A 124,443-nucleotide genomic window follows, 5' to 3' on the forward strand; every position below is an offset into this window, starting at 1 on the left:
ATACCAAGACCGTGAAAATTTTCCCATGGATCCTCTGAAAGAGGAAATTGTGAGACACCAACAAACATCTTCAAGAGCCCATAAGAAAAGCCACAACAGTGAGTTTTCTGTGCCATCCTTAAAGCCACAGAAAAAGTCAAGAAGATAATGCCACTCTAGGAGGGGAACATGGTAACTGGGGTGGAAAGGTGGCAGGGGAGAGTTACTTTTCACTATACACATATCCTTTTGAAGCTTTTGAGGAGTGCGCAACCTATACACATTGCCAAATGGTGGTTAGTAATACAGACTGGAGAGGCAGGCCACCTGGTTCCAATCCCAGCTCTACAAATAACTAGTTGTATAATGTTGGGCAAGCTCTGCGCCTCACCTCTAATGTGGGGATTGGAGGCTACCTCATTAGATTGTTGGGAAGGTTAAATGATTTAATATGTATAAGAAGCTTATGCAGGGCTGTAGCACAGGAAGACTGTCCAAGAGGAAGTGGGTAGCCTTTTGAGTAGAAAGCCTGGAAACTCCAAAAGCATGTCAGGTATTGTAGTGAGGAGAAAGGGATGTGTCACTCTGGGGAGAACATGTTTTAGTTCTTGCTGCCCTTTGCACTTATAGGCTTTGTCACCCACTAGTTAGTTCATTTTAAAACAATGTAGTGGGAGGGGATGGGAGGCACAAACTATTAAGATGGGCTCAGAGATGTATTGCACAACACAGGGAATAGAGCCAATATTTTGTAACAACTGTAAATGGAAAGTAATATTTAAACATTGTATAAAAATTAAACTTAAAAAATAAAAATAAAAAATGAAACAGTAAAAAAAAAAAAAAGATGACTAAGAAAAAAAAAAAAAAAAGAAGTTTAGTGTCAGGTATGTGTTGGCTATTACTACTAATAATGCCAAAGTGGAGTTCTGCAAAGGTTGTCCTGTGATGGGGCAGAACATTGTTGTTCTATGTATAAAGTTCAGCGATAAACAGATTTTAGTCAAGAATATATATTTAGAGTATCTAGCAGATATGAAAATCGACTGCCCTGCCTGTGGGATTTATGCAACTAACGGGCCTGACTTGTTTGAGTTTTGTTATGTGTTTTAAAAGACAATATAATACTAAGCATTGTTGAAAGAAATTAAAGATTTAAGTAAGTGAAAAGACATCCCACGTTCATGGATCAGAAGGCTTAAGTCGTTAAGTTGACAATACTCCCCAAACTGAGCTTCAAATTCAACACAAGCTTATCAAAATTCCAGCTTCCTTTACTGTAGAAATTAATAAATTGATCCTAAAATTCATATGGAAATGCAAAGGACCCAGAATAGCCAAAACAATCTTGAAAAAAGAATAAAAATGGAGAACTCACTCTTCCCAATTCTAAACTTACTACAAAGCTGCAGAAATCAAAAAAGTATGGAACTAGCATTAGGATAGACATATATGTCTATGCAATAGAATTGAGTCCAGAAATAGAATTGTCACATTTATGGTCAACTGATTTTCAACAAAGGTGTCAAGACAGTTCAAAGGGGAAACAATAGTCTTTTCCACAAATGGTGCTGGGACAACTCAATATTCACATGCAAAAGAAAGAAGATGGGGACTTCCCTGGTGGTCCAGTGGTTAAGAATCTGCCTTCCAATGCAGGGGGCACAGGTTCAATCCCTGGTTGGGGAACTAAGATCCCACATGCCGCAGGGCAACTAAGCCTGCGCTGCAACTACAGAGCCCACGCACTCTGGAGCCTATGCGCCACAACTACAGAGTCCGTGTGCTCTGGAGCCCACGCACCACAGCTAAAGAGAAGCCCATGCGCAACAACTAGAGAGAAGCCCGTGCACCGCAACGAAGAGCCTGCATGCCACAACTAAGACCCAGCGCAGCCAAAAATAAATAAATAAATATAAGAAGCTGGACCTCTACTTCACACCACGCACAAAAATTAACTCAAAATGGATTACAGGCCTAAATTTAAGAACTAAAGCTATAAAACTCTTAGAAGAAAACTTAGGGGTAAATCTTCATGATTTTGGGTTAGGCAATGGTTTCTTAGATATGACACCAAAAGCACAAGCAAAAAAGAAAAATAAATAAATTTGACTATGTAGAAATGTAAAACTTCCGTGCTGCAAAATATACTATCAAGAAAAGTCAACCCACAGAATGGGAGGATAGATTTGCAAATCATATACATATGCATATAAGATATATCTGAATATGCATGAAATATATATCTGATAAGAGATATATATGTATTCAGAATATATAAAGAACTTTTTTTTTCCAGATTTTTTAATTGAAGTATAGTTAATTTACAATGTTGTGTTAGTTTCCAGTGTACAGCAAAGTGATTCAGTTTTATATATACATGTACTCTTTTTCAGATTCTTTTCCACTATAGGTTATTATAAGGTATTGAGTATATTTCCCTGCACTATACAGTAGGTCCTTGTTGTTTACCTGTTTATATATAGTAGTGTGTATAAGTTAATCCCAAACTCCTAATTTATAAAGGACTCTTACAACTCAAAAATAAACCAACTCAGTTAAAAAATGGGTAAAGGGTTTGAATAGACATTTCTCCAAAGAAGATACTCAAATGGCCAATAAGCACATGATAAATGCTCAACATCACTAGTCATTAAGGAGATGCAAGTCAAAACCACAGTGAGATACCACTCCAAACCCATTAGAATAGCCATAATAAAAAAGATAACAAGTATTGGTTAAGAAGTGAAGAAATTAGAACCCTCATACTAGTGGGAATGCAAAATGATATCTACACTTTTGAAAATGGTCTGGCAGTTCTTGAGATGTTAAACATAGGGTTACCATATGATCTAGCAATTCTACTCTTGTTATATATCCAGGAGAAAGAAAAATATATATTCACACAAAAAATTGGAAACAAATATTCATAGCAGCATTATTCATAATAGCTAAAAAGTGGAAACTACCAAAATGTTCACCAACATGTTTACCCATAAAATGGATAACTAAAATGTGATATATCCATATAATGAAATATTATTTGGCAACGAAATTCCTTAATGAAAAGGAATGAAATACTGATACATGCCACAACATTGAAGAATCATAAAAACATTTCGCTAAGTGAAAGAAGCCAGTGAAAGAAGCCACATATAGGCAAATCTCTATAGACAAATCTATAGAGACAGAAAGATTAGTAGTTGGCTGAGGGCTGAGGGAAAGGGAGAGAACGAGGAGTGATTGCAAGTGGGTATAGGTTTCTTTTTGGGTGATGAAAATATTCTAAACTTAGATTGTGGTGATACTTAACACAAATCTGTGAATATACTAAAAACCATTTAATTGTATACCTTAAACGGCTGAATTTCATGGTGTGTGAATTATATCTCAGTAAAGATTTTTTTTAAGGCAATGTAACTAGTCACCAGGCCCTTGCAACTTGTGGAGTTTGGGATTCCAGCTCTCAAGTAAAGAATGGGCTGCTTTGGGCCTCCAAGGATAATATTTCTTGAAACTAAGCATCCAATTAGAAATGATCAGGGTTCTGATCACTGGCAACAATTCCAGGTATGGATTTTTTGTTTGTTATCAATTAAGGGCAAATTTTTAAGTAGTTAGTTAACTAGTTAGTTCCTGTGTCTGGCCAGATGTGGTATATCTATTTCATGGGCTGTCTGTGGGAACTGTTTGTGTCTTAGGGCAGCAGGTTGCCCTCCTCTGGAATATATTTCCAGGTCAGTTGCTCCCACCATCAATTAGTGTGTGTGCTCAAGGGAATGCAAACTGATCTCGGCATTATGTTAAACAAAACATAATTAGGAAGGTAAGTATCCTGCCAAAACATTACATAATGCATTCCAAAGCCAACTAAAAATTAATTTGGACCAACCATGCTGAATCTATGCATTTAGCATAGATTTAAATGGCTAATAGTTCTGTGTACTCATGTAGAGTACAGATTTTCTTTTTTAACTTAAATCTTTCTTTTAAGAATCAGAAATTCTACAAGTTTAAATTTCACAGGAGAAAATAAACAAATGAAAATCTCAAACATTTGTCTCAGTACAACATGTATTGAGGTAGTATTACAGGTAGTATCTATCTACTACCTACAAAGCCTTATCATCCAGAATGTTCGAACACCTTGCTATTCAGAGTTGGTCCACAGCCTGGGCATCACCTGAGAGATTCACCCCAAACCACTGAGTCAGAATCTGCATTTTAATAAAATCCCCAGGCAATCTGTGGTCACACTATATTTTGAGAGGCCTTGATCTCATACCTTATGAAGCTCAATGTGCAACAGCCTCAGGAAAACCGGTCAGTGCGTCACCAATAGTAATACCAATTAAGACAACATGCAAGCGTAGACTGTAGCAACCTTGAAATGTCCCTGTTTGACTCAATGTGGTAAAAGCTGTAAACTTTCCATTTCTGTAAATATACATGAAACGCAGGAAAGGAGGCTGTGGTGACCGCTTTTACTGAAACACACTGTGGGGTGGAGCAGAGAGGAGCTCGTTCCCAAGGGAAGCTTGCCAGTTCTAGTTGTCCCCAGCTCTTCCTCCAGGCTTTGCCCTTTTGGCCCCAGCACCACACCCTGCAGAAGCCAGCCTGGATACTTAGACTTCAAGAAGCAGGTGGTTAAGGGCCACTGATGGCTGGAGTGTTCCTGGGTGAAAGATGGAAACCTCACTCTTTCAGGTCCACTTATCAGTATGGAAAAAGCAATTCAGACCTGGAAGCATCACTCTTGTTTTCCCTCTCCCCAGACAGGTGCGATTCAACTATAGCCTTTATATTCCTTAAAGAGCTCCAACTCTTCTAAGCCTACAGGCCTTGAATAAGTGGAAACCCATCCACTGCAACTTTGCCCCACATTTGCACTTCCTGCAAAGGAAGTTTATAATGCCAAGTAACCAGGCGGTCTTCCCAAGTGAATCAGTGGTCTCCATTGCCATAATCAGGAAGGCGGAAAGGATTCAAGAGAGTCTCCCAGAGGGTGACATTTAAAATGCTGATTCTTGGGTTCTACCGCTAAGAATCTGATTCAAGGGTCTGGGCTTAGCACCAAAAATTTTCATTTTTAACAAGTGTCCCAAGTGATTCTAATGTAGGAGGTCCAGGCTTACACTTGAAGAAACAGTGATATAAATGGTTTGAGAATAGCAATTCCACCTTTACAAATAAATCACTTATTCTAAAGCATCTATTTCATTATTTCAACTGATGCTGTCAACTTCCTGTTTGGCTTCCATTCAGCATTTACTGAGCAACTACTGTTTGCAGAGAATTGTACTAGCTGCTGCTTTCCTGGTGTGTTTGGGCTGGATAGAAGAGATGGGGAGAGAAGGGTGTGATCACATCAGAGGGCTATTTCTCAACTTCCTAGAAAAATGACAAATTCACCTTTTCATGATTTGTGAAACACATTAACCTAAACAACTGTATTACCCAACCACAGTTACCATAATTTACTAACCTTTTAGGGCACCAGTGTACCAGAGGTATCATGGCCTTGCACGAAGAAAGTCAATTCTGTAAGGAAACTGCCATGGTTCAAATCCTACCTTCTCCACTTACATGATATGACCATTGACAAGTAACTTAACTTTTCTGTGCCTCAGTTTCCCCATCTGTAAAATGAGGATTATAGAACCTATTTCATTGAGTTAACGTGAGAAATAAATGAAAACACTTAAATATCTAATTGATGCAGAGGACTTCGAGAATCTAACATAATGAAGATTTATTCTTTTTTTTGGTTAAGGCCACAAAACCGTTGTGAGAACACTAAGAAATGCTTCCAGAGGCTGATTTGGAATTCGAGGTGAAGAAAGTGGAATTAAACTTTATGTTTAATTCAAGCAGTTCAGATGAGTTATTCTAACTAGAGTGATCTGGGGTTTTTTGGAAGGTTCCCTAACCCTTGGCTTCTTTGGGAGTTTGTCCCAGTGATGCCACACTCTGCCCCAAAGTCCCCCTCCAAACCCCCGGTTCGGGGGTACACGGAGGCCCGCGGTCCAGGCAGGTGCCCCGCGGGAGCAGGAGCAGGACCAGAGGGTCTGGGGAGATGGACCCAGAGCCCAGCCCCAGGGGTGGGAGGGCTGAGTGAGGACCCGGATCCCGCAGTCCCGGGGCCGCCTCCCGGGGAGGATGCCGGGGGCGCGGGGAGCGTGCGCGGCCACGTGACAGCTGCTATAAGAGCGCTCCGGACGGACGCTCGGCTCCCGCCGCGCCTCCTCCCCGGCCGCGCTTACTCCCTGCGCCCGGCTTCTCCGAGCCACCAACCTGCGGCTGCGGCTGCGGCGGCCGCCAGCGCCCCCGGCAGCACCATGACAGGTATGCGCCGCGCCGCCCGCCGCCGCCGCTGCCGCCGTCCCGGGACGCCGGACTCCTCGCCCCGCGCGGCCCCTCGCAGCCCCGCCGCGTCCCTTCTCCCCCAGCGCCCGCCCCTCCGCCCCGGGGGAGCTCCCAGCAGGACGAGGACCGCCGCAAAGTTGCAGGCTGGCCGCAGCCGGGCGTGTCGCTTCCTGCGTCAGCCGCTGCCCCGCCGGCCCGGGGGCCCGAGCGGCCGTCTAGAGCCCGGGGACGCAGCCGAGGGGGCCCGCCAGGCAGCGCCTGGGCCCTCCTCCGAAGCCCCCGTTCCTGCTTCCGTCTCCTTGCCCTTCCTCCTGCGCGCACCGTGAAGGGCGGGCGGGCGAGCGGGCGGAGCAGCTGCGGCCGGCTGCGTGGGGGTGGGGAGCCGGCTCCCCCGGGGCGCCGGTCCCGAGCCCCGGAGCGCGGCGGGGTCGCGAGGCGCCGCCCCCCACCGCCCGCGGGCAGCAACTCCTGGAAGGGGCAGCCGCGAGGCGGGGACGCCGGTGGTCCCGGCCCGGCTCCTCGGCCGCCCTCTCCGGCGCTGGCCGCCACGCCGAGCCTATTTTTAGGCCTTTGGGGCTGGGTTGCGGGAAGCCGGAGCCCGGCGAGCGCCCCCGGGGAGCGGGCCCGGCGTGGTGGGAGGGCGCCGGCCCACTTGTTGCAAGGTGTCCGGCCGCACGGCGAATCTGCCCCCCGAAGACCGGAGGCCCCGAGGTAACTGGTCCTTGCTGTGCTGTTGAGGCGAACAGTGGGGTTATTACAGCCATTGAACTGCGGGAAGGTTGCAGATGTAACCCGGGGTTGGCCGTCTCTGGGAAGGTTGAACCTCCTACCCAGTTGTCCTTGGTCTTTCCTGTTCCTTTGCTAGGTCTGGCTTTCTAGCCTCTGTTCCTAAGCATTTGTCCTGCTTCCCGCTTCATCTGGGAAATCATCCATATCCTAGCTTCCTGAAAGCCTTGAACCCTACTTATTAAACTTGTCTCCGTGCTCCCCTGGAATCAGGACCGTTTTTGTGTTAAAACATCCTTCATTATGCCCCAGATTAAGTGCCCTTGGGACAGGCTGAGTGAAATGTTGCCATCTTATGATGGGTTGAAGGAACAAGTACAAGTTGATGGGTATGTCAAGGGACAGGGGGCCCTGTTCTGAGCTTTCCTAGCGTGACTGGCTGGGAAGCCAGTGACCCCGGGGGAGGGCACACCAGACTTTATACGACTTAAAGGAGAGTTCAACACTGCGTGTGAAGATGGCCCTCAGATCTGCAGCTGGGGAGTGTGCTGGCCCACTTGACAACCCACAGCTTCCTCTCACTTCTCAATGGAATGAATGTCCACTGCCCTCAGCCTCCACTTTGGAAAATGGGCAAAGAGAGAATGAGGAAACCTAAGACGGAAACAGAGTGACTTCATGACAGAATGGCTCAACTCCCTGCTTGGGCAGCAGTGCCCCAAGTGAGCCCTGGCGGAGCTTGATCCTAAGTATCCGTATGTTTGGATGCCCACCAACCTGCTAATGTTAAAATCCCTTTGGAGAGGCAGTGTGCTCCAGAATCATCCCAGGGAAGGGCTGGAGAAATCCTAAAGGCTGGGCTGGTGGCCTTGCGAGGGTGGGGCTTATTCAGGAGGAAGGAGAATTCATGCATTTGCCCCTGGTCCTGGCAACTAAATGATTATTGGAGATTGATTTTTGAATGTGTGTGTGAGAGAGAGAGAGTGTGTTGAGGTGCCCCAGGGTACAGGGTAGGGGTACTGCTTGCTTCTCCAAGGAAAAGGAGGCAGGTTTGCTAGAGCTTGTGAGGTGGTCCCTAAATCCATTTAACAGCGGTGGGCCACAATTTAGATAGAAGCATCAAGGAGGGAAGGCTTCTTGGGGGAGGTGATGTTTCAGAGAGACTCAGAGTGACTCTTGAGTGGTGATTGGATGGCCATGAAGTCTTTGCTCCAGGTTGAGGAAACAGTAGAAAAAGCCCGAGACGTGGAACATGTGAGCACCAGAATGAAGAATATGGCCTCTGCTTTCAGATGCTCTCAGTTGAGGTTGTTGGCTGGATTTGTGCTTGGCTGAAAATACTGTCTATGGTACCTTGTAGGAGAAACAGAAAATGCACTTCTTGATCTCTTCTTCACTACCTGTTAACTGCCTGAGGTTCACCCTCTGGGTGTTAAGCTGCTGTTTAGTCTGAGAATTTAGCATGTCTGGACTCTAAATTGGATTGAATTTTTACAGCTTTGTCAGCCTCTTGAAGGTTGCCAAAGATTGCCTGCTAAAGAATGGTCTTGAGCCATTCTTATAGTGGACACTGGGTTCTCCCTCTCACCCTAACCCCCCACAAGAGGCTGCTCTTTTATTAATACAGCAAGTTGATCTCAGAGGAGCTGATTTTGCCAAATTATTGATTGAAAAGGGTCCTGGGGTAGTGTTTTCTAGGTAGGATAGTGTAATGAATGTGTGTTCGTTTTCCTTGTATTAAGATCAGGCCTTTGTGACACTGACCACAAACGATGCCTACGCCAAAGGAGCCCTGGTCCTGGGCTCGTCTCTGAAACAGCACAGGACCACCAGGAGGCTGGCCGTGCTCGTCACCCCACAGGTCTCGGACTCCATGAGGTGAGGACCTCGCTGCCCCGCTGTTGGTGGGGCTCGGACATCCCTCTCCCCTGTTTCTGGCATTGGTGGGCATTGAGGCCATACCCTTTCCAGGGGTTGCGTGCTGGTGGAGAAACATGAGAGTTGCTGAGTGAAGGATTCCTGGGTCTAAAACCTCTTCCTGGCTCCTGGGAGATGTTCCAACCAAGCTCCCTCTGGGAGGTGGTGTTCTGGCCCTTGCCCTTACTGATTCCAACCAGGAGTAGGGCTCTCCCTTAGGCAGGTCCTCTTGGGGTAATCCGAGTGAGTGACTCAGTCCAGCCATGCCCTTCATGTCATCACGCTTCACTTGCATGCCTTTCCCCAGATGCAGCAGGGACTACTTTGTTCCTGTTTCTAACGGGGGAAACCTCCTGTGACTTTGAAAGAAAGTAGCAGTTTTCTCCACCCCAATTGACATTAGTAACCTAAAGATCTTTATTTACAATTTAATAGACTAGAATATTTGCCAGAGGGCTCTCAGAATTAGGGGTCCTGCTAGGAGAGCACCCTGAGGGCACACGCTGTTCTTTGCCTGGGTTAGTTCATGTTAATTGGTTGGAATTAAATTTTGAAGTATCTGAATGAACTACCTTGATCCTAATACTAACTTACTTAAGAATATCTGGGCACACTAGCAGCTCTGTATTGTGTTTATTTTTGCATTCTCCTATCCCTTTTAGAAGTTGAAAATGCTCTTTTTGTGACTTTTTTCAAAAAATGTAAGCCCATGCCAAGGACCTCTGAAAAAGAGGCATTATACATACATACATATATCTCTCACGCTAAGAACCTTATTCCTAAAGGGTAATTTAGGAAAATGCCCCCCCCAAAACTGTCTCTTATGTGTATGTCCTAATCTATAGTCTATTTAGTGAGAATCGTGTAAGGAGGTGGATACAGTCTTAGAAAGCAAGCCCCCTTTACTGTGGTAAATGGTGCCACCATTTCTTTCAGAGATCAAGTTTACTGTGTGAACTAGAACATATGTTTGTACAGCTTTGGAGACAGATAATACATTACCAGTTTTGTTCTGCATGCTTGATATTTTTATAAACTTTCAGTGATGGCCTGTCTTTATCATATGTTTTTCCTTGTGCTGAGTTTAGTGTCTTACCTAAGTACACCCCACTTAACCTCACCTCAGGCTTGCTTTCTAAAATATATCTTTAGTTAATTTGGGGCAGGGAGAAATGTTGTACCTCACAAACTAAAGTGAGTCTCTCATGCCAGGAGTGCAAAGCACATAATAAATGCTGGTTGTATGCGATGCTAAAAAATGGAAACCGAATAACTGAGTCATTTAACTTCTTTTAGGACACAGCTTCAGGCAGTTCTCTGTCAACTGCTTTGGCAAAAATTATTAGTTATAGGCTTCAGTGCAGATATTATATGCCCTTAACTCAGCATCATTTGTAAAAGTATTCAGTGGTCAGCAAGAACCCGTTGTAATAAAATATTATTGTTAAAGCATAGGCTGTTGAAAAGATGTATTACCAAACATCAGTCACATTTTTACAAGCTATTTCACAATTTGCCTGGTATTCAGAGGTACAGTAAAACATAGAAAACTTCTGTGATAATGTTTTAAGACAAGAGGTTCATCCTCACAGTAAGCAGTTCTTATTGTTTTAGTGAAGTTAACTGCACATGCAAATTAACACAGTTTGTCCTGAAGTAAATTAGGACATATTTAAGAGATGGCAATATACCAAAGTAACAGATTCTCTCGTAATTGATAAGCTAAATAGAACGCCGTCTTATGTTAAATGGGTCACTTGTTCTGAAGAGATGATGAGAGCTGTTTTCTGGATTTTGTTTTTGACAGGAAAACTTTAGAGACTATCTTTGATGAAGTCATCGTGGTAGATGTCTTGGACAGTGGTGATTCTGCTCATCTAACCTTAATGAAGAGGCCTGAGTTGGGCGTCACGTTAACTAAACTCCACTGCTGGTCACTTACACAGTATTCAAAATGTGTATTCATGGATGCAGATACTCTGGTGAGTATGGCTTTGATGGCTGGAAAGATGGATATAGTAACTGAGACCAGTTAGGCATTTGAAGAATGCTGTCAAGACTTGACGGTAAAGTTCAGATAGAACCGCTGTTGTAAAAAGTGTCAGGTGTTGAAGGAGAGTAGGACCCGGCTGCCTCACAGCTGTCATCTGAATAGTTAAGACCAGCAACAGACTGCATCTTTTTTGTTGGATAACTTAAGGAGAACTTAAGAAGGGTATGCCGCAGCAGAACAGTTCTGAAATGCTTTCCCTTCTCCCTGCCCCCTTGCCCTTGAATCAGGTCCTAGCAAATATCGATGATCTTTTTGAGAGAGAAGAATTGTCGGCGGCGCCAGACCCAGGGTGGCCTGACTGCTTCAATTCTGGAGTCTTTGTTTATCAGCCTTCAGTTGAAACATACAATCAGCTGTTGCACCTTGCTTCCGAGCAAGGTAGTTTTGATGGTATGTATCTGTTTTCTTTATATCTGACAAGCTGTGAGTATCTTCCAGGGGCTGCTCTTCTCTGGGAGTTGCTATGGTTCCTTGTGTCTGGAAGATAGCGATACATGAGATGTGGCAAGCATTTGAAGTTGTGTTGTTCTGGGAAATAGTGTTGTGTGTTGTGTGTGTGTATCTTTTTCCTATAGGTACATGGTACATAGGCTGTTTCAAAGACTTGCCTTTCATTGGCCTTCCTGTGTCTAAATTAGAGTATGATAAATGAACCATAATTATTCAAGAATTCAAAAGACTATTACACAATTCAAAAAGTTCAACAACTATCTTTAAACCTGAGTAAACTTAAGTACAAGAGCTAACAAGAGGACCCAGTATTGTCTCCATGGAAATTTGAGGAATAAACCTAGGCTCTCATTCTTTCGGGAGGCATTGAAAAAGAAGATAGAAAGACTCTGTGAATAATCTTTGTCTCCGAATTGTCACTCTCTATAAGGCAGTGCATCACATAGAGTGGTGTCTGCAAGGCTAAGGAGTAGAACATTGGCAAAGTCACCATCCATTTTCCTTAACGCCTAAGTGTATCTATAGCTATATGTTTATATAGAAAGGTTCTGACTATTTGTGATTTAGGGCCTCCCATCCTTTGGAGAATTTTGGGTAAATTGATTAGTAGGTATGCCTCTGTTTTATGCCAGTCTCTAAAATAATAAATAATAAGCCACTTTTTCTTTTTTGAATTTTTTTTTTAACATTTTTTTTTTAACTTTTTTTTTTTTTTAATTTATTTATTTTTGGCTGTGTTGGGTCTTCGTTTCTGTGTGAGGGCTTTCTCTAGTTGCGGCAAGCGGGGGCCACTCTTCATCGCGGTGCGCAGGCCTCTCACTATCGCGGCCTCTCTTGTTGCAGAGCACAGGCTCCAGACGCGCAGGCTCAGTAGTTGTGGCTCACAGGCCTAGTTGCTCTGCGGCATGTGGGATCTTCCCAGACCAAGGCTCGAACCCGTGTCCCCTGCATTGGCAGGCAGATTCTCAACCACTGTGCCACCAGGGAAGCCCTCTTTTTTGAATTTTTGAATTTTATTTCATTTATTTTTTATACAGCAGGTTCTTATTAGTTATCTGTTTTATACATATTAGTGTATATATGTCAGTCCCAATCTCCCAATTCATCCCACCACCACCACCACCAACCCCGCCACTTTCCCACCTTGGTGTCCATGTTTGTTCTCTACATCTGTATCTCTCTTTCTCTCCTGCAAACCGGTTCATCTGTACCATTTTTCTATGTTCCACATATATGTGTTAATATACAATATTTGTTTTTCTCTTTCTGACTTACTTCACTCTGTATGACAGTCTAGATCCATCCACATCTCTACAAATGACCCAATTTCATTCCTTTTCATGGCTGAGTAATATTCCATTGTATATATGTATGTACCATATCTTCTTTATCCATTCATCTGTCGATGGGCATTTAGGTTGCTTCTGTGACCTGGCTATTGTAAATAGTGCTGCAATGAACATTGGGGTGCATGTGTCTTTTTGAATTATGGTTTTCTCTGGGTATATGCCCAGTAGTGAGATTGAGGGGTCAAATGGTAATTCTATTTTTAGTTTTTTAAGGAACCTCCATACTGTTCTCCATAGTGGCTGTATCAATTTACATTCCCACCAACAGTGCAAGAAGGTTCCCTTTTTCCCACACCCTCTCCAGTATTTGTTGTTTGTAGATTTTCTGATGACGCCCATTCTAACTGGTGTGAGGTGATACCTCAATGTAGTTTTGATTTGCGTTTCTCTAATAATTAGTGATGTTGCGCAGGTTTTCCTGTGCTTCTTGGCCATCTGTATGTCTTCTTTGTAGAAATGTATATTTAGGTCTTCTGCCCATTTTTGGATTGGGTTGTTTGTTTTTTTAATATTGAGCTGCATGAGCTGTTTATATATTTTGGAGATTAATCCTTTGTCTGTTGATTCATTTGCAAATATTTTCTCCCATTCTGAGAGTTGTCTTTTTGTCTTGATTGTAGTTTCCTTTGCTTTGCAAAAGCTTTCAAGTTTCATTAGGTCCCATTTGTTTATTTTTGTTTTTATTTCCATTTCTCTAGGAGGTGGATCCAAAAAGATCTTGCTGTGATTTGAGTCAAAGAATGTTCTTCCTATGTTTTCCTCTAAGAGTTTTATGGTGTCTGGTCTTACATTTAGGTCTCAAATCCATTTTGAGTTTATTTTTGTGTATGGTGTTAGGGAGTGTTCTAATTTCATTCTTTTCCATGTAGCTGTCCAGTTTTCCCAGCACCCCGTATTGAAGAGACTGTCTTTTCTCCATTGTATAGCCTTGCCTCCTTTGTCATAGATTAGTTGACCATAGGTGCTTTGGTTTATCTCTGGGCTTTCTATCCTGTTCCATTGATCTATATTTCTGTTTTTGTGCCAGCACCATATTGTCTTCATTACTGTAGCTTTGTAGTATAGTCTGAAGTCAGGGAGTCTGATTCCTCCAGCTCGGTTTTTTTCCCTCAAGACTGCTTTGGCTATTTGGGGTCTTTTGTGTCTCCATACAAACTTTAAGATTTTTTGTTCTAGTTCTGTAAAAAATGCCACTGGTAATTTGATAGGGATTGCATTGAATCTGTAGATTGCTCTGAGTAGTATAGTCATTTTCACAATATTGATTCTTCTAATCCAAGAACATGGTATATCTCTCCATCTGTTTGTGTCATCTTTAATTTCTTTCATCAGTGTCTTATAGTTTTCTGAGTACAAGTCTTTTACCAACTTAGGTAGGTTTATTCCTAGGTATTTTATTCTTTTTTGTTGCAGTGGTGAATGGGATTGTTTCCTTAATTTCTCCTTCTGATCTTTCATTGTTAGTGTATAGGAATGCAAGAGATTTCTGTGCATTAATTTTGTATCCTGCAGCTTTACCGAATTCATTGATTAGCTCTAGTAGTTTCCTGGTGGCATCTTTAGGATTCTCTATGTATAGTATCATGTCATCTGCAAACAGTGACAGTTTTACTTCTTCTTTTCTGATTTGTATTCCTTTTATTTCTTTTTCTTCTCTGATTGCCATGGCTAGGAGTTCCAAAACTATATTGAATAATAGTGGCGAGAGTGGACATCCTTGTCTTGCTCCTGATCTTAGAGGAAATGCCTTCAGTTTTTCACCATTGAGAATGATATTTGCTGTGGGTTTGTCATATATGGCCTTTATTATGTTGAGGTAGGTTCCCTCTGTACCCACTTTCTGTAGAGTTTTTATCATGAATGGGTGTTGAATTTTGTCAAAAGCTTTTTCTGCATCTATTGAGATGATCATATGGTTTTTATCCTTCAGTTTGTTAATATGGTGTCACATTGATTGATTTGCATATGTTGAAGAATCCTTGCATCCCTGGGATAAATCCCACTTGTTCATGGTGTATGATCCTTTTAATGTGTTGTTGGATTCTGTTTGCTAGTATTTTGTTGAGGATTTTTGCATCTATATTCATCAGTGATATTGGTCTGTAATTATCTTTTTTTGTAGTATCTTTGTCTGGTTTTGGTATCAGGGTGATGGTGGCCCATAGAATGAGTTTGGGAGTGTTCCTTCCTCTGCAATTTTTTGGAAGAGTTTGAGAAGGATGGGTTTTAGCTCTTCTCTAAATGTTTGATAGAATTCACCTGTGAAGCCATCTGGTCCTGGACTTTTGTTTGTTGGAAGATTTTTAATCACAGTTTCAATTTCATTACTTGTGATTGGTCTGTTCATATTTTCTATTTCTTCCTGGTTCAGTCTTGGAAACTTATACCTTATTTAGCAATACGTTACTAAATAACCAAGAGATCACTGAAGAAATCAAAGAGGAAATCAAAAAATACCTAGAGACAAATTGCAACGAAAACATGATGATCCAAAACCTATGGGATGCAGCAAAAGCAGTTCTAAGAGGGAAGTTTATAGCAATACAAGCCTACCTCAAGAAAAAAGTAAAATCTCAAATAAACAATCTAACCTTACACCTAAAGAAACTAGAGCAAGAAGAACAAACAAAACCCAGAGTTAGTAGAAGGAAAAAAAATCATAAAGATCAGAGCAGAAATAAATAAAATAGAAACAAAGAAAACAATAACACAGATCAATAAAACTAAAAGCTGGTTCTTTGAGAAGATAAACAAAATTGATAAACCTTTAGCCAGACTCATCAAGAAAAAGAGAGGACTGAAATCAATAGAATTAGAAATAAAAAAGGAGAAATTACAATGGACACTGCAGAAATACAAATCATCATAAGAGACTACTACAAGCAACTCTGTGCCAATCAAATGGACAACCTGGAAGAAATGGACAAATTCTTAGAAAGGTATAATCTTCCAAGACTGAACCAGGAAGAAATAGAAAATATGAACAGACCAATCACAAGCAATGAAATTGAAACTGTGAATAAGCCACTTTTTTTTAACAACAACAATAAATCACACACAATGAGACAATACTGGTGGTTAGTATGCAAAATAAGCTCTTTTAAAAATTAATGTTGATGAATTTTTTGAGTCAAGAAAAGACCCAGTTGTATCTAGGAAGAAGGATTTGCACTAAGGAGATGCCCTCTCAGCAGTGACTCACTATTAGATACTTGACATTGTGACAGAAGCCCAGGTGAGGAGCATGGGGGTGGGCCAGAGCCCTGAGCAGATGCCAGGTACCGGGGGCTTCTTTCCTTTCCCTTCCCTCTCCAAGAGCAGATATGAGATTTGAAGTGAGTAGATCTTTCAAAACTAGCAGGAACAGCCATCCTCAGTTGACCCAAGGTTCAGCCCTGGGTACAGATATGAAGATTCATTTCCATTAACTAGTTGTAAAGTTAAAAATCAAAATTTCAAATTTACACTTTTTGAATTAAAAGAGTACATCTAAAAGTTTGTCAGATTGCTGAAATTAAGAGATTGGAGGTTAAAACATTTTTAGTTATACATGAAATTGTGTTGTTGCTGTTCACAGAAATTGAATTCTGTTTAGTGTTTTGAGGATTTGGGATATGCAGCTATTTGAAATGTCATTGAAAAGAACAAGGAAGTTTAAGTCTCAGTCTTGCTTCACTGTTCCGTTAGTTTGTACTCTACAGCAGTAGTGCTAAACCTGGGGTCATTTGGTCCCCCAGGGGACTTTTGGCAATGTCTGGAGACTTTTTTGGTGGTCACAAGTGAGTGGGGAGGGCTGTACTGGCATCTAGTGAGTGGAGGCCAGGGATACTGCTGAACATCCTACAGTGCATGGACAGCCCCTGCACCAAAGACTTATCTGGCTCAAGATGTCAGTAGTGAGAACATCTGCTCCCTGTCAAGTCGTTACATGCCCTAAAGCGGTGAGCAGGAGTGTCTGAACCGTAATGAATGGTAGCATCCGGCAAGAAATGCATTCTTACTTTAAGCAACCTTAAGAAGTAATGTGTTGAGTGTTCGCTGTGGTTACGGCCAAATGTAACTTCTTCACTTTCCTGGCTGTTTTTTAGCTCCTATTTTCCTTTCGTATAAGGAGTGAAAGCTGTATTGGTATTTGAGTTCAAAACATGTATTCCTTATTTCTGCTGCTCGCATGAAAATAGTTACCTTTGCATAGAAGGGAGGTAGGAGTATTTTTAGCGGAAGTCCACTAACCTTTCCGTAAGAGTGTGGCTTTCTTCACCTCCTCTCGTTAAATTTAAAGGAAGTAGTATAATCCTGCCAGAAATTCCGTGTAAATTCTCAGCTCCAGTAAGTGAATCACATTCTAAAGTAGATCCAGCTGCCTAAAATCCACACGATTGTAATTGCCTAAGGAGAATTCGATTTTATTGTTGCAAGATAAGAGTTTGGATACCAAACAGGAGTGTGCCGTGATCAATTGCCCAGGTTACAATTTCAGAATATAAAACTAATTAATTAGCTGGTAGAGACCAGCCTGGTTCGTGTACCTTGTTCTAGAACCAAGAGGTACTAGAGGAGTTGATGAATTCGTTGTTAAGAAGCAAGAACATGTGAAAAGTGCTTAACTAGAAAGCACTTCCTGTTATTTCAGCCAGAATCTGAAACCACTGGGAGAGTCTGTGCCTGCTAGCACATTCATTATTCAACAGCCGGGTTTCCAGGAGCTGGCCCTTCTGTAAGGTATTCCACTTACTGGCTCGTTGGTGGCTAAGGATTGGAATTTTTTCTGTTAGTAGAACTGCTTAGTTGAAGGAGTTGAAAATTCAACTATGCAGATAGGAACTTTTGGTTGTTCTCAATATAGCGTTTAAATTCAACTGAAAAATAAAGCAGCAGCTCTTAAATGAAAGGTTTTTTCACTTGATGTGTTCCAGAGAAGCTTTACCTACTCATCAGAGAAAGCGCGCTGCGTACCATGGGAGCTTGCTGCTCTTTGAAGGGATTTACTATCCTATTGAATCCATATCTGTGTGACATAAAGACTTGTTGGACTTATACTTAATAAAATATTTCTTTGTAAGCTACATCCTTTTCTGGTGCTTTGCTTGCTTTGCTTCAAGCTCTCAATGCAGTGCCCTATCTTGTTTAGATGTCATGCCATAGGCACGGAGACGAGCACTTTCAGGTGTTTCCTTTCCCCTTACCGTACATTTTCTCATATGCACAGTATCTCCCCACCATCTCCCACCCCCAGTTTTACTGAACAGGGGTCTTAAGTCCCAGCATTTTTAGACTGATACTAAAGAAAACCTGTTCGCAGATGACTGTATCTCAGTCTGAATGTCTTGCAAGTCCTGCTTAATCTCCTGCATACATGCAACAAGAACTGATGGGACCTGGTGTCCGCTGACAAGCCACCGGGTTTCTGATGGCTGAGTATTTGCAGCTGCTTCTGCAACCCTTCTAATGTGAAAGAATGTGGCTTGTCAGGCTTCTAATCACCAGCCCTCTAATCACACCCCACCCTCGCCTCTGGCCAAGAGAATAATCCTAATGTGGCAGATCATGCTAGGTACCTTGACATCTCTTTTTTCTTCCTCAATATCTAGAGTGTCAGAATTTCAAACTAGTGACTTCATACCTAATTTATGGCTGGCATTTAATTTCCCACAATGAAGTGTCTAAGTTCCTATACTGTTAATATTTGCAAACTATCTTGGCACTTACTTCATAACCGAAGTTACATGTTTCCTGAAAAGTTGTACAATAGCTATTGGGAAATATATACACTAACGTTTTATAGACTGACAAGATAAGGTCAACTTCAGGATTTAGCAGTGAGAAGGCAAGAGGTCAAGATTTCGTAGGTACTAGTCAGCAGTCTTGTCTCCACATACTCATGTGCAACAAAGCTGATCCACTTGATTCTTCATTTGAAGAAATCAATCTGAATGCAAGTTGAGATTTCCTTTCGCCCCGTGACTCCAGGGTATCCTAAATTAAAGGTGCCTGTACAGTTGAAGAGTTTAGTGCTTGAAAATTGCTGTCTATTAAATTTCATTTGCATATGTTAGTTTTAAAAACCTAAGTAAAAAAGAGGAATTCATATTTTCCAACTTGAAGTAACCATTTTTTAAAAATCTTGGAATTCATTAGTGTAACCTAAATACTCGAAACTTTTTTTTTCTGGAGTAATGAAATTTTGGTCTATAGTTGAGTTTTCAAAAAAAATAGGACAGAGTAAGTTGGTGATAGAATATTAGGCATCGTTTTCTGCAGAATATTAGGTATGGTTTTCTTTCAGCAGAATCTAAGATCCGCTGTGAGGTCATTAAAACTGTGTGTTACGTATTCTAATTCTAAGTGGTCACTGAGACCCTTAAACTGAACATTTTTTTCCTGTGCTTGGAAATGTAATAAACCAGGAGAGTACAATAAAGTTTTAAAATAATTTTTAACAGAAAATATTTGGTGGTGCTATCTATTAAAGTGTAAAATTGACCCCAGTGCTACCTCCTCTAATCTTTGCAATTAGTTTGGATTCAAGCTGGACCTGCCCAAAAAAGGAATGAAGGAGAGAGGTATTCCCAGATAGTACTTGTCTTGTTCAAACCAAATGAGCTTAGACATTTAGGTGTGTCTCACCTGGTTCCCTGACTTGATAGGTTCCACTCTGACAGGTGCTCATGGTAGGCTTTCCCAGCTGCCCACACACTAGACTGCTTGTGGCCCTTAAACTATTTTATCAATTGCTTTGAAAATTACTCTCTTCTCTTGGGTTTCTATCATTTAATTGATAGTTTGGGTAGTATCTTGAATAAGTAAAGATGAAAAGCAAAAATCATAACATGTAGTAGCAAAATAAATGAGTACACACAAGTTTTAAGAGCTATTTTTATCTCGTACCCTTGAGTATTTTTTTTTTTTTTTAGCCATCTGTTTATTTCTAGCCTTGTAACCAGCAGAGATCATGAACCTTGTGAGAAATAGAGATCGTGGGAAGGACTAAAGTGTTATAGGCTCTTAGGCTGGTCATTTTACTTCTTCATTTATTCCTCAACAGTTCTGTGAAGTAGTCATTCATTTACTTATTAATATATTAATTCCACATATTTATTGAAGGCCTGCTGTATAGCTACTACTGGGCACCCAGTGTCGAAACAGTTAGGACAGCCGCTTGCCCAGTATCCCTGAGCTGGTGGCAGAGCCAGGTCTAGACCAGACAGTCTTTCTTGATGCTGTGGCTGGGTTATGTGAGTGTCGTTTTGTCCCTTCTCTCGCAGTTACCCCACACTGCAACAGTCACGAAAATGTATCAGAGAATGATACGGGATACAGGAAAATCTCTATTACACTGGGTTTATTACAGATTAATTACTTAAAATTCATTCCTCTGAATAAGTAGAGACAGCAGCTGATAAATTCCTCATTTTAGAGATGAAGACACGGAAGCTTATGTCTTCTATCTCTACAGCTGCTGTTCCTCCCTGCTAAACTGTAATGTCTAGAAATATTTTGTCTTTTTTTAATTGTTAAACTATTGGATGCATTTTATTTTATTAATGAGATATAGTTGATTTACAGTATTATGTAAGTATTAGGTGTACAACATAGTGATTCACAATTTTTAAAGGTTATACTCCACTTATAGTTATCATAAAATATTGGCTGTATTCCCTGTGCTGTACAGTATATCCTTGCAGCTTATTTATTTAATACATAGTAGTTTGTACCTCTTAATCCCCTACCCCTATCTTGCTCCCCTCCCTTTCCCTCTCCCCACTGGCAGCCATTAGTTTGTTCTCTCTGTCTCTTGAGTTACTTTGCCTTTTTAAATCAGCAGCACAGTTGATAGTCTCATATTGTTTTGTGGGTCTGGAAGTATTCTTAGAAATGATTACTCGTGTCTTTATTTCTATAATCCATTCCTGTAGTATTTAAAAAAATCATTTGAGCTCCTACTCTGGTGAAGATACTAAGTTTAAGGGCCAGGAATAGACTGGTAAATAATACAGATTGTATCCCTGCCTCTGTAAAGCTTGTATATATTTTATGAGACCGTACAATTAATTATGTAATCATGATTCTGAAAAATTCAGAGTGCTAAGAGACTCTAGACTAGGAGGACCTGCCTTAAACTGAGAAAGTGAAATTTAAACCACAAACAAGTGTTCCCTTGCATCTATATTATTATTTAATAGCTTGATTATTAAAAATATATTTTTAAAGGTGAGAAACAAAAGCTGTAACATGAAATGGTAAACTAAATCAGTTGTTCTTGGCTTAAATGGATTGAGGCCAGTGAGATGCAGTGTTGCTGAGACCAGAGCTCCAAGTACCTGGATTTCCATGAGGCACCTGGGCTTAATCCGATGCTCCTTAGTAAACCTCATGGAAATACCCCCAAGCGCTGGGCCATTCACGAACTGTAACTTAGTATACTTGGCATGCTGTCTAGAGGTCGGAGTGATGATACTTGCCAACCATATTATAGGAAGTCAGTGTTAAGGTGTGAGTCACATTTTCATTTCAGCACTTGTCTATACCTCTCTTATGGTATTAAGCACATTTTGCTTTAAATTACTTTTGCTTGGTTTATGCTCCTCTACCCCCGATTAGACTGAGAACCATTTGAGAGCTGGAACCTGTCTTAGTCATCATCCTATAATGCCTACACCTAATTTATATATCCTCAGACATTTTCTGTATAAATGGCATTTCTGAGAGTTATATTCTCTGATATAATGAAATAGAAAAGGAGTCATTCTCTAAAAGACTCTAGACCAGTGCTTGTCAGAGTTTAATATGCAGACAAATCACCTGGGGATTCAAATGTGGATTCTGATTCTGTAGGTCTGGGGTGGGGCTTACCATTCTGCATTTCTATCAGGCTCCCAGGTGATTCCCCTGCTCCTGGATCGTAAACTTTGCTTTGAGGGGACCATTTCCTTGGGGCTGAGAAACTAGGGTTCATGTTTAAACCAAAGTTGACCCACCCTCCCTGCTATCCACAGTAGGCAAGCCAGCTGCCAACAAACTGTGGAAAAGCACACAAGCTACATAAGCATTGAACAAGTGCACAAATTTAAAAAACAGCACTCAACTCCATTTCTGTCTCATAAAATAACGGCCACAGTTTCTGATAAATACTGTGATATGTCCATGTTTACCAGGTTCATGACTCTGGTCAAAAGACCTGGAAAATACCAGGTGGTTGTAAGGTTATTACTAGCACTTGGCCAGCCTGAGGGAAGGAAGATACGGAATCTGATATTTGCTTTTGGTTGCAAAACAGGTGCCATGTGTCTCTTGTTCCATTTCCTTTCTGTCTCTCACCTGTGTTGCCACACCCTCGCCTGCTGGATCACAGCGGCTGTCATGTCTGCTATCCTGCTTGTTGGTTCTGAGCTGATTGAGATTAAAAGTGTCTTAACCTGTCAAGATAAATAAAGTTGCCTCTGGAAGCCTGACTAGAATGTACTAGACAAAAGTCCTGGGGTTTTCGTAGTGAAAACGCAGCGGCCTTCATGACATCCTTGTATGTTTTGTAGCACAGATGTGCTTAGATTTGCATTCTGCTTTAAATTGTGCTCTAATTTAGGGACTTTTAAAGAGAGGAGATTGATAACACTACACAGATTTTTTTAGTGAAACGAAAACGTTGTTTTGCCTGACCTTGAGATGTAGAATTGTGTATTTGGAAAAAGACGGTTAGAATGCTGAATTTGAACATTATTTAAGAAGCCACAGACTTCTAGGTGGTATTTAATTCTATTTTTAATCCACAATTTTTGGCTAAATGGTGACCCTTTGTAGTCACGTAATGATGAGGTCAGTGGCCATGGAAGTTTCATGGTCTGTATGTTCTGTGCCCTGCAGAGGCAGGGTCCTTGTTGAGCGTTGAAGGACTTGCCAGTGGAATGTGTACCACTGATTGACACGTCTCCCGCCCTGCCTCTTCCACTTCTTGCTGGTTTCCTGTCTTACCAATGCTGCTCAGCCCTGCCGTGGCCCACGGCTGAGGGACTGATGGTATTTGTAGGGTACCTGAGGGTGAAACGGAACAGCTTTTTGTGGCTGGCCAGCCAGGGGCTCCGAGGGATCAACAGCTCTGACTCCTGTTTCCCAGGCTCACCCTGTCAGACTGGGAAGTTCTGCTTTACAACTACTATTCCAACCATCATGGAATTAGATTTCTTCACTGCCTTACATGAGGTTGGTAGTCATTTTAAGTGGAAATGCTTAATTTTCAAAAGGTCTTTAAATGTGGCAGGAAAAAACAAGTAGTAGAAAAAGTACATAGTATGATGCCCAGTTTTACAAAGTTCAAAAACAAGTGAAAATACATGTATTGTCTGGAGATACACACATGTGATAAAGGAAATCAAGATAATTACAAACAAAATTCATGTTAAGTAGTTACTTCTGGGGTGGGGGGCTCTAAGATGGGATTAGGGAGCCCGCACAGAGAATTTAAACAGTATTGGTAATGTTTGAGTTTTTCAGTTGGATATTGGGGATATTTAGTGTTATTATTAGTATGCTTTATAACCTACACTTACATTTTTCTTTTGATAATATATTTCATAATGAAAATAAATAAGTGCAAATGTTTGGAAAGAAACGGTCTTGGCACAATTCTCATTCTTGCCCCAATTGTATTATTAATATTTTAGAATTACAAAAATAACATAACAATATTAAGGAAGAGTCAGGGGGAGGGAACATCTGTTAACACCAGTCCCCTCACACAATTACTGTTGTTTATTTTCTTCCAGTAGGAATGTTTATGTTCTTAGTTATAATCATGATATATGTCATTGTATATCTGTATATTATGCAGTGGATTGATGATCTTTAAAACCACTGGTTTTAATGGCTGAATAATATTCAGTGAGTAATGAGTATCACAGTGTACTAACCATTCCTCTGTGGTGGAATATTAAAGTTTTCAACTTTTCTGCTGTTAACAAACATCTTCACGGTTCTTGCATTCATTCTACAAATAACTTACCCATTTGTAAGGCATTCTGCTATCTGCTAGAATTACAGTGGTAAGCAAAAAGAGCCATAATCTCTGTCCTTGTGGAATCTAGAATCTAATGACTAACAGTTCTTGATGGTATTTTGCATTTTAGCTACATTAATCCTCAGACTTTTAAAAGAAACTTTTTATTTTGAGAGAATTGTGGATTTACATGCAGTTGTAAAAAACAGTATAGAGAGACCCCATATACCCTTCACCCGGTTTCCCCCAACGGTAACATCTTGTATAACTGTAATTCCGCAACAGGAATTGATAACATTGATACAGCCCACCAATCGTATTCAGACTTCACCAGTTTTACATGTATTCATTGGTGTCTGTGTGTGTGTATATGTTTTCCATGCAATTTTTTCACATGTGTACATTGGTGTGACCACCACCACCATCAAGGTACAGAACTGTTCCATCACAGGGGTCCCTCTTGCTAACCTTTTGTAGTCGTGGCCTCCACTCTCCCTCTCCCCCTCCCTCACTGCTGGCAACCACAGATCCGTTCTCTGTCTTCATAATATGGTCATGTGAAGGATGTTGTACGAATGGAATCATAACAGTATGTAACCTTGCAGGAAGGGAGTTCTTCACTCAGCATAATTCTCTTGAGAACCATGTAAGTTGCTGCGGTATCAGTAATTTGTTCCTCTTTGTTGCTGAGTAATATTCAGTTGTATGGAGGTGTCACACTCATAAACCTGTGGAGGGACACTTCGGCTCTTTCCAGTTTTGCATTATTACATATAAAGCTGCTATGAACAGTTCCTCAACCATTATTTTGATGTTTATGTGTAAAAGGAAATTATTATAGTAGGACTTTAGGCTTCTGTACCTCAGCCATCAGTGTCTGTGCCCACATCTGGGGGACTTCATAGAATCCAAAGTAAGCCTCTGATGAGTGGTATCGTGTTTTGGCTTTAATATTTTATGTCTCAAAATACGTTATTTTGTCTGTGTAGCTGGAATCTTCTATATAGCTGAACAAGTAAAGCATATCCTGATGCCATCTTTATTGTCCTTCAGAATTTTCAAGGGTGAAACCTTGATCCTCTGTTGAGCTCTTTGTCCCTTGAGGAATGTGGACCTGTCAGAGCCTCCTTATACAGAAGGGTCACCCCATGGACGTTTGTTCAGTGAATGCCTTTGATCCATAGCGTTGATCGAGGGTATTTGGAAAGGATGGGCTACACAGAGGATAGGTAAGGCACATTTGGACTTTAAACCTAATGCCCCAATCTTAACTGCTTAGTTCCAAACACTAAATACCTCTCCAGATTTTTAAAGTCTCTTTCAAAACCAAGAAAAACCAAATAATAATGACAGCCAGTTGGACCTGCTGTATGTTTAGAAAGGAAACTCGGTCTCAGGGTGGAGCAGACCAAGGAGGGAAGTAACTGTGCAGTTATACCAGCCTCGTAGTTTGAAAGAGCAGGATTCTCCTTGCCTGTCACCCGCCCCCCTACACACATGTACACACACATACACACACCCACAATCCCGAGTTGTTGTTCCGCTGCACAGGAGACTGGTTCTGTGCGTGTTTCCTGAAATCTTGTAAGCCTAAGACGGGAGGCACGTGGGCTACATGGGGGAATGTGTTTTGAGGTGGCTTAGTGACTGTTTGGTTACTTGTATATTTATGATTGAGGTCAGATACTTAGCTGTTTAGATTTTTATTGTTTTTACTTCTTTGGAATGAATGGCCGTGGTCCTCACTTTCCCCCAGGTCTGAGCAAGCACTGTGCAGTGTGGTAGTGGCCGACCCTGACCCTGGCCCAGTGAGGACCGACCTCCACCTGCCCGGAGGCGTGGTCGGCAGCCGGAGGGTGTGCCGGGGTGACATGGCCTGCCGTCCATCAGCCTTCCATCGACGCTGGGGGCTCCAGAAACAATTCCAGAGTGTATCCCAAACTGAGTTATCCCAGTTGGCCCTCTTTTGCTTTTGACTTCTTTTTCTGTCCCATTGCTCTTAATATAAAGTCTAAAATCTTTAACTGGGGATGAAGTGTGAAATCTGAGCCAGTGTGGTCTAGTCGGTGCCTGCCTCTCAGAGACTCGCCTGGTGCCAGGCGACCCCCGCCCCGCTCTGCAGTCCACTTACCCAGGCCGCCTTCCAGGTCTTCCTTCTGTAGCTGCATGTTCTGCCCACCTCAGGTGTGTGGTGCTGTGTGTTCTGCCTGGAGCACCGCCTGCCCTCCTTCTCTCCACCTGCATGTGTCAAGCCCTCCTGTGCCCCCCTCAGATCTCGGCCTAAATACAGCTTCCTTGTGGAAGCCTTCCCGGCCCATCAGACCTGGCCTCAGGCCACTTGCACGTGCCTCGTAGCAGCCGGTACTTTCCTTCACTGCCCTCGTCCCTGTTTGCGATGGTGTTGTTGACTCTGGATTCGCTGATAGCAGTGCCTCCCACCCCCACTCCGCCCAGACTGTCATAGACATGATGACCGACTGTGTCGCTGTTCACGGTTGACTGTCCAGCGCCTGGTGCCGTGTCTGGCACGTAGTAGCTGCTCAATCAATATTTGTTCAATTAATGAATTAACTTAGGGAAATGGCCACCTGCTAAAATATCCTTAGGAGGTCTAACATGGAATTTATTATTATTATTATTTTTTTTTTTTAGAAATTCACGTTCTTTTATTTATTTATTTATTTATTTATTTATTTATTTATGACTGTGTTGAGTCTTCGTTTCTGTGCGAGGGCTTTCTCTAGTTGCGGCAAGTGGGGACCACTCTTCATCGCGGTGCGCGGGCCTCTCACCATCGCGGCCTCTCTCGTTGCGGAGCACAGGCTCCAGACGCGCAGGCTCACTAATTGTGGCTCACGGGCCCAGTTGCTCCGTGGCATGTGGGATCTTCCCAGACCAGGGCTCGAACCCGTGTCCCCTGCATTGGCAGGCAGATTCTCAACCACTGCGCCACCAGGGAAGCCCCGGAATTTATTATTTTAAAAATAGAATTAGTGGGAATTCTCTGGCGGTCCAGTGGTTAGGAGTCCGTGTTCTCACTGCTGAGGGCCCAGTTCAGTCCCTGGTCAGGGAACTAAAATCCCACAAGCCGTGCGGCGTGGCCAAAAAAAAAGGAATTAGTACCTGTTTGTAAAGGTCCAGTTATATATTCCTATAAAATTGTTGACCTGTCCTTGAAGTCTGTGACTGTAATGCATTTTTTTCTTCCAGGTGGGGACCAGGGTTTACTGAACACGTTTTTTAGCAGCTGGGCAACAGCAGATATCAGAAAACACCTGCCATTTATTTATAACCTAAGCAGCGTTTCTATATACTCCTACCTCCCAGCATTTAAAGCGTAAGTGCAAAGGGTTTAACTCTCTTGGGGGGCAGTGAGGGCAGGGGGCTGGGGTTTAAGATTTTTGGGGTGCCTCATCATTCTTTGGGCAATAACAGGTGAAGGCTTTGGGGGAGGTCTTTTCTCTTGTAAGAAACTTGACTGTAATGGGAAGGGGCCGTGATGTTATTCATCATTTTATGTTTGGAGTAACCCAGAGGGCACTTAGCTGCCTGTGGGAAAAGGTTCCCCTCGGTTCCTGGGGGACCTGGCCCTCTGATGAATCATCTGTGTGTCGTGATCAAGAACACTGACTGGGCACAAACCCAGCCTCTGCCTCATACCACCTGCTGCGCCTCAGCTCTGTAAGAGGAGGGTGTGATCAGCGCCCTCCGTGGTTGTGGTGCGGATGACGCAAGATGCTAGCAGCAGTGTGGTGTCAAGGTCAGTAGCAGGGCCTGTGGAGCTGGGCTGCCTCACTTGACATCCTGAAGAAGCCACTTCCTGGGTGCTCACTAGTTACTGAACTTGCAGGGTAGTGGACATTGGGCTTGTTGCTGAACCCTCTGCCTCAGTGTCCTCCAGAGGTTATTGTGAGGCATTCATGTGAAGAGGTAAGAAGAGAGCCTGGCCTACCCTTAGTAGGTAGCAAGTGATGGGTCCTCTGTGTTTGGGAGGTGGTCTAGCAATACGAGTGATCCCTCAGCCAGAGAGGCAAGGCACGTGTCCTCACTCTACCATTTCCCTACCGCGTGGCTTAGGCTCTGGGCCTCAGGTCTGCTGGTATGCAAAATGAGGCGGGAAATAGTCCCTTCCTCGTCGGGCTGTCAGGATGGAGTGAGTTCAGACGCATAAAATGCTCGGTGGATGTATGTTGGTTTTGGCAGCGTGCTTATTTTGCACCGTTCCTGGTGCATTTCTAATTCAGCAACTGATAGAGCCTAGTAACAGCGCTTGTCTCACTGTGAGGGCCTGGGCCCTGTCCTTTAGCCTCTGACTCATTTGTGTGGAACCAAGAAGATGATTCAGGTTTCGTGAGCGGAGGCCAAGCTGTCAGATGGATCCTGAGAGACAGCCGTGAGCAGTGACGCTGTTCGCTGAGTTGGGCTGGGCTGTCTGATCTCCATCCCGCATGGGCACGCGGCCGAGTGAGCAGAAAACAAAGGGCCTCTCACTCCTCCTATTTCATTATCCAAAGTCCTTCTCCAGAAGCCCTGCCCCACCGTTAACGAGCATGCCTGGCTTTTTGTGGCAGACATGTTTCCTTTTCAGTTCTTTTGTGGGCAGACTCTGTCAGCGTCCCCCAGATAAAGAGGACAAGTATCTTGTGTTCTTTCCTCCCTCCCTGTTGTCTTGGCATATGTCTCTGACATGTTACAGCCTCTTGATTCTCTTCCCTTTCCAGAACAAAACAGGCAAACTCTCAAACATACCAGCTGTGGTCTGTGTAACGCAAGCAGAACGGGATTCACTATCAGGGGATGGAATAGGAGAAGCATTATTTTCTCCTTTGGTCCTCGGCCTTCTAAAGTACAAGCCTGTCTTGCTTGGAAGTGTGGCCTGACTCTTTTTTTCTTTTTTTTTTTCAGTTTCAGATGTACAGCAGAGTGATTCAGTTACTTTTTTTTCAGATTATACTCCAATATAGGTTATTACAAGATAGTGAGTATAATCCCCTGTGCTATACCTTGTTGCTAATCTTTTTGATGTGTAGTAGTTTGTATCTGTTAATCCTAAATTCCTATTTGTCCCTCCACCTCCCCTTTCCCCTTTGGTAGCCATAAGTTTGTTTTCTGTGTCTGTGAGTCTGTTTCTCTTCTGGATATAGATTCATTTGTATTATTTTTTTAGAGTCCATATATGGGTGATAACACAGAGTATTTGTTTTTCTCTGTCTGACTCACTTCACTAAGTATATTAGTCTCTATGGGCCTGAAATTCTTTATGATCCTTATTGCCTCATAACTAACCCTGCCAGTTTGAACAGCCTTCCTGCAGACCGTGGTAGCTTGACCTTCTAGAACTGAATTAGTCTATAAGAGGGCAGTTGCTTAATTTAATTGACTAGATTCAGCTGAGCAAGCAAAAAGGTGAACGTGCAAAGGAGGTAGACTCATTAGTGGTGTGAGCATTTCTACCCCTCATTCCACTCCAGCCTGCCCAGCGAGCTTGTGTGCTGAGACGACTCTGTTGGGGAGACGTGAATCTGACATCCTCCCTGTTGGGCTCAGTTCCCAAACAGCGTTGACATAGAGTTTAAAGATTCGTGTTTTTCATGTAATGTGGCCCCATTTCCCCTATGGCTCATTGGGACTCCCTCTGATTTTCACCTTACTACCGAAGTTGAACATACTGTCCCTTTAGTGATAGCCTGGTTTGTACAGACCCTGCTTGCCTTTATTTTATTTTGACAAAGAGCAAGAAGCAGGTGGAGCAGAGTTAAGTTATTTGGGGGCAAGACAGACTTATTTGCTGGAACCTCGGCCCCCCTCTCTCAGGAACCCGGTTTCTATATCCTCTAAGTGAATTTCCCAGCAAAATGGTTAGGATGGTTTCTTCTTCCTGGCTCAAGAAATGAGTGCGCATTTTGGAAATCTGCTTGGTGTACTGCCATGTAACCGTAGTGGAGATGACGCACTGGGAGGTCAGGAGCAGCTCCAGCATTAGCTACACGTCAGCTGGCGTGTGGCCTGACGGGAGTTAATGCTGCCTCAGTGCAGCTCGCCCTGGGGGGTGTCAGCTCGTACAGTTTGGTGATGAAGCGTCTCAAAGCCATGCCTCGGCCTCACCCCATTGCTGCCTATTTAGGAATATGGAAACGAGATCACAGAACTCGGTTTCCCTTCCCTTTGCCAGAGAATCCTTTTGTTTGTCTTGCAGATATCTGTCTCCAGAGACATTATTCCTTACGTTTCTTTTACAATTGGGAAGGGCTGAAAAGGCAGACAGTTACATTTCTTTTTTGTTTCGAGTTAACATAAAATTCAAGTTAACCAAAAATTTTAAGCTGAAGTAGACGGTCATGAACATTTGGGCTGCCATGGCTACTCAACCAAGAGCCCTGTGCACTGCTGGGACCTCAGCGTGAATTCACAGTCCCACTGTGGGACTCAGGGTAACCTTGGCGGCCTCCAGGACCGAGTGGCTCTGTGGTGTGCTGGCCTTCCCCAGGATAGCACAGGTGGTGGCAGGTAGAACGAGACCAAGGAGTGGTTTAGAGGCTTCGCGGAAGGAGTCGAGAATTTGCCTCACCAACTTCTAGCAGCCATGTGCCATGAGATCACCGGGACAGTATTTAGATGCCCCAGAATCTTAGCTCCTTGGATATCTTAGACCGGCGTAGCCTCTTGCTGTTACCTGAAGTTTCTGCTAAAGGATGGCCTGACGTGAATCAAATTTAACATGAATTGGAGCCGCGGACATAGCATATCTAAAGCCTTTCTCTACATACCACTTGGACGGAACAAAACACAAAGGAAAACACACTTATTAGTTTTAGCACTTTGAGTGGATACTCAAACATAGCTTCTGAAAAACAAAATTAGTAATATTTTCTGTAATAGAAGATCCTGTTAAACACAGCCTAATTTGAGAACTAAAATGCTTGGCTTAGTAACTTTTCAGTTAGTTTGTAATATATGCGTTGAGAGACAAGCTCATAAATGCATTTCTTAATGAAGTAATATTTCTGAAAGTGCCTAGCATAATGTTTGGGAAATAGCATCTTCTCAGTTAATATTCATTTCTTTATGTTTTCTCCATCTGGAGGGCCTGTTTTATCCATGTAGCATAGAATTTGGCTTGTGCATAATGTTAGGCAGAATCTCATTAGTCTTTTTAAAATCAGCCATTTAGTTCCATTTTTACTTTCTGTTAAATCCACTGACTAAAAGCTGTTTGTCATATCATGCTATATAAATGGGCCTAAAGCAAAGGTAAAGAATTCTCTGGTATTGCCTCAAACGGCCATACAAATTAATTGGTCAAATTGATTGACTACAAAGCTTGATTTACCAAATAATTTCCAAATAAATATTTTAACTTACTCTTTTACTTGAGTTTAAGTATGATCTGAGACCTAGCTTGGTAGAATCTCAGAAACTAGATCTAGAAGCCCAAAATATATTTTTTCCATTTGTTTACTGCTTTAAACGTTCCTGAGGATATTCATATCTATTATTTCTTTCCCAGGAATGTGGCTTATTCACTAGACCTTATCAAACCTCTTTAAAATCAATATTTTCCAAAAGCGAAATTGAACCTTTAGTGTCCTAATTTCTGTTGTTCTTGTGTATTTCTGATTTGATTGTTTTTCCTTGATCCCTGAGACACCCTTGGCTTAATCTCTCTTTGGGACTATTGTCATTGAAGCCATACATTTTCTGTGTTCATTTCTTTTCACACTCCTACGTCTTCACCTAAAGCCCTGAGGAGTTGTAGTTTGTGTAGCTTTTATTTTTTCAGCCATTTGTTGGTCCAGCCACTGTTCATTCAACCTGAAGCATGTAGAGGGTGCCTCGCATTCTGCTCACTGAGGACCACAAAAATGAACGAGGACGTTGTAGTCTAATCAGCCTGGCAAATGCAGGTTGATTGCGTCCCATCATGGTTTGAGTGTTGAAGAATCAAGTCTGTGGTTTCACGGATGTCTTCTTCCTCTTTCTGGGTGTTAGTGATGCTTGTCAGGCCCCAGGCGCCCCATTTCTCAGCATGGCCATTGGTTCATTGTGACTTCACCTCTAAGCATGTATCAGATCATCTGTCCTCAGAGCTTACTGATGCTGCCTATTCTGCTTCCCGACCTGGGTCCTCATCACGAAGGGGGAAGGGTCCACGTCAGAGCCATCCCAGCCTTCAGAGGCTGGTCTGACAATAGGCACAGAGGGCACGAGGAGTGACATCTCATGGGCAGGAGTCGGGTTGAGAAATGCCATCTCAGCAGGAGAGGGAGCTCGTGGGAGGGGAAGAGGCGTGGGGATTGAGTGGAAGACGCACCCTCCACAGAGGTCTCAAGCTGGTGGGCCGCAGACTGTATTTGTCCCACAGATATATTTCGTTTTCCTTGCATAGTTTTCTTTCTTGTTTTTCTCAGTTGTTTATGCTTAAAAATGAGGCAATTTCACATGAAATGCAGATTTCCAAGCTCTTTTGAAAAGTCAGACCTTTGGTGGGATGTGGGAGAAGAATGTCAAAGATGACTGTTACAAGTATGGGACCTAAGCGGGTGGAGTAAAGGAGCTGCCGTTTCCTGAGATGGGGAGGATTGTGAGCAAAGCAGGTTCGCAGGGGCAGGGACCGACCAGAGATGTATCAGGTGTATTAAGTTTGAGGTGCGTATTAAACATCCTGGTGAAAATGTGGAAGAGGTAAGTAGCTACAGGAGTTGGGAGTTCAGGAGAGAGACTGGGTGAGACATAGCTATGGAAGTGTCAGCATATAAGTGATATTTATAGCCGGGAGACAAGATGGTATAACCAAGAGAGTGGTTATGATAGAAAAGAGTCCTGGAGACTGGGCCCTGCGACAGGGAAATGTGGAGCAACAGGAACAAGAGACCGAGAACAGCAAGGCAGGAGGAAACCCAGCAAAGTGAGGTGTTGCACAAGCCAAGCAAGAAAGCGTTTCAGGAAGGGGAAGCGATCCTTCTGTGTCAGATGCTGTGATAGGTCAGGTAAGAGGACAGCTGAGAGGTGGCCCTGGACCTAGAATGTGGAGGTCAGCGGTGACTTGGGCAGGGGCATTCCTGGTGGAGCGGTGGAGGACGAAGCCTGATTGCGGCAGGTCCAAGAGAATGGAGAATTGGAACTCTTCTGAAGCATTTTCTTTAAAAGGGAGAAGGGAAGTGGGTTGGTAGCTGGATGGGGGTGTAGGATCAAGAGAGGGGGTGGTTATTTAAAGATGGGAGAAGTTACAGCATGTTTGTTGTATTGATGGGAATGATCAAGGAGGGAGGGAGAGAGCACTAGTAATGCAGAAATCTGGAGGGAGACTTGCTGAGTGACGTCCTCGACTAGGTGAAAGGGGATGCGTCCTAGTGCACAAGTGGAGAGGTTGGCTTCAGGTAAGAGCTAGGTTGGTTGTGTGGGCACAGATGCAGGTAGGTGGCTGTATTTTTTTGGTTGAATGAATGAGTGAATGAATGAGCGAGCAGTCAGCCCGGAGAGACCAAGGATGACACACCACCCCTGGGAAAGTCTCCCTAGTGGCCTGGCATCATGAGGCTTTCCCTGCTACTTTGTGACCAGAGGCCAACCTGGTAGGTTGGCATAGTTGACTAGGTCCAAGTTGCGGTTATTAAAGTCTGGGTTTGAGTACTGTTGTTTTTGTGATTTCCAGGACACAGTTGGGAGGGTTATTTAGCTTGAAAGGCAAGGAAAAACCAGGTGGGTCCCTGGAGGCCACCGTTGTTTGCTGCTAGGTAGCAGCTGTCTTCTGCTGATAGGAAAAGCACTTGCCCCAGGGACCCCCCTCACCAGGTCCACTCTCTGCATGAACAGCCCACCCCTTGAGCACTTGGGTTTATGACTCTTGATTTAGACTGTGAGTGGGTAAGAAGAGGAATTTTTTGGTGAGAGAGGAGAGGTGGCTGATTGGCCGTGGGGAAAGGTTCGTGTATAAAAGGGAGCCTGAGAAGGTACGAGAGTGAGTGGCCGCGGATCAGAGAACATGAGTCACTGAAATGGGCAGAGGATGTTTGGCATGGCTGCCATGTTTCCCAGGGAAGGGTCGCACCAGCGGTGCTGCATCTCTCTTCCTTGGTACCTGATTGAACATTGCACACAGAGAGCTTCGTGAGAACTAAAATTAATCCTGTGTGCACTGTTGTGGATTAGTTCCTTTTCTGCTCTGACCAGTTCTGTAGTCTCATCCACACGTTACCGGCTGCATTTCTCAACTGGTAAACTAGTCATGAAAATTCTATCTGATCTTTTGGTAACACCAGGTCACAAGGATTATTTGAACGGCTAACATAAGCACTATTATTGCTGGCTTGGGTTCAAACTATGTCTTGTGATCTGGACGTCACTTTTGAGATTCTATCAAGTTAAAATTAGAGCACTTATTTTAAGAGGTGTATGCAAGCTGAGACAAATCCCCATTAGTGGGTCAGAATGAATGGCTCTTAGTAATTTAGAGACAATTGTGATATGTACCCGACTTCTTTTTTCCTGGCTGGTAAAATTTGGTGGATAAATCAGGCAGTGAGTCAGTGAATCTTCCGGTTATCCTTGCTGAGAGTTGAGGTCAGTCGAACTTAATCTTCTGACGTCAGCATTTCCCCTTCTTGTTCATCGGCCGCTTCGCTTTTGACTAAAAAGGTGACATAAGTTCTGACTGTCGTGCCTTTGATGAGAGAGAGAGAGATACCACCAGAGTCATATCCTGGGTTACCCTTCTCTGAGAAAGAGCCCCACCCCCGGTTTGCATTTAGGCTAAATTATTCTTTTAAGCAAGAAGTAATTTTCCCTTTTACTTATGACCTGTGCCCTTACTTATTTCATTTTGACATGGTTATTTTGTATTTTTCGTAAATGACTAAAGAATAAGTTGATTGAAGTGATAGAAAATGATTTTAAAAAACATCCCTCAGGGAACATGATTGTGACAAAAATAATTACATGAAATCCATATCTAGGTTAATGGAAACTCTAGATGGAAAAACTAAGACCTTTTGCTCATCTTTTTGGCAAACAAAGTGTTTTATTATGAAAGCTGATGGAGCAGGATGTTCAGGCTACTTTGTTGTGTAAACAAACACCATTCTGTTTGTATAGTGACAGCGTAGTTAGATAAACTGTGTGACTCATAAACTTTCATACGTGGCGGCCAGTGTTAGGCCTAATAAGGCTGGCCCTGGTATGGAGCCCCGGGCAGTCTTAGGCGATCACCAGGGGCGCCCTACTGGGTGTCTGCCTTTTGCACAGCTGCCGAGTCTGTCTTCACTTCCTCCTACCTTTCTGTCTGAGCTCCGTGGTTCCCACTCAGCAGCTGCCTTTCTTCCCAGCCTCAAGGGGCCCTTGGGCTGACCAAAACCTTCACATGCAGTGACTCACCAGGCCTGCTCTTCTCGTAAAGCGTCCTTGCTCTGAAACTTGTTTTTCTCCCACCCCTGTTCATTCCCGCAGGTCTGTCAGGTCGATGGCACTTAGGTTCAGGTTAACGCCTCAGTACCTAAAAAACAGGTTCCTGTTCCTTACTCTGCAGAAATAGGGCTGACCGTAGCCTGAACCCGTGACATCTGAAGCCTCTGTTTGATGCCTGTAAGCCCCCAGCATCTTCCTGACTCCCTCCCTCGTGCACCTCTCTGCCGTCAGCCTCCTGAATCCTCGAGCTCTTCCTGGCCTGCCCCTCAGTACCCTGGCCCCAGTCATTTTCTCGAGAAACCTCTCACCCTGTGCATTTTGCGATTTCTTTTGTTGCTGGGATTTGGGGAGCTGTCGGGAAGGTACATCACACCGTGCAGCCTGCCGCAGTTCTGCTCACCTCTTAACCCTCCCCACCCTCCCCCCATCTTACTGGCACCCAAGGAATTCCTCGCCTTTGAGCAGAAAGGGCAGTTCGACCCACATTTAGAACCCTTTGAGATCTCAGTTTCTACCTCTAACAGACTTATGCTAACACATATATATGGAATCTAAGAAAAAAAAAAAAAAAAGGTCATGAAGAACCTAGGGGCAAGACGGGAATAAAGACACAGACCTACTAGAGAATGGACTTGAGGACACGGGGAGGGGGAAGGGTAAGCTGGGACAAAGTGAGAGAGTGGCATGGGCATATATACACTACCAAAAGTAAAATAGATAGCTAGTGGGAAGCAACCGCATAGCACAGGGAGATCAGCTCGGTGCTTTGTGACCACCTAGAGGGGTGGGAGAGGGAGGGTGGGAGGGAGGGAGACGCAAGAGGGAGGAGATATGGGAACATATGTATATGTATAACTGATTCACTTTGTTATAAAGCAGAAACTAACACACCACTGTAAAGCAATTACACTCCAACAAAGATGTTAAAAAAAAAAAAAAAGAACTTTCTTAAAACCAAGACTGCTCAGTCGATGAAAGGACTATCCAGTGGATAGAATTTTTCACGTTGTTAGGGTGGAATAGGTAAAGAAGGTAATTTTGAGAAAGGGGGTCCTTCCCCTGGCCACAGAAGGTGACAGTGATTTAGCATTAAAGAAGCACTTAGGCATCATGGGTTCATGAAGGTAGAGCCCAGGCCTGAGCCACAGGGAAATGCAGGGTGTGGACCGTCCGCAGTGGTGTTCCTGTTGACATGCAAGGAGAAGGCCACGGGCCACATGGGGAGGAATCCGCCCGGCACGAGGCCAGTACCCAGGGAGGTGGCAGAGGCCCCTGAGCCACCTCGGGGCACAGACAGAGCCAGAAGCTGAGGTGTGCGATACTGCCTCCCGCAGAGACTGGGCCGTCTTGCGGTGCGGGCATGTTGGCTGCTTTGCGGTGGCATTCTACTGTGGATTGGACCGTGTGCTTTTCCTCTGCATTCACTCTGGGAAGGCCCTTAGACACTGCCCAGCACAGTCCAATTGTGCGTCCTAAGATGCACCACCACCTGTTTCTTGCTCTTGTTTCCCCGCTTCCCCCCTAAACTTTGTGCAAACGGTATCCCTCTGAGAACAGTCTTCAGACAGTGCTAAGTTGCTTGCTTTGTAGCTTTCTTTCCTATTAATTACTTTCTGCTTCTCTGTCCTTGACTATACTGCGGGTGTTTCCAGGGCTCATTTCCAACTTTGATATTGACCGTCTGTAGGCAGGGAGTTAATCCGTGGAGTAACAAATGACACTCTCAGATGATATCCTTATAATTCTGGGAGTGTCTTACAAGTACAGCCTAGTTGTGGATGAGAACCTTGGCTCTGGAGCCAGCCTGCTTGGGTGGAATCCCAGCCTTGCCACTCACCAGCCACGTGATCCTAGACAAGTTAACTTCTTCCTGCCTTGGTTTTCTCGCATAGTTGTTTCTGGAGATTAACTGAGGTAAACCATGCAGATGTTAACCAGTGCCTGGCACATGTGAGTACTCAAGACAGGTTAGCTGTTCCGATGCCTACTGCTTAAGCGGTTGTGAACTGTCAGGAGAGTGGACTGGAAGGGAATAAAGTTCATGCTATGTTCATGTTTTATCTTAATTAGTGTTGCTACCTCTCATGGCTCTCATGTAATGACTGCGTGTGACGTTTAAATTAGGCTCGGCAGGTCATGGGTTGAGACTTACTGGTCAGTTAATAAAGGACATGCAAGCAAGTGTTCCTGCTCCAGGCAGGGGAGTCAGGGCAGGAGGAGTGGGTGTCTGCGGAGGTGGAAGGGGCACCTCCTCTTTCACATGTGCTCTGTTCTGGTTTTAGGCTTACGTGTACCACTAGGAAGAGGCAGGGCCTGTTGTCCCCTCCCGTCCCCACCCCCCGCCCCACCAGCACGCAAGTATCAGGTCTCTGGGCTGGGTTCCCCCATCACCGTTGGAACGTTTGTTGAAAGCCCTTCTCTTAATCCTGCTCATCTTTCTCAGCCTCGTCTGAAGCCTCTTGTGAAATCCTCCACCTGCAGTAATTGCTGTGGAATGTCCATAGCCCTTCATGTCAGCACTGCCCTGCTGGCCCCGGCTTGTTGCCTTTGCTTGTGCTACCGTTTCTTATTTTTATGTAGATGACTCATCTCCATGTTTGGATAAAGCCTCTTAGGGTTGCACACTGACCACAGCATAGTGCCTTACACGTAACAGTTGCTTATTTAATTGACAGCCCTCTCTATGCACAGATTTGAGCATTATGATTTATCCTTTTAAGGATAACATTGAGAGTTCTTGTGTGTATATGTGCACAAGTATGTGTGTGCATGTAAAATATACCATGTGTATAAAATAGAGGGTAAGCTTGGGGATATCAAGTATCCACTTCATCTTCAAAAGAAATGCACTGGAGGATAGTTAGTTTTCCTTAGGAGGAAATTTACAGTAATTTACATTTACATTTTCTTGCATGGTTTTGGAGTAGCAGCATGGTAGGATGGTAACAGCTTAGGTTTAAGAGAGGGGCAAAACTGTGCCGAATCCCATCTCTGCCACTAAATAGTCGTATGGCTCTGGGCAACTCACTTAGCCTCTAGGAGCCTCCATTTAACACAATAGTAAAACACAATAGTAAAATTTACCTGGCAGGACTATTATTCCCAAATGTGTACTGAAAGAATTTGGGCCCCAAACATAGTAAACTGTCAGATAATGATAGCTATATAACAGGTCTGTGACATTAAAAACAAAACAAAAAACAGAAAAACCTTTAGGAGATAAGAAAAGTTACATGAATAGAGTTTGCATTGTTTTGATCTGTACGTCATGCTCAAATATTTCGGTTGCCTATAGGATAACTCCACTTAAAATCTGACACTTGAGCCCAACACCCAAGGATCTGTCCCATTTTACCTTTCCCTATCAAAGCTTCCTCTTTGGCTCTCATTGGAGGACACTCAGTCTGGTACACACATGCTCACCTGATACCTGCATCCCCCTGCCTACAATTCCCTGTATTAGCACCAGCTTCCCAGCTCCTATCTGTTGGACAAATTTTACACATCCTCTATCTCAGCACCTCCTGCCCCACTGACCTTAGCTTTCAGTGACCTCCTTGCTTCTATCTACCTCTATCTCAGTCACATCCTCTATCTCAGTCACATCATCTGTCTCAGCACCTCCTGCCCCACTGACCTTAGCTTTCAGTGACCTCCTTGCTTCTATCTACCTCTATCTCAGTCACATCCTCTATCTCAGTCACATCCTCTATCTCAGCACCTCCTGCCCCACTGACCTTAGCTTTCAGTGACCTCCTTGCTTCTGAATTCCTAGGGCACTCACTGTTCCCATCTTCCTTTTGGCACTTATATTCACCTTTACCATTATTTCATTTTACATGTATAGATTTCCTCCCAGCCAGAACAGGACCATTCTTAAGTCTTACTCTTTTTAATTTATGAGATAATATAAAAAGTGTGTTGTGTATTTAGTGAAATATAGTGTATATACAAGAGGATATACAAAAATGTTCAGTTTTTAAAACACCTTCACCACCCAAGGAATGAAACATAACCAGTATCTTTGAAGCTCCTTTTCATCTTTCCCATCACAGCTTCCCCTTTCCTCCCAAGATAACCAATATCATGAGATTTACATTGATTACAGTTTTCTATGCTTTAAACAGTACTTTCTTTTTTGTTTTGTCCTTATGTAAGTAGATTCATATGTATGTATTTCTATTTGAATTTGTATTTGTATAATTTCTTTTTTTCAACATATTTTAAAAAGTCATCCTTTTGCTATGTGATCTGGGTAGCTACAGTTCATTCATTTTCACTGCTATATTGTATTCTGTGATACGAATATACCAGAAGTTGTCCTTAAAACAAAAACAGAATGGATAACCATCAAATTTCAGTGACATTCAACAATCAGCATGTATTTCTTGCTCATATGTTATTGAATAGTCTGGGACAGCTCTGATCATCTCAGCTGAGTTTGGAGCCAGGCCACAGGTTTGATCCGCATCTGTTGTGACTGTCTCATTCTTCTGGAACCAGCAGGCTACCCAGGGTACATTCTTCCGCTGGCAGAAGTTGTAGCTTCTCAGGGAGGCTGAACAGAAACAAGCAATGCTATTTTAAGGCACACTCTCACCCTGCCCACATTTCATTGGTGAAAGCAAGTCATGCAAACATGCAAATATCAGTCAGGCAGGAAAGTGTACTCCCCCTGTAGAGACTGGGAAAAGGCATGAACGCTTGCTGAACAGTAATCTAAAGTGTAGTCATTTCAGTTGTTTCCAGTTTATGACTATTTCAAACGGTGCTACTGCTGTGAACATTTTGATTATGTTTCCTGCTGCACACGTGTTAAGAGTTTCTGTAGGGTATGTGCCTAGGAGCTGAGCTTCCTTCTGGGTTGTAGAGTGTGAGCAATTTCAGTTTTACTAGGCAATATCAAACGGTTTAACCAGTGGCTGTACCTCTGGTATCCACGGTGGATCAGTGTTGGGTTGTTGCACTGACCCACTGCTACTTTGGGATTTTGTGTATATTTAACATATAATTGAATAATTTTAGAAGTCTAAACTTGTTTCAGTGAGCTCAGCTTTTTTTCCAACCACCGCTGCAGGATGGACGGTGAACTGTCAGAGCTCAGAATGCACTAACCGTCTCAACTTGTGCTCTCTTGGCAGATTTGGTGCAAATGCCAAAGTTGTGCATTTCCTAGGACGAATCAAACCGTGGAATTATACTTACGATCCTCAAACAAAAAGTGTCAGAAGTGAGTCCCATGATCCCACTGTGACTCATCCAGAGTTTCTCAACCTGTGGTGGGACATCTTCACCACCAGTGTTTTACCTCTGCTTCAGCAGTTTGGCCTTGTCAAAGACACCCGCTCATACGTACACGTGGTAGGTTCTGTTTTTTTCCTTCAGGTAATTTGATGCTGTATTTTTTAAAACTTGGTATACTAGTAGAGGTGGAATATTCAGTGGTATTTTGAACAAAGAGATAAAGTAAGACTTTGTGGAAAGAAAGCGATGTCCATCTTAGAGTGGAGAAATATTATCAGCAAAGATTAGAGCAGAAGTAGATTTTGTGGCAAATTTCATTAGACCTGGGAGCACAGGAAAGGTTTTTAGAGGTTTAGATGGATAGATAGATAGATAGATCTATATATAATATATATATATATATATCCATATGTTATAACTATAAAATTCTTAGCCCATTGTCCTAAGATGGTAAGATTATTCCCAAAAAAATAGTGGTTTACAAAAACAAAGAACGCCCCATTTCATGTTTTAGAAACTGCAAGTATTTAAATACACCTATTTTATTTTTGCCATCCGTGTAGAAGAATATATTCCAAGTGAAAATTACAATAACATGAACATACAGCAAATACTTTTCTAGGATTATTTTGATTTGCCATGTTTTACTCCTCTGGTTATATTGGATCTTGAAAAATAAATCTCTCTGTAAGAGGAAGATGACATTAACATTTACAGTAACAATTCTGACTTTAAAGGTCTTCCTCTGAGGTTTGTTCTTTTGGAAGAATTGGAAGAGGATGAGAAATTAAACTTTTATGTTACATATTAAGATATAAAGAATAAAACTGAATGGGTAAATTATAATCAAGTCTTAACAGATCAGTTAATTACCTTGCTATAATTACAAGAGACTGTAAGGTTATAAGAGATCCTTCTCTTTGCTATGGTATAGATTTTAGCCATTTCACTTATGAGCACTTGTGCCAAAATATAAAAAGGAGAAAGGGAAAAATAACTAACACTTACATTCTTACACTAATTGCTTTATATGGACCAGGAAATAATACTTATACAGTACTTGGAACATTGCCTGGTACATAGTAAGTGCTTAAGATGTCTATTCTTATTTAACCCTTATAAGCACTCTGTCAAGTAAGTATTATTTTTGTTAACATCCCCTTTTTTATATATTAAAATTAACTGAGGCTTAAAGAAGTTACATACCTTCCCTTAGTCAGCAGCAGAACTGGGACTCGCACCCAGGTCTGAGAGACTGCTGCCCTTACCAGGAGCGTTGTGAGCAGAGGAGTCTGCAAGAGGCTCCTGGTGTCATTCCGGCGGCACGCGGAAGGCAGAGGCAGGACTAGTCCAAGGGAAGGACTTAGCGTTGCCTCAGCTCTAATATAATCCCGTGGAATCTACCCACATACCTTGGAATTCCAGGATATTTCAATACATATATACTTACACCTACACATCTGTATAGCAACAAAAACAGCTAATCAAACATTTTGTTCTACCATTTTCTCTGTTAAAAACAATACCTGTGTGTATTCATTTGCCTTCCTTTTTCTCTAAGATTTCCAGTACTATCACACCTGAGAGCTTTCTGAAGGCTAACTTTGATGTTCTTTTATGATACTATTGAAGTTAACTGCCTACCTGTGTGTAATGAGAATCGAATTTAATGCAGAGTAGGTTTGCTCCATTTCCTGCACATTTACCTTGTTCCTTCTACAACCCGAGGACTGAGGGTTATGAATCAAGGGAAGGAGAAGATGGGAAATGAAGACCTACTCAAAACTAAGCAAATTAACAGAAGCTGCAGGAATAGATACTACTTGGTAATAAGCTTGAACAGGAAGATAAATTTGGTGTATGGCTCAAACCGTTTAGCTCTCGCTTCTATAATGTGACAGCTGTGTATGTGGTGCGGCTCTCTGCTTAGGTTCTTTCTGAAGTGTAGCTTCTGAGGTACCATTTCGTTTAAGTTCTCAACCTTTCTGAGCCCACACAGATCAAGAACTTATCGTGAGACTTGTGTTCCCTTGTCCATCCATCTTACACTTTCTAATGAACTGTTGCAGCTTTCAGACTTGGTCTATACACTGGCTTTCTCTTGTGGCTTCTGTAGAAAGGTATGCAGAACTTAAACATTAACCCTACCCAATTAATTTGTTCTCCCTATGTTTTCACCGAGTCAAGAAGTCTTCATTTTGTTAGGAAAAATATCATGATCCTTGTATTTCTGTGTCTTGTTTTGTTTCATGTAATACTTTTCAGTTTTTGCTACCTTGCATGATAATTCATCCTGGTTCTTCTCACCTTCTTCAGTTTATTGCATTCTTTAAAATGGTCTTTCAGCTCTAAAGGAGTCTCTGATTATTCTCCCCTTTCTAGGAAAATGTCTCAGGAGCCGTATCACAGCTGTCCCTTGGGGAGATCCCGGCTACGGCACAGCCTTTTGTATCCTCAGAAGAACGGAAGGAGCGGTGGGAACAGGGCCAGGCTGATTACATGGGAGCAGATTCCTTTGACAACATCAAGAGGAAGCTTGACACTTACCTCCAGTAGAAACACTGCCCTTTTCCGTGGACACATCCACTTCACAGGCACTTGTTACTGATACTTAGTATCTAGAGCTGGGTTAAGAAAGGTCTGTTACAGTTGCTAGAGGCTTTCATTAAAATCCATCAGATGTGGGTGGAGGGTTTTGCAGGACAACTGGTGAGAACTGGGCAAAAGTTAAGTAGCAACTCTGTTATATGAACGACAGTTCTGCTTTTTAACCCTCAGCTTGTATTCCAGAAATTCTCAATTATGCTGATTGCCAACATACGTGGTAAGGGAAACTCAAATCTTAAGCTGTTAAGATGGCTGTATCAACTCTTAAAATGTGCCAAGCCAGGCTCCAAACCAGTCTCCCTTCAGATTGGGACACAGTACCTGTCTCTTGCTTGCTTGTTGTACCCTTCACTAGACCTGCATTTTAGAATCGCCCAGAGGCTGCCAGAGTGATTGTAATTCTGCTTTCAGGTAAAGACAACCTATAATAACACTGCTGAGTGATTCATAAGCATATCAACAAATGGTGTTAACCCATTTTATTTCCTAGTCTTAGTGTCTGAAGATGTTCACCAGTTTTCTATGTACAGTAAGGCGGCATGCTAAAATGCTTTTTGTTCAGTTCTGTATATCTGAAAACAGCAGTGTGATGGTTACCTACAGTGGCACCTTGTATGAAAAATAAAGATTTATTGACATATCTTGGTTGTCTAATTCAATTAGGGGCACCCACTCCCCTTGAAAAAATAGTATTAGGGAATTTTTCATAATTTGTAGAATTTGTGTTTTAAAAACCAGTGTAAAACTTGACACTGAAATATATGCTTTAAAAGTTGGTTTCTAGATATCAAGAGATATCTGCATCTAGTGTTCTCCAGTGATGGTGATGGATCTAATAGATGGAGGAAAGGGAGATCAAATTAATCTGTCACCCACAGTTCTGTATGAAGTGGGTATTCAAATCTTAGAATATTGTAACCTTAAAATCATCATAGGTTCATTGTCAGTCTCTAAACATACTCAATCTTTCAGGACTGTTACAATCAATCAGTACCAGACCCAATGTCTTCTAGCATTTTTATCCATGGCTTAGAATGATAGAAGTATAAAGCATATTTATTCAATGTACAGGTGATTCTAGGTTGCAAGGATGGCAAGCTAGTGAAGGGTATGATCTAAAATGTCGTTTTAAAACTGAAGTGAGTAATCAGAAGTCATTCTCTTGAAGAAAGCAAGAGAGACCATGACAAGAAGCGTTAGAGGTTTAACTGGCCAGAAGCCGCAGTGGCTTTTAACCTTCAAGATCACCTTCTTTTATTTCCACAATAGCCTATTGGTTACACAGGTCAGCCCTATTCAATAAGGGTGTGAATGAATATACAGGGTATGGAAACCTGGAGGGCAAGAATGTATGGGGGGGGGGGGCCACCTTGGAGGCTGGCTACCAGAAGAGCTTAAGAAGAACCTGAGGACTTAACCTAAAATTGTAAACTGTTAAATGACAAACGATTTCTGAAGATAAAATAAGCTACGATTATTTGGACTGTGGAAAATGAGTTGCTGTGATCTTCAAAGTACATGAAGCACTACCAGAGATTTAAGTGCCTCTGCGTGTCAAGGTGCCATGGTACAAAGACCCCTCAAGATACTCCTAGTCCAAGAATCTCTGCATTGAGAGGTATGAGCTGAACTCTTCCAATGAGAATCCAGTGCATAGAAAAATCTGGCTAAACTGAAATTAAATTCATTATAGTGTAATTTGCAAGTCATACAAATAGAGTCTGTATTTCTGGACAATCGATTTGTGCCTAATTTTAAAGTTCATTTCAGCCCTCCGTTGCTTTCACAATCTCAATGGTCATAAAGATGTATCTGATTTCAAGGAAATACTTGAGCGTATTCCAGAAATTACATCTACCAAAGCATTAATTCAGTCATCTTAGTTTCACATCAAACACAATTTGAGTTGACATATATATTTAAGACAGACAACACAATAATTCATTGAACAAGCACTTAAGTACTGACCATATCACACATGTGATGGACATTAGAAATACAGGAGTGTACAAAACAGACATAGTTCCTTATGTTCCAGTAGGAAACAGACTGAAAGAGAAATGAACATGTATAATTGCAAATTATGCTAAATAAAGTACACTGACAACAGAAAGTCCAGCTTTAGGGCAGTCAGGAAAGACCTCCTACAAGATGATGATGAAGCCAGAAAGAGAGGCTCTGAGGTAGCCAACAGGGAGTGAGGAGAACGAAGAATATTCCCTTCAGAGGAAATTGTGCGAGCAGGCGAGAACTTGGTGGAAATAAAGGCTTATAAAACAGGATGGAGAGGTATGCAGTGGCTTCATAGGTGAAGGTATGGGCTTTGGATTTTATTTTAAATTCAACAGCAATTGATTGAAGTTTTATTAATGTAATTTATATTTAACTTTTTATTAATGGGGACTTACAGAGACATACAAAGGTAAGCAGAATAGTATAAAGAACCCCCATCACCCAATTTCAACAATTGTTTCATCTGTATCCCCACCAACTCTTCCCCTACTAGACTATTTGGAAGCAAATCCCAGATAAAAGATTTCATATGAAATATTCCCATATATATCTTTAAAACATAAGGACTTCAGAAAATTATCTCACCAAGAAACTACTAATGCCAAATGTCCTCCATTATTTTGTGTTTTATTTCCACTTTGATCTTATTAAGATCCAAGTAAGGCCCATACAGTGCAATTGGTTGATACACATCTGATTCCGTCGTGTTTCTTAACCCTCCCTTCTTGTTTGTTGTTGCCTTGCAATTTATTTACTGAAGAAACCAGATGATTTGTCCTGTCTCCCACATTCTTCACTTTACTGATTGCAACTTGACATGTTTCCTTGTATTTTGTATTTCTCATAAACTGATTTAGAGGGCCAGTCAGATTAAGGTGTGATTTTTTTGGGGGGGGGGCAATACTTTATATATTGTTAGGTACTTCCAAACCTCCAGTTATCTTATGATATTAACTGCCATTGATGATCATTGCCTAGATACAGTATCTCACTGGGGTTGCAAAGTGGTGATACTCTCATTTATTAGCTGAAATATTTCTATATACTTCCATTCATCAGTAATTTGGTTACCCTGAGGTTGTTTCTATTAAAAGGGCAGGATAAATGCTTGATTCTTTCCCTTCACTCACTAGTTAGTATATAAAATAAGGAACTGGTTTAACAGTATCCTCCAAAGGTGGTTTTGAGGAGGTTTATTCTAGTATCATTATGAATTAATGAATTTTAATACAGTTTGTTCAACTCATTGCCAGTCCTTCTTAAAGAGAGTCTAATTGTCTTACCTTTGTGATTTACATTTTAAAAACACTGGTTCTGCAGCTGGTGGAAAATAGCTTAAATGAGAACAAGAGTTGATGGGAAGGCAAGTTAGTTTACTGTAGTGGTCTTGGAGAAAGACAGTGGTAATCCAACATACCTTCCACCAGGGTGAAGGCAGTAAAGCTGCTGATGGATTGGATATGAAGAGAGAGGAAAAAGGAGTAACTGAAACTAGAGGCTTGAGCAACTGCATCTCCAACCTGGCTGCTCCTGAAAAACACTGGACACCTTGTAAGTACAGTTTCTTGGGTCTCATCACTATAGATTATGAATCAGTGGGCCTTGGTTGAGGTCACAGTATCTCTACTCCAAGTAACTGTCAAGCAATGACTGTGACCCAAATGACATTTGAGAACCACTTGATACATTCAGAAAGTGTTTACACTACATACAACAGGGAGTCAGGGTTTTTAGCAGAAGATGCATGGAAAGGTGAGGTGGGGGTTACACAGTAGGGGACTCAACTGCTGATCAGTAAAGGCTTTCCAGAAGACAAACTCGGCTCCTTGAGTGATGTAGGAAACATTCTTATAAATAACATCTATAAATATAATTGTATAATGTCTACCGTTTAATGTCAATGAAACTTGGGGCATTAAGCTAAGTAAGACTTGGCTTCTCCTTAAATAAAATAGTCTGCCACAGTTTGCTTTTTTTCCCTCTGCTTATTATTACAAATAGATTACTATTTTTATACTTGGGTATGTTATTTGATAACTTATTTCTCTGAGTTTCTGATGCTGAAATTCAATCTCCCTTAAGTGAAAATCTGTAAGAAAGCAAAAAGAGGAAAGACAATATTTATTAGGTATTTATAGCTTAATTTTCATGTCAGTCCTATAATGTATATACAGTATTCTCATTTTGCAGATAATCAAATAAGAAAGGTAAATAATCTGCAAAGGACTTTGATTCAGATTTGTGTATGCTCTAAAACTAGGCTCTGCCTTAAATAAATGAATGATCAAAACAGACAATGAGATCAGAGAAATGGGCAGAGATCAGAGTAACCTCTGTATATAACCAGAAATATAAATGCCAGAAATCTAGGAAGTAACACAAATAATGGAAAAGCTTTCAGTTTGCTTGCTCTGAGGATAAGGACAATAGCCTTGAAATAGAACATGGGAAATAACCTTTTACAAATGCTTTCCTAAATAGGCTGCCTGAAATTGTATTATAAAAACGGGTAAGAAAATTCAATGATAGAATTGTCCTGAATTTTGGCTTGGACACAGTTCAGCTTCACAACATATATATAGACTTTGTATCTTAAAAGCCTATACAGGAAAAAAAAAAAAAAAAAAAACCTAGACAGAATTATCCTGTTTTCACAGTTGTTTCATTGGCCCAGAAGAGGGAAAACTTCTGTTATATGACTATGCTGCGATACCGTGATGTATTCAGGGTCAACATCCCTTTAGAGGTAAGGGCTCCAGACACCTATACTAAGCCACTCAACTCTTGTGATTTACTTATTCTGTGTTCACTTTTAAGTTTTTGAAGTTAATTGATGTCCAGTCTATCAGCTACCACTGCTCACTACTGTCTGCCTAAAACAAAAATAGGAAAAGAGGCAAATGTTCAATAACAGGGCCTTTGAACACTAGTTCTTTTCTACTGAGTCAAGTATATGGATTTACTGAAATCTGTTATTTTAGGTGGTCAGAAGCCTTCTTTGGCTTCTGGGCCCCTGGTTGAGATGAACAGAAACCTAGTCTTCAGATACCTAATATCGCCTTATTGTTGTGGCCAGGTAATATGCAATCTGAACAAGTAAGTGTATTTTGGAACTCTCCATCTGTATCACAAGAGATCACAAGACTCAAAGCCTTTTTTTTTAAATTGAGGAAAGATATCAAAGCATCAGACTGGGGGGTGGGGAGGAGGATTAAACATATCATCTGGTGTTAACTTTTTGTGTCCCTATTTTTTATACAACGTAAGAGAGAAAAGCTCTAAACTGAAAAGGCTTACGTAATTTATTTTAAATAGTATTTAGTAAAGGCTGTTAACTTTTGGAAGGAAAGAGTTGACAAATTTACCATAGGAAAAAGCATATAATATGCATAAAAGAGGCTGAGAAGTCACTGAATTAGACTAACAGATAGATTCCTTTTCCTTCCCTGATCTTCCAAGGATACTCCTTAATTAAGGTGAAGTATTAACTTTTCCATGCGAAGTTGCACAATTATACTGCAAAATCTGTTCCAGGGAGCCTAAAATACCAAGGGTCACTTTGTAGGATGTGTAAATAGGCAACATTAACTCAGATTACAAGAACACACATTTGTGGAGGTGATCAATATATCCTTATTTTTTAATCCCATGAAAAATGGTGGATATAATATAGCCTTTGACTGTAAGTCAGATTTGCCTACACAAAGGGCAGATCCATGCCTTTGGAGATTAGCTCCAAACTTGATCAAGGTCTATGATTCATGCATAAAATCAATGTTTATCTTAATTCTTGCTTTCACCTGTACCTGCAAGAAACATATGAAGTGTCCTTCACTAGACCATTTCTCATGAAATATTTAACTTACCTTTATCAATATATTGATACCAGTGCCAAGAAAACATTTTTTAAATCCTACAATGTACTATTAGGGAATAGCCCTTGCCTACCCTAACAAAAAGGGTAAATTCGTTTAAACATTCAGGAAACTGTATCCTAGTTAATTTTATCTGCCTTTCTAATAAACTAGAATGTTGAAAGATGGCAGACTTACTGGAAACTTTCCTAAAACACTAGTCGTATCTCTGCTTTAGCAAATAGAGCACATGTTTTAATATGTAATCTCTCTGATGACTTTTAATATCACATCTATCACATTAAATACCCTCTTGGAATAGTCTAGATGCACTATTTTTGCGTTTTTCAAAAGTGCAAAGACATGCCCTAGAATTTGTTTTATCTACCAATCTAAGAAGTCATTTTGGTATTTGCTGTCCTTCTAAATGAAGTCCCAGTGTAGCCTAGTTATTATAACTTGGTTCAGGTTAATGGAGGTGTCCTGTTCCATGTACATTTGAATGACATACATTATTAGAACTGTATTATTTTCATGTAGAAATCAATTTTCATATTTAAAGGTAGAATTTAAAGGTTTAAATTTGTCAGAAAATTCTTGATCAAGAAGGTTGCGTAGGGAGCTGGAAAAGAGATTTTTTTAAAATCCCATTTTAACCATTAAAAGATCAGACTGGGAATAAGATATCGTCTACCCTTTCAAAAGCAGTAAATTATTATGGCTTCATCTAGAAGACCGTTCTCCCTTATTATCACACAATAACTATGAATATATTAACATGGAAGAAAACATTACCTCTGCTTACAGGATTTCTAATCAACCGTTTCCCCTTTGAAGTAGACATTACTGTAGGGAAGCATCCCAACCATTATTCACAGCTATCAGAATTTTGGGGTCTTTTTATTCATAAGTACCATAAAAATGAGGTACCAAATTCCAGAGTGTAGAACTTGTAAGGAAGTTACTACATACTTACGGGTGAATTAAATGAAGGAAAGCTGTTGTATTTCACCTTTTGCAAATATTTTAAAGTTAATACAGTTGAAAACTTAAGGTTAAGCACTTGAATTCTTATTACTAAGCCAAACATATCATTTGTCCTCATGTTTTTAATGAATCTTCCTTCCAAATACTAATGAACAGAACTTTGGCAAGCATATAAATAAAATGAATAAAAAACACACCAATGAATGCCAACAGAAAACATGCACTGCCTGAGTATAATTTTATTGGTACTCACTGGTTTTAAACATAAGATGATTATTTTCTTGATTATTTCCAATCCTGGAGCTGTAATTAGGGCAAAGTCTATAATCGAGAGTGTTATCTAGTATACCACTATACATAGCTATGATCACAACTCCCTTTTTTCTGGCAGATGGGGAAATAAAAATAATCGAAACCAATGTTTAAGAAGATCAAGACATTTAACATAAAATTTTAAAATATACACACTGATTTCTAAACAAGGAGTCAACCAGTTAAATTGAAATTTAGTAAAATTAAAAAGAGGTAGGAATATGAGTCAATTATTCTCAGCTACTCATAGTACTTTTATGTACGCAGTAAAAAATAATTATATAATATAGACATCTTAACAGACGTGTGAGATTTATAAAGAAAGATTAAATGTTCTTTAAAGAAAAAGTACTCATTAAAATTACAGCACTGAGGAAGCTAGTAATTTTTCACTTTTATTAATGTTAAATTCAAAACAAAATCCAGTTTGAACCACAAGTGGGAATACAATATTTTCAAGATATTTCTAAAGCTATTATTCTACGTAGTAATGAAACAGAGTTAACAGCATAAACATAATGTGAACTTTTCATTCCAGTGGTTTATATATTTTCTTAAGATGAATTTGTTGTTTTTTATTTAACAAACACCACTTAATGGAACTATACAAAACCAGAAAGGTATTTTTTAAATGACTTGCCAAATTTATCATTATGAATGTGTTTAAAAACACAAGTCTGTAAATGTTTGGGGTAAAGAAGCAAGCAAAGTCTTCACCTTTACAGTGAGTTTGCAAGGCTCTGCCTTTGTAAGCAAGAAGAGTAGGTTGTGTTTTTGCTGCACACTCTTCTTATACTTAATCTCACTGGAGTACTGGTATATAGAGAACCCACGTATCATATTTTATGAGCTCCTGATCAACCTGATTTTTTGTGTAATGCTAGTCCTGCAAGGTAAAGCACTTCCCTATTGCTTCTTATGCTAGTGGACCAACCTCAAGTTATTATTCCACTCTCATCCCTGCAGAAAGGTCTGTTTGTCCTTTGCATCAGCCCTCTACCTCACCTGCTGCCGAACAGAAAAGGGACTGGGAAGATTCCTGCTGTCTAATCCACTGTTCCTTTGGAGCAAAGGACAGGGCACAGAGAAGGAAGGATTTTGCTGCTGATAAGGTATGTGCTAAATCTAAGATGTGTGCCCTAGAATACAACGCTGCCTCCAATCTCCTCTTATCTTTCAGTCAAGTCACTTCCAACACTGTAAGTAAAATATAAGGTTCTTAAATTTGTATCATCAAACATGAAGCTTCTCCTATTATAGTAATTAATTTCTTCTTTCTTTGGATTAAAAAAAAAAAAGATTCCCTTAAGGAAAAAAATAGCACTGACTACCTAACCTGACTGATAAATTTATAGTTTGTTTTAAATGTGACTAAAAGAGTCATCCAGGATTCTGTGGCAACTACCGTGAGTTTGATTATTAACAAAAGTAGGAAAAAGATGACTAATTCTACAGATAGATGTAAGGGTGCATTACTTAAGTTCCAAAATCAAATTCTGATTCTAAACACAATAACAAAGAAAATTTTCCATTCAGGGATTAAGATGTCTTTAAAAGTGGAAACAATTTTGGAGGTCATCCAGCCCAACTTCCATCCAGATTATCATGCCTCTCACATATAGTAGTCCTCTGAATTATAACAATTTATAGTTATTCTTTTTAAAAAAGCTACATAAATAAGAATTATCTATATATAGAAATATCTATTCAGCAATTCCATAATTTAAATATTCAAATCAAATTGGGCAGAACTGGTTCCTTCTCACCCCCACAGACTGTATTTACACACTAATACATCAAGTTACATTTAAACAAAAAGAATGGTACCACCTGACTAAAACGGAGAAAATAGTGCTCTAACGCAATCCCCAATTTTTTTCATGAACATAAAATTGCAAATCACTTATGTGAATTTTATCTCAACGACGACACTGTAAAACAAACAAACAAAAACAAAACACATCCATACACATACATGAACAAAGCCAAACAAACAAAAAAACCAAGTAACTTGCTAACCTGGACTTTGGTCTCTCATTTAAGGTTCTGGAATGCAAATATGGTTTTTGAAGGTCCAATAAAATCCATCTCTTGTATCGTCTGTGCACATATTAATCGTTTACGTGGACTGCGAATCCACAGCTTCGCAAATGGGAGACTTTGGTGAATAACCAAATGTGTCCAACACAGAAAATAACTGTTTGGTCAGAAGTATAAAAGGTTTGACCTTATTTGAAATATGAAAAAGCTGAGTACTTGGAAGATATATGAAAATACTCAGCATAGATAATATGAAAAGTGGAATAAAAGTAACTTTTTGTCTCAAAAAATTATTTTAGGCCACAGTGTATAACAGAACTTATTGCTATTTGAAATATCATTAAAAATAGGTTCATATATAGAAGGAGATTATGTATTAGTAATACCTCTTCACTAATATAAAACGATATGCTCCTTTTAGAAGATATACTCTAGAACTCATTTCTAAAACTATTTTTCACATTTCCAAAACTTCTGTATATATCTAATTAAACTGACCTTACCAAATCCCACAAATTATAAATCAATTAAAGTTCTGATTTCATTAATTTTAGCTTGTTTCATTTCACTAGCATCTGTTTTTTTAGTTCCAAAGGCTCCAGCTGCAAGTTCTCTCTTTGTGTTTTGTATTTTCAGCATATTTTCTTCAACAGAATCCTTCACAATGAACTTTAAAAAGAAAAACAAAGTTAAATTGGTTAAGTACTTTTTAGGTCACAATACTTGAATTCTTTAATTAAAAAAAAAAAATTGAGACATGATGAAAATGATACTTTAAAAGAACCTGCTTTCTTACAGTATTACGTAGCTTTCAAAAATGGTCAATAATAATCTATTAGAAACTGTTTCACTCCCCCTTTTTTCTCAATATACAGTGAGAGAGAATATTTAGAACATGATATGATAGCTAGAGATGAGCACCATTTTCCCTTATCACTCAATATAGTTTTCCTGTATAAAGAATACACCTGTAAGGACATAAGTTACATATTATAACTCCATCATCAAGATAAGAGCAACACACACAAAAAGCAAACTTTATAGGCAACTCTGAAGCTGGAATATTAGCAAAATAAATGTAACATATTTAAAAAGCCAAGTAAGATTTTCCCAGAAATGAAAGAACAAGCCTTCATCTGGTATATAATTTATAACATTAAAAATTTAAGAGAAAAAAAAAGTGATCATCTCAATAGATGCTAAAGAAGCATTTGATAAAATTCAACGTTTATTCCTGATAAAAACCTTGACTTGAAAAAAAAATCCTCATTAACCCAGAAATAAATGTCTTCAACCTTATTTAAGGATATCTACTAGAAACTTACCAAGAGTAACATATTAAATGTAAAACAATAAAAGTATTCCCAACAAAGATAGGAACAAGTCAAGAATGATTACTGTGATTACTACTATTCAACACCGTACAAGAGGTCCCAGTTACTGTAATACAAGCTGTGTTATAAAATGTTACCAAAATACATAAAAGACCTAAAAAAACGGAGAGTGATACTATCTAAGTTCTTATATGGGAACACTCTGTATTTATAAAGAAGACAGTTCTCCAATTAATCATAAATTCAATAAATCCCAAACAAGATTTCTTAAATGGGATTTGGTAACCCAAATCCAAAGTTCAATTCAAGAGTAAATAATAATATTAATAACCAACACAATTTTCAAAAAGAAGGGTAATGAGAGCACTTTGCTCTACTAGATATCAAAGCATACTTTATAAAACCATAGTAATTATTAAAGAAATATTGTCCTGGGAATAGGAAAAGAGATCAATGGACAGAACAGAGTCCAGAAAGAGACCCATGAATTAGTTTATGATAAAGTGACATTTCAAATCAGTAGAAAAAAAGGATGGACTTTTCCAAAAACATGGTAATGGAGCAAATGATTCTCCATTTGAAAACAATAAAGTTAGATCCATATCATGAATCATAAACAAAAGGTAAAATATTTCAAAAGAATCAGAAGTACAGGAGATTCTTTTTTTTTCCCTCCAAATTTTCAGTACGGCAATTTTTATTGATATTTTTGTAAAGTACTACTCCCAGTTTACATAATTTACAGGAGATTCATTCTTAAAGTTTGAAGGTAAAGCCTTCTGTTCTAAGAAAGACCTCAAAATCCATAAGATACAAAGAAAAAAAGGCTGATATGTTTTAAATGATAAAAATTTCTAAACTTTTTCATGACAAAAAGCACATAAAGTTCAAAGATAAGCAAGAGCCTGGAATAAAAAATTTCCAACATGCATAAAACATTTAAAATCAGAATTTATAAAGAAGTCCTTTATACTATAAAACTATATTTGTACTTTATGAAAACTGGGCAAAAGATACAAGCAAGAAAAAAATATTAACAAGAGATATGTCAAATATGCAAAAGGTCTTAGGTAAATGAGTATTAGAAGGTCACTTTTTGACCATCTCATAAGCATAAATTTACATCATTCTCATATATCATAAAGCCTATTTTGAAAACAACTTGACAGTTATCTAATAAGATTCTAAATCCAGAATTCTAGTTTTCTTAACCTATCCTGAAGAAGTACTGTACTTGTACATATGCACAAAGATGCATATAATATAATGCTCATTATAGGAGTGTTTTTATTAGCAAAAATTGAACTGGTTAAATAAATTAGATGTAATTATGTTACCTGTCTACCATGATAGAATAATAGTAAGTTTGATCTGTATGTTCTTACAGGGTAGTCTCCAACATATACTGTTCAGGGGGGAAAAACACAGACTGCAAAATAATAAAGTATGATCCCATTTATCCTAAAATAAATTTTCGAAATTTACACATATACATAAGTATGAATGTATGTAAACAGAGAAAAACTTTTGACTAGCATGTTAAACTATTGATGGTAGGGTAGCTTCCTTCTAAACAGCAGAATAAAGATGATCTTCATAGTTTGCACTGTATAATTCTATTTCAATCTTTTACAATATATTCATGCCTTATTTGTATAATTTTGAAAACCTTATCAACCTAATTTTAAAATAGATGTCTTAAAAACTCACTTTCGTGATAATAACTTCTTGCTTCTGGCCAAGTCTATGGCATCTGTCAAAGCACTGATCTTCAGCAGCTGGATTCCAGGCCTAATAAGAACATGAGTTGAATAATTACCACCCTGATCTGTGAGTGTTCTGCACAAGTCCTTTTGTTGCAGTATTATTCATTCACCTTTTACTGACTGAAATCTTTCTGAATGAATTCAGATAATGACATTATAAATGCTCTCGGGACAAAAAAGTCCACACAGCCCCTGACTACCTCCCCCAATCACTACTATGATAGGCAGGTATTCTCTCCCCTGTCATTTCACTACACCGCTTCTAGTATCTAATACAGGGCCTGATACCTAGAAAGCACACAGTATAAATGATTGCTGATTAATCAAATAATGTCTTTCTCATTCCCCCTCCACCCAATTTACAATCAAACTATGTCTGCTTAACAGAGGAAGTTTATACGCTCTCTTAAATTACTTAGTTTACATCAGAAAAGATAGGTAATTGAGTCCATTTATGAAAAAGTTTTCTCCCTTTCTGCTGGTGTTTGGTTCTCTTTCTTTCATTTTCCTCCTTTCATTATGTAAAAGCACAAAAAAAGATTTCAGGAGTAATGAGAAGTCCTAAAAATTATTTAAGACTCTGCCATACAATTTTCAGTATCTATACTTGAAATCAGTTTGACTTCAAAATTGAACTAAAAAAGTAACATTAGCTAACTAACATTGGCATTATCATGGGGACTGTCTTAAGGTGAAGAATAAAACAATGAAGCACTGAAAAGGGAAGATAAGCAAAAAAGATATAGAGCTTTTCAGTCTAGAAAGATAGGAGTCAAGTGGTTTTGAAATAATATCATGAATTGTCAGGGTAGGGATCATTAAGTTTTAAACTAAACTATGGGATGACTCTTGAAGCTGAAAACAGGGTGTTTTGGAGAAAAGGAACATTTATACAGCAAAGTACCAACTGAAAATAGAAACAAAATCATAAATTCATATGTAGATGACAAGTTTATAGTACAACTTAGGCAGTTATTTTCTTCTTTTTAAAGTTCCCTTGAGGGACTTCCCTGGTGGCGCAGTGGTTAACAATCTGCCTGCCAATGCAGGGGACACCGGTTTGATCCCTGATCCAGGAAGATCCCACATGCCGCGGAGCAACTAAGCCCGTGCGCCACAACTACTGAGCCTGTGCACTGGAACCCACGAGCCACAACTACTGAGGCCCACGTGCCTGGAGACTGTGCTCTGCAGCAGGAGAGGCCACTGCAGTGAGGGGCCCGTGCACCACAGCGAAGAGTGGCCCCCACTCGCAGCAACTAGAGAAAGCCCATGCACAGCAACGAAGACCCAACGCAGCCAAAAAAAATTTTTAAAATAAAAATAAAAAATAAAGTTCCCTTGAGATGGAGAGAAAAGGAGATTCTACTATTAACTTGCTGTAATTTGATTTGGGGATTGTTTTTCAGTATAAAAGTTAGATTTAAAGGACTTATTTAGCTTATGAGTTTCTAAAACTGACGTCATATTCTGTGAATATTTTGTATTTTACAATTGGACCCATTTTGAAACCATTATACTAAGAGCTCAGATAAAATGTTCCTCTCTGCTGTCTTTTGTCTAGGAACCTCATCGTGAGACGGCAGTATACATCAAGTATGACTAAATGTATAATAAAATTTACTTTATGATAATATAAAACTGATAGCTCCCATTCTCATATGTAGTGATGAAGGAAGCAATTAACTTTATCAAAAGCTCATAATGAAAAAAGAAAAAAAGCTCATAATGAAACATCAAAATACATCAAATAAATCTTAACATTTATATAATACTCGACAAAGAGGTAAAAATCTTCATGAGCAATGTTTTTTTTTGTTGTTGTTTTTTTTTTAACTGAATCTTATTTTTCTAGGACCTGGCTTTTGTTTTAAAGTTAGAAACAATATCTGAAAACTTGAAATGTTCAATGAAAAACAACCAACTTACTATGAAACTGCTAAAACATTCCGTAAGTTTTCTATAAGTATAACTGTTAAAGAGTTTAGTCTCTGGTCAACTTTACAATACTAATTACTGTATTTTGTATTAACAACCTCCTCCTTATGAAGTACTAAGATTATAACCAAAAAATAATAATTTGGGAATCTGTTCCAAAAATCAGCTTCTAGAATTATCATCCGGTTAGCTAACATGTAACTTAACCTGCAGTTACAATGCATATTTTTTATAATAACCATAATACTAAAACTCTAGCAAAGATTTAAAACTTCATCCACAGACCTAAGGCAAGAAAATACGACAGACCACTGCCATCCCGATGGCATTAACATGAAACCCATGAATGCCTAAGTACGGCTCTGGTTGTAATATTACTGGAAAGGTTACCCTCAGGTGAGGAAAAAAAGCCTTGGTAACAGGTACATGCTTCAACTAGATAGCCTAACCAGAATAACTCAAAATTTGTATCTTAGTAAAATTTCTTTATGTTATGAATTTTCTGAGTTTCAGGCAGCAAGCTAAAACCACAAACTTTAGATCTGTGAATGCACAGAAACAGCACAGGGTTGCCTCTAGCCCAGACGGTACCCAATGCAAATTAGAAACTGAATTAGTTCAGAGTGCTTCCAGTCCAAAAAGCCCCTTTGTGCAATCAGAAAAAAAGTGCTCCTATGTGGATGCACCTCTAAGTCACACAGTTTGATGTGTCAACTTCAGAGTGAATTTCAACTCCCACTCTACCCCTAGACCTGTACTGCGCACAGTAATTACACTGTATTAGACACTAAAGTTTACCCAAAGCATTCCATTAATGGTATTTGTTTCCAAAACTGTGATGCTGGACCATGTGCACCTAAAATCACCTATGGTCTATATAAAAATGCAGTTTCCTGGGTCTCATCCAAGAACTCCTAAATCTGAAGACAGAGGTCAAATTGCATTTCCTAATTCTTATGCATGTTAAAGCTTGAGACTATTAGCACCATGATGGTGGCTACTTTGTCTATCTTGTTTATATCCAGATTCCCTGTGCCAGTAAGATTCCCTGACACAAAGTAAGATTTCATTATTCACGGGCCAAATCAATGAAAACACTTCCCTAAAGCATTAGAGTTAATAGAAACTTATTCTGTATATAGAAGAGCAGTAGAAAAGCACAGCATAATACTTATAAACATGGACCCCGATCCTGATTTGTATATTACTAACTGTGTGATTGATAGGGCAAGCTATTTCATTTCTCTATGTTTCAGTTTCCTCACATGTAAAATACGGATAGTAACAAGATCCATCTCATAGAGATGTTGTGAGAATTTCAGTTGATACATGTAAAGCACTTAAGAGAAAGCCCTTAAAACACTTTTACTAAGTTATTGTCTATTTCTGAAGTTTGCCTAAGAATTTTCACAATCAGTTACAACTATAAAGGTATTTACCAAATAGTTTTTTGTTTTTATTTTAATTTTTTTAAAGAAGTAGTAACATACCAAAAAGTCCACAAAACTACTTACTGGATCCATTAAAAATACTCGAGAAGCTGCAGAAAGATTCAAACCAACTCCCCCTGCTTTTAAGGACAGAAGCATTATAGTTGGAGATCCTGCTTCAGTGTTTTGAAAACACTGAATTGATTCGACTCTTTTCTTTTGGGCCATAGAACCATCCAAACGAGTAAACACAAATCCAGAGGCTCTAATGGAGGGGACAAAAGAGACAAGTAACACTACACTATAAAAACATGTTAAGTAATTGTAATCTTTTCATTCAACCAATTCTTTCACTCATTTCTGCTGACAAATATTTACTAATCATCTACTAGTATGTCAGGCCCTGCAGTCAACCTTTTTCCTATGAACTCAGGACTTAATCTTTAAAATTCTAAGTTCTCAGGAGTATTCTTTATTGTTACTGACTGTTATTTTACATAGATGAAATGAGTTAAAACATACATAATGATTTTTTGCTATCCAAATTAAAACATTTATATAAAATCCTTTTGCTCCAAGTGAGAAACACTGTTGAACTTACCTGAGTGGTGTTTCTATTAAAGACAGAAATGTTGTAAACTGAGAAACAACTAAACTTTTTATGTTGGGGTTCTTCTTTCTTAAATCAATCAATGCATGCATTAGAGCGTTAATCTGAAAAAAATTAGGACACCCATTAGATTCCATTTTGAATTGGAAGAGAAAGGTCCTACCATATTATCTCCCTAAAATACAAATGTAAAAGACCACCAATTTTTTAAAAAATTGAGACTAAAAAAATACTATCATAATCTGAACGCTTTCTCTCGCCTCTCAAATTCACCACCAGAAAGAAACAAAAAGCCAGTAACCACCAACAGAGTATAATACTCAAATGACAGGATTAAAAGCAGAATTACTATCTCTAAATATGGTATTTCCTTATATAAACATAAAACAAATACTCAAACATTTGCACATGTATATTTACCTTCGAACTGGATGTCCACTCCATATTAGGCTTTTTCTCAGTGTCACATGCCAATTCTTCTGGAGGACATTCTAATAAATTGTCTCCATGTATATCATTTCTGCACAAAGGGCATTTAGCATGTGGCTATATAAGAAAGAACAAAGTATGAGTGACATTTAACAAAGGAACAGAAATATAAATTTGCCTAAAAATTTTAAAAGGCATGGTAAATTCTATTTCCCTAATAGCCAGCATTTTATTAAACCTTTTATTACATTCATCCATTTGAGATAAATGTGTACATGCTGAACTCCAGGCAGATATAATGTTCTAATGTAGTAAGTGGGATTGGTAAAAAAGAGAGCAAAAGTAGGTGATCTTGACTAGCAGCAAGAGCTTGAAACAATAAATATTATACTATTTTCAGACAAGTAAAGAAACCATGAATAAGTTTCTTGAACCTAATTACAATATAGCATAGAACTATTCTTTGGAAGAAAAAAGAATAATTTCCTTCTTAATAGCCTATAAAGCCAGTCCAGATCTGATAAGTCCTATCAGGTTCATTCAAAGCAGTTATCTGTTGTGTCCATTTTGTACCAAGGCATACTAATAAGATTATACCTAAAATAACTACATACCAGATACTATTACAGTAAAAAAGATTCTGAACCTAAAACAATGTTATAAGTCAGTATAGTAGAGTTACCTTTAGAGAGGAGGGAGAGAGTAATGATTGGGAGGGAACACAGGAAGATCTGGGTAGTAGTTATATGGATTTGTTTACTTCATAATTCACTGAGCTATACAATCATGACATGTGCATTTTCCGTTATATGTATATTATATCTCAATAAAAAGTTGTAAAAAATTATACCTCAGAAGGATTGCTTAAAGGATTATTCCACTTCACATGAATCTAGACCTACCTAGCTATAGTAGCCAACAGCCATGCATGGCAGTTAAGCTGTTGAAATGTGGTAAAGACAAATTGAGATGTGTTATAAGTGCACAATACCACTGAATTTTGAACACTTTAAGTTTTAAAAAATCATGTAAGGTATCTCATTAATTTTTTATATTTTAGATATACTGGATAAATAAAAATGCATTATAAGAATTAACTTCATCTGTTTTACTAGAAAATTTTAAATTACCTTTGTGTCTCACATTATCAATCTATTTCTTAGACAAAGATGATCTAAAGAGTTAGTAGAACTAAAATATTGACTGTGAAATATCCCTCCAAAAAATGTCTTTTTATATTAAAAGGGCTTAATTATACGCAACATATCTATTAAAACACTGATAAAATTAACTATATATAAAAGGTGCACTAGGAAATCCAAGTGCAAAGCTCTTTATAGTCTCTGTTGGACTTGGGTTTTCATTACACTCAACACTACTCCATCAAACACTGAATTTGTACTCAGCATAAAACTAACCTGCTCATTCTGAATGACTTGGCAAATGCAGGGTTTACAAAAGACGTGTGCACAATGTGTTATGACAGGAACCGTTAAAGAATCCAAGCAAATTGCACATTCTTCATCAGAACCTGAGCTCAGAATTAACTTCATCTTCCTTATTAACTTCTTTCGTAGTTCTTCAGGTGTATCATTTCCTAGAGAAAAGGCTGAAAAATTAATTTCAGAGCAAGACTTGTAATATGACTAGACAATCTTAATCTTCCTTATATAGGGAAAAGTTTTGCTTGGGTAGTCTTAAGTCTTTTTATTTATTTATTTATTTATTTTTATCACAGGCAAAAAGCATGATTTAAATTTGAAATTTTAAGAAAAATTCAGAAGCTTCACATAACATACCTTACACAGAAACATCATTGTAACACCATCTGCGGGTACTACCATAGAATAAAAGGCTGATCCAATTTGAACCTTTCTTCTAAGACTATCACTGGAAATCCTTGAAAACCTCATTAACATTCCATTTCATTGTTGAGAGGTTCTTGAGTATATTTCTAGTTGAGTCCTATTCTAAAATCAATGTCCATTTGACAAATAAACTAACTTTAGGCCATATGAAAAACTTCTCATTCTTATTTAAATATCTCTAATAAATATGATGTGTAAACCAACCACATTTACCTACCTGAGGGACCACAGGAAGACACTGCGTTTGTAAGAAGGTGAGTATGACAACAAATCTGCCGCAATCTCAGCAAAAGACCCAGGACGTCTGCATAGTGTGCAAGGACAGTCCCTTCGTTAAAATACCTAGAGGTAAAAACGTTAAATATTATGAAGGCCTCTAAACAATAATCTTTCCTATTCTAAAACAGTGCAACAAAAATGGCATTGTTTGCTTCTTCCCTGGAAATCACTTCAAAACATGAATGGAAAACAGAAAAGTAAACTCTATCTTTAATGAAACCAGGAGAGATTTGTAACAATAAAGCAAAGTATATGAGAAATGGCTGCCAACTGCAGTAGAAGTCAAAAAGGAAGATACTGAGAGATATGACTGCAGATCTCAAGCAGACCTGCCAGAGCACAATTCTTCAAAATAGACAGCATGCCCTAAGGAGAAAATCACCATCTCTTATGTGCATGGCTCATGGCTTGAACGTCCCTGGACAAGTTCGTACCAAGACGGAGGGAAGGCAAGCTGAATAAGGAAACACGTGGCCCTACTGTGTTTTCAGAAAAGACTATAACCACAGCATTCCATATCGTAAGGAACCCTAAAGTTTCTGATCTCTGTTTTATGAGCACAAGTAAAATCTGAAAGAACTCACATGTAACCCTGAGTCATAATTAAATAAGGATATATTTCCTGCTAGTCGAGGATACAGCTATGACTCCTGTCCCTTCATATCAATCTCTTGCAAATAGCTAGTCCAGAAAGAACTCAAGACATTCATATATGAGTAACAATCAGCAAAGAGCAAGGGAGAGAACAAATGGCAGTGAAAGAAAACTCACCAGAAAAATGTTGCCATAGAGCAAATAAAAATTATGACCAAGAATGCTGCCATGATTTAACACCACTCAATAAAACAGTTCCTCCTAAAAAACACCAATAGCTTAAAGCAGAGACAAAACTTGAAAAGGTAAAACAAAACAGAGACCAAAGATGAGCTGGTACAGCTAAAAAGTATGAAAGAGAAAAGTAAATTATCCGAGGAGGCCACAGGGAAGCCAGCATAAAAGGGACTAGCCACTGATAAAAACATAAGAAAGAATGTGGGAAACAGGATTGAGAAAAGCAAAATTAAACAGAAAGATGTAAGTGATTAGAATAAAATGATACCTCTGGAAAAAAAAGAATATCCAGCATACACAGAGAGAAACGAAATAATGGAACAGGAAACAGTATTTAAGAAAACTTTCCCAAAAGGGGGTGCAGGGGAAGACTGGAATCTACAGATTTAAATGGTACCACATGTTCCATAAAAAAATCAACAGAGATCCTGGTGAAATTGCTGGACTTTAAAGAATAAAATAAAAATCAAGGTTTTCCATGGAACTATTCAATATAAAATACAGTAGAACAAAGACAATACAGGTTCTGAAGAAAGAATGGGTGATCCAAAAATTATATAGCAAGGCAATCTGATATTTAAGTGTTAAGGCAATAGGAGAAACATAGCCAAATGGTTAAGAGGACAGACTCTAGAGCTAGACTGTCTGAATTCAAAATCTGGCTCTGTCAATTTAACTGTGAAAACTTGGGCAGGTTTCTCAACCTGTGTCTTGAGCTTCCTCAGCTGTAACAGTGGCATAATACATACCTCACAGGACTGTTGTATTAAAAAAGTTAGTACATGCAAAGCATTTAGAATAGTGCTGGACTATGGTAAATGATATGTATCTGCTGATATTATTAGTAAGAGTAGTATTATGGCAACAAATGCTTCTCAGTATTCAAGAATGCAAGGAATAGGCAATATAAAGACTGAACTTACAAATTTTAGAACCAAACTACCTGAATTTAAACACCACCTCTGTCATTCATTAGCTGTGTGACACAGTGTAAGTCACCTAACTGCTCTGTGCCTCGGATCCTTCATCTGTAAAATGTAGGTAATCCCTGTACTGACTTAATAGGATTGTTGTGAATTAATACACATAAAGCTCTTAGATGAATGCATAACATGTAGTAAGTGCTCAATAAATGTTAGTAAATGTATTACCTATTAAGATTTTTTTAAATAACATTTTTTCTCTGAGAACACAGTTTCAATAAAGTTACTCTTTTTCAACCTTTTCAAACAGAATAACATTTACCAATAGTCTAATTATTCCCTGGCATCACTTCTTACACTGAAAATGAATATTTCAGTTTAAGAAATTTCTTTTGAGTGCCAGATACCGAAGTAGAAGTTTCCTCCTACCTCACCAGCTACTGCTATCTTGTTAGAACTCTTCTCTAACTTCACTCACTCTCTTGGTGATCTTATCCAGTCTCCCGGCTAAAATTAACATTTACACACAGGTGACTTTCAAATTTATATCAAACCAAGAGCATTCCCATGAACTCTAATCTCATATCCAACTGACTATGTGACATCTCCACTTGGAAATCACACAGGCATCACACAATCAATGTGTCCAAAGCTGAGTTTCTCATCTTCCCTGAAAAAACTCTGCTCCTCCCTATAGACCTATTCTGCAAATGGCAATTCCATCCTTCTAGCCACTCATGTGAAAAACCTTGCAGTTATCTTTCACTCCTCTCTCTCACACCCCATACTGTATCAATCAGCAAGTTCTGTTGGCTCTACCTTCAAAATGTAACAGAATCCGGGCATTTCTCACCCCCTTCATCACTACTACTGTAGTAAAAAAAAAAAAACACCATCATCTCTTGCTTTGATTTTTGCTACTGTTCTCCCTGCTTATGCCTTGACTCTACAATGTAAGTCTTAACACAGCAGCCAGTGATCCTTTAAAAATGTAAGTAAAATTAAGTCACTCGTGGTTCAAAACCCTTCCTTCAAAGGTTCCCAAATCTCATAAACAGTAGAAGCCAAAGTTCTTCAACTATGCCACAATGCGTGACGTAACTGTCATCCACCCCCACTCCAACAGCTCTCTGACATCATCACTATCTTCCGCCTTGCTCACATTATCCAGCCACACCTGCCTCTCTGTTGCTCAAGCTCCCCAGGTATGCTCCCAGCTCAGGGCCTTTACACTTGCTGTTCCCCTCTGCCAGAAATGCCCCCCAACCCCAATCTCCTTTAAATCTTTTCCCACATATCACCTTCTCAGTGAAATCATCTTCCCTGGATACCCTATAAAAACAGCTTCAGTGCTCCCTTACCTCCTTTCTCTGCTTTACTTCTTTTCCATAAAACTTAATTTTTTAATCTGTTACCTCCCACTGAAATATAAACTCCTTGAGGGTAGAGATTTTTGTCTGCTTTACTCTGCTGTATCCCAATGTGTACAACAGTGCCTGGCACACAGGCACTTAATAAATTTTGGTTGAAAGAATGAATATGAAGGAAATTTGAATCACCACTGCAAGATTTTGAACTCTGAAATCGCTTGCTTAGAACAATCTTTCTCAATATTCCTAATTCCTATTAAACCTGCTTTGTACCTCACTGAAGTTCTTATGTTTTGAAGATTCCCCTATATTCTCAACCCTGTCCTGCCTTCACTTGTCTCCTACTCATTCTGGTTCCTTCATGCATTCACATCAAACATGCTCTTGCTTAGACTAGAATTTCTCACCTACCAATCCCCAATACCTTTAATCTACACTTCATCAGCTCCTAGTTCCAGATTTCCACGTGTGGTTGGAAAGTCGTACTGATTTAACTTTTACATAGATCCAATACCATGTGGAGCCTGTCTACCCCTCTAAAAACCTTACTTTTTGCAATGGCTGCAAATCCAGTCTACCTTCCTCAACTTCCCACTGCCTTACTCTGTACATATCTTGTCTCATAGTTCACTGATTGTACTCTTGATATTATTTACCTCCATAGTAGGCTTTATTTTTCTCCACCAATTTGTTTTATTCTCTTTTCTATCTGTAGTCTCTTCCATGTTCTCTTCCTCTCAAAGCAATTACACAAATAAAACCATCAAACAATTGATCCAGCAGCCAACTGTCAATCCTATCTACCAGTCTTCTTCCTTTTAAAGACAAACTTTGTGAAAAATGGTCTACCCCTACAGCTGGCTACTTCTTTGCAATCCCTTTACTCCTACAATTTGGCTACATATCTCATCATTCTAGTGAAACCATTCTGGGAGTTTATACCGGTAACTTCTGAATCACCAAATTACTGTAAATAGCCTTTACTAAGTCTCTGCACTATGTGACACTACTGACCATATATTCTTTCTTGATTACAGTCTTTACTGGAATTCTGTAACAGTTTCTCTACTTTCTTCATACATCTCCCCTTGACAGAATCTCTTCCAGTGGCTCCTCTTTATTTTCCTATGTCTTTAATGTGGAACGTTCCCCCAAGTTTTAGTCCTTAATAGGTTTATTTTCTCTAGATATACTTCTCTCAATGTTTTTAATCTTCTCCCATGACATAGAACCAGGAATAGAAGCAAGCAAGGTCTTCTGACTAGCAATCCAAGACTTGCCATTTCACGTAAACGTTTTTCCTAACTTAAGGAATTACTTACCTGGTGAATTATAATATTATTTCACTCAGTTGAACTATTAATTTGTTAAAAAGTAAATAGTTAAAAAAAACAAATTATACTTCAGTGCACTTAATAAGACTTTATTGCTAACATACCTAAAAAATGCTATTCAATTAAAGTTAACAAAGAAAATAAAAACTAATTTCTAAAATGACTTTCTTTCTCCATACCTTCCAATAGTAGCTCTGCCTTCATTTTTCACAGACTGGTAAATCTTCCTCTCTTCATCTGAAAGTGTAATGTGCTGAATAAATACTTTACGTTCTGGTAACTCCAAAACAGGTTTTCCTCTAATTTTGCTTGTCTTTGTTCTTCTAAGTGTAATATTTTTAATTAGGGACTGTAAACGCCTAATCAAAATAAAAGAAATAATCACATAACTTTTTATTTCTTCATAAGTTAATAATTCAATGAGAACAAAAAAGAATATCTTAATCTATTACCGTTCTATAACCTTAGAGATTTTAACCTTAAAGAAAAAAAATCTAAAATCTAAATCTAAATCTAAAAAAAATCTTAACCTTAAAGATTTTTTAAAAAAAAATGCTGGTTTGAGGTTTTATCCAATCTTATAATGGCAGACATATTCTACAAAGAGAAATTTATAGCAACAAAATACATTTAAATTTGACCTCAATTCAGTACCTGTCACAGTTTAATCTTTTATCCTGTCCTTATTTTTCTGAAGCTCTTTTCCCCGTTTTTCTAATCACTAACCCTCTTTTTACTTCTCAATTCTGTCAACTACACCACCCAAAGTTTGACACTCAAATTCTTAAAAAGTACCTATTAAGCGCAAGGCATTATACTAAACATCATAAATACATAAAATGAGTAAGATCTTATCTTCAAAAAATTTCTCCAGTAATATGAAAATCAAGGTACATAAATAAGTAATTTTTATAAAGTAATGAGTGCCAAAAATAAAAATTAAAACATGATGTGACAATTCAGAAGAGGGATAAATGCCTTCTAGATTCTACAACCTTTAAAATCTCTTCTCAATATCAGAAAAAAAAAAGGAAGCAACTCTTTAAAAAAAGATTTTTTCCTAACAATGAAATATAAATACAATTTCTTAAATCAGAATTTAAATAGTTGGTTCTGAGGAATCAAGTAGACAGTACTGCAAACTAGGTTAGTGGCTTTTGAATCTTTTTCACTGTAACCCACAGTAAGAAACATATTTTACTCCATCCATCAAACATACAGAAACACATATACATATAACAGAAACAAACATTTCACAAAACAATACTGTGTGTGATGCACTCTGCTATTTTCCTAAATCTTCTACTCTTATTTCATTTTCTTTAATGAACAGCTATAATGCTAGCTGCCATCTTTATGATTTCACAAATGCTAATGAATCCTAAACCCTCTGTCTGAAAACCACTGCTCCAGGCAAAAAATCTGAACATTAGCCTAGTACCTTCAAAATGGCTATCAGCAAGTTGATATTTATGAGAAGTTGAGTTTTTATCTATCTCCACCAGAAACAACTTTCTGTCTTGTAAAACTCTTGTTAATGCCACTGTATTACCACATCATTCGGCTATCACTATATAAAGCTATACAACAGGGGTCCCCAACCCCCAGGCCATGGACCGGTACCTGTCCGTGGCCTGTTAGGAACCAGGCTGCACAGCAGAAGGTGGGCAGCAGATGAGCAAGCAAAGCTTTATCTGTATTTACAGCCTCTCCCCATCACTCGCATTACCGCCTGAGCTCCGCCTCCTGTCAGATCGGCGGCAGCATTAGATTCTCATAGGAGCGTGAACCCTACTGTGAACTGCGCATGCGAGGTATCTAGGTTGTGTGTTCCTTATGAGAATGTAATGCCTGATGATCTGAGGTGGAGCTGAGGCGGTGATGCTAGCGCTGGGGAGCGGCTGCAAATACAGATTATCATTAGCAGAGAGGTTTGACTGCACAGACACCATAATAAATCAATTGCCTGCAGACTCATATCAAGACCCTATCAGTGAGTAGCAAGTGAAAACAAGCTCAGGGCTCCCACTGATTCTGCATTATGGTGAGTTATATAATTATTTCATTATATATTACAATGTAATGATAATAGAAATAAAGTGCACAAAAAATGTAATGCGCCTGAATCATCCTAAAACCATCCCCCACCCTGCCCCCGTCCGTGGAAAAACTGTCTTCCATGAAACTGGTCCCTGGTGCCAAAAAGGTTGGGGACCACTGCTATACAAGGTAAGTTATGAAAATTTAGGGCATATTGGATTCTCTGAGCATATAATGTTTTTCCTGTCACTGCTTAATTTATTAATGGTGGTTTTGAGGGTAAGAGCAACACACAAAGACCATATAGCTCTGCCTTCCTTCACAGTTTTGACTAAAATCAGGGGAAAGGAGGGTTAACCTTTTAGTGGTAGGTAGAAATTTTTATCCCCTAAACAAGAATCATCAGATTTTTGAGAGTCAAAGACATTAAGCTGTAAACACTTTTTGGAGAGGAAAGCTAACAGTCAGGTTAAAATAGTAATGAAAGTGGCAACTGCTTCAAGCTGCTAATAATTATTTGTAGCTAATATTAATCAGTTGTCCTGAAATTACTTACCTAAGTCCTCCTTCATCTCCCATTGTGACAGGACGCTGTATTGTTCTATGCCACCATTCTCTATCAAGAAATGGTTTAAGTTTTAAGAAGGAAAGAAGAGACCACAAGTCCTTTAAAGAATTCTGAATTGGAGTGCCTAAAAAGAACAGAAAACTGTTTTAACTCTATAGCCAGAGTACACAATCAAAATATCCACCAGCCCGATCAACGGAGACAACACTTGAAAATGGGCACTAGGGCTTCCCTGGTGGCGCAGTGGTTGAGAATCTGCCTGCCGATGCAGGGGACACGGGTTCGAGCCCTGGTCTGGGAAGATCCCATATGCCGCGGAGCAACTAGGCCCATGAGCCACAACTACCGAGCCTGTGCGTGTGGAGCCTGTGCTCCGCAACAAGAGAGGTCATGATAGTGAGAGGCCCGCGCACCGCGATGAAGAGCGGCCCCCGCTCGCCGCAACTGGAGAAAGCCCTCACACAGAAACGAAGACCCAACTCAGCCAAAAATAAATAAATAAATAAATAAATAAAATAAAAAAAGAAAATGGGCACTTCATTCTAAGCAGACCCACTAACTATTAAGCTGTGACTATAATCCTTTGTTAAACATATACACAATCTCAAAATACAGTCTGGCTCTGATTTTTAGCTCTCACTTGCCATACTAACAAAAAGACCACAGACCCCGTAAACTCAACTTTCTCCTTATCAAGAACATTTGCTTATTCGATTTTTAAATCAGCAGCACTAGCAAGAAGAAAAAAACTAATTTGAGTTTATATTCTCGTCCCCATCTTCCAGTACAGGTTCATGAGTAGCAAACAAACTCCATGATGGGAAGTAGAGAAATCAAGATTCTAACTGGAGGATTAAAGTGTCTAGAGTTCCAAAGTTCAAAAATAAGTCTAGTGACTGTTCCATAAATGAACTATAATTCAAATGTTGCTATATCATGGGCAGCTATAAAAAAAAGTCAAAATGTTTTATTAAATGATTTCTATAATTGGTTTTTGGGAGAGACTTTATATCCACTTGAAGTTTACAAAGTTACCTCATAACTTACTTAACCATACATATTTGGGAATTCATTTTTTTTAAAGTATATGCTATCATTACCTGTCAATACCCATCTTCTTTCTGCTTCTAAATCAAGTACAGCTTTTGTCTGCTGAGCATTTGGATTTCGTATGGCATGTCCTTCGTCCAGGATCACTCTTAGCCACCTTATGCTATGTAGCGGACTATCAGCTTTAGTCTGAAATAAATGTTTCATATGAATTAAAAACACAGGAAAGTAAAATAATACTTTATGTAATTTGATAAGTAATATGAGTTGTTATTCTTTAATATCATCACTTACTATGTGGTAGGTACTGCTTTAAGCACTACATATATTAAATTATTAAATGTTCACAAACTTAAGAAGTATTATTACTCCTATTTTACAGATGAGAAAATTGAAGCACCAAGGTGTGACGTATGTTGCTCAAAGTACCACAGCTATGAAGTGCAGAGCTAGCATTCAAACCCAGGTAATCTAGCTCTCTGATGAGACCTTGGTTCAAAACACTGAGCTATTCTTATTCTGCCTCAGATTCAAACATATGATGATATAAAAATCGTCAGTAAAAAGAATTATTTGAATATAACATAATTACTTTTATGTAAAAGTTAATGTTCTTACCTAAAGACTAAAATTTTTATAGTAAAGTATTTTGGAAAACATTTTAACTTAACAACTGGAATTATAGGCAAACAGCAATTAGAATTCTAAATGAACTGAGAAACAAATTTCAGATACAAAAAAGCTTATTTTTAAATTGAGATAAACAATTATCAAATCACTGTGACAGAAAACAATATTCTAGAATATCAGAAAAAGTAAGAATTCATTTGCAAATTGCTATATACACTTAATTACAATTCAGATTTTAAAATTTAAGTGTTCTAAATATAAAATATTCCTAAATTATTATCTAAAGGAAGTTGAACCTTGTTCTTTTTTTTTTTTTTTTTTTTTTTTTTGGCAAAATATTAAAAAACAATCTCCTCTTGGGGGGACCAGAGAGGCAGAGCTGCAGCATCACCCTCCAAGAGGTGACCCCCAGTGCCAGCCCTCCACACCAGTACAGGAGGGCCAGGCAGCCCCACAGCCCAGCAGACGGGGTCCCTGGGCTCAGCTGCTGGGCTGGGAGGACAGCCTGATGCTCAAGTTTCCCCATCTGTACAGTGTGGTAAATCTGTGCAGATAGTGTGGTAAATGCCGCACCTGAAGAAACCTGTGAAACTCCTGATTTAGAGATCCTTAATTTGGGGCTAGAACCCATGGATGGGATTGAGGGCACGCCTACCAGTTCCTGAAATTATATACAAAATTATGTGGATATGTATGCACATGAATGCTTCTGGAAAAAGGGTCTAGAGCAGCACTGTCGAATAGGAGTGTCATGCAAGCCACGGATGTCATATTAAATTTTCCAGTAGCCACACTTTAAAAAGTAACAAGATATAGGTAAAATTAATTTTAATAAAATATTTTATTTAAAAAAATTTCCTATTTACTTCCTATATATTAAGGGAAGAGTATAAAGCCTGAATTTTAGAACACTTTAGAAACCTGAAGCAATTACTTAAATTCAACTTCCGAAAATCTCTGCGTGTCAACATACTTACTCCATAGTCATGAGTTAAAATATTATATGTAGTCAAAACAATATCCTGTTTCGAAAGCAAGGCTGGGTCTCTAACACGATCAGGACCATAATAAACATAAAAATTCAAGTGCACATCTGATTTTATATGTTGTCCAAACTGGTCCTAAAAGAAAATTAGAAATATTTTAATAATAAGTAGGTTAGTGTCAGGTTCAATATGTGTATAAAATGTACTGTCTTGGCAGTAGTGTCACAAATCAAACTACTAAAATTGCATAAAAACAAGTTTCATGCAATCTAAACTAAAACCACAACAATGATAATAACAATACTAGTTATTTTATTGCCAGGGAAACTGACATATATACAATAATAATACATTATATAAATTTTGCCTGTCCCTACCAGTGGGCAGCTGCTTCATTTTTAGAAGGAAAAAGCAACCAAGCTTTTTTAAAACAGTAAGTTTTTTTTTAATTTAGTATTTTACAAAAAGGGTCTTTAATGCTTCCATTTAGTGACTTAATATTATCAAAATTAAACACTGAAAGAACAGTAGGCAATATTTTCATGAACGTAGGTAGAGATACAAGCACAGTATCTACTTTCGTTCATTTATTATAGGCCTACTGTTTGCCAGGTATCAACCAGAAAGGTGGTACAGCTAAAGAGAAAAATAAGACCTGGTCCCTGTCCTCCTTGACAACATGATCAGTTTTAAAAACTTGAGAATTTTTTGTCTGCTTTGGTTTTTTTAACTCAAGAAAACAGTAGATCTGGGAGATTCTGAGCAGGAAAAAAAAAAAAAAAGATTAGAAAGAGACAGAAGGTACTAAGGAGACACAGCTGGGAAACTATTAGATGAAAAATGATAAAGATGATGAAGACCTATACAAGACTGGCAAAAGTAAGAACAGAATGGAAAGAACTGGTGTGAAAGACAGTGACTGATGGGACTTGAGAACTAATTAAATATGGGATATGAAGAAAAGGGAGAAGACAAAAGAAGACTCTGATACTTAAAATAACTACCAGAAGAACTGTGTGATAAAGATACAGAGAAGTTTAAAAAAAGAAGGGAAAGCAGGCATAAAGATGAGAAAGAGATAATGAGTATTATTATTTTAGACATTTAAAATTTTTGGTCACCATAGAATATCTGACTGGAGAAATATACTACAAAAATTTAAATACTGGCCTGTAATGCAGGTGTAGATACAGACTTTAAAGTTATCAGTAGACAGTACATGAAGCTACAGGAATGAATAAGATTTTCTAAGGAGAACAAATACAATGAGGAAACCAGTTAGGGGAAAAGCCTGCAGGGAGCAATATTTAAAGAGCACAGCTTATGCTTCTACTGGGAGATAAGACATGACATCTGAGATATGATTTTAAATATTCCAGCAAAGAAAAAAATAAAGCAAATGTGGTAAACTTTTGATTCTTGAATCTAGATGACTAATGGAGATCTCATTACAAATTTTCATAATACAAAAAAAAAAAAAAAGCTTTAAGTGAAAAAAAGGCAGACTACATAGGAAGCATGGAAGGAAGAAGAGGCAGAGAAAAACAGTGGTCAGAAAATTGGGATAGCAAACAAAATCTTGGGCAGGGGACCAAAGAATACCAAAGTTTCAAGAATGAATACAAGATCAATTTTTTAATTTGTAATTTATGTTCATTCCCTCTCTTTACCAAAAGGATTAAAGATTTACAAAATAACACATAACAAAAAGTAATAAAAGGGAAACAAAGTCAGGGCAGAAGAAAAGAAAAAGGGAACTCACTGGACATGGCAACAATGAAGTCTTTGAAGGCCTTCAAAGAGTTTCTATGGAGGGTGGGAGCAAAAACCAGACTTACTGTGGGCTAAAGAGAGAATGAAATCTGAAACAAAGGCAAAAATACAGAAAAGAGGATAAAACATGAAAGAGTAAAGGTGAAAATGCAGAGAATTTTTCAAGAAATCTGGTGGAAAACAAAAGGAGAAAGAGAACAGCATGAGAAAACTGAATCAACAGGTTACCTTGAAATGAAAGAGAGAATATTTGTGGAAAGATCAGACTTGACATAAAAGAAAATTAACTCTTTTGGAGAAAGAGAACTATAGTGTTGAGTTTCTAGTCACTGTGCTGGTTGCGTGTGTGTGTGTCTGTGAGAATGAAATAGGTGTTATTATTTAATTTTCCATTGGGAGGATGAATAATCTGTCCAAATACCCAGAAAAATTATGTGGTGTAATTGGGATTGGTATCTTCCTCCTTTAACTGGATTCTTTCCCATGTCTGAAGACAAAGAAGAGAAGATAAGGCACTTCTAGCTTGTTTATTACGGTGCTAGGTTATGTTACCAGGGGGCTTGGAAGAGAGCAGCTTGTCGAGAGATTGCAAAATTCTAATTCTTACCCCTTATATGCTCAACCATCACTCATTCCTTTAAAAGTCAGTTTTTCCATAACCTCAGTAGGCATGATTTTGCCAAGGTTTCCTTTCTTAAGTTTATATACTAAACTTTTGGTTTTTTTCCAAATATAAAATTATAATGAAATACTAATTACCGATCTTAAAAATATATATCCATGGCCCCAAGCAGTTAAAAAATCACTGTTCTTTTGTTTATACCTCCATTAATACTTGTAAACCTCACCCTGAAACTGCTATTCAAGTACCCATGTACTGTCTTTCCAGCAATGGATCACACATCAAAAGAAGTAGCATAGCTTTGTTGGAATAAAAAAAAAGAGCAAAAGAGAACTAAAACTCATCCTGGTCCTAAGAGGAAAAATGACACTAATGAGAAGACAGTGTAATTAAAAAAAATAATAAATACACCAAAAACTTATAATAAGAAGTTAAGAGCCAAAGAAGGCAAAGCTACATAAAAGTCAAGAAGATATGAAAGAGGTCACAGAATTTGACAATTAGACAATAACTACTAATTTTTTCCAAGGAAATTTAGAGAACTGGTGGCAGAAGCCAAGTTACAATGAGCTAAGGAGTTAGAAAAAAAAAGCATAAAGTGGAAATTGAACCCCAAGAGTTATGACAGTGAATGCAAGAAGAGTAGCAGCTTAAAGGTGAGACATAATCAAGAGAAAAGTATTTAAAAATGTAAAAGATCTGAGTATGTTTCATGAAAGAGCCAGTGGAGAGAGACTGAATAACCAGGCAAAGGGAAAAATAACATACAAAATGAAAAGGCAGAAAGAGAAGGAATCTAATGTATAGACTAAGGTATTGCTCTTACAAAGAGTAGGACCTCTTCCACCTCTGAGATTAGAGGAGGAAAGGCCAGGAGAGATGCAGATAACCTTGGAGATGGCAAGAATGGAAGTTCACATCCAGTGGTCTTTATGTCCACAATGCTTCCAATAGAGTCATTATTTCATTATAACATGCAGGTTGAAGCTCAAACTGGAAAGGAAATAGAACCAAGCTGCTCCTACACATAACACATAAAGAGGTTCCATTCCAATGCAATGTTTTAGAACAGAAAAGCAATCTGGAAGAAGAAAAAAAAAAAAGAGACAGTATTTTCTGGTGGTAGCCTTAAAAGCATAGGCTCTAGAGTCAGAATGTTGGAGACTATCTCAGCTCCATCAATTATTAGCTGGATGACGTTAGGCAAGTTACTTAATTTCTCTGTGTCTCAATTTGGTCACCTGGAAAATGAGAATAATAGTTGTGAAGATTAAATGAGAAAATCTACGAAAAGGGCTTAGGGAAAAACTGAGCACATAGGAGCTCACTAAATGTTATAAGCTGTTATAAAAACAAAAGTGACCATTAGTGGTGTTCTTAAAAAAGAGGTTCCATGGGGCTTCCCTGGTGGCGCAGTGGTTGAGAATCTGCCTGCCAATGCAGGGGACACGGGTTCGAGCCCTGGTCTGGGAAGATCCCACATGCCGCGGAGCAACTGGGCCCGTGGGCCACAGCTGCTGAGCCTGCGCGTCTGGAGCCTGTGCTCCGCAACAAGAGAGGCCACGACGGTGAGAGGCCCGCGCACTGCGATGAAGAGTGGCCCCCACTTGCCGCAACTAGAGAAAGCCCTTGCACAGAAACGAAGACCCAACACAGTCATAAATAAATAAATTTAAAAATTAAAAAAAAAAAAAAATTAAAAAAAAAGAGGTTCCAACAGTTCATAAATAAGGTGTATTCTTAAATTATACACTTTGGGGGACAGAAATGGAAGAGGCAGAAGTACAAGCCAAATCTTACGACAGCAACTGACAATGTTTCTTTCTCTACTATAAATTTTCAAAGAAAAATTACTTCAATTCAGCAAATATAATCCCAATTCACTTAACAATTACTTCAATTTAAATATAAAGTGCTGACCAAGCATATTTCTTGCAATGAAAGACTCTTTTTAATAGTGTCAGACAAATATAAATTACATGTTTTTAAAGGGCTGTGAAGACTTACAATCCAGTTGCTTAACACAGAAAGTGGACAGATGATCAGTGTTGTTCTTGGTCTCTCTTCAGTATCAGTTTTCTTTGAACTCTCCACTGCAGATGCTCCTGAAAGAAGATACATACTTCAGCTGTTTCTTTTTTCCTCAAACATACACAAAGTCAATACAGATATGACAAAAATGTGCCTCTATGAAGAGAAATGAGGAAGAATTAAAATGAAGGACTTCTGTTTCTAGTCATAATGAAGTAACAGGAACTAGATATTACCCTGCCACTTCATACAACTGAAAATCCAGAGAGTGATTATTTATGGGGGAAGGCAGAGGATTGTGACTGGGAAGGGGCATAGAGAGGAAGTTTGGAATATCTCCTAATACTCGTTAGGTTATTCATAGTTATTAAAGTTAACATTTGTTTTATGCAGTTTTCTGAATTTGTATTACAGTTAATATGGTAGCCAGACTCCAAGATGGGCCCCAATGATATCTACTTCCTGACAGTCACAACCTTGTGTAGTCCCTCCCACACTCAATAGAAATGATAGTTATCACTTCCGAGATTATAAAAGTTATAAAAGATACAGCTTCTGTCTCAGCTGCTCTCTACCTCTCTCTAGTTGGCTTCCCTCTCTGATCACCCCCTCTGGGGGAAGGCCAACTGCCATGTTGTGAGGACACTCACTCTATGGAAGGACACACTACAATTTTATTTTCCATTCCTCTATTGGACAGTACTTACATTATTTCCAATATTTCACTAAAATAATGTGGTAATGAAAACTATTTTTTCATATCTCCTAGCAGATATCAAGACAGTTCTAGCTCATGTATCTTTGGGCTTCATTATATTTGGCCTACTTGCTCTCCATGGTAATTTACACTTCCATCCACTGTGCATTCCTGTTGCTACACAACTTGCCTATACTTGACACTGTGAGATATTTTTTTTTGGCTGCACCACGCAGCTTGTGGTATCTTAGTTCCCAGACCAGGGACTGAACCTGGGCCCTTGGCAGTGAGAGCACAAAGTCCTAACCACTGGACCACCAAGGGATTCCCTGAGATTTTTAAATATTTGTAAATATGATGGATGAGACACAATCTCACTGATCCTTTAATGTGCATTTACCCTATGATTCAGTCTGCCTATCTTTTCCTATGTTTATTGGTTATTTAGCTTTTCTTTCCATGGACTGTACATTTATATTCTTAGTGTCTATTCCCCTATTGGGCTGTCTTTTTTCTTTTTTTAAATTTTTACTTATTTTTTAAAAAAAATCTTTATTGGAGTATAATTGCTTTACAATGGTGTGTTAGTTTCTGCTTTATAACAAAGTGAATCAGCTATACATATACATATATCCCCATATTTCCTCGCTCTTGTGTCTCCCTCCCACCCTCCCTATCCCACCCCTCTAGGTGGTCACAAAGCACCAAGCTAATCTCCCTGTGCCATGTGGCTGCTTCCCACTAGCTATCTATTTTACATTCGGTAGTATATATTAGTCCACGCCACTCTCTCACTTCGTCCCAGCTTACCCTTCCCCCTCCCCGTGTCCTCAAGTCCATTCTCTACATCTGTGTCATTATTCCCCTCCTGCCCCTAGGTTCTTCATAACCATTTTTTTTTTTATATTCCATATATATGTGTTAGCATACGGTATTTGTTTTTCTCTTTGACTTACTTCACTCTGTATGACAATCTCTAGGTCCATCCACCTCACTACAAATAACTCAGTTTCGTTTCTTTCTCTGGCTGAGTAATATTCCATTGTATATATGTGCCACATCTTGGTTACCCATTCATCTGTCGATGGACACTTAGCTTGCTTCCATGTCCTGGCTACTGTAAACAGAGCTGCAATGAACATTGTGGTACATGACTCTTTTTGAATTATAGTTTTCTCAGAGTATATGCCCAGTACTGGGAATTCTGGGTCGTATGGTAGTTCTATTTTTAGTTTTTTAAGGAACCTCCATACTGTTCTCCATAATGGCAGTATCAATTTACATTCCCAGCAACAGTGCAAGAGGGTTCCCTTTTCTCCACACCCTCTCCAGCATTTTTTGTTTATAGATTTTTTTGATGATGGCCATTCTGACTGGTGTGAGGTGATACCTCACTGTAGTTTTGATTTGCATTTCTCTAATGATTAGTGATGTTGAGCATTCTTTCATGTGTTTGTAGGCTGTCTGTATATCTTCTTTGGAGAAATGTCTGTTTAGGTCTTCTGCCCATTTTTGGATTGGGTTGTTTGCTTTTTGATATTGAGCTGCATGAGCTGCTTGTAAATTTTGGAGATTAGTCCTTTGTCAGTTGCTTCATTTGCAACTGACAAAGGACTAATTATTTTCTCCCATTCTGAGGACTGTCTTTTCGTCTTGTTTATGGTTTCCTTTGCTGTGCAAAAGATTTTAAGTTTCATTAGGTCCCATTTGTTTCTTTTTGTTTTTATTTCCATTTCTCTAGGTGGTGGGTCAAAAAGAATCTTGCTGTGATGTATGTCATAGAGTGTTCTGCCTATGTTTTCCTCTAAGAGTTTTATAGTGTCTGGCCTTACGTTTAGGTCTTTAATCCATTTGAGTTTATTCTGTGTATGGTGTTAGGGAGTGTTCTGATTTCATTGTTTTCCATGTAGCTGTCCAGTTTTCCCAGCACCACTTATTGAAGAGGTTGTCTTTTTTCCATTGTATATTCTTGTCTCCTTCATCAAAAATAAGGTGACCATATATGCGTGGGTTTAACTCTAGGCTTTCTATCCTGTTCCATTGATCTATATTTCTGTTTTTGTGCCAGTACCATACTGTCTTGATTACTGTAGCTTTGTAGTATACTCTGAAGTCAGAGAGCCTGATTCCTCCAGCTCCGTTTTTCTTTCTCAAGATTGTTTTGCCTATTCGGGGTCTTTTGTGTTTCCATACAAATTGTGAAAGTTTTTGCTCTAGTTCTGTGAAAAGTTCCACTGGTAGTGTGATAGGGATTGCATTGAATCTGTAGATTGCTTTGGGTAGTATAGTCATTTTCACAATGTTGATTCTTCCAATCCAAGAACATGGTATATCTCTCCATCTGTTTGTATCACCTTTTATTTCCTTCATCAGTGTCTTATAGTTTTCTCCATATAGGTGTTTTGTCTCCTTAGGTAGGTTTATTCCTAGATATTTTATTCTTTTTGTTGCAATGGTAAACGGGAGTGTTTCCTTAATTTCTCTTTCAGATTTTTCATCATTGGTATATAGGAATGCAAGAGATTTCTGTGCATTAATTTTGTATCCTCCTATTTACCAAATTCATTGATTAGCTCTAGTAGTTTTCTGGTAGCGTCTTTAGGATTCTCTATGTATAGTATCATGTCATCTGCAAACAGTGACAGCTTTACTTCTTTTCTGATTTGCATTCCTTTTATTTCTTTTTCTTCTCTGATTGCTGTGGCTAAAACTTCCAAAACTATGTTGAATAATAGTGGTGAGAGTGGGCAACCTTGTCTTCTTCCTGATCTTAGTGGAAATGGTTTCAGTTATTCCATTGAGAACGATGTTGACTGTCGGTGTGTCATACATGGGCTTTATTATGTTGAGATTCTCAAGTCCCCTCTATGCCTACTTTCTGGAGGACTTTTATAATAAATGGGTGTTGAATTTTGTCAAAAGCTTTTTCTGCATCTATTAAGATGATCATAAGGTTCTTCTCCTTCACTTTGTTAATACAGGTATCACATTGATTGATTTGCATATATTGAAGAATCCTTGCATTCCTGGAATAAACCCCACTTGATCATGGTGTATGATCCTTTTAATATGCTGTTGGATTCTGTTTGCTAGTATTTTGTTGAGGATTTTGCATGTATAGTCATCAGTGATATTGGCCTGTAGTTTTCTTTCCTTGTGACAACTTTGTCTGGTTTTGGTATCAGGGTGATGGTGGTCTCGGAGAATGACTTAGGGAGTGTTCCTCCCTCTGCTACATTTTGGAAGAGTTTGAGAAGGACAGGTGTTAGCTTTTCTCTAAATGTCTGATAGAACTTGTCTGTGAAGCCATCCTGTCCTGGGCTTTTGTTTGCTGGAAGATTTTTAATCACGGTCTCAATTTCAGTGCTTGTGATTGGTCTGTTTATATTTTCTATTTCTTCAGTCTTGGAAGGTTGTGCTTTTCTAAGAATGTGTCCATTTCTTCCAGGTTGTCCATTTTATTTGCATATAGTTGCTTGTAGTAATCTCTCATGATCCTTTGTATTTCTGCAGTGTCAGTTGTTACTTCTCCTTTTTCATTTCTAATTCTGTTGATTTGAGTCTTCTCCCTTTTTGTCTTGATGAATCTGGCTAATGGTTTATCAATTTTATTTATCTTCTCAAAGAACCAGCTTTTAGTTTTATTGATCTTTGCTATTGTTTCCTTTCTTTTTCATTTATTTCTGACCTGATCTTTATGATTTCTTTCCTTCTGCTAAATTTGGGGGTTTTTGTTCTTCTTTCTCTAATTGCTTTAGGTGTAAGGTTAGGTTGTTTATTTGAGATGTTTCTTGTTTCTTGAGGTAGGATTGTATTGCTATAAACTTCTCTCTTAGAACTGCTTTTGCTGTAACCCATATGTTTTGGGTCATCATGTTTTCATTGTCATTTGTCTCCAGGTATTTTTTGATTTCTTCAGTGATCTCTTGGTTATTAAGTAGCGTACTGTTTAGCCTCCATGTGTTTGTATTTTTTACAGATTCTTTCCTGTAACTGATATCTAGTCTCATAGCATCGTGGCCGGAAAAGATACTTGATACGATTTCAATTTTCTTAAATTTACCAAGGCTTGATTTGTGACCCAAGATATGATCTATCCTGGAGAATGTTCCATGAGCACTTGAGAAGAAAGTGTATTCTGTTGTTTTTGGATGGTATGTATGTCCTATAAATATCAATTAAGTCCATCTTCTTTAATGTGTCCTTTAATGCTTGTGTTTCCTTATTTATTTTCATTTTGGATGATCTGTCCATTGATGAAAGTGGGGTGTTAAAGTTCCCTACTATGATTGTGTTACTGTCGATTTCCCCTTTTATGGCTGTTAGCATTTGCCTTATGTATTGAGGTGCTCCTATGCTGGGTGCATAAATATTTACAATTGTTATATCTTTTTCTTGGATTGATCCCTTGATCATTATGTAGTGTCCTTCTTTGTCTCTTGTAATAGTCTTTAAAGTCTATTTTGCCTGATATGAGAATTGCTACTCCAGCTTTCTTTTGATTTCCATTTGCGTGGAATATCTTTTTCCATTCCCTCACTTTCAGTCTGTATGTTTCCCTAGGTCTGAAGTGGGTCTCTTGTAGACAGCATATATACGGGTCTTGTTTTTGTAACCATTCAGCCAGTCTGTGTCTTTTGGTTGGAGCATTAATCCATTTATATTTAAGGTAATTATTGATATGTATGTTCCTATTACCATTTTCTTAATTGTTTTGGGTTTGTTATAATAGGTCTTTTCCTTCTCTTGTGTTCCCTGCCTAGAGAAATTCCTTTAGCATTTGTTGTAAAGCTGGTTTGCTGGTGCTGAATTCTCTTAGCTTTTGCTTGTCTGTAAAAGTTTTAATTTCTCCATTGAATCTGAATGAGATCCTTGCTGGGTAGAGTAATTTTGGTTGTAGATTTTTCCCTTTCATCACTTTAAATATGTCCTGCCACTCCCTTCTGGCTTGCAGCGCTTCTGCTGAAAGATCAGCTGTTAACCATATGGGGATTCCCTCGTATGTTATTTGTTGTTTTTCCCTTGCTTTTAATATTTTTTCTTTGTATTTAATTTTTGATAGTTTGATTAATATGTGTCTTAATATATGTGTCTTAATGTGTCTTAACATATATGTGTCTTAATATATGTGATTAATATGTGTCTTAAGGCATGTTTCTCCTTGAATTTATCCTGTATGGGACCCTCTGTGCTTCCTGGACTTGATTAACTATTTCCTCTCCCATATTAGGGAAGTTTTCAACTATAATCTCTTCAAATATTTTCTCAGTTCCTTTCTTTTTCTGGACCCCTATAATTCGAATGTTGGTGCATTTAGTGTTGTCCCAGAGGTCACTGAGACTGTCCTCAGTTCTTTTTTCTTTATTCTGCTCTGTGGTAGTTATTTCCACTATTTTATCTTCCAGGTCACTTATCCATTCTTCTGCCTCAGTTATTCTGCTACTGATCCCTTCTAGAGAATTTTTAATTTCATTTATTGTGTTGTTCATCATTGTTTGTTTGCTCTTTAGTTCTTCTAGGTCCTTGTTAAACGTTTCTTGTATTTTCTCCATTCTAGTTCCAAGATTTTGGATCATCTTTACTATCATTATTCTGAATTCTTTTTCAGGTAGACTGCCTATTTCCTCTTCATTTGTTTGGTCTGGTGGGTTTTTACCTTGCTTCTTCATCTGCTGTGTGTTCTCTGTCTTCTCATTTTCCTTAACTTACTGTGTTTGGAGTCTGCTTTTCGCAGGCTGCAGGTTCGTAGTTCCCGTTGTTTTTGGTGTCTGCCCCCAGTGGCTAAGGTTGGTTCACTGGGTTGTGTAGACTTCCTGGTGGAGGGGACTGGTGCCTGTGTTCCGGTGAATGAGGCTGGATCTTGTCTTTCTGGTGGGCAGGACCGCGTCTGGTGGTGTGTTTTGGGGTGTCTGTGACCTTATGATTTTAGGCAGCCTCTCTGCTAATGGGTGGGGTTGTGTTCCTGTCTTGCTAGTTGTTTGGCATGGGGTGTCCAGCACTGTAGCTTGCTGGTTGTTGAGTGGAGCTAGGTCTTAGCTTTGAGATGGAGATCTCTGGGAGAGCTTTCGCCGTTTGATATTGCATGCAGCCGGGAGGTCTCTGGTGGACCAACGTCCTGAACTCGGCTCTCTCTCCTCAGAGGCACAGGCCTGACACCTGGCCAGAGCACCAAGACCCTGTCAGCCACACGGCTCAGAAGCAAAGGGGGAAAAAAAGAAAGAAAAAAATAATATAAAATAAAATAAAGTTATTAAAATAAAAAATAATTATTAAAAATATAAATAAATAAAAACAAAAGAAACAAACAAAAAACAGACAGACAGAACCCTAGGACAAATGGTAAAAGCAAAGCTATACAGACAAAATCACAGAAAGAGGCATACACATACACACTCACAAAAACAGAAAAAGGAAAAACATATTATTGTTGCTCCCAAAGTCCACTGCCTCAATTTTGGGATGACTCGTTGTCTATTCAGGTATTCCACAGATGCAGGGTACATCAAGGTGACTGTGGAGATTTAATCCGCTGCTCCTGAGGCTGCTCGGAGAGATTTCCCTTTCTCTTCTTTGTTTGCACTGCTCCTGGGGTTCAGCTTTGGATTTGCCCCTGCCTCTGCGTGTAGGTCTCCTGAGGGCGTCTGTTCTTCACTCAGACAGGACGGGGTTAAAGGAGCAGCTGATTAGGTGGCTCTGGCTCACTCAGGCCGGGGGGAGGGAGGGGTACGGAATGCGGGGCGAGCCTACGGCGGCAGAGGCCAGCGTGATGTTGCAACAGCCTGAGGCACGCCATGTGTTCTCCCAGGGAAGTTGTCCCTGGATCACGGGACCCTGGCAGTGGCGGGCTGCACAGGCTCCCGGGAGGGGACGTGTGGATAGTGACGTGTGCTTGCACACAGGCTTCTTGGTGGAGGCAGCAGCAGCCTTAGCGTTTCATGCCCGTCTCTGGTGTCCAGGCTGATAGCCGCGGCTAGCGACCGTCTCTGGAGCTTGTTTACGTGGTGCTCTGAATCCCCTCTCCTTGCGCACCCTGAAACAATGGTCTCTTGCCTCTTAGACAGGTCCAGACTTTTTCCCGGACTCCCTCCCAGCTAGCTGTGGCGCACTAGCCCCCTTCAGGCTGTGTTCATGCAGCCAACCCCTCTCCTCTCCCTGGGATCTGATCTCCGAAGCTTGAGCCTCAGCTCCCACCCCCACCTTCCCTGGCAGGTGAGCAGACAAGCCTCTCGGGCTGGTGAGTGCTGGTCGGCACCGATCCTCTGTGCAGGAATCTCTCCGCTTTGCCCTCCGCCCCCCTGTTGCTGCGCTCTCCTCCATGGCTCCGAAGCGTCCCCTCTGCCCACCCCGTCTCCGCCCGCGAAGGGGCTTCCTAGTGTGTGGAAACTTTTCCTCCTTCACAGCTCCCTCCCCGAGGTGCAGGTCCCATCCCTATTCTTTTGTCTCTGTTTTTTCTGTTTTCTTTTGCCGTACCCAGGTACCTGGGGAGTCTCTTGACTTTTGGGAAGTCTGAGGTCTTCTGCCAGCGTTCAGTAGGTGTTCTGTAGGAGTTGTTCCACATGTAGATATATTTTTGATGTATTTGTGGGGAGGAAGGCGATCTCCACGTCTCACTCCTCTGCCATCTTGAAGGTCTCCTGGGCTGTCTTTTTCTAATTGATTTGTAAAGGGTTCTTTACATATTCTAGATACTAATCCTTTTTAAGTTACACTTATCATAAATTTTTCTTAAGCCTTATCATTCTTCACTTTGTTTATGGTGCCTTTTGATGCACAGAAATTTAAAATGCAGCATAATTTAATCAATCTTTTCCTTATGACTTTTTATGTCTTAAGTTTAAGAAATCACTATCTACCACAAGATATGGCTTCCATCCCCACTCACTGATTTTTGTTTCTATTCTGCTTCTCTTCCAGAAATATGGTTTTTTGGTTCTATCACAGCTATGATTTTTCAAGTTACTCTCTTGTATTACAGCTATGGGTCTGCAACAAAAGGGGACCTTTTTTCTGTGACTTCATTCTATCTCAGTTGAAAATTCCACATTTCCTTTTTCTTTTACATATATATGTATATACATATATGTGTGTGTGTGTGTGTGTGTGTATATATATATAATTTTTTTCTTTTTTTTTGGCCACACCACACAGCATGCAGAACTTCCCTGACCTGGGATCGAACCCATGCCCCCTACATTGGAAGTGCAGAGTCTTAACCACTGGACCACCAGAGAAGTCCCACATTTCTTAAAATTTCTTAAGTTAGGGTCAATAGTAATCTAAAACTTATTTTTTCTATTCCTAATTGTCTGATTTTTATACCAAAGTTAACTCTTTCTCATCATTCTTTGTTAGCTCAAATATCACCTTCTTAAACAGGCACCTTCAGTCAATCTTTATTTCACTATCCTCCTTTATTTTCTTCACAGCACTTCCTAATTAAAATTATACCTTAAATATTTAGGTGCTCCTATGTTGGGTGCATATACATTTACAGTTATTTTACCTTCTTCTTGGATTGATTCCTTAATCATTATGTAGTGTTCTTCTTTGTCTCTTGTAACAATCTTTATTTTAAAGTCTATTTTGTCCGATATAAATATTGCTACTTGAGCTTTTGATTTCTACTAGCATGGAATACCTTTTCCCATCCCCTAATTTTCAGTATGTGTCCCTATATCTGAAGTGAGTCTCTTGTAGACAGCATATACATGGGTCTTGTTTTTGTACCCATTCAGCCACTCTATGAGTTTTGATTGGAACATTTAGTCCATTTACATTTAAGGTAATTATTGATATATATCTTCTTATTGCCGTTTTGTTAATTGTTTTGGATTTCTTTTTGTAGATCTTTTTTCCCCTTTCTCCTTTTGTTTTCTTGTTATGTGATGACTATCTTTAGTGTTTTGTTTGCACTCCTTTTTCTTTTTTGTGTGTGTATCTTTCACAGATTTTTGGTTTGCGGTTACCATGAGGTTTTGTATAGCAGTCTATATATATATAACGTGATTGTTTTAAGCTGCTAACCTCTTAATTTCAAATGCATTTTAAAAATTCCCTCATGATGACTGTTTTTGAGATCGTATTTTACACCTGTTTTGTGTATCCCTTAACAGCTTATCGTGGAGATAGATGATTTTACTACTTTTGTCTTTTAACCTCTCTACTAGCTTTGTATGAGGATGATTCCTGCCTTTACTGTATGTTTGCCTTTACTGGTGAGCTTTTTCATTTCGTAATTTTCTTGTTTCTAGTTGTGGCATTTCCTTTTTTGCCTAGAAAAGTTCCTTTAACAATTGTTGTAAAGCTGATTTGGTGGTGAACTCTTTTAACTTTTTTTGTCTGTAAAGCTTCTGATTTCTCCCATCAAATCTAAAGAAGACTCTTGCTGGGTAGAGTATTCTTGGTTATAGCCTGTTCCCTTTCATCACTTAAATATATCATGCCATTCCCTTCTGGCCTGCAGAGTTTCTGCTGAAAAATAAGCTGATAGGGACTTCCCTGGTGGCACAGTGGTTAAGAATCTGCCTGCCAATGCAGGGGACATGGGTTCCAGCCCTGGTCTGGGAAGATCCCACATGCTGCAGAGCAACTAAGCCCATGCACCGCAACTACTGAGCCTGCGTTCTAGAGCCCAAGAGCCACAACTACTGAGCCCGAGTGCCACAACTACTGAAGCATGCGCATCTAGAGCCCATGCTACGCAAAGAGAAGCCACTGCAATGAGAAGCCCGTGAACTGCAACGAAGAGAAGCCCCTGCTCGCCGCAACTAGAGAAAGCCTGTGCACAGCAACGAAGACCCAACATAGCCAAAGATAAATAAATAAATAAATAAATTTATTAAAAAGAAAAATCAGCTGATAGCCTTAAGGGAGTTCCCTTGTATGTTTTTTTGTTTTGTTATTGGCTGTGTTGGGTCTTTGTTGCTGCTCGCAGGCTTTCTCTAGTTGCAGCGAGCAGGGGCTACTCTTCGTTGCAGTGCGCGGGCTTCTCATTGCGATGGCTTCTCTTACTGCAGAGCATGGGCTCTAGGCACATGGGCTTAAGTAGTTTCGGCACTCGGGCCCTATAGCACGCGGACTTTAGTAGTTGCGGGGCATGGGCTCAGTAGCTGTGGTGCATGGGCTCTAGAGTGCACTGGCTTCAGTAGTTATGGTGCGCGGGCTCTAGAGCACAGGCTTAGTAGTTGTGGCGCAGGGGCTTAGGTGATCCACAGCACGTGGGATCTTCCCAGACCAGGGATCGAACCCGTGTCTCCTGCATTGGCAAGTGGTCCTGACCACTGTGCCACCAGGCAAGTCCCTCCTTGTATGTTATTTTTTGCTTTTCCCTTGCTGCATTTAATATTCTCTCTTTACCTTTAATTTTTGCCATTTTAATTACAAAATGTCTTGGCATGTCCCTCTTTGGATTCATCCTGTATGAGACTCTCTGTGCTTCCTCAATTTGGGTGACCGTTTCCTTTCCCAGGTTAGGGAAGTTTTCAGCTATTACATCCCAGGCCTTTTCTCTCTCTCGTCTCCTTCTGGGACCCCTATAATGCAAATATTAGTGTGCTTGGTGTTTTCCCAGAGGTCTCTTAAAGTGTCCTCATTTCTTTTCATTTTTTTCTTGTTTTCTGTTCAGCAGCAGTGATTTTCACAGAGCTGGAGGAATCATGCTCTCTGACTTCAGACTATACCACAAAGCTACAGTAATCAAAAAGTATAGTACTGGCAGAAAAACATACACATAGATCAATGGAACAGGATAGAAAGCCCAGAAATAAACCCACACACTTATGATCAATTAATCTACAATAAAAAACAGGCAAGAATATACAATGGAGAAAAGACAGTCTCTTCAATAAGTGGTGCTGGGAAAACTGGACAGCTACATGTTCAAGAATGAAAAAGTAAAACATTCTCTAACACCACATACAAAAATAAACTCAAAATAGACTGAAGACTTAAATGTAAGACCAGATACTATGAAACTCCTAGAGGAAAACAGGCAGAACACTCTTTGACATAAATCACAGCAGTGTTTTTTGGATCCATCTCCTAAAGTAAAGGAAATAAAAGCAAAAATAAACAAATGGGACCTAATTAAACTTAAAAGCTTTTGCACAGCAAAGGAAACCATCAACAAAACAAAAAAACAACCTACTAAATGGGAGAATATACTTGCAAATGATATGACTGATAATGGACTAATATCCAACATACATAAACAGCTCATACAACTCAATATCAAAAACACAAACAACTCGATTAAAAAATGGGCAGAAGACCTGAATAGACATTTTTCCAAAAAGGAAATGTAGATGGCCACAGGCACATGAAAACATGCTCAACATCACTAATCATCAGGGAAATGCAAATCAAAACCGCGAGATATCACCTCACACTTGTCAGCCTGGCTATCATCAAAAGGAACACAAATAACAAATGTTGGTGAGGATGTAGAGAAAAGGGAACCCTCGTACACTATTGGTGGGAATGTAAATTGGTGCAGCCACTGTGGAAAACAGTATGGAAGTTTCTCAAAAAACTAAAAATAGAACTACCATATGACCCAGCAATTCCACTCTTGGGTATACATCCAGAAAAGATAAAAACACTAATTCTAAGAAATACGTGCACCCCCAATGTTCACAGCAGCATTATTTACAATTGCCAAGATATGGAAGCAACTTAAGTGTCCATCAGCAGATGAAATGGATAAAGAAGATGTAGCATACACATACAATGGAACATTATCTGTTAAAAAGAATGAAATTTTGGGAATTCCCTAGCGGTCCAGTGGTTAGGACTTAGCGCTTTCACTGCTGTGGCCCAGGTTCAATCCCCGATTGGGGAGCTATGATCCCACAAGCCATGTGGTGTGGCCAAAAAAATTTTTTTTAAATAAATAAAACAACTGTTTTCAAAAAAAAAAAAAAGAACAAAATTTTGCCATTTGCAGCATCATGAATGGACTTGGAAGGCAGTAGGCTAAGTGAAATAAGTCAGAGAGAGAAGACAAATACTGTATATGATATCATTTATATGTGGAATCTAAAAAATACAACAAACTAGTGAATATAGAAAAAAAGAAGCAAACTCACAGATGTAGAGAACTAGAGGTTACCAGTGGGGAGAAGGAATAGGGAAGGGGCAGTGTAGGAGTAGGGGAGTAAGAGGTACAAACTATTAGGTATAAGATAAGCTACAAGGATATACTGTACAACATGAGGAATACAGCCAATATTTTATAATAACTGTAAGTGGAGTATTACCTTTAAAAATTGTGAATCACTATATTGTACACCTGTAACAGGCAATATTATACAGCAACTATACTTCAATTAAAAAAATTTTTTTGATTTTAATTATGTGTTTATTTATTTTATATTCCCCCCCCATCATTAGACATAAGCTCTGTGAAAATAGACTTTTGTCTGCTGTATCTCTAACATGTAAAACAGAGGATACTAAGGTGCAGCAATATAATAACTTGTCCCAGATCACCTTAACCACAGTTCAATCTCTTTCCATTTCAAATATTCAGACTCTTAAGCAGTGTCATTTCCCTGTGTATTACAAAATATGAAGTAATAATAAAGATCACTTAAGTTTTTAATTGAAAAGCATATTCTTCTCATACCAAAAATTAAATCTTTATAATAATTCTAATTAATCCAAATTAAATTAAGTTTTAAAGCAGCCATAAATTGCTCTGTGCCTTTATTAGAAAAAAATATCTATGCTACTCAGATGAGTAAGGGACCTATTCCCATCAAATTTTTTAACCTAACTAAAACAGAATAGGAAAATACATCAAAGTGCACTTTTAAAAATGAGATTGTCTTTTTTCTTTTCTCTACTTTCTTAACTTCTTGTAATATGGTTTTATAACTTTTGTCATTTAAAATTTTTTTCTTTGAAAAACAGAAAAAACAAACCAAACAAAAGGTAAAACCCCAGCAGATTTACTCACTCTTTTTCAACGTTTTCTTTTTGGTTGCAGGGGTAGGTGAAGTAAGTGCACATGCAAACTCCGCATCTTCTTTAACCTTAGATGATCCTGCTGAAGTGAAAACCACAGAATCATTAAGATATTTGAAAACTAATTCTCTCCTGTACTTAAGTACAGGTACTGTCTAAGGATAGGAAATATAATACCACTTCCACACTTTCTTAAGAGCTCATATTATTAAATAAAAATAAAATAATTTCTAGTAACCAAAATTGCCTCTTTTGACACTATCTTTCCAGCTCAAAGAAGAAATGTAGTCATTCATGATTCATTGTTGCTTCTCTTGAGGAAGAGATGTGAAAGTAGAAGCAGCAAAGTGATCCAGCTCCCAGGTGGAAGGAGAATCTTTTCAATGAAACAGGTGTTTAACTTTTAATGAAGATGCTGCCAAATTTTCAGATCAGTCAATGATGATGAGTTATTTTCCAAATGCAATACAATTTCTTAACTTATTAGGAATACAACACAATCAGATTAAGAGAAAAACAAAGTAAACTGTATGTTTTAAAGATAAAGGAAAAAGTAAAGATACTCACTGAATATTTGTAAATCTGTATAATGCTAAGTAACAGTAATAGTAGTACTATATTGACAAGGCAGTCTCACCCTACTTTAGTAACTACAATTTATACATATACAAAAAAGGTTTTATTGAAGTCATTTTATTAGTAGAAAGTACTTTGTTTTGTCTAAAGTTGGTTTAAATATATTCTCTTAAATTTTAATTTGAAACTGTTCTTTCAATTTGCTTCATTCATTTAACACCCTTGATAAGCATAAATAGTTCAAATGTAAAAAGCAGTCAAGTTCACGACCTATTATTAAAGAATTCCAAGCCAGACAGATACAAATCAGTGAGGTTTTACTTTAATAATCTTTAAGTGTAGATTAGGGATACTGAGAAAGGGACTTCCCTGGTGGTGCAGTGGTTAAGACTCCATGCTCCCAATGCAGGGGGCCCAGGTTCCATCCCTGCTTAAGGAACTACATCCCACATGCATGCCTCAACTAAGGAGCCCTCCTGCCACAACTAAGACCCAGCACAACCAAATAAATACATATATATTAAAAAAAAAAAAAAGGGGGATATTGAGATATACACACCTTTTTCTCTGATTTTAGTCTCTGACTGTGTATTTTTCACTTTGCCTAAAAGCAAAACCAAATATAACGTTGGTCACACTAGGAAATTAAAACACAGGACACATTACCAAATCAAACTCATTTCTATTACCTTTCATTTTCTGTGGCAATTCATTTGTTTCAATTTCCTCTGAATCGCTGCTTTCAGTGTACTGTACCGCAGTTTTTCTCCTAAAATTAAGTATACACAAATTTTTTATCAATCCAAAACAAAACGGGATATAAAAACTTATGTTTAATAAATGTAATACAAATGCTTTTTGTCTTGCCCCTGTTTATTTTTTGAAAAAATATCAGGGGAAAAAATTTTTTATTTGACAAATGAAAGTCAAATTTGCTGAAAGCATTTTGCTTTCGTAGCCAAAAGCATTCACTATACAAAATGCAGTATCACTATTATTAAAATAAATTTGAGAAAGTAAACCATTCTAAGATAGTAATCCCTTCAACACTTTGTTCAGTATTTGGTAATTCAATTCAAACACTTATATTAAAACTAGAACAAAAAAGAAGTGACTCTGATTATCAAAGATAACCCTCCAATATAATGAAATAGGCAGCTAAGAGGCAAAAATATAATTCTTTCACAATGAAAATTTTTATAAATTCTGTGTAGAAACAGTACAATATGGTGGTTAAGTGCCTACGAACAATGGACCCTGGAGAGAGACTGCTTAGATTCAAATGTCCATTCCACCATTTATTTGCTATGTGACTTTAGGCAAGTCACCTAATATTCTTCTAAGCTTCAGTTTCCTCACTTGGAAAACAGGAATAAAGATACAATCCACTTTGTAGGATAAAATGTGTTACCACATGCAAAGCCTCTAAAATAGTGCCTGTTGCACAGTAAGTATATATGTATTAGTTTTAGTATGTGTGTTGGTGGTTGTTTTTCCCATATCATCATTATTTCCACACCCTTTAATCTGATCTGGGCTACCTAACAGTGCCCTGTTACCAACACTCATGGTCAGTTCAGAGTTATAAGATTTGATAGTCTAGATGAGAGGGAAACTGATGAGTCCTGGTTTTGTGCTCAGTTCAGACAGGTACTAAAGATAGAGAACAATTAACAAAGCCCCAGTTTTGAAATCTCTATTGGTGGAATAGCTAAGAGGGACTCAGATTTGAGGTCATGCCTGCAGATATTGATGGTGGACAATAAAACACAAAAGCCAAGTATTTAGATCTACCTCAGAGAGTAAATAAAATTTATAAAGTTAACAGATTCAAATGGAGAGCAGAGGGGCATTATGTGTTATTCAAATTCTCCCTCCAGTCTACATTAATGTAATACTCTCCATAAATAACTTTATCATGTCTTATTTCCACTAAAGGTAAAGTGAGAAAGAACTCAGATGAGCAAAGAATGCTTTTGTCAAACCATCCGATAAATATACATCAGTTCTCAACTCCTCAAATTCATAAAGAAAATTCTTCTAAAGTCTTAACAAAAACAAAAAACCCAAGAGCTAGATCTCAGTTCCTATGTGAAATAGGAAAATAGTAGAAAGATAAGTGATTATTAAAAATTACCAATTCACCTCTTTTATATATTAATATTATTTTTTTCACCTGTAAAATGAGAACAGTCTACCTAAGTCACAGTGACTTTAGCAGTTTCAAATTAAAGAAATGTATTTGAAAGAACTCTGCAACTGAGATAATGGTCATAGCTCTCTCCCATATGTAAGAAAACGGAGAAGGAGTTTAAACATATTACATAAAATTAAACCATAATAGAGTTTACCTTTTGGGGCGGGAGCTAGAGAATTCTGACTTGGGATATTTATTCTTTCCCTTGACATCTGAAATACTGGGTTCTCCACTACATCTAGATCCTTCCATTTCAAAAAAAAGGACAAATATACAGAGTATTAGTAAATTGTCTTAGACTAGCAGTATCCTTAAAACCTTGGTTTTCCAACTCAGTAGCTCAACTCTTAATATCTTCATTCCTATTCTTTCAATCAGCCAGCTGTACTCTCTACAATTTCCTAATCTAGTATTTTCTCACTGAAAAGTACCTTCAATTTTTTTGTGCCCAGTCTTTCCCCTGTAGTCATCTAGCCAATTCCTACACTGGCTGAATTTCCTGCTATACCAAGGCAGCTAAGAGCTGCTGGAAAAAAAAATGAACAATAAACAGGTGGTATTAGGGTTAGGGTCACCTTGTATCACTTAGCAACTCTTTTACCTATCACACATCCTCCCTACCCACTCACCTGGATGATCTATACTACACTGGATCCTCTGCTAGATTTTAAACTCCTTTTACTCCCAGATGACCTACTTCACTTTACAAAGAAAATCAGATGTCATCTTCTATAAATTATCAATTTTCCTACCTTTTTATTCTCAATTATCTATATTTTTCCTCAACCTTACTTCCTTTCCTTCTAATGCTAACTCATGTACCTATTTTCTTGATCTCATTTCCTCCCACAGGCCACCAAATTATTCTCTCCATTGTATACAAAATCTTTTCCTATCCATGGATTTCCTTCTTAAACGACGCCCCCCAAAAGCCCTCAATTCTGCCTCTCTCTCCAACTATTTTTCTCCTATCTGAAACACAGCAAAATTCATAACAGCACATAGTTGTTATTAACAATTCTTTATCTACTAGTCTTATTTTAAAATATTTTCAGTCTTGCTCTGTTCTAAGCAACCTTAAGAAATTAATTTTATGAAAGTCACTGACTGCTAAATCCAGCCACATAACTGTTAAATCCATAGATCCCTTTTCATTTCTCCTCTGCTAATTTGGCTCTAACCTATCTTTCTATTTTTATCTGCTGTTTATTCATGCATATTCATGCATATTCTGCTGTTATTCATTTACATTATAAATACCATAAACTACTCTGAGGTCCCAGAGCAATATACTCTGTGTTTTGTCTTGACTTTAACCGCCCTTTCATGGGTTTTTTTTCCTCAACCAAAAATGCTTTTCCTCCTCTAATGTGCTACCAAGCCAATTCCATCATCGCATCGCTTCCTCGATGAAATTTTTCCTACCAGTCCTCATGAGATTCTTTAGAAAAAGAGATCTGAAATTTTTGTATAGTACTAAGCCAGAGCTGGAATTACGTCATTAAATTGGAAAAATCTAAATCAAACATGGGGTCATGTTCAAAATTAAAGTTTACCTTTGATTAGTCCATCTGCCTTTTCACTGGTATTGTTCCCTCCAAGTTTCATAGATTCATCGTAAACATTACATTCCTGGATGAAAAGGCATATTTCTTACATAGTACTGCTGTCAGTTTTAAGTAAACTTAAAAATGCATCTTATTTTATATTGCTTTACTTTACATAATAAAGACTACTTAAATTGCTACCCTATTCTGGAGCAATGGAAGGAGGTGCATTAAGAGGAAAAATGTACAAATTGATGAAAAATTTTTTCACAGGTATCTCAAAAAAGAAAACTAGTCTGTCTTAACCTTTTCAAAAGGAATACAAAAAAGCAAACCTCAATTATAAATGTCATATTAGTTACTGTGAGAAACATTCACAAAATGGGATTTACTTTAGAATTAAAAGGAATTCTAAGACTACAAACTTTCAAACCAAGAGTCCCTAATAGATCTTAAATGAGGCTGCCATTGACATCCTTTTTTTCTGGAATTCCCAGAATGGGTAGATGAAATAGTCAGGTTTCAGAATGCCTCCTCCCTTACTCTATCAGGGATTTTCCCTGCCAACTCTGACTTTGTCCTTTTCCCTTCATGTGTTCTCCTTTGTTTCAAAGTGCAACTATGTGTACATGAGCACAAGAACTTCTATAAAAGTAAAATTTTATACTTCTCTGTGAAATATTTTCAACTGAGTCTAGTAGGGCAGGGTTCCTCCAATCTTACTTTTAATTCTCGACTTGATTCTGTAGGTAGGAATGACAAATAAAATTGGGTGTAATTAAATTAATTCTTCCAGTGTAAAAAGAAAGGTAGGGGCTTCCCTGATGGTCCAGTGGTTAAGAATCTGCCTGCCAATGCAGGGGACATGGGTTCGAGCCCTGGTCCAGGAAGATCCTACATGCCGGGGAGCAACTAAGCCCATGCGCCACAGCTACTGAAGCCTGCGCGCCTAGAGCCCGTGCTCCACAAGAAGAGAAGCCACCGTGATAAGAAGCCCGCATGCCAAAAGGAAGAGTAGCCCCGCCGCAACTAGAGAAAGCCCGCGCGCAACAAAAACCCAAAGCAGCCAAAAATTAATAAATAAATAAATTTATAAAAAATAATAATAATAAAATAAAATTAAAAAATAAAAAGAAAGGTAGGTCATATTGTGAAAGGTAGGTCATATTTTGAATCAAAACCTCAGAGTGGTGTTCGGGATTGGTTAGCAAGAGTACAATGTAATTTTTGCCTAGAATTAGGGCCAATAAAGGATATTTTATTTTAGTTTTTAAAAAAATAGAAATTTAAACATCTTACAAAATGTCATTAGTGTTTATGTTTTACTAAAAATGTGGTTGAAAAGAAAATCCATCCCCTTCCAATGGTATGAGTCTAAATAAATTAAAAATCCAAGATGTACCATTTTTAGAGATATGTAACTAGAAGTTATTTAGATAATTAACTTTTTAAAGCATTAGCTTCAAGAAACTGATGCTAAAAATGCCTTTCATGGCTTCCCTGGTGGCTCAGTGGTTAAGAATCTGCCTGCGAATGCAGGGTACATGGGTTCTAGCCCTGGTCCGGGAAGATCCCACATGCTGTGGAGCAACTAATCCCGTGCACCACAACTACTGAGCCTGCACTCTAGAGCCCGCGAGCCACAGCTACTGAAACCCGCGCACCTAGAACCCGTGCTCTGCAACAAGAGAAGCCACTGCAATGAGAAGACCGTACACTGCAACGAAGAGTAAGCCCCTGCTCGGCGCAACTAAAGAAAGCCCGCACGCAGCAACAAAGACCCAATGCAGCCAAAAACAAATAAATAAATAAATAAATTTATTTTAAAAAAAGGTCTGTCACTTAAAAAAAAAATGCCTTTCATCATTCTACCCACTATTCAATAATCAGTACAATCATTTATATTATATTAAATAGTATGCAAAAAATAATTCAAAAGTTTATCTACAAACAAAGGATGTCCTTTACATTATTCATTTCATATTAAATGACTCTTAGTAAGCCTTTTCTTCACAGAGTTCAAAGATATACATATAAAGTCCAACCTATCAAATCATACTATGCTCCAATCTCATGAAATTTAATAACATTTCACGCTGTAAGCTTGGAATATCCAAATCTATCTGAAATAATGAAATTTCTGTTGCAATAAATGCTTAGCTGGAAATCACATTTTCAGCCTCAATTTCAACTAATACTAACTAAATATCCTAAAACCTTCCTACTACATAACACGTTAAATGCATGGCTGATCTTGGAGAAGAAGGGAAAGCCTTATTTAAAATAGATAATTTTTTAATTGGTAATTGACAATGAAGCTGTAAGTAGCCTTAGGTGCTATTCTTCAGTTTTAATAACTAAATGTAGAAAGAAAAGGACAGACGTGGAAAGCACTGGACTATTCAGGGTAGGGAACTGAATCTTAGACATTAACAACAGAGTTAAACTCCCACTAAAAGTACAAAGAAGGAAATGCAACTAAGCGCACAAATTAATAAAATAGAATCTTAACAAACAGTTGCAGGAAAGTGATATGCAGCATCTTTGAAAAGTAAAAAATAAGAAGAACAGTAAAGTCCAAAAAATAGATATTTTGCATACACCTTGCACCTAGTTATTTCCTACTTTAAGTTCTTTGGATTTTCAGCTGAGAATGAAGAATAACCGTTTCATTCTTATAACATTTATTTTCCCTACAAAACTAATTCATTATTAATTCTTAGAAACTGAATATACATGTATTATGTGTATATATGCTATATATAAAAATATACACAAATTAAGCATCAAGAATAGTCACCCATTCTCTCATCATTAGGACATAATTATCACTATTAACATTTTGGCACATACAGTATGTGTGACTACACTTAGACGTATATAAATATGTATTTACAAAATGAAGACTCAAACTCTATACACAGAGGCATATCTGGCCTTTTAACTAAAAAAGATCATGAAAGTATTCTTCAAAAATAGTACTTTGTAGTTGCATAATATTAAATTTTACGGTTGTATCATAATTTAACTGTTAACTTATTGACAGGTATTTCTTTTCTGCCTTTAAAATAATGCTGGGGAAATAAACTTGTATTTTTTCTCTTTGGAAAAAATGCATTTCTGATAACTTCTTTAGATAGTTTCTTTGAAATGGCATTGTTGAATCAAAGATTATAAACACTTTTAAGGCTTTTGATACACATTACCAAATTGCCTTCAAGAATGTAGCATAAACTTTCACTCTTATCAGCAACACACAAGAAAGGCCATTCATCGTATCTCTAAAAACTGGATAGTATCAATTTTTTGGCAATAATTTTTTTAATGACAAAATTAAAAGGTTTTACAATAAACCAGAGACTTTAGAAAAAACACACTAATACTTTACCTTCTTCAGCTGATTTTTCTTAATTCTTTCAATAGGAAGAGATTTGCCATCATGGAAGTTGGTAAGAATCACTGCAATGGCTGTCAGAGTTTTGCCCTTTAAAATGTTTTACAAAGAAAAATGGTCAGATTCTGAAACCCAGTTGACCAGACAACATTCCGAAACTAATTTTTAAATCAAGTAAGAAAATATCAAACAGCATTCAGGGCCACAGAAGTATGCTAATTATTATACTAAATAATATACATATTAATGAAGTTATTTCATTCATTAAGTTAGTAAATGCTTTACCATGCCGTATTATTAGGAGTTATTAAATAATTTACTGTGTAAAATCCTGTAAGCATCTTTGAGAAATGTCATTTTATTTTTTTAATCCTTTTTTAATTGAGGTATAATTTTCATACAACAAAATTCACAGACTTAAAGTGTATGGTTTGATAGGTTTGACAACTGTATACACTGGTGTAACCACCACACAATTAAGACACAGAAAAATTTTATCACCAAGAAGTTGCCCTGTATTCCTCTGCAGTCCATCTCCCCACCTCTGTACCAGACAATGGCTGATTTGTCTCTATCACTATATATTAATTTTGCCTGCCTTTGAACTTGATATAAATGGAATTACTCAATGTACTCTTCTTTGTTTAGTTTCTTCTGCTCAGTACAATTTTAGGCCTAGTCCTGATTCAGAGCATGTGGTGACCTGAGCTGGTGTAAGTTGTTCCTTAAGAAGAATGGAGTAATATAAAGAAATGCTTATTAGCAATTCATTGTTTTTTTATTGCTGAGTAATATTCCATCATATATGCATACATGGCACACTTATTTGTGCACTCACCTGTTGGTGGACATTTAGATTGTTTCCAGTTTTTGACTACTATGAATTAAGCTGGAGCAGCTAGCAGTACAAGTGTATAAGTTTTCCATAAACGTATGTTTTTAAGGAAATGTCACTTTATTGAATGACTGCCATTTAAATGTCACATTTAACCCTGAACTAATAACTTTATCACAAAACTACAACTACTTGCTTGCCATGTAATTCAGAGCTAACTTAAAATGATTAGTAATCCCAGTATGGACATAAGATAATTACTTTATTAAATTTCATTTAAAGATATTTCCAAGACTTAAAGACTATATACCTTACCAATAAAGCATACAGGACAAGATATTTCTTGTGCATTTTTTAAAAACAGAAACATGAAAATTTTCATTATTTTCCATAGCTGAATTTATAATTACCAACATAGAAATAAACCTCTTTCAAGTTGAAAGCACTGTGAAGCAGCAGTTTTCAAAGTGTGGTCCACAGGTCCTAGGAGCTCCCCAGGACCCTTTCAGGAGTATGTGCAGTCAAAACTGTTTTAATAATTCTACTAAGACCTTACTTGTGTTGATATCTGTAGTAATTCCACAAAAAGCAATGGTGGGTAAAACTGCTGCTGCCTTAGCATGACACAAAGCAGTTGGCACTACATTATATTAGTGGTCACTGTATTTTTAACCGCCACATCCAGTTAAGAAAAAAAAAAAAAAGACAAACCAAAGAAACAGTTTCACTTTAAGAATGCTCTTTAAGAATGTTCTTGAGGGACTTCCCTGGTGGCGCAGTGGATAAGACTTCGCACTCCCAATGCTAGGGGCTGGCTTCAATTCCTGGTCAGGGAACTAGATCGCACATGCATGCCGCAACTAAGAGTTCACATGCCACAATCAAGGAGTCTGCCTGCTGCAACTAAGGAGCCCACGTGATGCAACTAAGGAGCCTGCCTGCCACAACTAAGGCGTCCACGTACTGCAACTAAGGAGCCGGCGTTTCGCAACTAAGAAGCCCGCAAAAAGAATGTTCTTGATAAAGCAGTACACATTCATTTTACCAAATCTCACCTCTTAAGTACACACGTTTTAAATATTCTGTGTAACAAGATGGGAAGTACACAAAATACTTCTTTTGCGTACCAAAATATGAAGGTTATCTAGAGAAAAATCACTTGTGAGACTGAATTACAAGCTGAACTAGCTACCATGCATCGTCACTTTCAAGTACCACCATTTTAACTTGAAAGAATGACTGGTAACTAGTTATTCATGACTGAGTGGCAGACATTTTCTTGAAAAAAATGAATAAAATGAGCCTATCAACTCCAAAGGAAACAACTGACAGTGTTTGTTGTTAATGATAAAATTTGAGCTTTCAAGCAAAAATTATGTTAGAAAACTTGTATCCAACACTATGAGTAGAAAAGCTTCCCAAATATAAATGCCTTTCTAATAAGATCAGCAGTAGTATCAATGAATGTAAATTTTTTTACATTGTATAATGAAATGCATCAACATTTGGCAGATCTGTGTAACTCAGTGAACCAATATATTCCAAATGAGCAATACCTAATGTTACAAAATCATGCACGGGTAAAATATCCATTCAATGTGCAAGCTACACCAATGGATTTTAATGGAACAAAGTATAAAAAGTTCATTGATATGATTTTTTAAGTTCCACATTATAGGAACTTTCCTGGCAGTCCAGGGGTTACGACTCTGTGTTCCCAGTGCAGGGAGCACTGGTTTGATCCCCAGTCAGGGAGCTAAGATCCCTCATGGTGCAGCCAAAAAAAAAAAAGTTCCACATTATAATTATTAACCTTTAATAAACTAATATTTGCTTGATTTTCTTGTAGCAAAGAAAATCTAGTTATCTAAAAAGGCTTTTAAAATACTCCCTTTCAAATACATATCTGCATGAGGACAAATTTTCTTTGTATTCTTCAACAAAAACAACGTATCACACAGAATGAATGAAAGAACAGATATGAGAATTCAGCTGTCAATTATTAGGCCAGACATTAAAGAGACTTGCAAAAATGCAAAACAGTGCCAGTCTTCTCATCAAAATTGCTTTTGTCTTGGAGTTCTTTTCATTGAAAAATATGCTATTTCTGTTAAACATGAGTTTTTTAACTGTTATTTTAAAAATAATAAAAAATTTTAGTATCTAGTACCATAAATATTAATAGATATAGTAATAGAGATAACCCACAAAGACAAACACTCTTTGGGATGCTCAATAATTTTTAAGAACATAAAGGGTTGCTGAGACCAAAAAGTATAAAAACTGCTGGTGTAAGGAATCATATCTTTTCTTTAAGAAAACCCATGAAAGCTACCCTGAATTTCAAAAGAAAATTGAAAAACACATGTTTATATCATTACTGCCAATTATTTTAATTGTACCTTAGGCAAACAAGCCAAAAGGAAAGAAAAAAAAAAACCTCAGCGTTATTTTAAGTGAAAACCACAGGAAAAATTATGTTCTACACTCACAGTGATATCTAGTCCCAAACTGGCACCAACATATTCCCATCTCTATCTACTTCAAAATTACTTCATATAAAATCTTAGTTACAAAATAAAATGTTATTAACTCAAGGAAAAATATAATTACCAAACCCATATCATCAGCTAAAATTCCTCCATGAACATTTTCTGGTCGGTCCTTTTCAGAAAAATTTGTTATTGTGTTATAGTATAAGTCACTTCGCTGTTCCCAGAATGGTGGAAGTTCTTTACTGTTTTCCCGTGAAACCATCCAAGCTAGAGCTTGTTTTTGATGTGGAAGCAATGGTGTTTCAATAGCCTATAAATAAAAGAAATGTCATAAACAGAAATACAATAAGCCCTTTCTTTTACCCCATGCAAAATCTGGAAAAGTTGACCTTGTCATGAAAGATGTATAGATTAATACCGTATTTTAAAATTCCAAATAGTTTAAATAGAAAATACTGGCTCAGTACCTCAGCTGGTTCCATCTCCTGAGTTTTATCATCTTCCTTTAAATCTTCAAACAATTTGTCAAACTCTGTCTTAAGCTACAACAAATAGCAACAAGAAACATTATGAAACAAACCAATTAAAATAATAATTGAACTTAATTCAGAGATTTCAGGTCATTTAATTAACTAAAAGAGTCGAATACCAAAAGGTACATAAAATAAATTAATTCTTTGAGATACTACACTGCTCAATAATGGCAGAATAAATAGATCCTTTAGGTAACTGTTACCGTCGAAAGAATTACAGGATAGAGTTTTAAGTCCTGGGTTTCAGTCACAGCTCTGTCACAAAAAAAGCTTTATATAACTTTGGGCAAGACACTTAACCTATATGGCCCTGTATCTTATTACTGCAAAACAAATGGGATGAACTAGATTTAGAGTGTCTCTAAGGTTCCTTCTGCCATTGAAATTCTGTGATTCTATTAGCTGTATTCAAACCATTTTGACAGATCCTACCAAGTATATTTGACTTTTTCGAGTAAATGACATTTCATTGATAATTACTGCAATCAGAAATTTGCTATGTGTTACAAAATATTAGGATAATTTCAATCTTATGCTAATCTTTAGTTGGTTCTTTAAATTGATCTAGTCCAATCGTACAGTAACATATATATAATTACTTTTGTAAATTAGCAAATACATACATATCAACAGCCCAGAAGAAATCAGGCCAAATCTAAAAAGTGAGGAGGAGTAATCTGGGGTTTACCCACCAGACACAAGCTCAAGAGCTTCCCTGGTGGCGCAGTTGTTAAGAATCTGCCTGCCAATGCAGGGGACATGGGTTCAAGCCCTGGTCCGGGAGGATACCACATGCCGTGGAGCAGCTGGGCCTTTGTGCCTCAGATACTGAGACTGTGCTCTAGAGCCCGCGAACCACGACTACTGAGCCTGCGTGCCTGAAGCCCGCGCTCCACAACAAAGGGAAGCCACTGCAATGAGAAGCCTGCGCACCGCATCGAAGACTAGCCCCCGCTTGCCTCAACTAGAGCAAGCCTGCGCGCAACAACGAAGACCCAACGCAGCCAAAAATAAAATTAATTAAAAAAAAAAAAGAATGACAGACACAGGCTCAAGCCCTTCTAGCAATGAGCAGGGAAAATACAGTAACTACAATTAGAATATAAAAAGGCTAACACTGACGAGTAGAGACAAAAAAAATTTTGATGTAATTGGTAAGACTGATCTGCATTAATTTACTTTATACCCTTTTTTCCCCAAACTAACCCAGCATAACAGTATCCTGGATCACAAAGCAGACAAAGTAAGAAATAGACTAAGGCCAGAGATTCGGAACTAGTTTTTTTTTTTTTAATTAATTTATTTATTAATTTTTGGCTTTGTTGGGTCTTCGTTTCTGTGCGAGGGCTTTCTCTAGTTGCGGCAAGCGGGGGCCACTCACCATCGCGGCCTCTCTTGCTGCGCAGCACAGGCTCCAGACGCGCAGGCTCAGTAGTTGTGGCTCACGGGCCTAGTTGCTCTGCGGCATGTGGGATCTTCCCAGACCAGGGCTCGAACCTGTGTCCCCTGCATTGGCAGGCAGATTCTCAACCACTGCGCCACCAGGGAAGCCCCCAGAACTAGTTTTTTTAGCACTGCATTTGCAACCTTCCTGAAAGGAGTAAGTTTCAAGCTTCAACTTTTTAAAAATTATGGCTATTTTAAAAATTTCAAATAATACAAAAACATCAAAACAGAGTAAAACATCACAGGTGTATACAGCAAGGTGTGTGTTTCAATGTATATATGAATGCATGTATGTGGATATATTCCTTATCACTGCTTTCTTTCTACATAAATATTTGCAATATATTTTATTTATTCTACATGTTCCATAACAATATAAAGATCACTAATACTAGCAGATGCATATTTATCTTATATTTTTAAACATCAACCTTCAGCATTTAAAATTCACTATTCACTTTTAGTTATGAAATAAGAGAAGTGCACCTGTTCAGTTGTCATCTGTACTGCGGCATGAACTGGCATACTATAGCTTGGTCCCGCTCTTCCAGAGCCCCAACCACTTTCCAAACTGAATCCTAAAGCTATAATTTACAAAATGAAAAGAATAAAATCACCAAATGAAATAAATTATCTTTTAGTAAATAGCTTTTAAAGCTTGTCTAATAAGCTGAATTAAAAATTCCCTTAATATGTGTTTTAAAAATTTTAAAACTAAATCTGCTAGGTTATTCAAAAAATACATTAAAAGAATTCCACATTATTTAAACAAACTTTTAAAAAACATTCTTTTTCATTCTCTATTGGGAGATTCTTTTTGTCTGTAACTTATTAAAGAGAATGTTTAAAATCAGGGATTTCCAGATATTATCACTGGGGGAAGTTAGGGGAGGGACCTCCTTGTACATTTTTCTGTGTATGTGTGCAACCTCCTATGAATCTATAGTTATTTCAAAATAAAGAGAAAAAAAATTCAAGGATTTCCTTAAAAAGATTACTAAAAAAAAAACTTGGAGCCTTCAGCACTAATTAATTTAGCCACCCAAACTCAAGGTATTACTTAAGAGAATAAATGTTTTACAATTCCAGCATCTTAACAATATCAGAATAATAGTAGGTTAAACCCTGAACTTACTTTTTGGTGCAGGACCCAATTTAAATCCATGTTTCTTCAACTGATCTAAAACTGCTTTTCTGTTTTCTTCTTTTCCCCAAAAAGTCATATGCAAAGGCATGGTAAAAGCATTGTTTGCACCAAAAGGAACTACCCTATTATAATTAAGAAGGAAAAAAAAAATGAGAAATTAGAAGTGTTATTTTTTTACATTTAAGTTTCATTAAAAATCTTGTTAAATAACTGCCACATTCAAATTCTGCATGCAAGTACAATAGAAGGGAACTAACTGAGCAGACTAGAAAGAAAAAGGACACGGACTAGGACCAACAATAATGAGAAGAAAAGGCAGTTTTTAGGACCAGAATTCCAGAAGAAACTCAGGTGAGACAAAAGTGTTTAAATACATAGTTAGCCTATTACGAAGATCATAAGATAAGTAAAATAGCAAGTTTAATTCAGAAGGCAGAGCTTCCACTAACAGAACCACTGAGTGTAGCAACCCATTCTGGGAGAATGGGGAAGGATTTCCAAGAACTATTTCTGATCCAGGATTCACTGAAAGTTTACTCTCAATATCTGAAAAACTTCATGAACTGAGAAAGGAGAAAACAAGTAAATAAGTGAGAAGACACTGCTAAGTGTTTATCTTCCAAACTCACCTTTTAATATCCTAAACAACCTATACTAAAATTGAGGTCACAGACACAAACGCATAAAAGAGAAAATGTAACCAAAGAGACTGGGAGTTTTAAAAAAGGAACAGGTAGTAGAACTAAGAAGGTATATGCCTAGATAATGCAACAGCTGCTACTTATCTCCAATCAAATGATGTCATGTGGAAATGAGTATCCTGCATTACCAGATCTTCCATTTATCAAGATAAATATTTATAAATAATTTTTTATAATTAGGGAAAAATTAATATGCATAAAATGTAGAATGTCCAGATATTCAAATATCGGAAATAACTGAAAAAAAAATTAAACTCTGTGTAGGCAAGACCAAACTCATCTACATCTGATCACAGGCTATCAGCTTACAACCTGATTTAAACAAACACTTCCAAACTTCTCAAATCAATGCACTAAAAGGCTTTTTAAAAAGGCTTTTTTCTTAAAAGATGGTGTGGACTTTCTAATATTTGAACCAAAGTCTATTTTTCTCCATGGTAATAATTTACCAGGAAAGTGAGGGAATAGCTATTTGATGGCTAGGGTAGTGCAGGCAGATGAAAGAAGAATTAAAACATTTACTGAATGCATACTAAAGGTATAGCGACAAAAGTTGTCAGGGCAACTTTACATACCCTTACATTCAAAGATCACTACAACTCACAATTATTAAAACTGAACTCCAAAAGTGCATTACCCTTCAACTTGAGCCAATTTGTTGTCCATGATATAGGCCAAGGCAGCTGCAAGATCTTTCTTTATATGGCCGACCTGATTTCCATTCACATTGTTTACTTTAATTGCATTCTTATCGTAAGGGTTATCGGGCTCTCGTTGTAATGCAACCATTTCATTATTATTAACCTAATAAAAATAATAAACAGATATTATTATAAATAATAAACATATAATGATACCTTTGTTCATCATACTTTATCTGGGATTTCCATTCATTTTTCAATGCTTACTGAATAACACCACATATAAGAAATGCACATTTTCTTGGACTCATATTTCTATAGAAATATTAAAGAACATATTTTGTAATAATTCTTTTACAATATTTTCCTAATTTACATTCATTGGAAGTTAACAAATCCTTGATATATAAAAGATACAATCAAAACTAACAGATACACATTATCTAAAATTATTCAACATTATAACTTCGAAAACAGGTAATTCTTGAGTGCTTACTATGTGCCACACATTGTTCTAAGTACATTACATAGACTGACTTTTAAAACTGTCACAACCCTTTTGGTAGGTGTTATCATTATCTCCATTTTACAGATGAAGACACTAAAGCACCGAAAAGTTAAGTAACTTGCCCAAGGTCATAAAGTTAATAAGTAGCAGAGCTAGGATCTGAATCCAGGCAGGCCAGCTCCTAAGCCTAAATTCTCCAGAATCTCAAAGGGTTAAAAGGCATTATTTATAAGTCAGAATGGAACTGGAATAAGAAAATACATCCAGCCTTCAACTCATGCCATTATCTGATTCCACTTAATTAAAAATTGCCTGAGGGTGACATAATTGAAAATGGAAGAGTAAGGACTTCCAAAAATTCTCTTCCATAAAAGCAATGAAAAAACTGGCAAAAGCTGTTTGAATCAACTTTTTCAGAACTCTGGAAACTAACCAAAGGGTTGTAGAAACGTGGGGAGTCTTAATTCAAGAAAACAGCTGAATATCAGTGCCCTAGTCTCACCTCCAGCTCTCAGTTACACGATAGCCTTTAAAAATAAAAACCTGCTGCACTTCTTAGTACAGCCTAGCAGTTACCAGAGTGAGCACACTGGAGCAGAATCTTTCAAAGATTTATTCCTATAGAATTGTCAATATTTGACCTGTATGGTGGTTCCCTAGAAGACCCCCACTTTCAAAGCTGTTTCTATTTGACCTCTGAGCTTACTCAGTACATAAAACGTTCTCCCTTCAGTGGGTGTTTGTCAAAAACAATTTTACAGGCAGTGGGTAACAGCTAGGGCAAACAAAACAATAACCAAAGGGCTTAAAAGGAAAAAGCGGAGAATAAGATGTTCAAAGCTCCAATATATTCCTGGAGATCTAGAAGGCCAAATGCAAGCACAGGGCTGTATGCACGCCCAGGGCTGTGAATATGTTCAGGAAAGACCTGAGAAGGTCCTAAGCTCTCACCTCTGGCTAAACTTGAAGCTCTGAACAGGCAGGAAATAAAGGCTAAGGCAGAGCTGTCAACTGCCAGGCTGAGTGTTGAAAGAGTGCCCCAAATGCACACAGATCCTCTCAGTAAAGACTGGGAAATTTACTGGTTCTAGTTCAATCATTAGCTGACCACTAAGGTAACCAAATACAGGTATCAGTGGCCAGACACAACAAAGACTTTCACAGGGTTAATTTAGCAAAAGTTACTAAACAAACAACAAAACCAAAATCAGCAACAACCAATCCAGAGGAGAAGGAAGACTCTGATTTCTAGAGCTGCCAAATTATTTTTTTTTACTTCACATTCATCATCACATATAGTATTTTTTAGTTGAAGTATAGTTGATTTATACTATTGTGTTAGTTTCAGGTGTACAGCACAGTGATTCAGTTATACATGTATATAAATACATACACATATACATATATACACATATAATTTATAGATATATATAAAATCTATTCTTTTTCAGATTCTTTTCACTTATAGGCTATTACAATATATTGCGTATAGTTTCCTGTTCTATACAGTAGGTCCTTCTTGGTTATCCATCCCCCCATTTCCCCTTTGGTAACCGTAAGTTTGTTTTCTATGTCTGTGGATCTATTTCTGTTTTGTAAATAAGTTCATTTGTATCATTTTTTTTCGGTTCCACATATAAGTGATATCATATGATATTTGTCTTTCTCTGTCTGGCTTACTTCACTTAGTATGATAATCTTTAGGTCCATCCATGTTGCTGCAAAGGGCATTATCTCATTCTTTTCTATGGCTGAGTAATATTCCATTGTATAGATATACCACATCTTCTTTATCCATCCATCTGTTGATGGACACTTAGGTTGCTTCCATGTCTTGGCTATTGTAAATAGTGCTGCAGTGAACATTGGTGTGCACAGATCTTTTCGAATTACAGTTTTCTCTGGATATATGCCCAGGAGTGGGATTGCAGGATCATATGATTTAGAGTTGCTATATTATTTAAAACGTCTACTTTTCAACAACAAGAGAGACATGCAAAGAAACGAGAAAGTACAGCTCACACAAAGGAATAAAGCTATCAATCATCTACCCATAAGGAAGCACAAATGCTTGACCTACTAGAAAAAAATTTAAGTTTTAATTTTAAATATGTTCAAAAATCTAAAGCAAACCATGTCTGCAGAACTAAAGGAAAGCATGAGAACTATGTCTCGCCAAATAGAAATTCTGGAGTCAAAATTTACATAGTTAACTAAAGTCTAAGATTCACTAGAGAGGCTCAAACAGCAGATATAAGCAGGTAGAAGAAAGAATCAATGAAGTTGATGACAGGTCAACTGAGACTATAATGTCTGAGGAACAGTTATAGTTTGAGGAACAGAAAGAAAAAAGAATGAAGAAAGATGAACAGATCTTGCGGGATAACAGCAAGCATACCAACACACACATGATGAGAGTCTCAGAAGGAGAGGAGAAAAAGAGGTAGAGAGAATATTTGAAGAAATAATAGCCAAAAACTTCCTAAATTTGATGAAAAAACATTAATCTACATATTTAAGAAGCTCAACAAACTCCAAGTAAAAAATATTCAAAGACATTCAAACCCAGACACATCAAAATCAAACTGTGGAAAGAACACTGAAAGCAACTGAGAGAAACAACTCATTACATACAGGGGATCCTCAATAAGATTAACATCTGATTTTTCACCAGAAACCATGGAGACCAGAATACAGTGGGACAACTTCTCAAAGTGCAAAAAGAAAAAAATTCAACCAAGAATTCTGTAACTGGCAAAACTATCCTTCAAAAATAAAGAAGAAATTAAAAAATTCCCAGATAAACAAAAACTGACAGAATCCATCACTAGCTGACCTACTCTACAAGAAATATTAAAAGAAGACCTTCAGGCTGAAATCAAAGGCACTAGACAGTAACTTGAATCTACATGAAGAAATAAAAAGCACAGGTAAAGGTAATTACACAGGTAAATATAAAAGACAATATGAAATTTTTTGGTTGTAACTTTTCCCTCCTATCTGATTTAAAAGGACATAATCATTATAAACCTGTATTGATGAACATACAATGTATATAAAGAATTTGTATGATAACAGCATAAAGGAGTAGGAAGGAAGACAACGGAACTATATCAAAGCAAGGTTTTTATAAACAATTGAAATTAAGTTGCCATAAATCCAAACTAGATTCTTATGAATTAACTAAGATGTTAGTAACTCCCAAGGGCAACTACTAAGAAAACAACTCAAAATATATAATAAAGAAACAACCAGGGAACTACTATGGTACACTAGGAAATATTTAACGCAAAAGAAGGCGGAAATGAAGGCCAGACTCAAGGGCCACATATTGTATGATTACATTTACATGAAATGTCTAGAGTAAGTAAATCCATAGAAACAGAACATAAATTGATGGATGCCATGGGCTAAGGGGAGAGAGTAATATGGAGTGATTACTAATGGGTACAGGGTTTTGGGAATGATGAAAATGTTTTGGAATCAGACAGTGCAGATGGTTTTACAACCTTGTGAATATCTAAAAACCACTGAATTGTACACTTAAAAATGATAAATTTTATGGTACGTGAATTACCTAAATTTTTTTAACTGCCTGAAAAATACACAGGAAAGCTGCTTTAAACCTCTCCCAGCATCTGTTTACTGACTCAAGAGACTACAGCCTGACCAACCAGATTATCAGACAAATATTCCTCTCTAATAATTCTAATATTTCTCTCTAATAATTCCTCTTTGAAGATATCCTGTGAGGCATAGCTCTGTTCTCTACTAGACCATCTCCCCCATGCCAATGTTTATAGCATGATCTTCTTTAAACCAGATATGCAAATTCCAGAAAATATATAACCAAATAAAGTAGGGCAAAATGTGGAGACTACAAAAACAAAGAAAACATGATCCAAGCACACGACAAAAAAGGATATATTAGTAAAACAAGATTAAGATGACAACAAAAAGACAGAAATAGGACTAATTATAACAATACTTTTAGAATAGAATGGAAAAGAAATAATCTACTTTATTATAAAATAAAGATTTTCATGGGTCAAGAAATAAAAAATGTAAACATAAGCAAATTGAAAACATTTTTAAAAAGTTAAAAATGAATAATGCCTATACTATATAACAAATCATAGGAGATACAGCCAATGTCGTACTTTGAAGAACGTTTAAAAGATTAAAATCTTTTATTATTAACATTAAAATTAAGTGTTCGAATCAAGAATCCAAAAATAAAATAAAATAAAATGGACCTAAGGAAAATAGGATAACAGAATGTAAAAGAGAAATCAATGACCAAAGAAAGATGATAGATTGTTGTTCTGGGAGGAACCAAGATGGCGGAGTAGAAGGACGTGCTCTCACTCCCTCTTGTGAGAACACCAGAATCACAACTAGCTGCTGGACAATCATCGAGAGGAAGACACTGGAACTCACCAAAAAAGACACCCCACATCCAAAGACAAAGGAGAAGCCACAAGGAGATGGCAGGAGGGGCGCAATCACAGTAAAATCAAATCCCATAACTGCTGGGTGGGTGACTCACAGACTGGAGAACACTTATACCACAGAAGTCCACCCACTGGAGTGAAGGTTCTGAGCCCCCCGTCAGGCTTCCCAAACAGCGGGTCCAGCAATGGGAGGAGGAATTCTTAGAGAATCAGACTTTGAAGCCTAGTGGGATTTGATAGCAGGACTTCGACAGGACTAGGCGAAACAGAGACTCCACTCTTGGAGGGAACACACAAAGTAGTGTGTACATCGGGACCCAGGGGAAGGAGCAGTGACCCCAGGGGAGACTGAACCAGACCTACCTGCTAGTGTTGGAGGGTCTCCTGCAGAGGCGGGGGGTGGCTGTGGCTCACCGTGGGGACAAGGACACTGGCAGCAGAAGTTCTGGGAAGTACTCCTTGGCGTGAGCCCTCCCAGAGTCTGTCATTAGCACCACCAAAGAGCCCAGGTAGGCTCCAGTGTAGGGCTGCCTCAGGCCAAACGACCAACAGGGAGGGAACCCAGCCCCACCCATCAACAGTCAAATGGATTAAAGTTTTACTGAGCTCTGCCTACCAGAGCAACAGTCAGCTCTACCCACCACCAGTCCCTCCCATCAAGCCTCTTAGATAGCCTCATCCACCAGAGGGCAGACAGCAGAAGCAAGAAGAACTACAATCCTGCAGCCTGTGGCACAAAAACCACATTCACAGAAAGATGAAAAGGCAGAGGGCTATATACCAGATGAAGGAACAAGATAAAACCCCAGAAAAACAACTAAATGAAGTGGAGATAGGCAACCTTCCAGAAAAAGAATTCAGAATAATGATAGTGAAGATGATCCAGGACCTCAGAAGAAGAATGGAGGCAAAGATCGAGAAGATGCAAGAAATGATTAACAAAGACCTAGAAGAATTAAAGAACAAACAAACAGAGATGACCAATACAATAACTGAAATGAAAACTACACTAGAAGGAATCAATAGCAGAATAACTGAGGCAGAAGAACGGATAAATGACCTAGAAGACAGAATGGTGGAATTCACTGCTGAGGAACAGACTAAAGAAAAAAGAATGGAAAGAAATGAAGACAGACTAAGAGACCTCTGGGACAACATGAAACACAACAACATTCGCATTATAGGGGTCCCAGAAGGAGAAGAGAGAGAGAAAGGAGACCAGAGAAAATATTTGAAGAGATTATAGTCGAAAATTTCCCTAACATGGGAAAGGAAATAACCACCCAAGTCCAGGAAGCGCAGCGAGTCCCATACAGGATAAACCCAAGGAGAAACACGCTGAGACACAGAGTAATCAAATTGGCAAAAATTAAAGACAAAGAAAAATTATTGAACGCAGCAAGGGAAAAATGACAAATAACATACAAGGGAACTCCCATAAGGTTAACAGCTGATTTCTCAGCAGAAACTGTACAAGCCAGAAGGGAGGGGCATGATATACTTAAAGTGATGAAAGGGAAGAAACTACAACCAAGATTACTCTACCCGGGAAGGATCTCATTCAGATTCGATGGAGGAATCAAAAGCTTTACAGACAAGCAAAAGCTAAGAGAATTCAGCACCACCAAACCAGCTCTACAACAAATGCTAAAGGAACTTCTCTAGGCAGAAAACACAAGAGAAGAAAAGGACCTACAAAAACAAACCCAATTACCCTACAAAAACAAAAACAATTAAGAAAATGGTCATAGGAACATACATATCGATAATTACCTTAAATGTGAATGGATTAAATGCTCCAACCAAAAGACATTCAGGCTTGCTGAATGGATACAAAAACAAGACCCATATACATGCTGTCTACAAGAGACCCACTTCAGACCTAGGGACACATACAGACTGAAAGTGAGAGGATGGAGATGGAAAAAGATATTCCATGCAAATGGAAATCAAAAGAAAGCTGGAGTAGCAATACTCATATCAAATAGACTTTAAAATAAAGAATGCTACAAGAGACAATGAAGGACACTACATAATGATCAAGATATCAATCCAAGAAGAAGATATAACAATTATAAATATATATGCACCCAACATAGGAGCACCTCAATACATAAGGCAACTGCTAACAGCTATAAAAAAGGAAATCGACAGTAACACAATAATAGTGGGGGACTTTAACACCTCACTTACACCAATGGACAGATCATCCAAAATGAAAATAAATTAGGAAACAGAAGCTTTAAATGACACAGCAGACAAGATAGATTTAATTGATATTTATAGGACATTCCATCCAAAAACAGCAGATTACACTTTCTTCTCAAGTGTGCATGGAACGTTCTCCAGGATAGAGCACATCTTGGGTCACAAATCAAGCCTCAGTAAATTTAAGAAAACTGAAATCATATCAAGCATTTTTTCTGACCACAACGCTATGAGATTAGAAATCAATTACAGGGAAAAAAACGTAAAAAACACAAACACATGGAAGCTAACTAATACATTACTAAATAACCAAGAGACTACTGAAAAATCAAAGAGGAAATCAAAAAATACCTAGAGACAAACGACAATGAAAACACGACGATCCAAAACCTAAGGTATGCAGCAAAAGCAGTTCTAAGAGGGAAGTTTACAGCTTATACAAGCCTACCTAAAGAAAGAAAAAAAAAATCTCAAATATACAATCTAACCTTACACCTAAAGGAACTAGAGAAAGAAGAACAAACAAAACCCAAAGGAAAGAAATCATAAAGATCAGAGCAGAAATAAATGAAATAGAAACAAAGAAAACAATAGCAAAGATCAATAAAACTAAAAGCTGGTTCTCTGAGAAGATAAACAAAATTGATAAACTATTAGCCAGACTCATCAAGAAAAAGAGGGAGAGGACTCAAATCAATAAAATTAGAAATGAAAAAGGAGAAGTTAAAACAGGCACCGCAGAAATACAAAGCATCCTAAGAGACTACTACAAGCAACTCTATGCCAATAAATTGGACAACCTGGAAGAAATGGACAAATTCTTAGAAAGGTATAACCTTCCAAGACTGAACCAGGAAGAAATAGAAAATATGAACAGACCAATCACAAGTAATGAAATGGAAACTGTGATTAAAAATCTTCCAACAAACAAAAGTCCAGGACCAGATGGCTTCACAGGTGAATTCTATCAAACATTTAGAGAAGAGCTAACACCCATCCTTCTCAAACTCTTCCAAAAAATTGCAGAGGAAGGAACACTCCCAAACTTATTCTATGAGGCCACCATCACCCTGATACCAAAACCAGACAAAGATACTACAAAAAAAGAAAATTACAGACCAATATCACTCATGAATATAGATGCAAAAATCCTCAACAAAATACTAGCAAACAGAATCCAACAACACATTAAAAGGATCATACACCACGATCAAGTGGGATTTATCCCAGGGATGCAAGGATTCTTCAATATACGGAAATCAATCAATGTGATACACCATATTAACAAAGTGAAGACTAAAAACCATATGATCATCTCAATAGATGCAGAAAAAGCTTTTGACAAAATTCAACACCCATTTATGATAAAAACACTCCAGAAAGTGGGCATAGAGGGAACCTACCTCAACATAATAAAGGCCATATATGACAAACCCACAGCAAACATCATTGTCAATGGTGAAAAACTGAAAGCATTTCCTCTAAGATCAGGAACAAGACAAGGATGTCCACTCTCACCACTATTATTCAACATAGTTTTGGAAGTCCTAGCCATGGCAATCAGAGAAGAAAAAGAAATAAAAGGAATACAAATTGGATAAGAAGAAGTAAAACTGTCTCTGTTTGCAGATGACATGTTACTATACATAGAGAATCCTAAAAATGCCACCAGAAAACTACTAGAGTTAATCAATGAATTTGTTAAAGTTGCAGGATACAAGATTAATGCACAGAAATCTCTTGCATTCCTATACGCTAATGATGAAAAATCTGAAAGAGAAATTAAGGAAACACTCCCATTTACCAATGCAACAAAAAGAATAAAATACCTAGGTATAAACCTACCTAGGGAGAAAAAGACCTGTATGCAGACAACTATAAGACACTGATGAAAGAAATTAAAGATAATACCAACAGATGGAGAGATATACCATGTTCTTGGACTGGAAGAATCAACATTGTGAAAATGACTATACTACTGAAAGCAATCTACAGATTCAATGCAATCCCTATCAAATTACCAATGGCATTTTTTACGGAACTAGAACAAAAAATCTTAAAATTTGTATGGAGACACAAAAGACCCCGAATAGCCAAAGTAGTCTTGAGGGAAAAAACCAAGCTGGAGGAATCAGACTCCCTGACTTCAGACTATAATATAAAGCTACCGTAACCAAGACAATATGGTACTGGCACAAAAACAGAAACAGATCAATGGAACAAGATAGAAAGCCCAGAGATAAACCCACACATGTATGGTCAACTAATCTATGACAAAGGAGGCAAGGATATACAATGGAGAAAAGACAGTCTCTTCAATAAGTGGTGCTGCGAAAACTGGACAGCTACATGTAAAAGAATGAAATTAGAACACTCCCTGACACCATACACAAAAATAAACTCAAAATGGGTTCTAGACGTAAATGTAAGACCGGACACTATAAAACTCTTAGAGGAAAACATAGGAAGAACACTCTTTGACATAAATCACAACAAGATCTTTTTTGATCCACCTCCTAGAGTAGTAGAAATAAAAACAAAAATAAATAAATGGGACCTAATGAAACATAAAAGCTTTTGCAAAGCAAAGGAAACCATAAACAAGACGAAAAGACAACCCTCAGAATGGGAGAAAATATTTGCAAAGGAATCAACGGACAAAGGATTAATCTCCAAAATATAAAAACAACTCATGCAGCTCAATATTAAAGAAACAAACAACCCAATCAAAAAATGGGTAGAAGACCTTAATACACATTTCTCAAAAGAAGACATACACATGTCCAAGAAGCACAGGAAAAGCTGCTCAATATCACTAATTATTAGAGAAATGCAAATCAAAACTTCAATGAGGTATCACCTCACACCAGTTAGAATGGGCTTCATCAGAAAATCTACAAACAAATGCTGGAGAGGGTGTGGAGAAAACGGAACCCTCTTGCACTGTTGGTGGAAATGTAAATTGATACAGCCACTATGGAGAACAGTATGGAGGTTCCTTAAAAAACTAAAAATAGAAATACCATATGATCCAGCAATCCCACTACAGGGCATATACCCAGAGAAAACCATAATTCAAAAAGACACATGCACCCCAGTGTTCATTGCAACACTATTTACAATAGCCAGGTCATGGAAGCAACCTAAATGCCCATTGACAGATGAATGAATAAAGAAGATGTGGTACATATATACAATGGAATATTACTCAGCCATAAAAAGGAACAAAACTGAGTTATTTTTTGAGACATGGATGGATCTAGAGACAGTTATACAGAGTGAAGTAAGTCAGAATGAGAAAAACAAATATCATATATTAACACATGTATGTCGAACCTAGAAAAATGGTACAGATGAACCGTTTTACAGGGCAGAAGTTGAGACACAGATGTAGAGAACAAATGTATGGACACCAAGGGGGGAAAGCTGCGGTGGGGTAGCGATGGTGGTGTGCTGAATTGGGCGATTGGGATTGACAAGTATACACTGATGTGTATAAAATTCATGACTAATAAGAACCTGCTATATAAAAAAATAAATAAAATTAAATTAAAAACTTTTTTAAAAAAAGAAAGATGATAATCATGAAAAATCCAAGCAAGATTACTTGAAAAGATGAAACAGATAAATCTCTATCAAGGCTAACCAATAAAAAATAAGAATAGACACAAATACATAACACAAACAATGAAAACAGGAATATAACCATAAACACAGTTACAATATTTTTACGTGTATATGACTACTATGTAAACTCCGTGGCAATAAGTTTGAAAATATAAATGGATACTTTTCTTTAAAAATATGAATTGCCAAAATTGACTCAAGAAGTATCTGAATTATGCTGAGTTTGAATGAAGCTAGACTTAAAAAGTACATACTATATGATTCAATGTATATGAAGCTCTAGGGAATTCCCTGGCAGTCCAGTGCTTAGGACTCCGTGCTTCCACCACAGGGGGTACGGGTTCGATCCCTAGTCAGGGAACTAAGATCCCACATTTCTGCATGCCGCGCGGCGCAGCCAAAAAAAAAAAAGTATATGAAACTCTAGAATAAGCTAAACTAATCTACAGTGATAGAAATCAGACTGGTGGTTCTTCAGGCAGAGGCAGGGATGAAGGACTGCAACAGAATACAAGAGAACTTTCAGAAGTGATGAAAATGATCTATATGCTGATGGGGTGGTGATTATCAGGTATATATCTTTGTTAAAACTCTTAGAATCATATACTTAAAATGCTTGCATTTATAAGTATATATATAAATCACATCTCAGTAAAGCGGAAAAAAGTTGAAAATAGGGCTTCCCTGGTGGCGCAGTGGTTGAGAATCTGCCTGCCAATGCAGGGGACACGGGTTCGAGCCCTGGTCTGGGAAGATCCCACATGCCGCGGAGCAACTGGGCCCGTGAGCCACAACTACTAAGCCTGCGCATCTGGAGCCTGTGCTCCGCAACAAGAGAGGCCGCGCTAGTGAGAGGCCCGCGCACCGTGATGAAGAGTGGCCCCCACTTGCCACAACTAGAGAAAGCCCTCGCACAGAAACGAAGACCCAGCACAGCCAAAAATAAATAAATAATAAATAAATAAATAAATAAATAAAAACTCTGCTTGAGCAAAACCAAGCTACTTCTCTCTTAAAAAAAAAAAAAAGTTGAAAATAATAAAAAGTATGCAAAGATAAATACCTCAATTTTTATTACAATATTTCTATCAGTTATGAACTTCAAAACATCCAACAAGAAAAAAGTACAATAAAGATCTGTAATGACATGAATAGATATTCCTAATATTTTACTTTAAAAAAGGTGATTACTATAATAGGCATAATATGATCCTCATTTTTATTAATATATAATATGATTTAAAGTCACATGTATATTTTCTCAGAGTAAAGCATGGAAGACGTAACAACATAAGTTGTGATTCTGGATTCAGGTAGAGTTGATACTTTTTCTTTTAGCCATTTTAAAATAATAAATGTGTATTACTTATAAAATAAATAATATACATTTTGTAAAATAAAAAAATTAATGATTAGTTTTAATCAGCTCATCACATTTGTATTAGGTTACCAGTGTCACAGAAATTATTCTAAGATCAACAAATAGTGATAGTTCTAAGATCAATAAAAGCGTGATCTAATATTTCACAATGGTTTAAAATAATTTAAAAACAATGTTACATTTTGAAAAAATTTCACAAATCCAAGATAGGAGAGTTCCGAAATGAATATGAGAGCTAGAGAACAGATGGATATATGAACTGAGAACTGACAGATTTCAGGAAAAAATTAGAAAAGAAAAACTATTTCAGAATTAAAGAATAAAGTAGAAAGAACACAAAAGTGAACAGATCTTGTAAAAAACATGGTAAGGGAAATAAATGATGAAAAACAGAAAAGTGAAAAAATATGATAAAAAGGATTTCAGAGGAAGTAATAGGCATTTACATATGGCATACGTATATGCAGAGGAGATGTAATACAGAGAGAGTAGAATGGAGTCCTTTGAAGAAAAACAAGCTCAGAAACAAAACAAACATTTAAAATGATAATTAAAGTTTTCTGAAAAAGAAGAAAATGAAGTTACAGAACAGTCAACACTAAGACATTGCCTAATGAAACTTTTGGACTTTCAAGATAAGGAAAAATATCCTTTAGTTATCCAAGCAAAATAATTCCAATTGATCTACATGGGAGAGAAATCATATTGGCAACAGAATTTTAACCAGCAACATTTTATACAACACCAAGATATTGTGGAGAGGAAATATGGGTCAAGGATTTTATATTCAGCCAAATTGTCCTTGAAGCATATAAGTACCACAAGTACAAGCATACAAAACTCAGGAAATATTGTTCCTTCCTAAGGAATCTCCTAGACAACACACTCCAACACATTTCAGACAACCATAAAATGATCTGAGAAGCTCTAATATTACAAAGAAAATATGAGAGAATAAAACACTAGACAATTCTTTCCCAAGGAATCTCCCGCAAAATATACTTCAGACAACCAAAAAATGATTTGAGAAGCTTCGCCATAAGAAAAATATGGGGGAATGGAAGAACCGGTAAATCCAACTTTCCATAGAACAATATATGCAGTTTCTGCAATAAATCAATGACATGAAACAAAGGGCAGGGAGGTGACTAACATAACAACCAAAGGTACTATTATTAACTTATTTTGATCCTGATTCAAAAAAATTAACAATAAAAAGGCATTTTTAAACAATTAAGAAAACTGATTATGTATTAGTTATTGGATGTAATAGCAAATTATTATTAATTTTGTTAAGTACAACGATGTAAGAAAATGCCTGAATTTTTTTAGAGATACACACTTAAATGTTGTAAAGTGATACAGTTGCAATATTTAATACCCAAGAAAAAGAGAAAAAGGGATGAAGCTAATGTGCAAAAAACTTGTTAACTACTGAATCTGGATCATGGGTAAATGCAAGTTTACTGTATTATTCTACTTTTATGCATGTTTGAAATTTTTCATAATTAAAAAAATAAAACTAGAGATATATCATCCAGATAACACAGAGGCATACAAGACAACCATGACAAAGACAACTGCTTTCTCTATCTTTGTCTCTGTTCTCTCTCTCACACACACACACAATGCAGAGAATAGAGATACAAAAAGATAAACACAGGAAGAAAAAAAAGTACCTAAAAATAGACAATCCCTTATCTAGTATGAATTGATCTTCCTAAATTAAAAATATTAAAGTGTAGAAATGTGCTAAGGGACAGGAGAGGAGAAAGCAATGGACTGACTTGGAAATCATTTTGCAAATGTACCACATAGTATCTGCGCTTTTTGAGCAAATCATTTAACCTTCCTGAGCTTCAGTTCTACAAGGGGATAACAGATGTCCTATCTACCTCAGAGACACTGTAATGATCAAATGAGACCATACAGGAAACAATGCTTTGTATATTATAACCATGATATAAAAGTAAAAGAATATTAATAATTAGGTATTCATCTCTTGCCCAGATATATTTCAATTACTTAAAGTAAATATTTACTGCACATATCACCTTCTAATCCTTATTTTCGAGGTTAATAACATATCATATCACATTAACTTAATACCTAATGTTATACTCACTACTCCTGTGTAATAGCGTAGTCCAACTACATGACCTCTCAAAGTTCCAAATAAAACTGAATCTAGCTCTTCATCGCTCGTTAGGAAATCATCTGGAGGAATAATATCTTGGAATTCAAAACGAGGAAAGAAAGTTGGATATGAGAGGCGTGGAAAATTTCCATGGACTCCGTACTGGACAGTCTGCAAGTACTTCCAAACAGGATCTCTATTAAAAAAACAAAAAAAAACAAAAGACAACAACAACAAAAAAAACCACACACACAGAAAAACAATACAATACAATATTTAACCAAATATTTCTCAAAGACCATACTATATTTAAAGGCCAATTGTTTTCTCACATTTTACTTCAACAAATTAAATCTTATGTGGGAGGTGCTGTATAAAGATTAATCGCGTTCCTCTGGTTAAAGCAAGAATTGGAGTGGCGGAGGTTTCTAGAAACCCTACCTGTTCAATAATGTCTTCTACCCTCAGGTATTCAAAGTGAAAACCCCAATAAGGGTTCACAAATCTCTTTCCTAGTCTGCATCACCTACTTAAACTGAAATATATGTGATGTCTGTAACTAATTATACACCAAAATTTCAACAATACATCTTGAGCTAGAAGAGATTTGAAAATATTGAACTTTTTTACACGAAGCCATTTATAGCTTTACAAATAATACATCCAGCAACCACTACTTTAATTCCCTTCGAATAGAACCCTTATTTTATGCAGGTATCCAAACGGTGCCATCATGGGAAGCTGACCTCAAGCCCCCCACTACCCTTGGTTTAAGGGTAACCTCAACCCCCCGATGGAGAATTGTTTCCGGAACGGGTATGTAAACCAATTTGGACAATGAAAAGTAAGAGGAAGTCGGCTGGGAGGCTTCCAGGAAGCTTCTACTTTGCTAAGAACGGAGAGAAGCTATTTCCCCTGCGTTCTCCTTGCACGTCACGCGTCCTGCTTTTGACTCCTCTGCAGATATGTATTTGCACGTCTGTGCATGCACATCAATTGTAAGGTGCTTGTGGACAGGGGCTGTCTTACCCGGCCCTTTCGGCCGAGCACAATGCCCGGCGCACAGTGGGTATCTCACGGGTGTTTTGTGGAATAAAGCACAGGGCGAGAAGAGACCCCGGCTAAGGAGTGGAGCGTAGAGCCCCAGGCCTCCTACAGCCCTTGACAGATATTTCCCCAAGGCCCTGGCACGAGACTCGCCTGAGGAGCCTCCCCTCGCCGGCCACGACTCTGCATTTCTCCCGCGGCTATAGGAGCCGCCAGCGGGATGAACACCAGCTGCGCAGCTTGCAAGGGGAAGGCAAAGGAAACGCGGGGAAGGTCAGGTTCATCTGGGGACGCGGCCACGCCGTTACCCCCGGCGCCCCACCCCCTCCGCCCCCTTCACCCCCTTCACCTCTTGAACATCCAGGACATGGCGCTGAGTGGGTGACGAGAGGAACTTAGGCGCCCGGGATCGTTCTCGAGCCGCCTGGATAAGCCTCCTTCCAGGCCCCGGGGCCGAAAAGCCTGGGACAGGTTCCGAGGGCCGAAGCAAGAGCGAGCTTCAGCAAGGTAAGACGCCGGGAGCCGAGCCAGACGTCGACGCCGTCTCCTTCCCGCAGCAATGTGAGAGGCCAGCGACGCTTTGTGACTGGCACCCGGAACGTCCAATCCCGAGGAGGGGCCTACGGAGACCAACCAAGCAGAGCACAGAAGGGTGAGCAACTCCGCCCCGCTCAGCGATTCAAAGACGGGAGGAGGGGGTCCCGGCTGCAGGGGCGGTTCCATCCGGGTTCTTCCCCGCCCCCAAGGCAGGGGCGAGGGAAAGCCACGCGGTTCGAGGAGCTCGGCTGCAGTGCTCAGGGTGTACACGTTCCTGTTCGATTCCCGGTCTCAAAGAAAGGGCGACGCCTCTCCTTTGCGCTGTTTCCCTCAGGCCCTAAGCCTCGGCCCCATTCTTCAGGTCCTACCACCATCCTGCCTCTAATTTTCCCTTGATCTTATGTGACATGTAGTAGTGTCTTCCACTGCGTAAGCTCCTTTCCTTCGTTTATCTGCGGTGAATCCGGGTAGTTGCCCTCAAAATATGCATTTTAAGCCCCACGAGCGAATCAATGAGCCACACAGGGTACAGAGAGCTTAATTGCAATTTAGATTTATGGCGTTCCCCCTCCATCTCTCCATCTCTCCCTCTCCCACCACCCCCCACCTTTTTTTTTTTGGTTAAATTTTCATTTCTACTAGAGGAAAGCCATAAAAGGTGATGAGAGCACAAGAACCTTGTTGGTGGCTGCTGGAAGTGGCCCAGCACCCCCCCCTGAGGGTATGTGGCTGTCCCTGCAGGGTGGGAAGAAGCTGGTTTTCCTCGGGGAACTGTAGGGGTCGCTCCCAAGTGCTCCGTGGACGGCTTTTGAGAATCTGAGGAGACTTAGGAGAATTCAGCTTTGAGTGGGTGGGCCAGTGAGCCGGTTGCAGCCAAGGTGCTGGCAGGGCTGGCCTCTATGCCTTGGGAGCCTTGTATAATACCTGGTGCAGCAACAGCACCGGGGTAAGAAGCTGGTGGTGGCCCTGACCTGTGCTTAGTGCTAGGTGTAACTGTCAAGAGATGTGCAGGATCAAAGATGAAATGTATTTGAGAAAGTGATTAGTATTGACCCTTGCCCTTCAAAGAGTGGTCCATTTCACACTTCCATCAGCAGAGTAAGAGAGATGGTCAATGAAACAGTTTTTCAGGAGGCATTTGTTCATTATCTTAACTATTCGATCTGTAAATATGAACCTGCAGTAGAATGAGAAATAGAATTTGCAGCAACTTATTACTTCATCTCACTAAACAGAAGGAAGATGAAGGGAGTGGCATTTCAAATTATTTTAGTTATTTTTTAAATAAATTTATTTATTTATTTTTGGCTGCGTTGGGTCTTTGATGCTGCACACGGGCTCTCTCTAGAGTGCAGGCTCAGTAGTTGTGGCGTGTGGGCTTAGTTGCTCTGCAGCATGTGGTATCTTCCCAGACCAGGGCTCGAACCCGTGTCCCCTGCATTGGCAGGTGGATTCTTAACCACTGCACCACCAGGGAAGCCCTATTTTAGTTATTTTACTTTCTTCTGGAAGTATTATGAGGCAAATGGCAGTATAGTTCAATTTTGAATGTGCCAGATCTAAATAAGTTCTTGAAAAATATGCCAGAAAATGCCCAAATTGAAAATGTTTTGTGTGTACAGTTAATAAAGAAGTTATGGTCGTCAGACTGAAAGATAAATTTCAAATCTGGCAATACCTATCAGGTAAACCTGACCCTTTCAAGACTTGAAACCTATGAATAATGACTATCCCATGGTTAAAGAATGTGGATTGAATGAAGTAAAAATTTGTTATTTAAAGTCAACATTTTTGTCCGTATTGTCACTATTTTACATCTCAGATCTAGCAGCTGAACTTAAACTTGAATACTTTCATTTAATTGTTTATTATTTTTAGTTTTTAAAAAGTGCAATTTGTACTAGTTTGATTAAAATGCTACAACAGTTATGAATTCAGATGGGAAAATGTTTTCTGAAAAATGAACATTTGTAACTGGAAAAAAGAGAATGGGAACTGTAAAGTGGCTTGTGTGTTGGACTGATGTGTAAGGAGGAGAGTGTCACAAAGAGGATAGTGAGGAAGATAAGGGCCAGATTACATAGAAATTTATGGTCTGTGGTAGAGTTTGTATTTTATGTTCAATGCAATAGAAATCCATTAAATGTTTTAAGCAGGAGAATGACAATCTAGATTAGGCTTTAAAAAAATGCACTCTGTCAGCTCTGTGAGAATGGATTATAGGGAAAAGAACAGAAATGGAGAAACTGGTTAGTTGATAATTAGAAAACGATTGTGTCCAGGTAAGAGATGATGATAGCTTGGAACGGGGAGGTGATGAAGCTAACACGACCAAAAGGGTTTACTGATGGATTTGGATATGGGAGCTGAGGGAGGGGAAGGAATAAAAAATTCCTCCAGCCAGCCACCCAACTCCTAGTCATAAGCATGCTTTCTCGTCCTCTACCCCCCTTTATGCAAATTAAACATGTCATTCCCCTGTTTGATGCTGTGAGTATGCAATCAAAAGAATGGCATGGGGACTTCCCTGGCAGTCCAGTGGTTAAGACTCCATGCTTCCACTGCAGGGGGCACACGTTCGATCCCTGCTCAGGGAACTAAGATCCCACATGCCTCGCAGCATGGCCAAAAAAATAAAAGATAATAAAATAAAATTAAAAAATTTAAAAAACACAAAAGAATGGCACGTATGGCTTTTTATAATCCGTCTCCTACTTGCCACTCCTGTCACTTCCCAACCCACCCTGCCTATAATGGCCTTCACATACATAACCATAAGGCCATTCTCACACCCAACAAAATTAATAATCAATCCTTGATGTCTTCTAATAACTAGTTCACAGTCCAATTTTCACAATTGTCTCAAAAAATGTTAATAGTTTGTTAACAAAAATAGAATTTTGAAGCCCTTGGCAAAGAAAATAACTTGAGTCTGACTTTCCAAAAGCCTGGCTTCAATACAAAAACTTCCAAGTTTATGTCATAACTAATAGATTCTGGAAGAATATATGTTGTAAGAACTTGCTATTTTTTCACTTCATTCACCCAAAAGGAGATAGAGACAAAGTTCAATGGAAGAGGAGAATTTTGGGGAATGACGTAGGAGAGTTCAGAGAAAATCTCTAAGTGAATCTTAGGGAAAGGGCCTGGGAGGCCTGGGCCAAGTGCCACAGAACGAGGGATGATAGCCTAGCAAAGTTCCTGGAGATCCTATGAGAAAAGGAAACTGTGACTCATTTTCCAGAGAGTAGCCTCAAGATTCTGCAGATC

At 38.5% G+C, this 124,443-nt stretch overlaps 2 protein-coding genes across 5 annotated transcripts; one reads left to right on the forward strand and one right to left on the reverse strand.

The window, feature by feature from the left end:
• The first annotated feature begins 6,190 nt into the window (after positions 1-6,190).
• On the forward strand, positions 6,191-43,723 carry GYG1 (glycogenin 1). The gene is made up of 7 exons (XM_068546068.1): positions 6,191-6,324; positions 8,814-8,949; positions 10,796-10,970; positions 11,269-11,431; positions 27,041-27,167; positions 40,372-40,591; positions 42,857-43,723. The coding sequence occupies exons 1-7, from the start codon at positions 6,318-6,320 to the stop codon at positions 43,028-43,030; spliced, it is 1,002 nt and encodes a 333-aa protein (XP_068402169.1). The 5' UTR covers positions 6,191-6,317; the 3' UTR covers positions 43,031-43,723.
• A 6,933-nt stretch (positions 43,724-50,656) lies between these two features.
• HLTF (helicase like transcription factor) lies at positions 50,657-121,195 on the reverse strand. Of its 4 annotated transcripts, none has more exons than XM_068546073.1 (25): positions 120,986-121,195; positions 119,578-119,785; positions 105,271-105,437; positions 103,921-104,054; positions 103,272-103,369; positions 101,274-101,348; positions 100,925-101,116; positions 97,471-97,566; positions 94,092-94,167; positions 92,690-92,780; positions 91,028-91,107; positions 90,898-90,942; positions 89,755-89,841; positions 76,076-76,173; positions 71,665-71,808; positions 70,108-70,246; positions 68,996-69,131; positions 66,579-66,758; positions 61,880-62,004; positions 61,213-61,391; positions 59,786-59,911; positions 59,357-59,469; positions 58,840-59,020; positions 55,332-55,412; positions 50,657-52,956 (listed from the first exon to the last, which is right to left on the reverse strand). In XM_068546073.1, exons 1-25 carry the CDS (start codon positions 121,003-121,005, stop codon positions 52,804-52,806), a joined length of 3,024 nt encoding a protein of 1,007 aa, XP_068402174.1. In that variant the 5' UTR covers positions 121,006-121,195; the 3' UTR covers positions 50,657-52,803. The 4 variants fall into 4 exon arrangements, with proteins under 4 accessions (XP_068402174.1, XP_068402172.1, XP_068402173.1 ...); XM_068546071.1 differs by having other exon boundaries at positions 61,213-61,403; XM_068546072.1 differs by having other exon boundaries at positions 89,755-89,844.
• Positions 121,196-124,443: the final 3,248 nt, after the last annotated feature.

This window comes from Eschrichtius robustus, chromosome 6 (genome assembly GCF_028021215.1).
Source record: "Eschrichtius robustus isolate mEscRob2 chromosome 6, mEscRob2.pri, whole genome shotgun sequence".
In the NCBI taxonomy this organism is placed as follows: domain Eukaryota; kingdom Metazoa; phylum Chordata; class Mammalia; order Artiodactyla; family Eschrichtiidae; genus Eschrichtius; species Eschrichtius robustus.

Bases quoted from the DNA above. Each gene is read 5' to 3' on its own strand.
- GYG1 (XM_068546068.1), top strand. The intron at 8,950-10,795 runs GTGAGGACCTCG...TGTTTTTGACAG, and splicing joins CAGGTCTCGGACTCCATGAG to GAAAACTTTAGAGACTATCT. The intron at 11,432-27,040 runs GTATGTATCTGT...TTTTTCTTCCAG, and splicing joins CGAGCAAGGTAGTTTTGATG to GTGGGGACCAGGGTTTACTG.
- HLTF (XM_068546069.1), bottom strand. From the start codon at position 121,005: ATGTCCTGGATGTTCAAGAG. The intron at 105,438-119,577 runs GTGAGTATAACA...TATTTTTATTAG, and splicing joins TACGCTATTACACAGGAGTA to GTTAATAATAATGAAATGGT. The intron at 69,132-70,107 runs GTAATGATAGCA...TGTTCTTTTTAG, and splicing joins AAGAAGATGGGTATTGACAG to GCACTCCAATTCAGAATTCT.